The following is a 144,179-nucleotide window of genomic DNA, read 5'->3' as shown; positions in this document are numbered from 1 at the left end:
TGGTTTAATATTGTTATTTATACAATGGCACATCAATTTAATTGATACAGTCCTTCATCATTTTACTGAGGTTTGTTCATCATTAGAATTAACTTTTACTTCTACAAAAGATTTTCCATTAAAGTGATATATCTAAGTTTTCCATTTAAAATCAACTAGTCTGAAAAGTACCTTCCTGTACCAAAGACACTAGAAGAAGGGAGTGAATATTCTGTGTATTAAGAGCTTGACCTCTTCATGTTAAATAAGTCATTCACTTCAATAAGGGTGCTCAGCAGCACGGCATTGCTCTTAGTTTGTGGAGAGAAAACTATTCTCTTTGCAACAGCCTGTGTTGGTTGAAGATTTCCATGGCATTCCTTTGACCAACAACTCAACTGAATGTAGCCCAGTCCTGGTACTGGAATACCCATTTGGCTATAACATATGGGATTGTCTTCATATATTTTAGGAAGTTTCCATTGCACTAACTTTCTATATTGTCCTTCAAATTCATCTCAGTTCTGTCTCTCCCCATATTCTTGTCCCTCTCCACCAGATCATCCCAGTCATAAAGTTTGTGTTTCCCTCTTCCAGGGAAATCCATGTTTTCCTCTAGTCCCTTCCCCCATACCTAACCTCTCTGGGCCTATGGATTTGTAGCTTGGCTATCATTTACGTAAAGGTTAATGGCTGCATATAAGTGAATACAAACAGTATTTATCTATTTGTGTCTGTGTTACCTCACTCAGGATGATTTTTTTCAAGTTATATCACCTGCAAATTTCATGAGGTCACCTTTTTCTAGCAACTGAGTAATAATCCATTCTGTAATAGCAGCACATTTTTTATCCACTCTTTGTTGAGGAACATCTAGGTTGTTTTCAATTTTTTTTTGCTATTGTAAATAAAGTAGCAATGAATATGGTTGAGCATTTTTGGTGAAGCATCCTTTGGATGTATGACAAAGGTTGTATGGCTGATTCTCAAGGTACATCAATTCCCACCGTCTTGAGGAACTGCCATACTGATTTTCATAGTAGCTTTACTAGTTCATATACCCATCAGCAATGGATGAGTGTTCCCCTTGTTCCACAGCCTTTCCAGCATGAGATGTTATTTCTTATTGATCTTAGCCATTCTGGCAAACATAAGATGAAATCTCAAACTAGTTTTGATTTGCATTTCCCTGGTAACTAATGATGTTAAACATTTCTGTAAGTGTTTCTCTGCCATTTGAAGTTCAGCTACCAAAAGAGAAATCTGTACACCAAACCAGCCACCAAATATATGATATACAATGCTATCCTGCCTGCAAAATATGCTAGAGTAAGGATGACACAAAACTTGTGACAATCACTAACCAGTAGCTGATTTGACTTAAGGCCCACTCCATGAGATGGAACCCCCTTGACATTGCTGAGGTGAGCAAGATCCAGGGACTAGATGGTCCAGAAACCTGAGGTAAAATCAAATACTACTGGTCTTATGGTGGGAAAGTAGAGATAAAATGATTCCTAATGATATTATTGTATACTTGTGTATCAGTGCCTTATTCAGCCATCATCAGAGAAGCATCCTCCTGCAACAAATGGAAACAAATACATGAATCCAGAGCCAGGCATGCAGGTAGAAAAAGACCTTGGAACATTCAACTCTACGTGGGATAGCCCTACCAAATACCTCTCCTCCAAGCTCAATGAACTCCAAGGAATAGGAGGTAGAAGAGGTGTAAGTGTCAGAGGTGGTGGAGGACATTAGTTAGAACAAAGCCCTCTAAATCATCTGAGGAAGGCTCATATGAACTCACAGAGACTGAAGCAGTAAGCCAAGGGCCAGCACTGGTGTATATCATTTCCTGTACATTATGGCTTCAGGTTTACTCTTTCCATGGGACTTCTGACTGTGTGGACAAGTATATCTTTGACTCTTGTGCCTTCTCTTGGGAATTTCCCTTCTGTTTGTTTTCCTTGTTCAACTTCAGTGTGATGGGATTGCTTTATATTATTATATTTTATTTCATTATGTTTTATTATTTCTTGGAAGCCTGTTTTTCTTTTTCTAATGGGAGACAGAAAGGGAGTGGATCCTAATGGGAAGGAAAGTTGTGGAGGATCTGGGAGGAGTGGATGGGAGGGAAACTGTAGTCAGGAGACATTGTATGAGAAAAGAATTTAGTTTCAATAAAAGGGTGGAGAAAAAGAAAACAGTACTAAAAAAGACTTAAAACAAGTTTTATTTTGTTTGAATTTAAGCATCCTTATTATAATTTTTCCATTTTCATTTTTCAAATGACTTTATGTTAAAAAAACTTGAACAAGAAGAAAAAGAAAACATAAACTAGTCACTATGTGTCTTCCAGGTACACTTAGCATTGAGTCAGTGATACCAAGTCTTATTAGGAGTTACTGTAGATAGATATGAAAGCTACTAAAACAAAGATACCAGAAAATACTCCATGTAAGACAATAACAGAAGAGGTTAACCTATTATAGAGTATTGATCCAAAAGATGACAGAAGAAATTATGGAATGAGTCCAATAATAGCAGAAGAGGGATTCATTTGGAAATAATACTGGTGCAAAAGTCCTTGGGATAAAAAGGAGAACCTTTGAGTCAAATTTGAATAAAAAAAAACAGAATTCTAGAAAATCTAAATCTATTATTAATCATAACTTGAGTTTGATTGCTCAAGAATCATAGGCAAGCTTAAAAATATGATTTATTTCAAAAAATATTTTTCATAGGCAAGGCACCAACACAGCAGTTTCATCAATGAAGATTTAAGAATAAAAAGTTGGATTATTGTCTAAGGTGATTGAAGTAGAAATTATAGAACACAACTGATAAGACTCAAACCTTTTTTATTATAGAGGAGGTTGTTACACTTCAAATATTTAATTTTCATAGATAATCATGTATATATTAAAATTTGCATAATTGTATGTAGGTTTTGTAGCACTTCAATTTTCTTTGATTAAAAAAAAATTTATGTGGGTCTTTTAAAAGCAAAATTATATATTCACAGGCAAATAGTTCTGTGAAAGCAAAACATAATTAAATTATTTTGTGTTAAATATTTCATAGATTTTGGAAGTTATTTTAACTCTACTCCAAAGGAGTCCATGGCTTTATCAAATTTCTCATTTGATATATTTAACACATGTATTCATTTAAATTTCAAGTTATGATAAACAAACACAAAAAATACTCTGATATAAAATGTGCTTAACTGATCAAAATAAAAATGTACAAAAATGGTAATTATGGATTTCTCAGATGAATTATGGATAATTCATATGTTCTCTAACTTCATAGAATTTTCAAACTTATGGATGTCTATGCCCTAAAAGGAAGAACAAACAATTGCATTTATGTATAATTACATAAGAATTAGAGATGACCATTTTCTATTTGTAGAGATGTTTCAATTGCAAATGTGTCCTCCAGCCATCTACAAGTGCACAGATATATATGCTGGGAACTGAAATCCAGTCTTTTGCAGGAACAAGTACTCTTAACCACGAGGCCATCTCTCTGACTCCACAAAAAGAAACTACTTAAAATGAACTTTTAATTCATAACAAGAATTGTTAGCCTCGAGGGTAACTACTTAGATATTCCCTTTTCAACTTCATGGCAAATATGAAATATTTAGGAAGGAGTTATAGTTCAGATTCTTGTTAATACTGCTCTAAGACGGTCAAAGCCAGTCTTCAGTTTTTATTCTGAGCTTTCTGGTTTTATGTGTATACTATTACAAACAACAGAACATTCCTGTTGAGATATAGGGATTGGTTTCAATAAATGTGTTTCTAACAAGCTGTGTACCATTCTTTCTTCTAAATTGTGTATATCCATTTAAAAGAATCGATGTACTTTATGTCAAGGGCTTCTATCATAGAATTCATGTGACTGTAACTCTTTAGTGTTTAGTGAAATTATATGCGTACACTCCATGTCTTCCAAAATCTGTTTTCCTATTGACTTTAAAGCAACTTAGGCAGCAGAACATGTCATCTGTTACAATCAGGACTCACAAAGTTACAGGAAGGGGACAGATGTACAGAAGGATTGAAAGATTTTGTTTCTTGATTGTCTGAATCTATCAAGAATTCAAAACAGATGAGAGAATACACTTTTTAGTTTGCTAATTTGAAGAATTGAGGTTTAGGATTCATGAATCATTTATAGATAAATTACAATAAAGCCAATGCTTCAGCAATTATCTTCAACAGCCTGAATGGTAGACACAGAACACTGTTTTTCTCAACTACTTTCTTTTGTGTGACCAGTGGAGTAACAAAATTTAAAAACTTAGATATCTCCTAAGTCTGTTGACTTTTAAACTGGGAATATAACCTTAAAATAGATGTTGATGATAAGACAGTAAACTGAAGCAAATTTTAAGAAATTAATTAAGATGTTGTTTTGTAGAATTTTATCCTTAAACTTGCAGCCAGAATTCTTCAGTTCTAAAACATATCTGGCATATTTTCCATATTTTGTGGGGGCTCCAATATCAGTAATTTTCACACTAGAGGGGAAAAGTTGATTATATGGAAATCTTTAGTAATATCCATTGATTCACAAATATATTTCTTTCTATGAAGGCATGCATTTTTCTCTATAAGCTTTTCTTGGGCTTTACCAGCAGTGAATATAAAAAAAAAACAATTGTAATATTGGGTATGAAAATGAATGTGTTTTTGTATTATGATGTCTCTAAATATGCCACACACACTTGTACAGCGATCACAAGCATACACATGCACACATACTTTGCAGGAGCCTCCCTTCCACACACGTTCTTGGTAGAAAAAAAAGGACGCATTTATTTTAGCATTAAACTTCCTATTATAAGATCTGAGACTTCAGCAATGACTTCCTTTTAAGAACTAGAGAGATTTATTTCTCTCATTATTATTGTAGTTACCAAGTTAAGTAGATAATATAGAATTTTGTAGTGTTCAATGACTTATAGTAAATTTTTATCATTAAGCAGCTTTGCAGCATATAAGGGGATTATATTGACCAATCCTACAAAAATTTCTTGCATCCTAAGATCTGATTTCTTCCTATTTGTGGCTTTGAATAAGACTACATTTTAGCCTCTCAGTTAAGAAAAATATATGCTTACTTTTTTCTCTTTCCATTATTCAGTGTGATCTCCACAAAAACTTTCCTGATTCACTCCACATAATTATATAAAGCAGTGTACATTTCCCAAAGAGTTCTAATAGATGTATTGGGAACATATACGCCACACTGTTTCGGGGTCTTGTTTTAAGTTTGTGATTGGTACTCATTGTGTAGTTCATGATGTTTACAAAGTCATTACTAGCCTCCTGAGGGCTGGTATTGGAGGCACATAGCATCAGGCCCAACTGAAGTTTAAATATTCAATGTAAAATCAGAAACGTGTAAAAATTATAAAACCTGAATATTTCACATTAAATGTCAAGACATGAATTTTCTCTAGCAGTAGACTTGTTTAAGGTATTAGTATATTTGACTGCATGGGAATTCAACTAGGAAAACATCGTATCTAACTTTTGGAATATGTGATGGTAATGTAATTCTCTCTATATAATCTGTATATTCCATCACTTATATAAACATACATTAATGTGTATGTGTACACAAAATGTATTTATGATTTTAACACTGTCAGCTTCAATTGAATAGTGAATTCAAGATCAGAAAGGGCTATATAAAATTCTGTCTCAAAACCAAAACTAAAGATAAAGTGAAAGAAACAATATCAGAACACAAAAAAGGTATCTAACTTCCTAATGCAAATCCATTGTTAGATATTATGTATACTCTTAAATTTGTTTTATTAACTGAATAAACAAGTAGATTTCCTACCATTCAACTACCTGGATTCTAGATTCTAACTCTAGCTACCATGCATACAGTGATGTTTCTAATGTAAGTAATTATAATTTTCCTTGACATTACCAATAATTACACAGCTCATTAAAAGCACAGAGGCTGACAGTTGCAGAGAATTCCCAGCATCTGTGAACATGTTTATCATATAATAGGAAAATATATTTATCCAATAAATGAATATGTATTTCATCAATCTAAACTATTCAGAATCTTAAAGAGAGGTCATTTCATTTGTACTTTTCCATGACCTGATGTGAAAGTACAAAAACCATAATAGCAGAGGTAGCAATTAATTATCCTTGATTCAATTACTTTATGCCTATATGTTAATTACTAGTATTCATTGTGCGTAGTTAACATGGTGATACGTGATCATCCTAATTATTTTATGAGATGGTAATATTATGTTAATGTTTCTTAATAATAATATAGATCATGACCTACTTGTTATCTGAGTCCTGTGATTGCTAGGGATTAAATTAATACAAAAACTATCTTTTTAAAAAGGAAAGAAAATGCAGTGGTTTTTTTAATAACTCTTTAAATTTGTGAGGTCATCAAAATCTTTGCACAACTTGCTGTCATCAACACTGTCAGCTTTCTGGAAAGCCTGACCAGTCACCAAAGTTAAGTCCTTGTTGGTAAGAAAACTCAAATGTTTAATTTATATAAATATATTTAAATACATTATTTTTCAATGGTTTATTCTATTGGGTAATCTTTCCACTGAGATTTTTTTCACCTCAAATATTATTTCATCTTATCATTTAATGCAATTCTATCTCATTACATTGAATATTCATATCTCAGTTTGAGTTCCTTATTTCATTCATCTCTTTTTGTCTTTTAGTTATATTAGTATGGTTATAATAATTCTTTTGAATGCTCTGACTGAAAACCTTCCAAGTCATTCTCACTGGGATTCATTCCTTTGAGATTGGTAATTTGGGAGAAACATGCTTTCCTGTTATGTTTTGTAATCATGTGCAATATTCCATAAATTATTAAATTGTATAAGGATTGAGACCTTGTCTTCTTTTGTGGAACTTGTATTGAGCACTCTGGTTCAATTCCTTCCTCCCTCCCCTAGTTTTTTTCAAGACAGGTTTTCTCTGAGTAACAACTCTGGCTGTCCTGAAACTGACTTTGTAGATAGACCATGGTGGCCTAGAATTCATAGAGATCCACCTGCCTCTGCATCCTCCATGCTGGGATTAAAGGCATGTGCCACAACTACCAGGCCCTGTCCCCAGTCTTTTGAGAATCTAGCCTTATCTGTGGAAAGAGACCCTGTGCAAAGCATAGCACATCCCTAGTGACTCTTCTCTGCTGGCTTCTGGTGGGGCATGCCAAGTTACATAGCTCTAACTTCTGTAAACTCTGGCCAAGCTAAAATTGAGAATAAGGATTTCGGAGAAGCTAAGTGCATTTTAGGAGGTCTTAAGGAGTTGTGTGGCAGCAGGAGGTCCTTGGGTAACTGTCCTGGGGAGTCAGTCATAACATTTACATTACACTGGAAAGAAGCTGTGTTTAAAAAGGATAATAGGCTTATAAAAACTTAAATAAGGAAGAGAAGATAGAGCAAATTATCTCGGGCTATATATAATCTTTTTTAATAGGGCTTTGTCTTCATTTATTGGCAAGCTATTATCCTTCTGACCATTGGGTAAATCCTTCAAAATGTACAAACCAATCATTAATTTCCACTCACCAAAATGCTAATAATGTTGTCATATGGCATTGGGGCCCACAGCAGATTTTTTCCCACCTTGCTTCAATTCACCCACTGTTAGGTCTCAAACCTGGGTCAAATGGCTAACTGAGGTGCCATTAACATATCAAAGCAGATTTCTCTGTTTAGTTCTATAGCCCATTTCTTAATTGGACTGTTGGTCATTTTGATGTCTAATTTCTTTAGTTCCTTATATATTCTGGATATCAGTCCTCTGTCAGATGTGGGGTTGGTGAAGATCTTTTCCCATTCTGTAGGCTGTCGCTTTGCCTAGAAAAAAATCATTCTGAGTGAGGTAACCCAGACTCAGAAAGACAAATATGGTATGTACTCACTCATAGGAGGATACTAGATGTGGAACAAGGATCACTGGACTGCTACTCACATCACCAGTGAGACTACCTGGAAAACAGGACCCCAAGAAAGACACGAGGATCTCCCAATGATGGAGAAATGGCTGAGATCTACATGAACAACCTGGACATGAGTGGGAGCAATGAAGGGCAAGGGTCGAGGGAAAGAGAGCCTGTGAAAGCAGGAGATCCCAGCTGGATCAAGAGCAGAGAGGGAGAACAAGGAAGACCATGGTAAATGAAGACCACATGAGAAAAGGAAGAAACAAAGTGCTAAAGAGGCCCACAGAAATCCACAAAGATAACCCCACTAAAGACTGCTGGCAATGGTCGAGAGACAGCCGGGACTGACCTACTCTGGTGAAGGGATGGCCAAACACCCTAATAGTTGTGCCAGAAACCTCTCCAAGGACTGAGGAATCTGGATACAGACATCCACAGCTAGGCCCCGGTGGAGTCTAATTAGCGAGAAAGAGGAGGGTTTATATGAGCGAGAATTGTTGAAACCAAGGTTGGATAAAGCACAGGGACAAATAGCCAAACCAATGGAAACACATGAACTATGAACCAAAGGCTGAGGAGCCCCCAACTGGATCAGGCCCTCTGAATAGGTGAGACAGTTGATTGGCTTGATCTGTTTGGGAGGCATCTAGGCAGTGGTACCAGGTCCTGGGCTCATGGCATGAGTTGGCTGTTTGAAACCTGGGACTTATGCAGGGAAGCTTGGCTCAATCTGGAAGGAGAAGTCTGAACCTGCCTGGACTGAGTCTACCAGGTTGATCTCAGTTCTCGGGGGAGGCTTTGCCCTGGAGGAGGTGGGAATGGGGAGTGGGCTGGGGGGAAGGGGAGGGGGGCAGGAAGGGGGAGAACAAGGGAATCTGTGGCTGTTATGTCGAACTGAATGGTATTGTAAAATAAAATAAAAGGAGAAAAAAGAAACATATCAAAGCAGACCTGGCTGCAAGGTTCTCCCTGTACCTCTCAGCCTCTACCAGTTACAGGGCCCTTCTGGCTTGTACACCCTCTTCCCTACCTAAACTTCTTCAGCCCAGGGACAGGGGTGCCCATCCCTATACAATTTAACCATTTATTCTTTTAATCTACCTTTCACCTTCCCAGCCTTTTGGTCTGACTCCCCACTTTCTCCTCCCTCTTCTCCTCACCTGCCTCAGGGTCAAGTCCACTCTGGACTCTCCTAGATGTCCCTGACTCGGGCTATGCTCTCCCTCCTCCACCACACCAACGATAAGTCCAATGAATTTGAAAAATATCACTTTTTATGATTCTCTTTGTTCTGTCACTATAAAACTTCATGAAACTGCTATCACATAAGGAATTTGGAGCAACTTGAGTCTATATTCCAGGACTATGATCACTCATTGGGCTCCAGAATGTATAATCTCCTACCTACTTGAAGAGCTGTTTATTTTATGAATAGTGTATATATAGAGATATTTTTAATATTTGTAAAATAAAATTTTTTCTTTTATTGAAAATAGATTTTTTTCATACAATACATTCTCATTAATGGTTTTCCCTCCCACATCTCCTCTAGGAATCTCCCTATCTCCCCTCCTATCCAGACCCATACTATTTATGTCTCTCCTTAGGATAAAAACAACAAAAAATACATCTAAATCATAATAAAATTAAACAAACCAGAATGGGACAAAACAAATAAACAGAAGAAAACAAGCCAGAGGAAAAGCACAAGACAGGCATATAGTCACAGAGACACACATGTAGACACACATGTTCCTACAAACAAGAATCCCCTAAGAACACAAAAAGGAAACAGTCATACATACACAGAAGACCTGTAAGGTATATGTGGGGCAGGGGCAGGGGCAGCCCCGACAAAATACTATGAAACAAAGAAACTTCAAAAGTGCCACTGAGTTCATACAGTGTTGGTGATCTACCGCAGGGAATGGGACCTGACCTTAAGGGTGGTTTGTATTCCCAGTGAGACTCCATTGGAGAATTAAATTTTCTATATATATAGTCCCTGGTCCTTTGGCCTTATATTATACTCTCAGGCTCTTGGACACCTGAGCAGTATCAGAGATAGATTCCATCTCATGAAGTGGGCCTTATGTCCACTCAGATATTGATTGGTTATTCCCACAAACTTTGTGTCAATATTGCACTAGACTATCTTGCAGGTAGGTCATTGTAGATACAAGAGTCCAAGATTTTGTATCTAGGTTAGCATTTACATTTCTGGTTTGGTAGCATGAAGCATACCTTTCAGTACCAAGAACAGTAGCCCATTGGGGTGAAAGCTCTATTTGGGCACCAGCTCAACTTCTTCATGTTCAATGAGTTGTATAGGCATTGTCTTCAGCAAGAGGGCCTTAGAGTCAGTTTGTACAGTGCAAGCAATAAACCAGGCAATAGCCTGTGTTGTTTGTGGGTTTTTATTGGGCCCTTCTGGCCAATATTTCAATTAGATTTAAGCCAGTTCCAACACTGGAAGCATCATTGGTGTCCATCTTCCACATTGTTTGACAATTTCATTTTAGATTGCCTTCATCTATGTATATATTTGGAAGTTTCTGTGTATTAATTTTCCATATGACCACTCAAATATCCTTTAGTTCTAGCTGTTCCTCCCCATACTCCCTTCCTCACACTCTCTTTCTTTACTCTCCCCATTTGATCCTCCTGTTCCTGCTTCTCTTTCTATCCATAACTGCCTATTTTATTTCCCCTTCCATAGGAAATGCATCCCTCTCCACAATCCCTTACACTATACCTAACCTCAGTAGAAATACCGTCTGTAGTTTGTTTATTCACAACCTAAAAGCTAACACCCACATATAAGAAACACAAAACATATTTCTCTTTTCAGATCTGTGTTAACTCACTTGGGATGAATTTTTTTTCTAGGTCCCTTCATTTACCTGTAAATAACATTATTTCATCTTATTTATTTATTTGTTTGCTTCTTTGTTTATTTTGTGCTTATTTGATACAGGATTTCTCTGTGTTGTCGTGGAGTCACTCTGTAGACCAGGCTGGCCACAATCTCAGAGACGCCTCTCTCTGCCTCTCGAGTGCTGGAATTAAAGATCTGTGCCACCAACATCTGGCATGACTTCATCTTTTTAATGGCTGAGTGAGAGTCTATTGTGTAAACATACCACGTTTTCTTTATCTTTTCATAGTTATGGACATCTAGGCTGTTTTCTATTTCTGGCTATTGCGAATAGAGCAGCATTGAACATGGTTGAGGAAGTGTCCCTGTGTTAGGATAAAGCATCTTTGGGTATATGCTCATGAGAGGTGTAGGTGGATCTTGAGGTAAATTAATTACCAACTTTCTGAGCCACCGCCATACAGATTTCCATAATGACTGTACAAGTTCTCACTCCCACCAGTAATGAATGAGTGTTCTCTTTATTTTACATCCTTGCCAGTATGAATTATCATTTGTTTGATTGATATTGGCTACATTGTTTGTATTTATTAAAAATAGATTAAATGTTATTTAAGTTTAATCATTTGGGTAAAATTACATGGAAAAATTTCCATAGGAAAAATCTTTTTTATGATTGAGATGAATCATTGGGTATTTAATATTTATGACACTTCTGCAATTGCCTAAATTCTTTTAACTCATTCCTCTTGAACTTATGGTACCTTCTCTTGACCACATTTGCTTCCTTCCTTTTCTTTCTTTTACAAAGAAAGACTCCATTAAATTGTTATTTCTCTGCATTTGAGCAGTGTAGCATAGTAACTGTGAAATAAGACATTTAAGAGGTCCTGAAGGGGTGTTCTTCTTCCAAAAAATGAAAATTGGCTGTTATGTGCATACTTTAGCATAACCACATGTATACCATTAACAATGAGGCAATGTCTTATTCTTGTCACTGATTTTAAATGAACACATTGAAAAATGACTATTCACTTGCATTTGCCAACATGTAATTATTTCTTTCTGAACAGAAATCTTTGAAAAAATCATGGCATTTTAAAGTCCTCTTTAATTATATTTCATAAGAATGTAGCTAATATATTATAGAAAATACATAATATATGTCATTTGTCATTTGTACTACATATCTAAATTCTTTTGTCAACTTTCTTTAATTTATATTTAGAAGTTTTGCATAGATAAGGGTGTTATAGATGCATTTATATGTTTTACCTTACACTATCAGAATGGCTAAGATTAACAGAACAAATGCTGTTAGGATGTGAACTAAGAACACTCACCCATTCCCATTCTTTGAGTGAATGCACACTTGTACAGCCACTGGGGTAATCTGGGTGGCAGTTTCATAGGAAGATGTGAATTTATCTACCCCAAGATCAAGCTTTCACACTCTTGGGCATATACTTGAATGTCACTTCATCCTACCACAGAGCTATTTGCTAAACCATGTTCATTGATGCTCTATTCATAAAAAGTCAAAAAATAGTCTAAGAAACAACACAGATATCCCTTAACAGAAGAATGAATTTTTAAAAAGCGTGGTACATTTACACAATGGAATATAACTCAATCATTAAAAAATGGCATCATGAAGTTCTCATGTAAGTGGATGGAACTAGAAAAAGATCATCATGAGTGAGGTATAAGATGAGAAAGACAAGTATGGTATGTACATGTGGATATGAGTTGTTAAATAAATAATAATCAAACTCCAATCCATAAAACCTCAGAAGATATGTGTAGAGTATAGGACTAGGGTGTACAGATAGATCTTGTTAGGAAAGGGAAGTGAAATATACAGTTATGGATGGATGAGGGTACGGGAATAATAGGAGAATCAAAAGAGGAGGGAGAGGGAAGACAGGACAAGGGAGGAATATAAGAAAAGACAGCTAAAATTAAAGGTCATTTGAAAGGTAGCATGGAAACTTCATACAGTAGAAACTTCCATACACATGTATGCATATGTGAGTGAGTGAGTGTGTGTGTGTGTGTGTGTGTGTGTGTGCATGAAGGTGATTGGGAAGACAAAGTTCCAACTGATCACCTTTTGTCATCCAATCATCCCAGAATTGCATTGCATCTAATTGTGTTAATTACCAAAAGGAGTCTCATTAGAGTCCACAAACAACCTATTGCCAAATCAAAAAGTTGCTTTCTATAAACTGTGACAAAAACATATTGCTGAAGACAACACCTATACAACTCATTGATCATGGGGAGGTTGAGTTGGTACTTACATATAGCATTCACCCCTGTTTTCTATCTTCTTTTGCAGGAAGGTACTCTTCATGCTACCAAAAGAGAAACTTTAAAAACATCCCAGCCACAAACTCTTTGGTTTGCAGAATCGTGTTGCAGAATATAGTAGTGCAGTAGCTGCACAGAGCTTGTGGGAGTAACCAACCAATATCTAATTTGACTTAAGGTTCATTCAGCAACATGTAACCCATTCCCAACACTACTTATATGACTAATATCCTAAGACTAGAAAACTCAGGGACCTAGGTTTAAAACAAATACTACTGTTATTTTTTTAAGTAGCAATAAAATGACTCTTAATGACATTCTGCTATTCTTATAGGTTAGCTTTTGCTCAGTAAGTAATCATCAGAGAAGCTTATTTTCTGCAACAGATGGAAACAAAAACAGAGATCCCCAGCTAGACATTATACATATATTAAGTGACCTTGGAACACTCATCCTTAAATGAATGTCCCCATCAAAATCTACAGCCCCACTAAGACTCAGTGAACCCCATGAAAGAGGAGGGAGAAATGGTGAAAGACTCAGAGGGAATGAAGGACACCACGAAAAAATAGTTTTATAAATCAACAAGATCAAAATTCAGATAGATTCAGAGAATAAGGCTGAATATAGGGCCTGCACACGTCTGTTCCAAGTCGTCTGTGTATTATGGCTTCCAGTTTAGTCTTTTTATGGGAATCTGGAGTGTGTGAATGAGAGTGTTTCTGATTCTTGTGACTTCCTTGACTCTTTGCCTTCTGTTGTTTGTTTATCTTCTCCAACTCCAAGGTGTTAGTATTACATCATATTATATTATCTGTAGTATTTATATTATATTATCTTTATTATATTATCATCTTTTGAATGCTGTTTGTTTGCTAATCAGAGATAGAAAAGGAGAGGACATAGGGAGGAACTTAAGGAATAAAGAGAGAAGAAACCATAATCAGGATATATTATGTGAGAAAAAAAACCCTATTTTTAATAATAGGAAAAAAATTATACTGTTTCTAGTTCCCTGCATATGACCTACACAAAGCCAGTAAATGCTCTCATATAGAGTGTAGAGAGCCTCCCGAGCCTCACCCTTACTTGAGCAACCATTGACATTTGATATCTTATAGGGGAAGAGTGACAGTTCTCTTCAATGGTTTGGCCACTGGTCGCTCAACCGTGAGCCAGTGGATGGCCCACACTCATGAGTAAAGGTAGCAAAAATTGGACTCTAATTTTTTAATAAAACATAGTAGAGCACAGAGATTCCTAAGATTATTTACAGAGTATATAAAATAACCTAAATATACTCAATTCAAATATGAATTATGTTTAGTCACATAATTTATTCCTATGAATTTGGGCAAACTAACCATTTTTATCTCAAATGGCTACATGGAAAGAGTCCATGCTTACAGAACATTCTTTGATATTTAGAGGCAGAAGTGTTACCAAAAGTAGAATGGGCCTTGAAAGTAAGAATTACTAACTATATTATGAAATATAGAGATAAAAGAAGTTGTTTAAAATTATCTACTTGAGTTTTGTACTTTAAAATTAATAACTCAATTTTTCCTCAAAATGGGTTCTATTCTTTATAAACAATTGATTGGATGCATGTTTTAAACAAAGCCTGTTTTATATTCTTATATTCTTCAATCTCTTGACTTATGCACATTGAAATTAAAATTTACTCTTACCCATTTTTAAGCATTGAAGAAGCACATGGATCAATGTACATTGTTTAATACGAATGTAAGCATTTGAGCACACAGAGAAGATTCCTGCATTTAGAGTTTTATCATGTTATAAACAGGAAAAAATTATTTTCCTCTATATTAAAGAATGAGTAGAAAATTATCATAATAGCATTAAATAAGTGATAAATTTAGTGTAAGTTATCATAGGAATTCCTTAATAAAGAAATTACATTCAAGTGAAAATTTCAGGAAAACTGACTCCAGAATTGATCTTCAGAAAACATGACAAATTTGTCTGTACTGATTATGAAAGAATGTGAGGATAATGCAAGCAAAATGGCAATATATGTGAACACATACTAGCTGGGTGCTGTATGTAGTAAATGTAAGCTCAGTATTGAGAGAGATTAATAAAAGCTGGGTGAACTATAAACTTTGTTTAGTTAGCCCTCAAATTTTGAGCAATACAGAACTGAACATTTAAATCTGAATAAACGAAACTGAAAAAGTGACAGATATATTAGAAATTAAACTTGGAATTAGCACAACACTTCTTATTTGTCTTTGTCAGTGTTCTGTTGCTGTTAAGAGAAACCATAACCACAGCCACTATTATAAGGGAAAGCATTTAACTGAGGCTTGTTTATAGTTTCAGAGGTTTAGTCCATTGCCATCATGGTGGGAGCATGGTGGTGGCACATAGGCAGACAAGGTGTTGGAGAACTTGAGAGTTCTTCATCTGGATCTGTAGGCAACAGGACGAGAAAGAGCCACTGAGCCTGTCTTGGGCTTCTGAAACCCCAAAGTCCATGACCAGTCTCAGACATCTTCCAACAAGACCTCACCTCCTAATCCCTGTTAAGAAGTGAACTCCCTAATGACCAAGCATTCAAATATAGGAGCCTATGGGGGGCATTTTTTTCAAACTTCCAATTTCTACTTCCTGGTCCTCATAAGCTTGTAGCCATATCATAATGAAGAAAAAAAAAAAAGAAAAAAAAATTCCATCTAACTTTAAAAGTACCCAAATTCTATAACAGTTTCAACAATATTTAAAAATCCAATGTTCAAATTTTCTTATGGAACTCATAGCAGCCTTTTACCTGTAACCCCTATAAAGTTAAAATTTAAAGGAAGATCACATACTTCCAAGATAGAATGGCACAGAATATACATGAGCATTAAAAAGGGGAGGAAAGGGAACTTAGTAAAGGGATATTGGATCAAAGCAAGACCTAAAACCATCCAAGCAAGCTCCAAACTCTACATTTCCATGTCTAATGTCAAAGTGTTCTTCAGATCTCCAACTCCTGTCTTTGTTGGCTGCAATAAACTTCATTCTCTTAGGCTAGTTCAACTGCCTGTTACCAAGTCTCATTGGCAGGTATCCCACAACCCTGGGTTCTCCAACACCTTGGGATGTTAATAAAACCCAGGCTTCACTTTCAGAGCTTCATGCAGTGGCTTCTGTGGTCCTCCATGTAGGGACACCCCTGACACATGTGTGGCCTCAGAGGTCTTCTTTAGTTGGGGAGGAATATGCCATAAACTCTGTCGTGTATCTTTGACTCTAAAGCCAGAACCATGTGACTGAAGGAGCCAAGTTCTGCTGCTTGTTAGAGATAGATGGAACATGCCTCCTCTTTAAATTATATATGCATCAGCTTTCTGTTGTTTAACCTTTTCCTTCACTGTCTAAGCTTTTCCTTAATTACTTTCCACAATTTGGAAGTTTAGCTGGGTGGAGTCCTGCCTTGAGGTTACCACTCCCTTTATGCTATTTAGCATGGGACTTTTCTTTAATTCGTTTATCTTTTTAGTCATAGGACTTAGCTCCATTATGCTATCCGGTGCTCCTTTACTCCTCAAACTGTATGTTTTGTGTTTTTCCTTCCTCAGCTTGCCCATTTTCATTATAGATCTGCACAAGACTGGCCACTAATAGCTACACAACACAGTTAATACTAGGTTGCTTTGAAATCTCCTCTGTAAATGCCATTAATCCAAAACTCTTCATTTAGCCTCAGGCAGACTTTTTAGAAAAGGGCAGAAAAGCAGCCACATTCTTCACCAAAATATCACAAGAATAATCTATAGGCCACTTATTAATATTCTTCTCTGAAATCTTTTGATCTGGGACATCATAATCTACATTGTTCTTTTTTGATATCCCACGTTCTAGTTTCAGTTACTGTTGCTCTATATGTGCATGACTGTGGGGTAGTATACAGCAGCATGGAAAATCAACCAGTAATTAATCAAGATCTTAAATGAAAATGGATCTTAAAGCCCACTCAATAGGAGGAGTACATGCCTTGGCTTAGAAATCTCATTGATGTTTATTGTCAAGCAACGACATGGAACTTAGATGAGAATCTACTACCCTGTCTTTTTAAAGCATATATTCTTTGACTGCATTTTAAACTTGTGATAACTACAGATAAAAATAACTATCACCCTTCCTTGAAGAAAATACTCTCTACAGCAAGTGGAGACTATTAGAAAAAACTATAACTAGACACAATGGAAATATCAGTATAACATGGGAAGCCCAACACCAATGGATACCTTTGCAACACAGCTTCTATGCCCAAGGAGCATCTTGGAAGATAGGACAAAAAGATTTTAAGAACCAGGATACCACGAAGTCTGTTGTGACTGCCATTTTTAGAAATAGTTACGTGAAATAGACCTGAACAATAACATCAACAGACATAATAACATGAAAGATGGGAAAATTTTATGGGGGGTCCCAGCCTTAAACAAAGAACTACAGGCAAGTAGTTGCAAATGGGAGAATTAGTCTCTCGCAGAGGACTGTTTATGTCATACCAAGTGGGAAGCCATGAAAAAACACATACACAAACAACAAAAATAGACTCAGCATTTTGCATTCATGTTCGTGTGTGTGTGTGTGTGTGTGTGTGTGTGTGTGTGTGTGTGTGTGAATTGGGAGTGGTAGAAGAGGGAAAGGTTGTTTGGAGAAAGAAGGCATGGGAGGAATAAGGGGGAGGAAGAGGGGAAGTAATTGAATTATGTTTTAATTAAAAATATAAAAGTATTAAGTAATTAATTAAAAAAACTAATTTCAGGGGTAGAATAAATCCCTACCCAGCAGCTTTATACTGATCATAGTACTTCAGTAATATGTGATGAAGTAAGGTCAATTTACTCTCCTATGCCAGAATTATGTCAAGCTTGGCCTTATATCAATGATTAAACAAGGAAAATAACTGAATAAATAGATTCAGAAATGAGGAAGCATACTTGTAGTATATTAAAGTTTTTGACTGTATAAAATACTCAAGAGCTTAGTACTCTAGATAATAAACATATAATCATTATTTAAAACTTTGATGTTTTTAAGTTACATGTATTTATTCAAATTTTGAAATTAAGATGATAGGACAGATGTAGAGAGGGTAGGAAAATATGTAGTTTAAAGAGCAATTCACAAGTAAAGATATGAGTGTGAATCAATAGAATGAGTATTTAGTAATAAAGATCATACTTGTTACACAAAAAAAATCAGTAACAGTAGAGTGTCTTAGTTTCTCTAAAGGAACATAACTGATAGAATGAATATGTGGTCTCTCTGTCTCTGTCTCTATCTCTGTCTCTGTCTCTGTCTCTCTCTCTCTCTCTCTCTCTCTCTGTGTGTGTGTGTGTGTGTGTGTGTGTGTGTGTTTATTAAAATGATATTTATCAGACTGGCTTCCAGAATATTGTTGAAGTTTTCCAACAATGGCTGCCATATAATAGGAAGGTCAGGATTAGGACAGTTGTTCAGTTCATATTTATATATATATATATAATCATGATTCTGGCATGAAATCCTCATGAAGATACAGCAGTATCTTCTTAATATTTATATTAGACAATAGAAAGTGACTATCCAACAGTAGATTTCTCTAACCAAAATACCTGTACCATATTATACCAAAGTATGAAACTACTTAGTGAGCTAAAGTGAGGAATTTAGTTGTGCTAAACCAAGCACACGGATGTTGTCCTTTCCTCTTTCTAGTATATGTTTATACCTTGAGAACTCTATTTTCATCCTAATTAAATTTGTGCTCAAGATTTTTATTCATTCATCAAATTACTAAACAAAATTATTTGTTAAAATTACTCAAAATATTATAGAATCTACAGTGTCTCATTATGCAAGGACATTTTACTTAGAATAAGAAGGCCAATTTCTAATAATAATATCATATGAAGTGTGACATGGTGGTGCACACCTTTAATCTCAGCACTTAGAAGGCAAAGGTAAGGGTATCTCTGTGAATTCAAGCCTAACATTTTAACAGAATGAGCTCCTGGCAAGTCAGGGATACTGACAAAGACATTTTCTCAAAACAAACAAAACAAATAATAATTAACATAAAAACACAAAAATGTATTATATTTGTTGAATTTTGTTTCTTTCTTTTGTCAAAATTTGCTTTCACTTTTTCTGAGACAAATATTTATTCTACTAACTACTTCTATACCATAACTTAGAGTTATTCATCTTTAAATTGAAAAAATGGTTTCATGTATCCATACCAATAGTTTATATATATTCATATCAAATAACTTTATGAATTACCTTCACAAGGGTGAGTGAATTTTTTTCTCTCATATTTGACATATAATTCAACTCTTTATAAACTTTCAAAAAATAATTGATAATCTCCTATCTCAAGGACTGTACCATATGCTCATACAGTTCACTTTTTAATGAAATCCTAAGAGACAATTGTATTAATATTATTTTGAACATAATTTATTCAAAACTGTGTAATGTATATAAACATATGTGCAAATGTATTTACACATAAAGTTAAAATAACATAAATATAAATTATATATTCAATTTGATTTCTGTAAATATTCAATGACATTACTTAAAACACATAATGAATGGTAAATCATTTAAAATTTATTTTTACATTAAGTAAATGAACTTAAATGAAATAACTTAATGTGCATTTTATACAGTTCATTTACATTTCATTATTATGCAACATTTTGTGACACTGAAAAGATAATTCTAATTAAGTTAAATTGTAAAATCCATTTGTGCCATTTTAAAGTTTTTTGATATCATATTAAATTGTTAAGCAATTTAAAGTTCACTAATTTAATTTGCCTATGAAAATCAACTTGATAAATTAATCTATAACTAGCATAATTCAATTAAAGAAGAAGCAGGTTATGAGTTTTTATATAATAAAGTTAATTAAAGTTCATGTAGTAAAAAGCTCCATCAGCACTAATATTGAATTTATTAGTAAAAATTATAGTCAAACTGTTAAATTTTCTATTTTTCAGTGGCATGGTTAAATTTTCCACATGTAATGTCATTCCAAAAATTATCTTGACTTTGAATGAACCTAAAGGGACTCAGAATAAACCTAGTTTATTTTTGTTTACTAACTCAAACACTATTTACTTAATTTAGTTTTGTCTATATCAAACAGAATATGCATTGTATGGGTCTATAAATTTAATGTGGAAACATACTTTTATTTGAATAAAATTAATATATTCTATCAGCATTCCAGGTCTCTATCATTATTCAGTGTTATATTATTAGTCATTCATCTTCACTATATAAGAGATTAAAACAGCTATGTCCTTGATCATTCCATTGACTAATGAAATTTCATTTTTTACTTTGTATCTTGCCTTCAAGATGTTTTTCCTTGTATTTAAATATGACACTTCCTATTAAATTGAGTTAAAAATTATATTTTACAATGCCTGAAGGAAAAACTCTAAAGCTATCTCAGTCTGTAAAAGTGGACCTAATTTTATTCTGCTTATTTTAGATGTTAATTAAAATACTTTTTCTGCTCAAAGGGCATCTATTATAGAATAAATATTTCAGAAAAGAGTTTCTAAACAATAATTTGTTTTTGATATTCAAGTAAATAACAATGAAATTGTGTCATCTTATTCATGAATAGTTTCACTAGACCAGGCACTTGGATTCACTATCTAGTCCTTTAAAGTTTAGTGTGGTTTTGTCCAGAAATAAAATCAGGAACTATCTACCAAACACATACAACTTGAATTAATGAAAAGTACAATCATTCTGTCCCAATCATGAAGTCATGATTCCCCACAACATAGCAAGATTATAATTTATGGGGACTTTTTAAAGGTAGTAAACGTATTGAATTAATTTAATCACCCCTAACAAGCACTATTAAATATACTTTTCACATGACAAGTGATATTGACATAGTACTTACAGGAAATTTACCAAACATTGCATCCGTTTATCAGATGTAAAATGTTTCATTTAATATTTATTTACCAAGATACATGTTTTCATAATTTAAAACAGTTTTCTTTAAATTAAATATGAAGATAGAATGAAGTAATAAATATGCTTGTAGTGTAACATAAAACCTGAAACACAAGGAGCAATAAAAAGTTCTGAAGAACGGCATGTTCTGGAGAATAAAGAACAATGATCACAAAGACGGTCAGCACGCAAAAAAATAGTGGAAATGAGCCAGAGACACATGCAAACAGAGATGATAATTCATATGGTGACAAAAGTTACCAAGATTGAGCATATAAACTTTTTCTGTAATGCAAATTATTGATATAACTTGATTTTTATAGATACAGATTCTATTATTCAAACTGCACACAAGTTGGGTAGATTGTATGGCAACTTGAAACAAGCTAGGATCATATAGGAAGAAGGAATCTTAATCAGATGCTTCCAATGGATTGGCCTGTGGGCAAGTCTGCAGACATTTTCTTGGTTGATGATTGATGTGGAAGGACCCAGTCCATTTTGGGTGGTTCTAACATTGGGCTAGTGTTCCTGGGCACTATAAGAAAGCAGCCTGAGTAAGCATGGAGAGCAAGCCAGTAAGCAGCACCCCTCCATGGCCTCTGCATCATCTCTCACCTCCATGTTCCAGCCTTGTTTAATTTCCTGCCCTGACTGTGATATGAAAAATTATAATGTGGAAAAAATGAATGAAATAAACCCTTTTCTCCCCAAGTTGCTGTTGATCATGGTATTTTATAACAGTAATTAGAAACCCTAAGAGAACATATTACAAATTATTATATAAGCATATAAAATGTGTAAATATCAACAACTGAATTTGCCACAAGTAGAACCAAGATTTAATGGGTGTCTAATTAAGAATCTTCTTGAAAACAGGGTAATAATTTTTAAATATGCCAACAATGTCATTACTAATTTTAAGATCCATTATGAGAGCATCTGTCATGCCAAGAATAGTTTACTAGGTGCATAATTATATGTTATCCTACTTCAAAATAAATAATTTTGAGAATTCAGGTTTCAAAGCTTTTCCCATTTTTGATGTCACTGCTTTAATGCTTTAGTAACAATAGCTTATTGAGTGTGGATTTCTTTTTAATTGTTAAATAAAATCAACATAACATAACACATATAGATAGGTAAGCTTAATTTTATTGTTGTGTCTTCATTTGTTGGCATATGCATGTTGCATAATTCTTGTTATAAAATAGATTACAGGTAATTTAATGTAAAATATTAAGATAACAAAATAAGACGGATTTACAGACTTCTTTATCTCTTAATAAGTATACTAATTATCTATATTGTGTCAACATAACATTTATGCATGGAAGATTAAAGAGCAAACATTGGACTTCAAGTATTTGGAGTGTTTGATTAATTTTCCTAAGCAATAATATGAAGAATAAAATGTCATGCACCTGAGAGCTAACAATGAGATTGAAGTAATGGGAAACTTCTATTGGCTCAGACCTAACAAGAAGTGGTCTCTTCAGAATCATTATGAGTTTATTCTCTCCAAATTAATATGAAAGCATTATGCTAAGTGAGTGAGCACAGAAAGACAAATACTGTCATCTCACTCAGATATTATAAAGTGCTTCATTGGGATAACTCAATAGGATAGACAGACAGAAGGATAGGCAGGTAGATGATAGAATGCAAATTGCATTGAGGACTAAACATAAGGCTATTGTTAATTGTGTTCCTTGGAGTTTTAGTACATAAATATTAAGAACTTGGATTTGACAATCACATGGTATAGAATATTATATTATCATATACTCATTCCTGTGAAGAAATTGTTCACACACTATAGCCCATACATTTTAAGTATACAATTTAATTATTAACAAAAACCGCTTCAAAATAATAAAGTTTATTTTGGGGAAATATAAATATCTGTGCAGAAAATATCTAAATAATTTGAAGGTCTGAAATGAATTCTAATGCACAACAATATAAAATGAGTGTATTAAACAATTGATGTAACAAAGAATTGATAGAAAATGTGAGTTATAACAGAGGTAATACATATCAAGACTGAAATAACAAATGAAAAATTATAGATATGAAGGAAGTAATTTAAATGATAGGATATATATAAAATGATAAGCCATTAAAAGAAGCGATAAAAAGAAAATAGCAGCCAAAGATCTCAAATATTATAAAAAGTACTAAGGATAAAAATATAGTATTAGTAATGAAAAAATCAGTCAGATTATGAGCATCAGTTACTACAGAAGATTGCTAGTTCAGGCTACATAGTCATTGTTGCTAGGATACTTAGCTGGTGTCACCCTTGAGATTCCTGGGAGATTCTCTTGAGCTAGGTTTTGTTTGTTTGTTTGTTTTATTTTTTGAGACAAGGTTTCTTTGTGTAGTCCTGGCTGTCCTGGAACTCCCTCTGTAGTTCTCAAAGTCACAGAGGAGGCCTCTCCCACCTGATTGCTGGGAATAAAGGCCTGCATCACCACCACCAACTTGTGCCATGTTTTTGCCTGAACCTGAAATGCCCCCATTTTCCAGTAGTCTCTTTCAGGGTAACAATGGGGACAGGGAAGGTCTCCAAAATCTTTTAATGTTTTTGGGACCCTATTCCTAACAGTGGGTGGCCTTGCCCCACCTTAATACATGAGGAGGTGCTTAGTCTTACTGTAACTTGATATGTCAAGCTTTGTGGACACTCTTTGGAGACCAGCCCTTTCATAAATAGAAAAGGAGGAATGGGAGGTAGGAACAGTGGGGTTGAGGGTGGGGAAAAGGGATGGGAAGAGGGCAGGGAAGGAAAACTGTGATGTGATATAAAATAAATGAATTTATTTAAAAAAAGAAAGGTTACTACAGAAGACATAAACTTCATAAGATATCTAAACTAAATCACTGAGATAAGGAAAATATAGTTAATAAGAAGGTCATCAGCAAAGAACAGTTCAAGTAAACTAAATATATTTATATATTTTATAAAAGACAGGGAAAGACAGAAAATATATTGCATAAAACAATGGTTAAAAATACCAACATCATGCATATTCACCAGCTGGCAAGGAAGAGTCCATGAGCTTCCACCAGCTTGGGCCAGCTGTCTCTGTGGTTATTGTTTTTAATAAGTGACACTGTTATCATGTGAGAAAGGTCCCAGAATCAGAACCCAGTATCAGAGCTTTTAATATTAGGAGGAGGGAGAGGACAAAGGAAAGTATAGCCAGGCCTGTTGGAAAGATACTGGAGAGACATGTGAAGAAGAGGAAGAGATGGGGCAGGAGGAAGGAGAGAGCAGAAGAGAGAGGAGATTGTGACTGGCTTTTTAAGGATGCCCCTGCACATGTGCATATAGGCTTATGAAGCTACACCATGCACGCACAAATTGCGTGATTAGGCAGTACATGGATTACGTAGGACATAAAGCCCCTTGTTTGGCTACTGGACTGTACATATGCGGTCATATGGCTGGAGGAGTGGCTGGGAATTCCAGCAGTCTTCCCCATTATGGTCTTGACCTCACTTGCTCCAGTGATCCCCTCCTCCCTCTTTTCAACTGAAGTCAAAGAGCTCAGCCCAGTGCTTGCCTGTGGATCACTGCATCTGCTTCTATCAGTTAGTGGTGTAGGTTCTATGATGACAATTAAAGTAGTTACTAATCTGATTATAGGGGAAGGTAAGTTCAAGCACACGGGGAGGGTCTTTATCCTGCCCCAACTTAGTATTGGAGAGATTGTTGACTCCCCAGGGAGGCCTTACCCTCTCTGCAGAGTGAATGGGGGTGGGATCAGGAGAGGTGTGGGGGTGGGAGAAGGGAAGGGAGAGAGAACTGGGATTGGTATGTAAAATGAAAAAAAAAATTCTTTAAAAATAAATAAATTATTTAAAAAAAAGAGCAACATCAGAATAAATCTGGTAAAATCCACTCATAATAAACACCAAGCATTTATGTGCGGACAGAAACAACAGTGAAATTGTTAATTTAAAACATGTTCACTATAACATGATAAAGAGCTACAGGGAAAATGTTTATAAATAATAAATGCTAACTTTTAGGAATTTCATGCAAAGGTAAAATCTTTTTTTTTTTTACCTTTGCAATGCAGTTAACTCGTTTGATGATGCTCTAGATAGCATGTTAGTGATGACAGCGTGTGCATTAGACCTTGAATGAACAGAGTCAATTCTTCCAAATTCAATTTCCTAAAAAGGCATAAAATAAGAATGTGATGACGTGCACATGGAAACAAAAGGCTATATCTCATGAGCTAGTGCCTCATTCTGATTTATTAATGCTGACCACTGGCTTCTCTTCTCTCTCACAGACTTTCATGACAAGCCAAGTTTTCAGTATTCTTGAACACATTTGTGTCAACAAATTTCTTTAGTTTTGTGGTTTCCCTTTATGTAATATTTCTTATATTCTCTGCCATCCTTCATGAAACTGAAATTGAATTCTAGGTTTTAACTGTTTGTTTTTTCTATATTTAGCATAATTTACTGTATCTATAATGAATATACAAGTGTATTTAACCCATTTGAATATCTGAGAGGTTGTCATAAGCAAAAAGAGAGCAGGTTTTCTTATGTTTTTAATGGCACAACTTTGAAACTTTGTAAAGAATAACGATGGATTGAAATGGGCTGAAATGTGCAGAAAATACTAAGGTTACTGTAATTAGATATTATTTCATGAGTCCTTTTTTTGTGGAAAGACTCAGGGTATGAAGATACACATTAATTAAAATTCAAAATCATAGACTTAATGATTATAAAATCAAACTTACTCTAAAACCATGCTTGCAAGATATCTACAATGACATTTCATATTTTCTGAGAATGGAAGTGTCAATTTTAAATCCATTGGTTTTATTATGGTTTACATTCTCACAAAGTTAGTTAGGGCCTAATATTTGAAAATATCTATGTAGCTAGAGTTTTCCTGCCTTGTCCACAGTCAGGACAAATCTTTGTCACCAGCCAGTCCCACAGCCTCTCAGACCCAACCAAGTAAACACAGACACTTATATTGCTTATAAACTGTATGGCCATGGCAGGCTTCTTGCTAACTGTTCTTATTTCTTAAATTAATCCATTTCTATAAATCTATACCTTGACATGTGGCTCGTGGCTCGCCTGTGTCTTCACATGTTTCTTGTCATGGCGGTGGCTGGCAGTGACTCCTTCCACCTTCCTGTTCTTTCTTTCTTCTCTCTGTTTGTCCCGCCTATAGTTCCTGCCTAGCCACTGGCCAATCAGTGTTTTATTTATTGACAATCAGAGTAATTTGACATACAGACCATCTCACAGCATATCTATGATAACATATTCCTTACTTCCAACTGAATTCTAATTTTTTCTTTTATAAGATTGCTTTAATGATTTTATTTGTGATATTGAATTTTTACCTTTTTAAGTATCCCATTCTATATATCTCACATACGTTCTTCATTTTTTATGTATTTAATATTTTTATTTTATAATTTACTTAATTTTACATATCAGCCACAGACTCCCCCATCCTTCCTCCTCCCAATCCCTTGTCCTCCCCCCAAATCCACCCCCCATTCCCTCCTCCACCAAGGCAAGGTCTCCCCTGAGGAGTCAGCCCAGCCTGATAGATTCAGTTGAGGCAGGTCCAGTCTCTACCTCCCTATACCAAGACTGAGCAAAGTGTCCCAGCATAGACCCCAGGCTCCAAAAAGTCAGCCCATGCACCAAGGACAGGCCTTGGCTCCACTGTCTGGGGGCCTCCGAAGCAGTTCAAACTAATCAACTATCTCACTTATCCAGAGGGCCTGGTCCAGTTCCATGGGGGATCCTCAGCCACTGGTTCACAATTCATATGTTCAATATAGTACTTGAAGTTCTAGCCAGAGCAATAAGACAACATAAGGAGATCAAGGGGATGCAAATTGGAAAGGAAGAATTCAAGCTTTCACTATTTGCAGATGACATGATAGTATACATAAGTTACCACAAAGATTCGACCAAGGAACTCACACAGCTTATAAACACCTTCAGCAATGTAGCAGGATACAAGATTAACTCAAAAAAAATCACCAGCCTTCCTATATACAGATGACAAATGGGCTAAGAAAGAAATCAGAGATACATCACCCTTTACAATAGCCACAAATGATATAAAATACCTTGGGGTAACTCTAACATAACAAGCGAAGGACCTGTATGACAAGAATGTTAAGTCCCTGAAGAAAGAAATTGAAGAAGATGTCAGAAAATGGAAAGATCTCCCATGCTCATGGTTAGGTAGGATTAACAGAGTAAAAATGGCAACCTTACCAAAAGCAATCTACAGATTCAATGTAATCCCCATCAAAATTCCAATACAATTCTTGGCACATCTGGAAAGAATAATACTCAATTTCATATAAAAAAAAAAAAAAAAAAAAAAAAAAAAAAAAAACAAGAGAGCCAAAAGTATCCTGTATAATAAAACAACTTCTGGAGGCATCACGATTCCTGACTTAAAGCTTTACTATAGAGCTACAGTAGTAAACACAGCTTGGTACCAGCATAAAAACTGACATGTGGACCAATGGAACCAAACTGAAGACCCTGACATTAATCTGCACTCCTATGAACATATGATTTTCGACAAAGAAGCTGAAACTGTACAATGGAAAAAAGAAAGCATCTTCAACAAATGGTGCTGTCATAACTGTATGTCAACATGTAGAAGACTGCAAATAGATCCATGTTCTTCATTTTTACTCCATTATAATATCCTCTTTGACTCTAGTAGCTGATATATAGTACAATCCAATATGTAAATTTATTATGGCTTTCTACACTTTTTCTCTAAAAACTATCATTTGGCACAGTCAGGAGCAAATTATAATATGTGTACTTGATTGCTGTCCAAGTTTTCTTCAATAAAGAATGGCTTGTTTTAATGCAGCAATGTAACATCTTCTACTGGTCCTGTACCAAAGAGAAAGGACTGAAAAGTTTTAACAGATGTAATAGGATAGACAGAGCCTAAAGTTGCCTGCTCCCTTCTCCCTTTTCCTGTAGATCCCCTTCTAAATCTCTCCCTCTTTCATTCTCTTTCTGTAGTGTGTGTGTGTGTGTGTGTGTGTGTGTGTGTGTGTGTGTGTGTGTTTATACATATATAGGCCTATCTTTTCAGTAAGGTTATCAGTAACATGTATGGCTATAAACAACTGGATTGTTTTTGGTGGTTGTGTTATACTTCTTGTTTGAATCTTTCCATGTCATTGATGTTTAAGAATCCTATTTCCATGGATAGCAGTTAATGCAGAGATGCATAATTGTTCAAAATAATATAAGTAAGAGACTTATAAGGAACACCTATATTAACAAAACCTTATTAATTCCTCACAGTGTATGCCAATGCTCAGAGAATATTTCATAAAAGGAACTGGAAAAAAATGTAAGAGCCAGAAGATGGTTATGAGTGGCATAAAATGCTGTCTTCTGGATGAGATAAGGATATCATACTCATTTATGCATAGGAACAAGGATTACCTGCAAGACTTCTATAAGATTAAGCCAAGCAATGTATGGTAGAGAAGATAGAAAAGCTCTCCAAGTCCCACCCTTAACTAAGGAGCTATTGGCAGTTAATAAATGCTGGGAGAGCAAAATCATTGTTTTTCAGGGGGGGGTGTATCAACTGATAAAATTCCCATACTTCAGTGGATGTCTGTATGCTCACGCACATATCAGTTGTTGGACTTAATGGTTTATCAAAGGGAGAGGAAGAAAGAGAAAGAAAGAAAGAAAGAAAGAAAGAAAGAAAGAAAGAAAGGAAGGAAGGAAGGAAGGAAGGAAGGAAGGAAGGAAGGAAGGAAGGAAGGAAGGAAGGAAGGAAGAAAAAGAGAAAAAAGGAAAAATAAAGACATAAGACATGAAGTCGACAGATGGATATTTTAGGGAGAGGATACAAGAGTAGTTGGAGCCAGGAGGGGAAGGATTTCACACTATCTTATATCATTGTATATATGTATAACATTCTCAAGAAGAAAAACACCCACTACTTTAAAAAGAATTCTGTTTCCAGAATGTTGTCAATGTGATACTCCAAACTGAGATTTTGAATCAATTTTTTACTTCTATAAATTTTGGTTTTTAATATAGAAAATAAACAATGAGAATAGTTTTTGTGTGTCTGGGAGCTGAATCCATTGTCAGTGCATGATAGTCAAAGCTCCATGCATACTACACATAGACTAGTAATGACATAGAAACAAATGTTGTTACAGCTTGATAAGATGATACACATTAACCCCAATGTCTCCACTTGCACTAAGAATTCATGATATGTTGTCATCATGCTAATAAATCAGAAAATAAGATTTACCAAGACTATGTGATTTAACAAAGGTTAAATTCAGACACTGAAAGATACAGACCAGATCCTGAGGTTTCAGCTTTTTGGAGCAATAAAAAATTTCCACGAAACTATCTTCTTTTCAAGAGAAAACTGCAACACTTAAATTCCACATTCATACCAATGTATATGTAAACAATGCATTTGCCATGGTCCAGTTCAGCAGCCTTATGGGCAGCACTAATTGGAATGAGTGGATCATCACTCTCATTTGCTCCCCAATCTCACCTACCTCAACACTCAATCTAGTATAGTCATTTGTAGTTGGCAAACAAACAACAACAACAAGAAAAACCCTTTCTTCCTATTTGTCTATTACCAGCCTGGATATAACTACACAGATATTTTGTATATTTCATACTTTTACTGTGCATGTCTAATTTCACCATCTGGTTTGGATTCATGCCATATCATCAGCAAAAAAATCATTAACATAGTCCATGGCCCAAATCAAGTTTTCCCATGTTTGAAACATTTACATAAGAGAAACATTTTGATAATCTGAGCCCTAGAAACCAAATCCTTTGAGAAATACCTTTCTGAGAGTAGGTTAGTACATTAAAAGAGACAGTCATCAGAAAAAAAAGTCATCTTCCAGAACAAGGTTTGTCTACCTATGTAGATTTCCTCCTTAATTTTTTTTCATAGAAATTGTAAGACTCCTATAGGAAAGATGAAGATGGATTAAGAAATTCTCCTCAATTTTGGCAAAGCATGTAAATAGATTTATTTCCCCCATTTCTCTCTGTATACCATATCATTTCTATTAATGCAAGTAAAAATGTGAATCCAGAGCCTGGCTTTATTCAAGGGTCTCTTATAACCATCTGAGATATTTTGCAGAAAACAAAAGTATCTTCTATAAATTTTTATACCTCTGAATTACATCTCATATTCTCTATAGCTCTTGATTTCTAAATTCTTCTCTTTATTGTAACTAGCTAACTCAATTCTCTGCCTTTTAAAAATCACTGCAATCAGGAATATGCTCATAATTACATTTATATTTTTATTGTCAATAGTGACTCCTATGTCACCAAATTGTATAATGAGTTTTAGTCCTGTCTGTTTTCAGTCATGAGACTCAGAAGTAATCCTTCCCTCTCTGTGATATGCACTTCTCTTGATGATCAGTATATAGAATTAGCCTGGCTTTCCCCTACCTTGGGCTCATTTTTAATTAGTTTCTGAATTATTTTCTTCTCCACAACTAGTAGATTGTATAAGTTCTCAAACAAAATCATTATGATACTTCTTGCTGTGATTCTATTTAATCTATACAAGTTTCATGACTTCATATGGTTCTTATAGATTTGCCATTTCATTGTTACTCTTTGACACAGGGAGCAATAGTAAACGATACTCAATGTAAAGTGAGATAATGAGCTTCAATAACGAGAAGCAGAAAACCACTGTTTCCGTTTCCTTATTTCTAAATTTATTTTAGAAATTTAGAAATTTGGCCTCTTTATTTCTGAAGGTGGTTGAATCATTGATTCTCTGCTCTTTGCTAAGGAAAGCATGCTCAATGCTATCACAGACAGATTTAGCGCACTCACAGCTATCATAGTCCTTGATGATGAGGATTGCTTTTCCTTTTGGCAAACTCATAACAACTTTAGGTTGCAAAGCACCACCTCTTCAAAGTCCACATTGGCACATACATTCAGATTTTGGTGTTTTTCCATCCTTCATGGTATAAAAATAAGCAATTCTTTTACCAGAGATTCAAGACAGCCTCATTTTGCTATACTCTGTGTCATAGGAAATTTGATGACTGAGTATCAAATGCTGAACAAAGCAGAATGACTTTAAGCACTGTATACAGAGGGCTGATACAAATTTCTTGAGACATCATCCATGCTGGGGTAAGCTTTTGGGTAATGCAACTGCCTTTGACTCAGCTATATTCTTCTAAGTGATCAGTTATTATATTGGTTAGCTAAATACGTTATGATATACATCCTTGGCTTCCAATGTGACATTTCTATTCAGGACCACAGCACTTTAGGGTCAATTCCATCCTCCCTACTATTCTCTTACATCCCCCATTATATCCCTACTTCTGATTTTCTCCTTCATTTCTATAAGGATCTTGCTTTAAGGTCAATTCTATATATTTTTAATGATTGCCTTTAAACATGAGAGAGAAAACATTTTACATTTGTATCTGGTTTTCTTTGCTTAATATGATGTTCTCAAGTTCATTCCATTTACCTGCAAATGACAATATATTTATGACTCAACAACATTCCATTGTGTGTATACACCCTATTTTCCTTGTCCACTTATCTCTGGAAAGGTGTCTCGTACATGAGGCATGTCTCAGCTAATATGAACACTGTCAAAATAATTAGGTAACTTCTTGCATACTTCTTTTCCTTCCATTATATAACAAAGAGTATCTCAGAGAATTTGTCCTCTGACTATGGTCTTCCTATGACTTATGAAGAAGGCTTCCCATGCATTCCATACTATGTTGACAACATAGGAACAGCACATAAAAACACTTGAGAGAAAATATTTCAATGAACAAATTCATTTACATAAGGAAATAATAGGGGTATTGAAGAGAAGTCCAAGTGACTTGTAAATTATATTAAATATAGCACTGACATTTCAATTTTATGGACTTTAAATGTAAAGCAAAAAGAAAAATTGTGTAATAAGATGCCACTTGCTGTGTATTATCCAAATTGCTTGTTCTAAATACCTACTGCATTTATTTTTCACAGTGAGGAAGGCAAACATGGAATAGCTTAACAACTTGAGACTCTGTGCTTCAAGCTATTCACACTCCTTGTTCTAATAATGTGCTTGGCAGCCTGGGACACTTGCCTACAGGTACTGTGCACAAAACCCCATCTCCGATCAATGCACTGTGCAACAATTTAGTGTCAAAGGACTAGCACCTGCACGAAGTTATATTAACACCTCACTCGAAACAATGGAATAATCTTTTTTCTTTCATTTAATGAACCATTAAACTTGGACACAGTCTATTCAACTGTGCTCTGGTTATGTAAGAGTAGGAGAGTAGGAAGGCAAAATTTGCCTGAACTAGTTTGTGGTGCATTTTCAAAAAGAAACTATGTCCTCAAAGTAAACATTTTAGGGAGAATTTACTATTTATTATTTCATGACTAAATACAATTGGGTGTGCATGTGGTTAAAATCAGATGCATTTTGAGAATGGAAATGTGCACTAGAGAACTGATTATGTAACCTAAATTCTTTTAATCAAAATAGAGAACCACATGAACTGCAATCCTAGTAAACAAACCCAAACATTGCACTGAACCCCATTTAAAAAAACTTCAAATAATAATTGGGACCATTAAGTATTTCATTCACATACCTCACTGGCAATCTTGACAGTACATTTCTTTCTAATCTGTATAATCACTTTGCTTTGAATAAACTGCTACTTTGCAATCTTCAGGAACCTTTAATATTTTTAATAAGAGATGAAGAATCTGGAAATACATGGTCCAAAACTTCACCACTGGCAGCAATAGTACATGACAATGAAAGGTGGATATTCTTCATGCCACCAATAGTTTCACTAGCTTATTTTAATATTCCTGATAGCTCATGGTTATTTTTCATATTAGGAGATGAATTGTCAAAGTGTTCAATCCCTTTAAAATACACATGTATTATATTAATGTGGTCTGTTTCAAATGATACTCTAATTGTAAAAATAAAGACACAAGGATCGCCCAAATGATGGAGAAATGGCTGAGATCTACATGAACAACCTGGACATGAGTGGGAGTAATGAAGGGTGAAAGTCGAGGGAAAGAGAGCCTGTGGGAGCGGGAGATCCCAGCTGGATCAAGAACTGAGAGGGAGAACAAGGAATAGGAGACCATAATAAATGAAGACCACATGAGAAAAGGAAGAAACAAAGTGCTAGAGATGCCCACAGAAATCCACAAAGATATCCCCACAATAGAATGCTGGCAATGGTCGAGAGACAGCCCGAACTGACCTACTCTGGTGATGGAATGGCCAAACATCCTAATAGTTGTGCCATAAACCCCATCCAAGGACTGAGGGATCTGGATGTAGAGATCCACGGCTAGATCCTGGATGGAGCTCTGGGAGTCTAATTAGCAAGAAAGAGGAGGGTTTATATGAGCGAGAATTGTTGAAACCAAGGTTGGATAAATCACAGGGACAAATTGCCAAACGAATGGAAACACATGAACTATGAACCAAAGGCCGAGGGGCCCCAACTGGATCAGGCCCTCTGAATAGGTGAGACAGTTGATTGGCTTGATCTGTTTGGGAAGCATCTAGGCAGTGGTACAGGGTCCTGAGCTCATTGCATGAGTTGGCTGTTTGAAACCTGGGGCTTATGCAGGGACACTTGGCTCAGTCTGGGAGGAGGGAACTGGACCTGCCTGGACTGAGTCTACCAGGTTGATCTCAGTCCTCAGGGGAGGCTTTGCCCTGGAGGAGGTGGGAATGAGGGGTGAGCTGGTGGGAAGGGGAGGGGGGCAGAAGGGGGGAGAACAAGGGAATCCGTGGCTGATATGTAGAACTGAATGGTATTGTAAAATAAAATAAAAGGAAAAAAATATATAAAGTGGAGTTTAGGATTTCACATAACTTAAGTAGCTTATGATGCTTAACCTTGTTTTCACCTAATTTGTCTTCTTTCTTTCTCTCTTTCTTCCTTCCTTCCTTCCTTCCTTCCTTCCTTCCTTCCTTCCTTCCTTCCTTTCTTTCTTTCTTTTTTCTTTTTCGGTTCAGATGTATTGGGACAGACAGAAATGCAGGCCATTATAGATATGTGAAAATACCCCACCGCCAAATTTACCTTATCGTTGTGTATTAAATGAAGACATCAATAGTTCTCTTTAAATAGAGTCAAACCACTGGTTGTAATTCACCTATCCTTAGGGACCTAGGCACTAGAAACCAATTCTAGTACCACACATCCAAGTTATGAAACATATTCATGAAATATGAAATTTATGAATTTCACATTTCATGAAAACCTATTCATAGAAGATTGAATACTCCCTCAAACTTGACCAGGTTTAAATCAGATCAACTAGATCCCCCATGGCTGAATCTGACTTTTTGGCTTGTGTAAATTATTATATTTCACCTGGCAATCAAATGAGAAGTCAAAGACAATTTTAATTCTCTTTTTCAGTCTAATATTTAATATTTTGCCAAGTAACATAAAATATTTGAAATACATGCCCTCTATTTCCATCACAATTTTTCTAACGGAAGCTTCTTCTCTTGTTGTCGAGGTTGCGGAGAGCCTGTGCCTGCCTCCTCGCTTCTAGCTTCCCTCCAGCCATTCGGAAGCATTGCTAAACAACAGTACTCACAACAGAGACACATTGATTCCACACTGACTCCATCACCTCATAAAGAATGTGTGAATAAAACACCGAATCTACCCTGAGAACCAGCTGTCTTAATCTGGGGAGGGGGGGTGGTAATTTTGACACCAAGTATTATTAACTAACAAATCCCCAGCCTAATCTATTCTTGTAAGTGTGCTAATAACTACCTAAAAGCCACTTAACTTAACTATCATTTTTCACTAATTATTGCAATATTACTCTAAACTTCTATAAATTAATAAAGTTATCTGTTCGTATTTAAATTTTCATAGATTTTTGTTTTTCTTAATATTCTAAATCATGAATTTCTTGGATAATTTTAGAATTTGGCTGAAAGATGCAATACAACATTAATGTCTTAAATATTTACTTTTGAATTTTTTTAGAAGAATTAATACTTTGGTTTTTTTTTCTAAGTGAATTTGAATGTATGGTAGCTCTGAAAAAAATATCAAATTAACACAAAATATTTTCTACATTGTTTTCATATTAAATTAAGAAAAATTTTAGACTGTTAACAGAAACATTAAGAGGAAAAGGAAACCAAATGTTGGCAAATTGTTATTTCTATAAATTATGTCTGTGTATACCTAATTGGAGTTAAACATACCAAGTCCAACATGCCATAATCATAGCAAACAAGGCTTGCAAACTTCTACTGAAATTTATTTCCTAAATTGTTTCAGTTTCCAGCAATATACAGCATAGATTTTCAGACTTACTACAGAATCAATATAATTTATGGCTAACTCCCAGGAAATATTAATAAAAGATCCCATTATGAAAATACATCTGACAAACATATCATGCAGATATTGTGATAAAATGATTTTTAAGATTTATTTCTTTATGCATATGTATATTAGTTTATAAACGTGTGTGTGTGTGTGTGTGTGTGTGTGTGTGTGTGTGTGTGTGTGTTGTCTGCATGGATATCTACACACTTGAAGAGGGCACTGGATCCCATTACAGAGGGTTAGGAACCACCATGTAGAAGCTGAGTATCAAGCTGAGGACCTTTGAAAGAGCAGCCAGGCCTTTTAACTGCTGTGACATCTCTCCAGCACCATGAAGAGTTTCTAATTGGAAACAAAGACTTTTAAAGTTGGACTATAGGATATGTCACTAGGTGACTCTCAGTGACTGTGGAGAAAATTTCAAGAACTTTAGTTGATAATCATTCAACTTCTGGATATTATAGTAAAAGACTGGATCACATTTTCTCAGTGTATGTGATGATATTCATTAAAATACTATCTAGTTTATGTGTCTCACAAAAATGTGGAAAATTGTTTGTGCATTAAAAAATGAATAACAACTTGTTAAGAACAAGGACTTTGTCTTTTGATGCCATTTTCTCAAGGAAGCCTCATCCACATGACCTGAAGTATAGTAAAGTATAAATGAAGATCTGTTTGAATTTTGAATTAATAATTACTTGAAAATACAAATAACATGCACATAATTGACATCACAGAGTATCTAACTAACTATAATAAGCAGTCAACATAGATATAGTATTTTAATTGATGTCAGCATAGAATACACTCTTCTGTACATCTTTGGTTGTGTTACTTTCATATGCACACCATTATCATAACTTTACTTTCTAGATTACATTACTTGTTTTATGTCATTCATTCTGTCAAGCAAAAATGGATTTCTTTCCCCTACCAGATCCTTCAGTAACCAATATTGCTTTCCTACTATTTCCTATAAATCTTCATTTTTGCAAGATATATGAAAAATTTGAAATTCTGTGAATAGGGTTATAAAACCCTGTGCACAATATTTGTGGTGGTTTCTCCTCTGTTCTTCTGAGTCTATGATTACTAGAGGCACAAATTAATGCTAAAAGCAAACAAACAAACAAAAACAGGTAAACAAGAAAAACTTTTCACCTTCAGCCACTATGATAGTCCACATGTATAAATCTCACAAATAATTGATAAAAGCATTCTGAAACATAATTAAAACTTAGTACAATATCTATGAATTTTTATTAATTAAATCTATACATTTCTATTTCAGATTGAATGTGAAATGTTCCCCACTTGTTGGCCAGCTTGTCCTGGTATTGTGAAGGCTATGGAAGATGTAGTTAGTAGGCAAGCATAGCTAGATGATATCATTTTCACGGAGGATGCCTTGTGTTATAACTTAGTGTTGCCCCTAGGAAAGTTCTCTTGGCTATTCCTCGTCAAACTGTGGAAAGCAGAACCACCAATTCTTATTGCTAGCTGCTATGCTCTCTACTCTTCTCATCAAATAATGAGCCTAAATAAACATCTCTGTTAAAGTACTTTGTTACATATTTTCAGTGACAAGAGGCATGAAGAAACCAGTACAGGAAACTGGGACCAAGAAGTGGGTCATGGTCAGAAAGACTTCATCTAGCAACTGATTGGAACAGACCCAGACTCCCACAGCCAAACATTAGGCATAGTTCAGGGACTCATAAGGAGAGGAAGGAAGGATCAGAGAAACCAGAGGGATGAGGGACACCACAAAATATAGCCCACAGAATCAGTGGAGCATAACTCAAGGGAGCTCACAGAGTAGCATTTATTGTAGCATATTATGTCATATTTGGTTGATGTCCCTGGGAATCCTGCTCTTTTCTGAGGGTAAATGAAGGGGGTTTGCATCAGGGAGGAAGGAGTAACTGCAGTCTAGATATAATATATGAAAGAAGAATTGTTTTTAAAAAGTAAATCATGGTTGTTTTTATAAGAAATATGATCATGTGTGAAGTTATAGAACAAGTTTGAGAGAAGAACCAACAGTTTGCAACTTGGGTCTAGAGAACCCTTAGAACCTCGTAACCACAACTTGTGTCACATCTAGCAGAAGGGATGCAAAAAGGAATGTAGAGAGAAATAAAGACAATGAGGACCATGTTCATGAAGTTTCAGAGGGGAGTAAAGACCTTATCCAGAATTGGAGTACAGATCATTTAAGTTAAATTATAGCAACACATCTTTCTATGATCTGTTTGTATTCTAAAACCCCGAGTAAGGCTAAATTAAAAAGTGATAGATCACGTTGTTTAGCGGAAAAAAATGTGCAGATAACCTAAAGTCTGGGCTTCATTTCCTTAGTGCTCTGTGCTCTTAGATTAAAGGTGAAAGAATGGATTGTGGAGTAATGTAAAAAAAAAAAAAAAAAAAAAAAAAAAAAAAGATGGCATACGTAGTTTGGGTAGATAAATTATTTTGAGGCTGCACATAAAGTATTAGCACAGAGGTCATTTTTAGTTTTACATAATTAAGTAGAACACTACCATTGAGCTGAGTTAATATGAAATAGGCCTTGAGGGCAATTTCCCATAATCAAAGACTCTGAGAATCAAAAAGCTAAATTTATTTGAAAGAAGACTACCCAACAGAATTACTCAATTGTTTCAAGGCTTCATTGTAAAAAAGTAGAGAATGGGGAGTGATTTAATTGGGTCATTCACCATAATTCATTGAGTCTCCTGAAGCTGTGGCCCAGATAATCTTGAGCTTGCAGTATTACTTGGCATCATCCATTGCTGTTAGTTTTGCAGGTATATATGTTTAAAGGTCATGGATATTTATATCAAGGTACAGAAATACCTGAAGCTAGGTAGTGTATAACAGGGTTGGATAACCTAAATGGAGCTCCTGTGTTGGCTGTTCATGAAACTGTGAAGATAATACCAAGATGCTGGAGTTGTCAAGAAACTAGGACATCTGCTAAAGAACACTGAAGGGCTTAAGGGGAGCTGACTCAAGGGAGAATGCCTGAATGCTACAGGCAGGAGACCTAAGGAACAGGTCTACATGAGAGGCCTCTTAGTTCCAATAGGAATGCCCATGGCAGACATGGAGCTTCAGAGTTTGGTGGTGTCCTTGCTATGTTTAATTCTTGATTTGGCCAAACATTCCATGTTATTTTTCTGTCCTTTCCCTTTGATACAGGGATATCTATACTATGCCAATTCATTATAAACTAGAGGTAAGAGATTTACCTTCTTGCTTTTTTTTTATTTGATAGTTACAGCTAAAAGATTGCCACAAGAGTAGGAATTGTGTGTGTGTGTGTGTGTGTGTGTGTGTGTGTGTGTGTGTGTGTGTGTGCAGTTTAGGAGAAGTTATGCTACTTAGGGAGATAATGCTCCTCCCAAGAATCATAGACTGTCTAACAGGAACCCAATGCCAAGCATGGAAAACATCCCACCCAGTTGTTGGTGATAAGGGTAAAAGGTATCTCCAAAACAATATAAGATATTGCTATTGTCCTTGGTTGCTTCCCAGAACTTGAAGTTAATTAAGTCCCTATTTCTGAAGATATCATACACTACAGAACCAGGACTTGAAGGAAATGAGCTGAGATTCACCTGGAAATCACCTCTCTGAGAGCTAGTTCTTACAGTATGTGAATATTTGATGCAGGCTACCAAAGCAATAAAGGCAATCAATCAACCTACCCAGCCATAAAGTATATGAACCACAACAACAAGTAGCCCAGTGAGGTAGTTCCAATGGGGCAAAAGTGGTACATTATCTTGGGAGTAACCAACAGTTGTGAAAAGGAACATTAGGAGCTCTCAATAGGCAGAAATTCATGCTTGGTACTATAAACCTCACCCACTACCCATGGCTGGTAAGGCCATAGATATCCAAACATTTTTTAACATTAAAAACACAAGTGTACTAAGATAACTAAAGAAAAAACCCCACAGCTTTCATTGAAATCTAAAAATTTAGGATAAATGATAGAATAAAAGCTTCTAAAAATTTGGAAGTATCTACTCCAACATCATAGCTATTCATATTATATTAGTAAACTTTTATTCCCCCTTTTCAATATTAAAGTGTAATTATAAATGAACAATTTTGAATATCATAGATATGAAATCCACACTCTAGCAAACCTTAACATACACAGGATAGATTTCATTTGATGATTCTCCAAAGCCCCACCCTCAGATAAATGCCACACAGTTAAACCTGTCTTCTAATGTTCCTTAAATTCCAAAGGAGTTTTCTTGATTTGGCCTGACCCACAGTTTGTTGGCTGCAAGCAATCCTCACCCTGAGGCATTTGTCAAAATTAAACAGCAGAAAGAGTGTACAGTTGCAGCTGCTCAAAAGTATAGCAGCATGGGCAAACAAGAGAACAAAAATAATGAAAGGAAAGAAGTCCTCAGAAGGCTTTTAACACCTTTGACCTCTTTCTGGTACTGCAGCAAATCATGAATGTTAAACAATGATTTGCATGATCATGAAAATGCAAAACTACAACTTGTTCTCTGTACTTCAATTTGAGGGTTGGTACAAAGAGAAAGGAAGGCTGACAAAGAGTTTATATTGATTGGCGACATACATTGGTCTCTTAAAGTATACTGTGAAATTGACTGAACTGATAATGGATATTGAGGAAAATCTCTAAGTATTAATTGATTGCTAAAATTGAAGGTTAGAATCTGCACCCACTCATTCTCACCACCATGACTGCATAAACATAACTATGCAACAGACATGCCAAAGTGGGTTGGAAAAAGACCATGAGTCCTTACCATACACAAAGATCAACAGGCATCTGTGGTGGTATTGTGTTCCCCAAAATATTGTGTACCTTAATAAACTTATCTGGGGTCAGAGAACAGAAAAGCCACTAGATATTTAAGATAGGCAGTGATAGCACACGCTTTTAATCCCAGCATTCCAGAGGCAGAAATCCATGTGTTCGAGGATACACCCAAGCATGGTCACTCATGCCTTTAATCTCAGAAAGCAAGCCTTTAATCCAGGGAGTGGTAGTAGAAAGTAGAAAGGTTTCTAGAAGCATTTGGCTGGTTAAGCTTTCAGGCTTCTAGCAGCAGTTCATCTGAGAGCCATTGCGATGAGGACACAAGCTTCCAGTCTGAGGAAACAAGATCAGCTGAGAAGTTGGCCAGGTGAGGTTAGCTGTGGCTTGTTCTGGTTCTTTGATCTTCCAGTTAACCCCAATAACTGGCCTCAGGTTTGATTTTATTAATAAGAACTTTGTAAGATTCTTGCTACAGGCATCTAAGGAATGCTAATGATGGCAGAAATGTTCTTCCTCCAGGAAGTACAATTGGACATACAGTACCAAATGGTCAGACCTGAAAACATATATGTACAAATAATATTAAACAGACTAAGTTAAATTTAGGAATATATTAACAATTAATGAAAAAAGAGGCCATGAATTTAAAAATGAGTGAGGGTGGTTATATGGAGGAAAGGGATGGAAGAAATGATGTAATTATCTTATACTCTCAAAAATAAAAGAAATAATTTTTAAAAATTTTAAATAAATTATTATTTTTTTAAATCACTCATTGTTTTAACTGCTGTTGAATAAACTAGATTCCCCTTACTTAGGAATCTAGAGTACATGTGTTTGATTGTGTTTTTAAATGACATGTTTCTGTATACATATATTTATTGAGAAAAAATTCTTGGCTCATTTCCTAGAATAAAATAAGTATTATATACCATATGGTGTTCATACAATGATGTGACTAGGTCCTTGTTATGAGCTCTTTCTCTTCTCTTTGCATGTCTCATTTAGCTACAGGTTGCTCCTCAATGGAACTGTGAATCTTGTGTATCATAAGGTAGTTGGTTGTTCCTGACACCCTTCTAAATTTGGACGATCTCTACATATTTGCCTGTTGTCAGGGAAGCCCTTTTCTTGGCTGTAACAATAATCTTTCTTGATAATGCATCCAGGATTTGTCAATTTTCTTTTTTGTTCTGCTTACAAATATGTCTTAATTTTTAATAAAACTACCTGTTAGGATCTTGTAGTTTACCTGTAAAAATCAAAACACTGAATACAAAAGAAAAAAATGAGGGAAAATAAATGCTGTTTAAGCCAAATTATTGCAGGCAAATGATTAACTATGATGATTAGTAATGACTGTTTTTCAAAGTCCCTAGTATATAACAATTTCATCAACAACTGACCTTTTCAATACCTTTTTGTCTATGCTTTATTTAAATTAACTGGAGAAATCATTCTTTTTTTTTAACGTTAAAACCAAATTCTTCCACATGAAACACTTGATATGGTACTAGGATTTCCTCATAAAAAACATAAGTACTTTCATAGACAAAATATAAAGAAAATAATCCCTTTTTACTTTAATAGCAGATGTGTCAGACATTTTTAACTTTTCTTCTTACAGGTATAAATAAAGAGAATCAAATTAAATGTAAATATCAAAGATGCTACTCAAAATTTTCCTGAACCATTTTTAGAAACTGAATTCATATATACCTTATGTTAAAAAAAGTTACAAGCCTAGTTAAAGAACCCTGAGGAATGACATAACTATGTTTCAGAACTTTTGTGCAGCTAACACATTTTAAGTATTCAAATATTGATATTATTAACTCCATGTGGCTGCCAGTCCCCATCAATATCCATGAGCTTCTATTTTGCAAAGTGTGATTTTGCTTGTTGAGAGAGACTGAACACTAATGCAGTCCTAACCACTCCTGATGAGATAGTGATGGATATGCCACATTTAAGACAATAAATAGCTACAGCTTCTGACTTCTGGGAGAAACTTCCAGGTGCCTTATAAGAACTCACAATAAAGTAATATTAATCGAACTTCCAGACAAAGCAGTGCAAATATACAATTTTCTTCAGGCTTAAAAGCAAAGAGTTTGGGGCCTGGAGAGTTGGCTCAGCAGTTAAGAGCACAATTTGCTCTTAACCTGAGGTCCAAAGTCTGAGTCCCACATGGGGCAGTTTATTTCCTATTGTAACTCTAGATCCAGGTGATCTAGCACCTAGGCCTTTGTGGATGCCTGCACTCACATGCACATACACAGACAGACACATGTGCACAGGATTAAAAATGGAATGAATATTTTTAAAAGGCAAGCACTTTCATGGGGTTAGTGTTATGTCTGAGCCAAGTACATAAAACAAACAAAATACATAGAAAGCCTAAGAAAGACTTACTAGAAAATGTTTAATTGTGCCTCTAAATAAGTCATGGAGAGTTAGACATGCCAACAGAAACCTGGACTCTCAAGATTCCAAAGAGGATCACAAGTTTGAAGCCAGTCCAGGAGACATGCAAGACCTTATTTAAAACCAAGGAAAGGAGTAAGAGAAGTGGAGAGGAGAGGAAGGAAGGAAGGGGCGGAGGGGGGAGACTTATTTAAATAAAAGTCTATCATTTTTTGTGACATTTTCATACATTAGACTATTATTATCATTTGAATGAACTTTTTAGTAATCTTTCATTTATTTTTCAAGTGAGATGTGTGAAAGAATTAAAGAACGTAAAATACTAAAGTATTGCAATTACTTCCATGATTATTTCACTGAACAGAAACAAGCAATATTAAAACACTTGATAATAAATTTCCCCTTGAAATGCATCTTATAATGTAATAGAATGATATTTCTCTTATTTCTTCTACCTTAAGAATATATTGATATCTTGTCATTATTATATAACTTTACATTAGTTTTTACAATGTTTTCTTAGTTGGATACACAGAAATAATCAAATGTCAATGTTTTTAACTACAAAGGATTTCTCTGTTTTCATAAATATATACTCAAATATGCTAAGCATCATTCTTAGACATATTTAAACATTGTTCTCATCTTAAAATTTTACTAGAAAGGCAAGTATGCTCAGGCTCTTTAGCTTTGTGCTATCTTATCATTCAAATGTAAAATACTCTGTCCCACAGAATCAGTGTGCTGAACACTTATTTCATCCTAAGGAGGTGGAACTACATTGAGAAGTGACAGTGACGGAATCTATAGGATGGGGACCTGTTAGAGGAAGCAAACAACTGGTGGTGTACTGTCAAGGTTTTACCTGGTCCCTTCTTACTTCTATGCTTCCTATCCACCATGAAGTAAATAGCCAGCGCTATACACTGGCCCTGGAAGAATGCTATATCTCACCAAAGGCCTAGAATAAACAGAGGACAAAGGACACACCCTTTGAAACTATAAGGACTATACGGAAAAGTAAATGTTTCTCCTCCTGATGCTAAATATGTCACGATGATACAAGCTATAGCTGACACTGTGAAGAAAGGAAACTAAAATGTTCATATATTTGAGAGTGGTGAAGAGATGCACAGTGTTCACTCTACCTGTAATATTTTAGTTAAAAGTACAAGGCCAGTCAGTATTTCAGAACATGGAAACTTTTATATAATAAGTTAATCTAAAAGTATACAGGTCATGTCTACAAACTGTTACAAGCCTCCAGCACCATCTTTTAGAAATTTACTCTTCTATGAGGAAAGAAGGTAGGAAACAGCATGTGCTGAAAAGAGACTCAGCAGCATGAAACCAACTTATCTGTATTTTCTTCATTTTGCCTGATATAAAAACAGTTCTTTTAATCCTGGCTGAAATGATTATTTTTAATATTTATTAAGCAGTTTTCAGTTAGTTTTACATTCATCTCAAAAACTGTAAAAGTTGTTCAATCATAATTTTCTCAAAAATAAATCTTTTTTTCTGAGTTATGATATTTTATTTTGAAATAGAATTCTACATTTCAGTCTACTTTGAAAATATAAATTTTGTTGAGAATTCCCTGTTTAGTTCTATAGCCTATTTCTTAATTGGACTGTTGGTTGTTTTGATGTCTAGTTTCTTGAGTTCCTTATATATTCTGGATATCAGTCCTATGTCAGATGCAGGGTTGGTGAAGACATTTTCCCATTCTGTAGGCTGTTGCTTTGCCTTGTTTACCATATCCTTTGCTCTACAAAAGCTTCTCAGTTTCAAGAGGTCCCATTAATTGATTGTTTCTCTCAGTGTCTGTGCTACTGGTGTTATATTTAGGAAGGTATCTCCTATGCCAATGCATTCAAGACTACTTCCTACTTTCCCTTCTAGCAGGTTCAGAGTAGCTGGATTTATGTTGAGGTCCTTGATCCACTTGGACTTAAGTTTTATGCATGGTGACAGATATGGATCTCTTTGCAGCCTTCTACATGATGATATCCAGTTATGCCAACACCATTTGTTGAAGATGTTTTCTATTTTCCATTGTATAGTTTTGGCTTCTTTGTCAAAAATTATATGTTCATAGGTGTGCAGATTAATGTCAGGGTCTTCAATTCGATTCCATTGGTCCACATGTCGATTTTTATGCCAGTACCAAGCTGTTTTTATTACTGTAGCTCTATAATAGAGCTTGAAGTCAGGGATTGTGATGCCTTCAGAGGTAGTTTTACTGTACAGGATACTTTTGGCTGTCCTAGGTTTTTGGTTTTCCATATGAAGTTGAGTACTATTCTTTCCAGGTCTGTGAAGAATTGTGTTGGCATTTTGATGGGGATTGAGGAAACTCAAATGGCATGTTGTGGTTTCCCAGCTCGGCCATGTTCTCTATTCAGCTCCCTGCAGCAACTCTCATAGCACTGCCATAAATCTCTTTTAAGATCCCCCTTTATATTTCTATTCTTATTTAAATTTATTGAAACTTGATTCTAGTAATTGATAATACTATCAATGAAAGTGTTTTCTACTTATTTCCATCATGATATAGTATTTAATGTGCTTGACTTTCAAACTAAAATATAAATGCAATTATTCAGTTTAATCATAATTCTTACTTTAATTTTATGGGTTTGGGTGTTTTGATTCAATGTATATCTATACCACGTGCATACCCAGTGCCTATGGAGTCTAGAAGAGGCCATCAGATCCTCTGGAACTGGAGCTGCAGATGATTGTGAGCCAACAGGTGCATGCTAGTATTCTAACCTGGGTCCCTTGGGAGAACAGACAGTGCTCTCAACTGCTGAGCCATTCCTATAGCCCTTACATTTGTAAACAATATTTTTATATGTGAACATATTGATGTCCCCTAGAATATTTTAATAACTTGCCCATTAGCAAATTTATTTAAATTGTAAGTTTTATTTCATGGATGGAATCCTTTTTTTTTTTATTTAAGCCCCAAGCAAACTTCAAAGCAAATAATATTTTGAAATGGTTTAGCACTTCTAAGGATAAGCTTGTTAAAACCCTAACAAACAACCATCCCACATTTTCTGATTCTGTGACTCTGAGTTCATCCTGAAATATGTACAGCTTATCATTTCCAATTGAACATAACATTTCTTTACTGGGGACCATATGTTCAAGCTCTCAGATGTACATAGCTTGAACTTACTTACATATTTCTAAGAGAACTAAAGCGTATCAGTTTATATTACTTTATAACTGTAATAAAATATGCATCTACTTTTTTAAAAAATTGAATTTCATTTTAGTAGAAGATTTAATTTCCAAAAGGTCAAACTGCTTAATTTTCAATACAAAGTTGACAAATTTTGAAATTAAAAAATTAAGCAAGAAATTGTATTTAATAATATTTTGAAGAATATGTTCTTATAAGTGGTTATATTAATATTAAGTCAAGTATAAACTGTTGCATCGATTATTCATTTGATCCTTGCTATGTAAGTTTGTGGTGGTATTCTAATTGTACTGAAATGTGATTTTGATTGTATGTTAATAAATAAAGTTGCCCGGGGGTCAAAGCTATTAGAGCCATAGCAAGAGTGTGGCAGAGGTGGCACACGCCTTTAATCCCATAGATCTCTGTGTGTTCAGGGATACAGCCAGCATTGGAGACATATGCCTTTAAGACCTAGGGGGCTGTACATTCAGACAGTGAAGAGGCAGTCATGTGTTTGGGTTTACAACCAAAGAGAAGGCAGAATGACTGGAAAATCGACTTATACACAGAAAATAGCTCCTTTTCAAGAAGCTGGGACACAGAGGAGGAAGGGTGAGATTTTAGCTCTGAGCTCTGACCTCTTGGCTTTCTCTTTTACATTGTTTCTATGTTTCTTATTTAATAAGATGGTTGGTTACATCTACATAAGTTCCTAAATACATGTGAACAAATTCATTTCAATTTTCAAAAGCTTGTATCCCTTAAGTACAATAATAAAAATAGGTTACAGGTTATTGTATAATGCTATAAAGTAGTGCACACTATAAAATATGGCATAAACATAATAAAAATAAAATATAATTTCACATGCAATGATTTGTAATTGAATAATAATGCACATTAAATACTTTGTTATTAGGATACAATCACATATATGCCTAAAAATAGTAGATACATATTATTAGTAAGATTGGAAAATGCCTGTGAAAAGAATTATATGGATAAAACATGAGCAAACTGTCACAAAATTAATATTCATATATGTGTCTCAACTCTCTTACTGTGATGAATAACTATGATAGCTGAAGAGGAGTGTAGATCGAGTTGGCTGACAATATCAGTCAATGATTACTGGTTCCATTGTTTCTGGGCTTGTGGAGAGGTGAGGTGAGATCTAACATCATGTTGAAATGACACAATACAGAAAGCTGTCTATTTCATGCAGTCAGAGAAGAGTAAGAGACAGGAAGTGTATTTCATCATAACCCTAAAGGCACAGTTCCATGACTTACTTCCTCCAACAAGGTCACACCTTCTAATTGTCCCAGAATTTTACAATGAGATGATCAGCTAGCAACCCAGTCTTCAACATAGGATTTGACCATAACAGTAATTAATAAAGAGGAAAAAATAAAGTTAGGAAATTAAATTAATATCCCGCAGTCAATGAGAGGCAAAAAACTGTGTTCAGGTAAATATACATGAAAAAATAAAAACTAAAGATGAAAAATAAGTAATAGCCAAAAAGTATCCTTCATAATTCATTTATCTAAGACTGTGACAATTTCTGTACATAAAATACTTAACCTTTGAGGAGTTGGGCTTCATAGTGTTTCACAGTGGCATGAGGATCTGAGGTAAGTCTTTTTTATTCCTGACTCAGCTGGAGGTTATAAGAATAAGTTCATTTCTGTGAAAACTAATGGAGATAAATGGTACACTTTTTGCAAAAAAAAAAAATATTATAAAACATGATTTTGATTTTTAATCACCTTATAATTCCTTGAATCTATATTAAGTGTGTTGATTGATATCTCAATGCCTATGGTGTAATCTTTCATTAGAAACTATTCATTACCTTGTCATGATTTCCTGTCACTCACAGCAGTGATTCTGATTTTTCCTGTGTTTTCTCTCTGGTAGGGAGAGCATCAGCAATCATGTTGTCCTTTTCTAAGAATATTGGATATTGGTATACTTTATCTCACATGTATCCTCCCTCCGTCTCTCTCTCTCTCTCTCTCTCTCTCTCTCTCTCTCTCTCTCTCTCTCTCACACACACACACACACACACACACACACAGACACACACACACACACACATACACACACAATTCTCAGTTCTCTTCATCCTTCCCTACTTGCTATGTTAATTTTACTATTTTTAGCTACTCTTCTGTGTGTTGTTCAGTTTCTGTCTCTCATTCACAGATAGAGGCAGCATCAGGCACTTCTTGTATGTCACTTAATTGACCTTGAGCAGAAGAGAATATGGTTTTCTTAAAGTCATGATCCCTGCTCTTCTTTCCAGCTGGGGGATTTTATTTACTGTCCAATGGAGTCTGTCCCTGATTTCCTCTGTATTTCACTAGTAATAAACTGATCAGTTATTTTTCTTCTTGATGAATGTTGAAAATACTTTTAAAAAGTATAGTGATACTTCCCACGGTATCATCATTCACTAAGCACAGGCATACTGAAAGTGTAGCAGTTGCAATGCATTTGCCTCACCATCACCATCTAAAAATAAGCAGGCTGGTGCAAGCTAGAACTTGTTCCCCAAACATGTCAAACTCTTGGTAAATCAGTTGTATCTGTGTTAGATTTAAACCCTTTCCTTTCTATTTAGACAAAATGGGAGAAATGTTGTGGAGTAATCTTTTTGTACACTGTGAAGATGTGTCATTCTGATTGTTTTAATAGAAAGCTGAACAGCCAATAGATAGGCAAGGTTTTAAGGAACAGAGGACACTAAGATGAAGAAGCACCAGTCACAAGGAGACAAGGAGGAGATGAGGTAACAAGTCTTGAGCCAAATTGCAGCATGTAAATCAATAAAAATGGTTTGATTACATTCAAAGAGGTAGTTTAAAGAAAACCCAAGCTATCACCAAAACTTTCAGAATTAATAATAAGTCTCCATGTATTTTTTTGTGAGTTGGTGGCCCAACAAAAATCTGATTGCAAAGAATTATTTGTTTAGTGTAAAATAGTATAATACAAACCCTGTATTGTCAAGATGGTTATAACCATGTTGGCAGATGCTACCAAAAGTTCCCAATATTCATATTTCCTGATGTTCTTTCACTTTGTGGACCCACCCTGTCCTCAATAGTGACTGTAGAGGAAACCTAAGAATGACTTCTCACCTTGTGGATGTGGAAGATTGAGGGGAGATATACTAATAAGGTATATGCCATGAAATGATATTCCATTGTAATATATTTTGCAAGGGGACTCTCTTCCTTACTAACTTCAAAGAAGAAACTGGACTGACCATTCATAGCACAAAGATTTTCTATAGGAAAATCTACAGATATCTAAAGATTGTCATAGAAAGACACAAAGATTTTCTATAGCCAATAAACATGAATGGTTTTTTCTTAGCAAGAACAGTTCTTTTTATCTTTTTGTAGTTTTTTTTTGTTTGTTTGCTTTATTGTTTTCAGATTAAAATATAAAGTAATGGGATTTATTATGCCATTTTCACACATATTTGTACTTATTTATCCTTCTGCCCTGTACTTCTCTCCTGACACCTATCTAGCATTTTGATTCCCAGATAGTTTCCCTTCAGCTGTCATGTTAAATATGTTTTATAACTTATCCTGCTTAAGATCTCCTCTTCCCACTTTATGCTTCCTTTTCTACCATCATAGTATTCACATACACACATATGCATGCATACATGCTAATCTGGGTTCTACATATGAAAGAGAATGAGACATTTGTCATTCTATATCTGGCTTACTTCATTTGATGAAGATTTCCATTTCTATTCACTTTTCTTCAAAATCTATAATTTCAATTCTTGTTATAGATGAATAAAATTTTATGGAGTATATATACAAAATTTTTTTATCAGTTCACCTGTGGATGATCATCTAGGCTGGTTCAATTTTCTTGAATTGTGAATAGTGAAAAAAAGAAGGATATGTGAAAGTATATCTAAGACATTGTTTGGCTGTATACCCAAAACAATACAACTGGGTATTAAAGTTGTTCAATTTAAGTTTCTTGAAGAACTTTCTCACTGATTTTCTTAGTAGATGCATGAATGGTCTCAGTGAAGATTTGAATTATCCATGTCAAAAGCATGCCTTGTTTAATATTGAAGCAAAGGAAGTTTCAGGCTAATCTAGAGCTAGAATTATGTTCCATCAAACTTCAATATAATATATATGACTGATGCCAGTATTTCATATGTATAAAGTTAATAACTGATTTACATAACCAAGACTAGTATATTATTTTCCAAGCGTTAATTTTTCGACAGTGGGTACAAAATAATGAAGAAAATCTAGTATTCCTGTCTTGTATTGACAATACTCCCAGTGAGTAAAAGTTGCTCTTAGACTTTCAAACAATAACTAATGTGAATAGGAAAAGCAAATAGAAATGGTCTTGAGAAATAGAAGCATATGAAAACTGTTTGTGCTAAGATTAAATAAAACTAAAATTTATATTTACACAAGGAAAAAAGAAATAACCTGAGAAAAATAAGAGACTTTGAGTAATCAGATGATACATTGGTGACTTATAGTGAATCAGAAGAAAAACATTTAATTATATTTTAAATTTATTTATTTTTTATTTTTTTTGTATTTTATAATTTAATTTAATTTTACATATCAGCCATGGATTCCTTGTTCTCTCTCCTACTGCCTCCCCCTTCCTTCTGCCCAGGCCACCCCCACCCCCCCATTCCCATCTCCTCCAGGGCAAAGACTCCCCTGAGGATTGAGTTCAACTTGGTAGATTCAGTCCAGGCAGGTCCAGTCCCCTCCTCCCAGGCTGAGCCAAGTGTCCCTGTATAAGCCCCAGGTTTCAAACAGCTAACTCATGCACTGAGTACAGGACCCGATCCCACTGCCAAATGCCTCCCAAACAGATCAAGCTAATCAACTCTCTCACTTATTCAGAGGGCCTGATCCAGTTGGGGGCTCCTCAGCTATTGGTTCACAGTTCATGTGTATCCATTCATTTGGTTATTTGTCCCTGTGCTTTACCCAGCTTGGTCTCAACAATTCTTGCTCATATAAACCCTCCTTTTTCTCACCAATTGGACTCCTGGAGTTCCACCTGGGGCCTGGCCGTGGATCTCTGCATCGGTTCCCTCAGTCATTAGATGGGGTTTGTAGCATGACAATTAGGGTGTTTGGCCATCCTATCACCAGAGTATGTCAGTTCGGGCTGTCTCTCGACCATTGCCAGTAGTCATTTGTGGGGGTATCTTTGTGGATTTCTGTGGACCTCTTTAGCACTTTGCTTCTTCCTATCCTCATGTGGTCTTCATTTATCATGGTCTTATTCCTTGTTCTCCCTTTCTGTTCTTGATCCAGCTGGGATCTCCCGCTCCCCTAAGCTCTCTTTCCCTGGACCCTCGCCCTTTATTACCCCCACTCACGTCCAGGTTGTTCATGTAGATCTCATCCATTTCTCTGTCATTATGCTATCCTTGTGTCTTTCTTGGGGTCCTGTTTTCTAGGTAGCCTCCCTGGTGTTGTGAGTAGCAGTCTAATCATCTTTGTTTTATATCTAGTATCCTCCTATGAGTGAGTACATACCATGTTTGTCTTTCTGAGTCTGGGTTACTTCACTCAGGATGATTTTTTCTAGATCCATCCATTTGCCTGCAAACCTCATGATGTCATTTTTTTTCTCTGCCGAGTAGTATACCATTGTGTATGTGTACCACATTTTATTTATCCATTCTTCAGTTGAAGGGCATCTAGGTTGTTTCCAGGTTCTGGCTATTACAAAAAATGCTGATATGAACATAGCTGAGCAAGTGCCCTTGTGGTATGATTAAGCATTCCTTGGGTATATGCCCAAGAGTGGTATAGCTGGATCTTGGGGGAGATAGATTCCCAACTTCCCAAGAAAGCAGCATATTGAATTCAAAAGTGGTTGTACAAGCTTGCATTCCCACCAGCAGTGGAGAAATGTTCCCCTAGTTCCTCATCCTCTCCAGCATAAGGTGTCATCAGTCTTTTTGATCTTAGCCATTTTTACAGGCCTACGGTGGTATCTCAGGGTTGTATTGATTTGCATTTCCCTGATAATTAGGGATGTTGAGCAATTCCTTTAATGTCTTTCAGCCATTTGAGTTTCCTCTGTGGAGAATTATTTGTTTAGTTCTATAACCCATTTCTTAATTGGACTGTTGGGCATTTTGATGTCTAATTTATTCAATTCTTTATATATTCTGGATATCAGCCTTCTGTCAGATGTGGGGTTTTCCCATTCTGTAGGCTGTTTCTTTGCCTTGTTTACCATATCCTTTGCTCTACAAAAGCTTTTCAGTTTCAAGAGGTCCCATTGATTGATTGTTTCTCTCAGTGTCTGTGCTACTGGTGTTATATTTAGGAAGGGATCTCCTATGCCAATGCATTCAAGACTACTTCCTACTTTCCCTTCTAGCAGGTTCAGAGTAGCTGGATTTATGTTGAGGTCTTTGATCCACTTGGACTTAAGTTTTGTGCACGATGACAGATATGGATCTGTTTGCAGCCTTCTACATGTTGATATCCAGTTATGCCAACACCATTTGTTGAAGATGCTTTTTTTTCCATTGTACACTTTTGGCTTCTTTGTAAAAAATTATATGTTCATAGGTGTGCGGATTAATGTCAGGGTCTTCAATTCGATTCCGTTGGACCACATGTCGATTTTTATGCCAGTACCAAGCTGTTTTTATTATTGTAGCTCTATAGTAGAGCTTGAAGTCAGGGATTGTGATGCCTCCAGAAGTTGTTTTATTGTATAGGATACTTTTGGCTATCCTGGTTTTTTTGTTTTTCCATATGAAGTTAATATTTATTCTTTCCAAGTCTGTGAAGAATTATGTTGGTATTTTGATGGGGATTGCATTGAATCTGTAGATTGCTTTTGGTAAGATTGTCATTTTACTATGTTAATCCTGCCTATCCATGAGCATGGGAGATCTTTCCATTTTCTGACATCTTCTTCAATTTTTTTTCAGGGACTTAAAATGTTTGTCATACAGGTCCTTCACTTGCTTGGTTAGTGTTACCCCAAGGTATTTTATATCATTTGTGGCTATTGTAAACGGTGATGATTCTCTGATTTCCTTCTCAGCCTGTTTGTCAATTGTATATAGGAGGGCTAATGATTTTTTTTTTGAGTTGATATTGTATCCTGCTATATTGCTGAAGGTGTTTATAAGCTTTATCAGTTCCTGGGTGGAATCTTTGGGGTTACTCAAGTATACTATTATGTCATCTGCAAATAGGGGAAGCTTGACTTCTTCCTTTCCACTTTGTATCCCCTTAATCTCCTTATGTTGTTTTATTGCTCTGGCTAGAACTTCAAGTACTATATTGAACAAGTATGGGGAGAGTGGACAGCCTTGCCTTGTTCCTGATTTTAGTGGAATCGCTTTGAGTTTCTCTCCATTTAATTTGATGTTGGCCATTGGCTTGCTGTAAATTGCCTTCATTATATTTAGGTATGTTCCCTATATTCATGATCACTCTAAGACCTTTATCATGAAGGGGTGTTGGATTTTGTCAAATGCCTTTTCTATATCTAGTGAGATGATCATGTGTTTTTTTTTTTTTCTTTGAGTTTGTTTATATGGTATATTACATTGATGGACTTTCATATGTTGAACCACCCCTGTATCCCTAGGATGAAGGCTACTTGATCATGGTGGATAATTTTTTTGATGTGTACTTGGAATCTGTTTGCCAGTATTTTGTTGAGTATTTTTGCATCAATGTTCATGAGGGAGATGGGTCTGCAGTTCTCTTTCTTTTTTTGTATCCTTGTTTGGTTTAGGAATCAGGTAACTGTAGCCTCATAGAAGAAGTTTGGTAATGTTCCTTCTGTTTCTATTGTGTGGAGCAATTTAAAGAGTATTGTTCTCTTTGTTTCTATTTTATTGATTTCAGCTCTCACTTTGATAATTTCCTGGCATCTCTTCTTCCTGGGAGACTTTGCTTCTTCTTATTCTAGAGCTTTCAGGTGTGCTGTTAAGTCACTAGTGTGAGATTTCTCCAACTTCTTTATGTGGGCATTTAGTGCTATGAATTTTCCTCTTAGCACTGCTTTCATAGTGTCCCATAAGTTTAGGTATGTGGTGTCTTCATTTTTGTTGATCTCTAGGAAGTCTTTAATTTCTTTCTTTATTTCTTCCTTAACCCATTGGTGATTCAGTTGAGCATTATTCAGTTTCCATGACATTGTAGGTTTTCTGTAGTTTTTGTTGTTGTTGAAATCTAACTTTAAACCATGGTGGTCTGATAGAACACAGGATTCCAATTGTTTTGTATCTATTGAGATTTGCTTTGTGGCCAAGTATGTGGTCGGTTTTAGAGAAGGTTTCATGGGGTGCTGAGAAGAAGGTATATTCTTTTTTGTTAGGATGAACTATTCTGTAGATATTGATTAAGCCCATTTGTGTCATAACATCAGGTAAGTCCTTTATTTCTCTATTAAGTTTCAATTTGGGAGATCTGTCCAGTGGTGAAAGTGGGGTGTTGAAGTCTCCCACTATTAGTGTGTGAGGTTTTATATGCGTTTTATGCTTTAGTAATGTTTCTTTTACATATGTGGGTGCCCTTGTGTTTGGGGCATAAATATTCAGAATTGAAACTTCTTCTTGGTGGATCTTTCTTGTGATGAGGATGTAATGCTCTTCTTGATATCTTTTGATTGATTTTAGTTTGAAGTCTATTTTGCTGAATATCGGGATGGCTACACCCACTTGTATCTTAAGACCATTTGATTGGAAAGACTTTTCCCTGCCTTTTATTCTTAGGTAGTGTATATCCTTGATTTTGAGGTGTGTTTCTTGTATGCAGCAGAAAGATGGGTCCTGTTTTCATATCCATTCTGTAAGCCTGTGTCTTTTTATAGGTGAATTAAGTCCATTGATATTAAGGGATATTAATGACCTGTGATTGTTCATTCCTGATATTGTTTGGTGGTAGTGTATGTGTACTTCTCTTCTTTGGGGTTTACTTCTGTGGCTTTATCTATTGCCTGTGTTTTCGAGGGTGTATCTGACTTCCTTAGATTGGAATTTTCCTTCTAGTGCTTTCTGTAGGTCTGGGTTTGTGGATAGGTATTGTTTAAATCTGGCTTTGTCTTGGAATGTCTTGTTCACTCCATCTATGATGATTGAAAGTTTTTCTGGGTGTATTAGTCTAGGCTGGCATCCATGGTCTCTTAGTGTCTGCATTACATCTGTCCAGGCTCTTCTGGCTTTCAAAGTCTCCATTGAGAAATCGGGTGTTATTCTGATGAGTTTGCCTTTATAAGTCACTTGGTCTTTCTCCTTTGCTGCTCTTAATATTCTTTATGTTTAGTTGTTTAATTATTATGTGGAGAGGGAACTTGGGGGGGGTGTCTAGTCTGTTTAGTGTTCTACAAGCTTCTTGTATTTCATAGGCATTTCCTTCTTTAAGTTGGGAAAGTTTTCTTCTATGATCTTTTTGATTATATATTCTGCGCCTTTGAGTTGGTATTATTTTCCTTCCTCTATCCCTATTATTCATAGGTTTTGTCTTTTCATTTGTCCCAAATTTCTTGGACAATTTGGTTCATGACTTTGTCGACTTCAGTGTTTTCTTTGACTGATGAATCTATTTCTTCTACAGTATCTTCAACGCCAGAGATCCTCTCTTCTATCTCTTGCATTCTGTTGGTTATACTTGCATCTGAAGTTCCTGTTCGTTTACTCAGATTTTCTATTTCCAGCATTCCCTCTGTTTGTGACTTCTTCCTTTTTTCAATTTCCCTTTTCAGGTCTTGGACTGTTTCCTTTATTTGTTTCATTGCTTTTTCTTGATTTTCTTTCACGTCTTTATTGTTTTCTTCCAGAGCTTTATTGTTTTCTTCTGCTTTGTTTGTCCTTTCCTCTAGTTTTTTTTTTTTTTTTTAGCGTTCTTCCCATTTTTTGTTTGTCTTTTCCTCAATTTCATTTGTGATTCCTTCTATATAAGCCTCTGCCTTCTTCATGATCTTATTCATAAGGCTGTTTTCTTCTGCTTCTTCCAATTTTTGATGTTCAGGTCTCCATGTTGGAGGAGGGCTAGGTTCTGATGATGCTGTGTTGCTCTCCATTTTGTTGTAATTACTTCTGCCTTGATGTTTGCCCATCTCCTTGTGGTTTGTTCTTGGTCTTATCAGCACATGTGGTCCAGATAGAGCTGCCAGATTCAGGAAGTCTCTCTCTCTTGTGCAGATGGGAGCTTTCTTGTCCAGACAGGAAGTCTGGGGCAGGATGGGAGCTGGGGGCTGGTCTCTAAGTCTCAGGAAGTGGCTGTTGTCTTGGGCAATGATGGTCATGTGGGCAGGGTGTGGAGATTGCAGGGTCTGCCGGGAATCTTGGAGAAGGTGAGCCTTCCCAGTGGGGGTAAAAGGGATCCTGCCTGATGGCCAGAACCTGGGCCAAGTTGGGCAGATCTTCCCTGGAATGGCTGGTGCCCAGGGATGGGATCTAGGCTGAGCCCAAGCACTCACCTCTTATCCAGACAGGAGTCCAGGGCAGGATGGGTGCTGGGGGCATGGGGGCAGGGCGAGGAGATTGCGGGGTCTGCTGGGCATCTTGGAGAAGCGGAGCCATCCTGGTGGGGGTAGAAGGGATCCTGCCTGATGGCCAGAACCTGGGGCCAAGTTGGGCAGGTCTTCCCCAGAGTGGCTGGTGCCCAGGGATGGGATCTAGGCTGAGCCCAGGCACTCACCTCTTGTCCAGACAGGAAGTCTGGGGCGGGGTCGAAAAAATTCAATTATAATTGAATTATGTGTGCATTATGTCCCAACTAGACACATGAAGAATAAGTAATAAAGGAAAGAGTCAAATAAGGTGAGTACATTAATCTAATAGTTTTTAATGGAGTTATGAGAATGGAGTTGAAATTAATATTTTTAGAGAAAAATCTTGGCTAGACACTATCAGTTTTTGTAAGAACTTTCCTAAGCATATCTATGTATCCAATGAAGATATAAACCAAAGGAAGCCTGTTTGTACAGGAAAATTAATTAGATTCAAAGAGAGTGTGAAACATAGAAACTTCAAATCTAGTTCAAAATTTGAAAAAAAAAACATTCTTAAGTATGTTATTCTTAGTTTTATAAGTGAAAATCCACAAATGAAAAAGGAGAGTGATAAATTAACTTTAATCTTCCTTTGCTATAGTACTCATGTCTTTGAAGATAATAAGCCTTAGAAGTACGTTTATTTAAAATGAGGAAAAAAGTGGGACATAGGCCAAAGATTTTAACAAAAAAATTTCCTAGTTTATGTACACTTTTGCCCAACATTTTCAATATGATTAGGTTTTGAGGAAGGGAAAATAACAACATGGACAAAATCATTTGACAATGCTAAATCCACACAAAATGCAAAAAAAAAAAAAAATTAAAAGAAAAATATGAAAGTACAGGATTTTGAACTTTTATACTTTGAATTTGTTTCAGATATTTGAGGGATGTTATTGAAGCTTTGACTTTTTATTTCAGACAGACTATTATGTTGAAACTAAAATTATGAAAAAAAATAGACCATATCTGTTTTCATTAGCTTATGTAAAATATCTCTGTTTATAGGAAGAAAACAAATTATCCCTGTCTGAGTAGAGAAAGGCAACTCAACAATATATCTAGGATTATATTGTAGGAAATGATGTTATTAGTTATTATCAAATTGGCTTTGAACTAGATTTAAAAATGGAACACAAAATATAATGGTATATAACTATGCAGATTGCAGTAAGAGATATACAGCTATGAACTCTGAACAGACATGTATCAAGTTTTTCTCTTCCCTGCCAGCCAGCTCCCAAATCACAGCATGGAAACTTATTATTAATTATGAAAGCTCACCCAATATCTTAGGTTTGTTTTAACTAGCTCATACCTTAAAATAAACCATATCTATTAATTTACTTTCTGTGTAATGGCTTTATTGCCTTTACTCTGTACTGCCCATGCTGCTTTCCTGTTTCCTCCACATCTTGCTGGCAACTTTATGTTCTTCTACTCAGAATTCTCTCTGCCTCCAAAATCCTGTTTAGCTATTGACCATTTAGCTTTTTTATTAAACCAATGAGAGTGACAAATCTTCACAGTCTACAAAAAGATTGTTCCACAACATCTCCTCCTTTTTGTCTAAATAAAAAAGAGAAATTTTAATTCTAATATAATACAACTATAAACAATAAGAACAATTATCAGGTAAGAATTATATTTACAATGTCCAGTCAATTTGTATTTGGTGTATTTGGAGAAAATACTCCATCATTTATTCTATCTTGTTTAGTCCCAAGCTCTGTACCTAATTTATCTTGTGTCATAAATAAGGAATACTGTAACTATAACTATCTATTCTTTAGCTCCATCAAAGACCCCAGAAGAATATATCCTGAGATCTATTACCTGAGAAAACAGGAAGTGCAATGCAAAACACTTCCAAAACAACAGATATTTGGTTGCCTGGAAAGTCACCCAAGGTTCCTCTGCAATTTTGGGCCATCCATCTTCAGCCTACAGCCCTAGAATATCTGGCAGACATTTCTATCTATATAGCAGGAATTTTGATGAACTGTCCTGCCTTGTTTTGACAAAATTCAGCAGACACTTTCCTATGTGTCTTGTAGAACATCTGGCAGACATTTCTATGAGGCAGAAATTATTAAGGACTCCCCTGCTTTATCTTGGCAAAGATCAACACTCTTTTTCTTTGTGTCCTTCTTGTCTAGTTTGCATATCATAGGGTCAGCAGTCAAGACAAGAGCAGATCCTTGTCCAAATAACTAGTGTTGCCACATTGAAAGTAAACTCTGTATGGAGTTTCTTCAATGTCTATTTTCTTCTCTGAAGTAAAATGATGCTGTCAGGAACAGACATGTCTCATTGTCATAAAAGGCCCTATATTAACAAAACATTGTAAATGCTATCTTCTGTAGATCTTAGAAGTGTTTGAAGAAAATCTATGTGTCTAAAATATATCTTAGTTTGACCTTGCAAACGTACCTAACATGATTACAAGTTTGATTGTTATAGGTAACTAACTACTAATCTGTATTTATTTTTCATTTCCCTAAATAGTTTGCAATAATAACTCTCAAGGAATAGAAATTTACATTACATTGTTAAATGAGCTGTATGGGTATAATACTTTAAACAAGAGCAGAAACATATGTACAGTATGTTATAATAAAAATAACCTTAAATTTATATCAATATACAAAAATACATACCAATGTAAAATAACTGAAAAAAGTGGTTGTTCAAACTTAAAATAAATAATCCACTCTTTTATCTCATCATTTTATACTATATTCCTCTTTTTTTTTTCTCTTCAGAAAGAGGTCTCTGGATCTAATTACTGTCCTTTTTTGTTTTGTTTTGTTTTGTTTTTGACCATGACCAATAACAACTTATAACCAAACCCTTAAATTATGATAAACATCTACAACATACTAAAAGACCAAAAACCACCCACTCTATCTCTTGGGAATGTGGGTGTTGTGTTCTCTGGACTGCTTAGTGTTGTCTAGGGATGCTGGAATCTTTGGGGGACCCTTAGAAAATTAGGAAAATGGTCCAGCTCTGGCTAGAATAGTTGGTGAGGCTGGATCATCCTAGCCAGCAGCCTTGAGGTTGTCTGGATGCAGAACTTTGAGGAAACTGCAACAGAGGCATCTGAGAGGCTAGATCACCTGGGCCACCCATTTTCATTAGTGTCTTGTCCCCTTGCCCTGAAAACAAACAAACTTTCAAAGGTACAATGTTTCTCACAAGCTATTGTTTGCTTATAAGCAGTCAAAATTTTTAAAGTCAACACAAACACCTTACAGTATCTAGCCTCCCTGTTTTGATGATATTTTATTTGTGCTGAAATGTGCTGATAATTTATTTGTGCTTTAATAAATAAAGCTTGCCTGGAGATCAGCATAAATAACAAGTCATTTTAAGTAAACAAAGAAATTGGGCAATAGTAGCACATGCCCTTAATCCTGTCACTTGGCAGGCAAGATCTCTGTGTGTTCAAGGCCATACTGAAAACAAAGCCAGGTGTGGTGGCATGTGCCTTAAATTCCAAAACTAGTAAATCATGGAGGTATGGAGATCTGTACAGACAGATATGAAGTAACAGAGTGGTGTAGGAAGAGGAAGTGATGTAGCTGAATGGAGAGTGCAAATCAGTTGGCAGAACAGCAAGGCATAGCATGTGGGTAGAAAGGAAATAACTCGCATTTGGAAGCTGTAGAGTTGGTGAGGTAAGGATGGCTGTGGCTTTCCTTCATGTCTCTAAGGCTTTCACCCCTATATTTGGCTCCATGTTTTTTATTTAGTAAGACCATTTAGAAATTCATCTACACCCTGTGTTACAATATTTCCCATAATTATGTGACTTATTCTTTATTATTATTATTATTATTATTTCTTTAAAGACTTTATTATTTTTAAATAATTTTCTGATAATCTATACGCCTCTTCTTTTTTTTTCTTAAGCATTTGCACAATGATAAACACACTGTAACCTGTTTAGAGGGTTTGGTTGGTGGGTTTTTTTGTTTTGTTTTGTTCTTTGTTTTCTTCTGAAACTGCTTTACTGTGTATCTGTAACTTTTTTTCTCTCTACATGAGAAAAATCTAAAACAGTGTGCAGTTTAGATCACGGAGGACTGAAGGCTCAACCCCACAGGCTGCAGGCAGGACACATGTCTCTGTACCATGGCCTTTGTGAAAGACTATGGGACCAGGAAGCCACATTGGGCTCCATTCCTGTGTGTTTGGAACACTTTTTAAAGCTTTCTTAGGTCTTATGTGGAAATACATGTCTGAATGTTGGGCATCATTTGTAATTAGATTTTTCTTTGGGTCTCTAGTTCACAGAAATGACATGGAAACTTATTATTAATTATGAGAGCTTGGCTTATTATTAATTATGAGAGGTTAGGCTTGTTTTTAACTAGCTTTAATAACTTAAATGAACCCATTTCTCTTACCTTCCATACTGCCACATGACTCATGCTTGTTACCTCATCTTCTACATGTCATGCTTCCTCTGTATCTCCTTGTGGCTCCACTCTTCCTCCTAGCAAACCCTATACATGAAAATCCTGCCTATCTATTGGTTGTTCAGCTTTTTAGAAAACCAATCAGAACGGCATAACTTCATCATTTATGAAATGATAATTCCACAACATTTCTTCCTTGAATTTTTATACATCTCATGACCCAGTTGGTGATGATCAGAAATACTCTTGAATTTAGAAGAATTAAACAAAAAGACTCTGGATCACTGAATTATCATTAAGAGATTTTAGATTCTGAAATAATTGCCAAGCTTCAACAACACAATTATTTTAATCTGTTCATGTATAAAACAAAACGCAATTTAAAAAATGCAAGTTCTGATGATTCTGTGTGAGAAACCTAAGTGAAAAACAGACTGTTGGGTCTGCCAGTCATTTGCCTAGGAATTCAGTATTATACATATCTCAAATAAAACACAATATACCATAATGTCTGTAATTTATGAAAAAGCATTAGATGCTGTCAGGGCACCCATGGCCAAAATTTGGGTGATAGTAAATGCTGAAAATATGTTTGTAACAATAAAGGTTCTAAAATGCAGAATTCACCTAATAAACAATATTAAAAGCAAAAACATTTTTTTTCTATCAAAAATAGTGAGAAACCTATAGTCAGCATCTTTAGCACAAACACAAAGGAGGAAATAATCCCAAGCTTCTGTAGAAGCAAAGAAGTGGCCTTGATGAAGTCACTATCAATTTCAGACATTTTTATGTATTTAATTATTTATTTTTCAAGACAGGGTTTCTCTGTGTAGCTTTGTGCCTTTCCTGGATCTCGCTCTCTAGACCAGGCTGGCCTCGAATTCACAAAGATCCACCTGCCTCTGCCTCCCAAGTGCTGGGATTAAAGGCATACGCCACCACCGCCTGGCCAGACATTTTTATAATTCTCATTATCCGAAGTCATCTAGTGGTTGGATGTCAGAACAATTAGTAAGACAGAGACTGCTTGGAAAAGTGAAAGGTAAAAATATAGATAATGATAATGATTATATTTTACTGAACATTTGGAAAATGCAATTTTAATAAGTATATTGGTTTCAAATTACTGTATGGCAATAATACTATATAATTATATTACATTGCATTTAATTTTCCTTATATTAAATAGCTGCAAAACCTTGGGGTATTAAGTGAGAAAATAGAGCTTTTTAATACCAGATAGGTCTTAACATTGATCCCTATTAACTACTGTTTTATTATTAATTTGTAAACAAACTTTGGAAACTAGTCCTAGTAAGATTAAGAAGGTGTGCAGCAAACACTTTCATCTGTGTTTGTGAACACATACATCTTTTTGATATACTTTTCCATGGACACAAGATCATGATATAGCTAAAATATTTACTGCTGTCATGTTGCTAAATATACCTGTGATTATTTATCTATAGAATAGTGTGTTTTATTGTGACTTAGCCTTAACATTTTTATGTTCAGCCTATTTCATATTCCAATAATCACACTGGAAATCTCATGAATAGTAATGAAGTTGATCTCTCTAAATAGTAATTTATTGTCTGAAGTTACAGCAAAAGTCCAAATAGGCTAAGTAACCTTATCCCATGCTTAATAATAGTATCAATGAAGCCCCTAGAACAAAATGTAATCTTGTATTTATTGAAGAGATTTGTATTCCTTCCATTGATCAATCTATTTGTTCAATTCATAGAATAATCTTCTATCCCTATCATCTGTGAAAGTCTTTTTTGTCAATTTGTTTTAAAGGGAATGATGAGGTAGGATGTGATGTTCTGACCAAGTACATATTAGATAGTCAACCTAGCTAAACCATTTGTTGCTTCAGTAATTTTTTTTAATACGAATATTAAAAATATGCTTGGGTAGTAACTCATACATATTTCTCTATCATTAGATGTGGTCATCACACATAGTACCATGTTACTACAAGTTGCTTCTTTATCTGAATTGTTTTTGCATGTTGCTCCCTCTCTCCCTTCCCACATACCTTCCCTCCAGCTACAGACTCTGGTTTCCAACTTTGTTCCCGTCTATTCGAAGTTCAGATTTTGTAATCTCCATTCTAATTGTAAGTTCACTATCCACACATAAATCCATACAATTACTTATATTATAATGTCCAGTTATATTATTGGAAACAATATACTTCCCTTATTGTCAATTTGATTCTAATATTCTGTTTTACATGTACTTCAGAGAACTTAACTAACAGTCACATTTATGATAGATGTAGAAATAGATGATATCTATATATAATAGACTTCTTTATGGTTTTATCAGTTGATAGATATGTAGATGTCTCCCATGTTGCCACTACTCTAGAGGTCCTGGGATGTGGAAGAATGGGATCTATAAATGAGACAGTCTCATGCAACAAGCAGTTTTATTTAGAGCATCAGACATTTTATACTCTGAGGGTTAAGAAAGTTCATATGTCAAAATGGCAGCCTACAGAATGAGGAAAGATCTTCACCAACCCCATATCTGACAGGGGACTGATCTCCAAAAAATATTAAGAACTCAAGAAAATAGGAATCAAAAATACCAAATAATCCAACTAAAAATGGGGTACAGATCTAAACCCCATTTTTAGACAATTCTCAACAGAAAAATCTCAAATATCTGAAAGGCATTTATGGAACTGCTCAAAAAACTTAGTCACTGGGGAAAAGAAAAACAAATCAAAAAAATTCAAAACAACCTTTAGATACTATCTTATAACTGTCAGAATGGCTAAAATAAAAAACACTGATGACAGTTTATGTTTTTTAGTATTAGCTGTTTGTATTTCTTCTTTTGACAACTGCCTATTCAGTTCACTCTCCCATGTACTATTGGTATGGCTTTTCCTGTGTGTTTAATTTTTAAGATCCCTTTCTTTTACTTTTTATATATTTGAGGTGAAGTGGGGCCATTCATGTCATGGTATACATGTGGAGGTCAGATGTGGCAATATTTTATTTGTGCTGAAATGGGATATTTTAGTTGTATGTTAATAAATAAAGTTTTCCTGGATATCAGAGGTCATAATGAGCCAGAAAAAGAAGTCAGGCTGTGGTAGCCCAAGCCCTTAATCCAATCACATGGCAGGCACAATCTCTGTGTGGTCAAAGACACATCCAAACGTGGTGACATGAGCCTTTAATACCAGTACCAACCATTGAGACCTGGAGGTCTGTATAGACAGTCAGTGAGGGGGAAGTAATATGGCTGGGCTTAGAACCAATGAGAAGTCAGAACAGGAAGCTACACATGGTGGTAAGCTAAGGCTAGTCATGGCAATTCGCTATTTCTCTGATCTATTTTACCCCTGTATTTGGCTCTATGTTTCTTATTTATTTATTTATTTATTTATTTATTTATCTATTTATTTATTTTACAATACTATTCAGTTCTACATAACAGCCACAGATTCCCTTGTTCTCCCCCTTCCTGCCCCCCTCCCCTTCCCCCCAGCACACCCCCCATTCCCACCACCTCCAGATCAAGGCCACCCCCGAGGACTGAGATCCACCTGATAGACTCAGTCCAGGCAGGTCCAGTCCCCTCCTCCCAGATTGAGCCAAGCGTCCCTGTATAAGTCCCAGGTTTCAAACAGCTATCTCATGCAGTGAGCCTAGATGCCTAGATGCCTCCCAAACAGATCAAGCCAATCAACTGTCTCACCTATTCAGAGGGCCTGATCCAGTTAGGGGCCCCTCAGCCTTTGGTTCATAGTTCATGTGTTTCCATTCATTTGGCTATTTGTCCCTGTGCTTTATCCAACCTTGGTTTCAACAATTCTCGCTCATATAAACCCTCCTCTTTCTCACTAATTAGACTCCCAGCGCTCCACCCGGGGCCTAGCCGTGGATGTCTGCATCCAGATTCCTCAGTCCTTGGATGGGGTTTATGGCACAACTATTAGGGTGTTTGGCCATCCCATCACCAGAATAGGTCAGTCCCGGCTGTCTCTCGACCATTGCCAGCAGTCTTTTGTGGGGTTATCTTTGTGGATTTCTGTGGGCTTCTTTAGCTCTTTGTTTCTTCCTTTTCTCATGTGGTCTTCATTTACCATGGTCTCCTATTCCTTGTTCTCTCTCTCTGTTCTTGATCCAGCTGGGATCTCCCGCTCTCTTTCCCTCGACCCTCACCCTTCATTGTTCCCACTCATGTCCAGGCTGTTCATGTAGATCTCATCCATTTCTCCATTATTGGGTGATCCCCATGTCTTTCTTGGGGTCCTTTTTTCCAGGTAGCCTCACTGGTGATGTGAATAGCAGTCCAGTCATCCTTGTTCCACATCTAGTATCCTCCTATGAGTGAGTACATACCATATTTGTCTTTCTGAGCCTGTGTTACCTCACTCAGGATGATTTTTTCTAGATCCATCCATTTGCCTGCAAACCGTATGATGTCATTGTTTTTCTCTGCTGAGTAGTATTCCATTGTGTATATGTGCCACAATTTATTTATCCATTCATCAGTTGAAGGGCATCTAGGTTGTTTCCAGGTTTTGGTTATTACAAACAATGCTGATATAAACATAGCTGAGGAAGTGCTCTTTTGGTATGATTGAGCATTTCTTGGGTATATGCCCAAGAGTGGTATAGCTGGATCTTGGGGGAGATTGATTCCCAATTTTCTAAGAAAGCGCCATATTGATTTTCAAAGTGGTTGTACAAGCTTGCATTCTCACCAGCAGTGGAGGAATGTTCCCCAAAAGACAGAGAGAGAGAATCCAAATCAACAAAATCAGAAATGAAAAGGGGGATATAACAACAGACATCGAGGAAATCCAGAGAATTATCAGGTCATATTTCAAAAACCTCTACTCCACAAAACTGGAAAACCTAAAAGAAATGGACAATTTTCTCGATAGGTACCACATACCTAAGTTAAATCAAGACCAGATGAACTATTTAAATAGTCCAATAACCCCTAAGGAAATAGAAACAGTCATTAAAATTCTCCCAACCAAAAAAAGCCCAGGACCAGATGGTTTCAGCGCAGAATTCTACCAGATCTTCAAAGAAGAGTTAATACCAATACTCTCTAAATTGTTCCAACTAATATAAACAGAAGGGACATTACCAAACTCCTTTTATGAGGCTACAATAACTCTGATTCCCAATCTAAACAAGGATACAACAGAGAAAGAGAACTACTGACTGATCTCCCTCATGAACATTGATGCAAAAATACTCAATAAAATACTGGCAAACAGACTCCAAGAACACATCAGAACAATCGTCCACCATGATCAAGTAGGCTTCATCCCAGGGATGCAAGGGTGTTTCAACATATGAAAGTCCGTCAATGTAATACACCATATAAACAGGCTCTGTGTTTCTTATTTACTAAGACTGCTTAGAAATTTGTCTACAGTCAGAGAATAAGTAAGCTTCCTCATTCCACCTTTATATGGCTTCTGGGTATCAAACTCAGGTCATTTGGCTTGGCTGTAAGCATCTTTATACATAGAGCCATCTCACTGCCCCTTATTTTTGTCATTTTAAAATATATTCAAGATATTAATATCCTATGTAATATATAGTTGGCAAAGATTGTTTCCCATTTTGTGGGCTGACTTTTTTTTTAATCTAGTGACTCTTTTCTTTGCATTGTAAAAGATTGTTAACTTTGTGTGATCCCATTTGTCAATTCTTGTAATATTTGAGTCCTCTTCAGAAAATATTTGCTTATGCCTGTAGCTTGAAGTGTTTAGCTTTGGCAGTTTAAACCTTTCAGATCTTGCATCACAGCCTCTGACTGTGTTGGTCTTAATGGTTTTCTATATATTTTGCCACATCTCCTAAGTAGTTTAGAAGCTCTTCTGTGCCAGTGAGAAGCACATCTTCTTTTTCTAACAGGCCTTCCATATCACCTACAGCATCAAGAATTGCTGCATATGTAGATTAATGATATTTAAGGAAATTGCATTTTATAGCAATCAAAAGCAAAACGCCAAATGAATGTAATATTAGTCTTGTGATCTAAAGCAGCAGGCTGAGTGCTTTTTAAATATTACCCATTTTAGTGACATTTGATGAATTATCTCCTTGAGTTTAATTTACATTCTCACTGTTGTTACAGGCAGAGGAAGACATTGAAATGCTCTGACATTCACAAATCCATCATACCATTTTCTGAATTTTTTCAGACATTTCTCTTTAGATAATCTGCTTCTGTTAGGCAGAGAATCAACAAGGAGTCAAGCGATGACTAGTAAGGCTATCTGGCATTTTCTTTCTTTTTTTCTTTGTTTCTTTCTTTCTCTCTTTCTCTTTTCACACACTGATATATATGCATATTTTTGTATATATAGTTTTTTTCCAGTTATTTTAAAGCTTATTTCTTAATTTCAGATTTTATTGTATGACCATTGTTAATATCTTAGAAAAATTGAATCCCAGAGCCCTCCCTTTCATCTTAGAGTAGGTTCCCTTGTAACAATTCTCAACCTCCACCCCCCCTTTTCTTTATGTTTCACTCCTTTTTCATACATTTAGGTGTAAACGCTCTTTAAATTTAGGTCTGACTTTTTGTTCTCTTTGTTCCCTACCAGGTGGTAGTTTGGCACCCGTCTTTCCAACAAGCACCAGTAAAATGTGTTCTGCTATATAATTCAGGCACAATTTAGGTCTAGAAGAAATTGTGTAATTTATGATGTTTCTTAAGTAGCAAGACCAGGTGCAAATCAAAGATCCTTGAGTCCTCAGCGCTGTTCAGTTTCAACTTGTTAGTGCTATTTCCTTCTTCATTATAGCTCACAGCACTCCTGTGAGAAAGCTGAATTATAAGCAATAAGAGAAGTATTTCCCAAACAGAGGAGATGAAGGAAAGAAGTTATTTGACCAGTGAGTTGAGAAACCACAGAGAACAAAATATTCAATCAACCAAACAAAACTGTCATAGCAGGCAAGAATGAGTTTTGATTCATGAGAAAACAGAATACATTTTCTAGCAAGTGTCTCATTAATTTATACTAATTGAGGAATGAAAAGACATTAAGAATGTTTAAAATACAAAATGTCCAGAAGAAATTACGTTCTGCTATCTATAATTTACAGTTATTTAATGTATCTACATTTAATCAATATGGATTCTGGTAGATTATTTTAATAGTGGTGATAAATAAATAGGTTCATAACTAATAGATAAGTGCTAAAGAAACTAATCTATTCAATATTACCAAAGACATAGATAGTAACATGATATTTGAGTTAATGTAACTTATATAATTGAATGCATTAATGTATTCAGTTCATCAATGAATATAAAATTTACTTATGCATATGGATGCAATTCAGATTCAGTGAAGGAGATTCATGATGGCCTGAGATTTAAAGAGATGTTGGACAGCAAAGGGATTTGCTGCTGAAACTGCATGTACGATGTTCCTTCTGTAAAACAAATCACACAGAGACTCCATCTTTTTCTTGCAGTGGTCAAATTATCCCTCATCAGAAATAATTGTCATTCTTCCATGTGCTGCTCCCTGGCATCCTACAAAGCAGGCTCAGATCATTGTACTAAAGTCTATTTTGATTTAGAAATTCACAATTAAAAGTGCTAAATGATTGATTTTCACATACAGAATAAAGTAAACTCTACACAGAACATAAATGGCCAGTAGCATCTGATTGTCCTGTTCCTTCTTCAGCCTCATTGGATACAAGAGTATACCTTGTGTTTATTATTATTATTATTATTATTATTATTAAGAGATTTTTCTATTCATTTTACATACTAACCACAGATTCCCGTCACCTCCTTCATCCCGCACTCCAGCCTTCCCCCACAACCCCCCCACCCATTCCCACCTCCTCCAAGACAAGGTCTCCCATGGGGAGTCAGCAGAGCCTGGCACATTCAGGTGAGGCAGGTCCAGGTCCCTCCTCCCTGAACCAAGGATGTGTAAGGTGTCCCACCATAGGCACAAGGCTTTAAAAAGCCGGCTCATGATGGGTCTCTACCTCACTGCCCGGGGTGGGGGGGCCTAAACAGTTCAAGCTAAACAACTGTCTAGCCTATTCAAAATGCCTAGTCCAGTACCATGCGACTTCTCAGCAATTGGTACACAGTTCATGCGTTTCCACTAGTTTGGCTGGCCAGCTCTGTACATTTTCCCATCATGACCTCGATGTCCCTTGGTCATTGAATCCCTATTCTCTCTCATCGATTGGACTCCTGGACCTTAGACTACTGGCAATAGTCGAGAAGGTGCCTGAACTGGCCTGCTCCGGTGATCAGATGGTTGAGTACCCTAACTGTCATCATAGAGCCTTCATCCAATGACTGATGGAAGAGCATACCTTTAAGGGTAAATACCATTTCACTTTCCTGGTTTCAGGAGTTACTCTAGGTTACATATTCACATCTGAAGATTTAGAGTTATCAACCACAGATGATATAATATTTAGAATTTGTCTTTCTGGGTCTGGGTTATCTCACTCAACACAATATTTTATACTTCAATCCACTTAGCTGCAAAGTTCATTTTTCTTTACTGAATGGTATTCCATAGTATATATGTACCCCATTTTAATTATCCATTTATCAGTAGAAGAGCATTTATTTTCATTTCTTAGCTATTACAAACAAGACATAGCAATGAACATGATGCATTAAGTATATCTTCAACACATTCCAGCACCTGATGCTCAGGAGAACATTGTAGAAAAGATTGCAAGAGCCAGAGAATGATCAACTCTCTTGTGAGACTGTGTTTCCTAGAAATGACAGAGAAGCTTTACCCATGATAACTCAAGAATATGGTTGCTGAGACATGACTCCAGTAAGGATAGGACTAATAGACACCATGGTTTAGAAGATAGAATCTTCTTTTGGTCCTGCCCCTAGACAAAGAAATACAGGAAAATCATGTATGTAGAAATGGAGAAGAGTCTTCATTCAGGGATGATCCTTCTAATTTGGTATCCTGTATTTCTTTGTGGTCAACCATAAAATCAGGTAATCATGTACATGTAAGCAACACTAAATGGATTCAGTATGTTTTATAATACATAATGTATGTTATAATATGCTAAAAATAGAATGTATATTATAAGTATATTGTATATACACATATATTATTTGTGTGTGTTTGTATATATGTATATATATTATTCTTGTGTGCTTGTGTGTGTATTATTTGTGTGTGTTTGTGCGTGTGTGTGTGTGTGTGTGTGTGTGTGTGTGTGTGTGTGTTTAAGAGTTGAAGGAGGCCAGGAATTTGAGGTGAATTAAAGGATGGGGGACATGGGAGGAGTTGGAGAAAGGAAAGTGAATGAAGGGAAATGAAGTAATTATATTATAATTGAATTTAAAAAATAATCCAGACACTCCTTTAAAAGACTTGTATATATTTTTGAGTCAAACATTTTGCTTGTTGAAAGGTAATACAAAAACCTGATCTTGTAACACAAACCTGTTATCCTAGATGTGAATGAACAGAGTATCTTAATTGGTATACACAAATTTAAACTAAAAAAAATCATAGAGAAACTATACACATCATAGAAATAAATCAAGTCTAACTACATGTAGATTCTAATTTTTGTTGTGAAACAAAAGACAGAAAGTGATGGTTAGTTGAAGATTAGAAATGGAAGACTCAAACTCGAAGGTAAAGACTTGATTTCTGGAAGACATGAAATGAAAATTTGAAGGCTTGAATAGCAGAAACAAATTCTTGAACTAGAATAAAGGTGTAGAATGAGAGGAAAAAGTGGGTTTGACTATATAATTCATGATGAGCAGATCGATTTTCATTTTTTGAGTCATTCTTTATGATTTAAGGGACCTTTAAATTAAATCAGGTCAGAGTTCTACAGCTTTGAACTTTCAAATCTCACATGTTCTACACCAATCACTATCTAGTGTATTTCAGAGTGTAGGCTGCAACTGCAGGCTTGTGAAAAAAACACTAAATCTGGGTTTCACTCATGTTATACTCCACACACCAAAGTGCTGAAATCATAAATTTTATTCCATCCAATCCAGTCAAACCATGGAAAAACTTTCTGAGACTAAGTGTCTTAATACAAACAGTATGCAGATGGCACATGGTTTCATTTATTTTATGTAAGTTTTTGAAGGCAAAGGAAAACATGTTTGTACAAAAAAATGGATCAAACAAGAATACAAGGACACGGATGTGGAAGATACACCTCAAGTTCTCAAAGCAGGCAGCATTATCTACTGAAAACTTTGTGTCACTTTGTAAGTGGTGTCTTTCCAATGTAAGATGACAATAAATAAGCCTTAGATGTTAAATACTTTTTCAAATTTAAATTCTATCATTTTCATAAAAATCTTGTAATTTTTTTTTATATTATTATTAAGAAATTTTCCATTCATTTTTCATACTAACCACAGATTCCCCTGTCCTCAATCCTCCCACTCTCCAGCCTTCCCTCCCCTATCCCACCCCCCATTCCCACCTCCTCCAAGGCAAGGTCTCCCATGGAGTCAACAGAGCCTGGTACATTCAGTTGCGGCAGGTCCAAGTCCTTCCTCCCCGCAACAAGGCTACACAAATTGTTTGTGTTTTTAATCATTGGAATTCAGTGGAGCAATGACAGAGGTAAGTTTATTTCTTACTTTCATTAAATAAATGAAAATTTTTAAACGATGAGATAAGCACTTTTACAAGCACATGTAGAAAATAAAGTTATGACACTGTAGCTGTTCAAAAACTCTTGTCAGTGACTCTTTGCATGAGTTGGCTGTTTGAATCCTGGGACCTATGCAGGGACGCTTGGCTCGGTCTGGGAGGTGGGGACTGGACCTGGCTGGACTGAGTCTACCAGGTCGACCCCGGTCCTCGGGGGAGACCTTGGTCTGGAGGAAGTGGGAATGGGGGGTGGGCTGGGGGAGGGGGAGGGGAGCGAGAGTGGGAGAACAGGGGAATCTGTGGCTATTATGTTGAACTGAATGGTGTTGTAAAATAAATTTAAAAAAAAAGAGAGAAAAAAAAGGTAGATACAAAGCCTGTTGACCTAATCAGTATTTTAATCCAAAAGTTCTCATTCTTATATTTGCTGTACTATTTTTTTGCATTTGCTTGAGAAACTGGTAAGATTGATATTACTTATTTAATTTTGTTATTTTAGGTGTAACCTGTATGTTTAAAAATGTATCAAGCAATATAGGGAAATATTTAAATATTTTACAATAATAAATACCTTATGTAAATTTTGTTCATTTCTGAAGGTTTCAGACACTAGAATTTCACATGGAGAACTCATAAATTAATTTCAATTAATCTGTGATGGCTCTTATGTCACTTACACATAAACTTTAAGAAAACTCAGCCAAGAACTGATATCTCAATATGCTATTCCAAGTTTGTATTTATTTTTTGTAATGTCTTCCATTTCAGAGATGTCAAGATTGGAATTAATTCCATAATTTTCTTTGCTCTCAGTAAATGTTTATTCAGTATATTCTACATCCCAGATTCTATATTAAATGAAACAAGAAAAACATCTCTTTTCATAATAGGTGTGTTATAAAATGGAAATAAGTAAAAATTAACTTAAACATAAAATTACCAGAATGTTCACTTCATGTGAAATTAGAGATGTTGCATAATATTCAATTTGAGGCTGTTACTTTAGTGTAAAGAATTTCTTGATCATACATATGCTGCAGTCTTGCCCAACGAAAACTAATCAAGCTCTGATGAACCAAATACATGGCACTCTCTACTAAACTCATGCATGTGATCTTAGGAAGGAGCAGAACATATTAAACCTTTTGTCTTTTAGTTATTTGGCAACTATTTCAAAAGTAGAGCATAGGTGCTGTTGTTATATATGTGTATCCAAATGAATTTTAAGTGTATGAAGAGTTTTGTGGTATTAAAAAAGTCAAACGAATTTACTCATTTCCTTTCAACTACACAGAAAGGGTTTCTGTAGCAGTACTCCATCACGACTGCTTGCTCCCCCTTTGCTTTTCATGGTGGAAATCTATTCCATGGAATCTTTGTTTATAACACTTATTTATAAAGTTTCCTCAAAATTATTAATAAAGGCAAAGTTGTATGCTTTCCTTACAAAATTCCATAAAGCATGGAGATCACCAAACTCTCCATACAGCCTTTGGGGTACAGGAAGATAGAAATTCTATTCAAGAAGCGGCCTGCATGGCTCTGTATAAGGAAGAGATGATAGGAAACAAATTGGAGTTTTACCTGTAATTAAGAATGTTGTTTTGGGGTCATTCAAAGGGGATTCCTACTCCTGGGTCCCTAGGAGCCCTGCCAGATACAAGGGGCTTTAGTGGAAAGTGGAAAGCCAAAATATAGCCAGAGATCTAGATGGTATATCTATAAGTAATAGCTAGAGAGAACTATTAAAGAGATCTTTTAATTATGAAAACGCACATTAGATTTAGTTTCCTTGAATATCACTCTATTTTTTAACAGGAAGAATAGGATGTTGGTGTGTGAATTAAAGTCATATATGAAGAAATGTAATGCAAACCTTTGAAATATTTCCTAAGTACCTGGAAAGGAGAGTCTGAGGAATTTACAGGTGTACCTCAAGAGAGATTATACTCCTGTGTCTGCTCAGACTAGTAGCAACATAAACAACATCATTACTTATAATCAAAGTGGAAGCCCCCTGCCCTTGCTTCTCTATAAGGTACAGCCAGATACTCAGTTAGTAGATCAAGGATATGGATGCATGAAATAACACAGGAGCCAACTGTGTGAATCCAGAATCAAGACCAGATAAAATCAGTTTTTGGTAGCTATAAGATTTCATGTTCATACAAAAATACTAATTTGGGGTTGGAGAGATGGTTCTGCAATTAAGATCACTGGCTGCTCTTCCAGAGGACCTGTGTACAATTTCCAGTGCCCACATGGCAGCTCCACTGTCTATAAATTGAGTTCCAAAGTACCTGCCACCCTCACACAGACACATGTGCAGATAAAACACAAATGCACATAAAATTTTAAACCAGGCTGAGCTGAATTCCCAGGGAATTCCTTGCCCTGGAGGAGGTGGAAATGGGGGGTAGATTGGGGGGAGGGTGGGGAAGGGGGCAGGAGGAGGGAGGACAGGGGAATCCGTGGCTGATATATAAAATTAAATTAAATATAAAATTTTAAAAAATCCCGAAGAAAAAGTAAAAGGCCAACTTATTTTTAAATACAAATATAAGTCAACAATTGAAGTCACAAATATAAATTTTAATATTGTAAAATATTTTTATATAGCTTGCTACATATGTGTTAGCATTCTAACTGGGACCAGCCAAGCTAATAATGAGTTTTTTTTTTTTTTTTTTTTTTTTTGAGACAGGGTTTCTCTGTGTAGCTTTGCGCCTTCCTGGGACTCACTTGGTAGCCCAGGCTGGCCTCGAACTCACAGAGATCCACCTGCCTCTGCCTCCCGAGTGCTGGGATTAAAGGCGTGCACCACCACCGCCCGGCTAATAATGAGTTTTTAAACTGAGCAAATAATAAACAAATGAGTAGAAAACATTAAAAAAATGATACTAAATAGGAAATAATTAAAAAATCATAAAAAATATTTTATTTAATAAATAGGAAATGTTTTTACATTAAGACTAATTTTGAATAACTTCATTAAAATTATATACATATATATATATATATTACTTAACATTTTCACTAACTTAGAATGAATCTACTGTGACTTTGACTAGAAAATTAACAAATATGGGGCAGATTCAGAAATTGAGTTTTGTGGTCTTAATCATCATCTTCCTAGAGGCACATTTATATTCACTTCATTTTTCAAACAGTCAACAATCCCATAATTAAAGGCATTCTAATGTAATTAATAGGCTGATGTATTGAGTTAGTAGGTGAGCTTTGTTTTCACCCTGTGAAAATATTCTGTAGTTCACAAAATATATATTTAGTTTTTCTTAAACCTTACTCTTTTTGTAATAGAGAAATGAGGATGTTGGTTTGTACTAAAGAAATGCATTGAAAATCATTTACATACCTCCATAGTGTTCAACATAAAAAAAAGATTGATTTTTTTCCTTCTCTTTTTCTTCTTTTTGTCTTAAAATTTATTTTATTTTATTTGGGGCAGGGGAAGGTTGCAAGGGCAGAGGTGGATTCCAAGGGACAGGGAAATGATTGGGATGGAGATGCATGATGTGGAAGACACAAAGAATAAATAAAAGGGGGAAATATACATAGACAGTATAAAGGATTATAACAAATTATACCATTTGACACAGTGAATTTTAGCTCCAGTATATTTTGGTAGGCTTATACATCAATCAGAAAGCAATTATACCAAGTATATTGAGTATTCCATTGACTTTATGACCTTACATTAAAAAAATTTAGACATAGGAGATAATAAATCAACAGCTTTTTTATGTTTTATTAATGGTATAAAAATTGGTGGTATCTGATGCTATCTTAATTATTCTCACCCTAGCCATTAAGAAAAAGTCACTGGCATCCTCTGCATGCATCATGCTCAGTAAAGGATGTTCAATGGTAACCAAACAGAAATAAACATTGCTTAAACTGAATGCATGGTTCAGAAGTGAGTCAGACATTTAAATATCACTATAACAGTGACTATTAAATGTTATAATATAAATCAGTGTACTGTAAAGTATATGGTAAAATGAAAATATAAATACTTAAACTCCTGCAAATATTGAAAACATATGTTATATACATGAAATGTTTTCTTAAAAGATTTAACATCATTAGGTGATACTAAAATATGCCACTGCAGCTTGAATAAAAGAGTTTCAGAAATTTACTAACGTGTGTGTCCTGTGTGTTTGTGTGCATTAAGGGTATTTACGGACATCTAGATTAGAATCAAAATGATATAACTTTAAGTCCTTTTCTCTATATGTGGTTGAGAATGTGCTGGAAAGAAGTTAAAATTCATCACTAAAATACATTTTTTTTAGTACTGAGGAATGAGAATTCACAAAAATGCACGAAACTATTGTTAACATTATATTTCCAATTTTTAGACAAATCCTGCTGTAAAATATTATTGTCTTTATAACATCTTTTGTACTTCCTAGGATAGTACCCTTGCGACTTTTTACTCTGGCAGAACTTCAACAGTACATAACCCAGAGAGTACTTTTATAATAATAAAGTTGAAAAGGACTGAGAAGTATAAATATAAAAACAGCGGAGGATAAATGCTATACATCATCTAGAAATGACAAGAAAAGCAGGAAGATGAGTTATAGAATCTTTAAGTCTAAACAGAATGACTACTGACATGTAATCATACCTGATATAATACCCCACTGGTTCTTCCTTATGTTATGCAGTAATCTATGCGAAAAGCCTGATAGTACTTGCATTTTCACCTACAGATACTTGAAGCAATATTTGTATTGTTGCCATTGTGTCACAAATGTCATTACTTCAAGGCAAAACTAGAGAACTTAGGTGTAATTGTGTAATTGTTGCAAAAGGAACAAAACCCAGGTATTTGGTAAGCACTGTGCAATACGCCACAAAGTGCAAACAGCCATATAAGAAAGAACCAAAAGTCTAAAAATTTGTCATTAATTACGTAACACTAACCAAGTAAACTCAATGCATCAAAAGGTATTTAATTATTCACGGGTTACACATTGTTAAGATAAAATAAATATTGCAAATGATTGAATATCTGTTATTTGCTATTTTTGCTGTTATACTAGTTAATGAAATTATTTTTAATTGTGTGTGTGTGTGTGTGTGTCTTTGTGGAGCTGTGCTGGACTATGTGCACTTGAGTGCAGGTGCCTGTGGAGGCCAGAGGCATCATAACCCTCCAAAGTTGGTGTTTCAAGTGGTTGTGACATACTTATTGTAAGTTATGGAAATTTAATTCAGGTAATCCGCAAAAGCATGACATGCTCTTAACCACTGAGTCATTTCTCCAGCCATGATTGCTAAAATCCTTAGTATCTATTAAAAGGCAGTAGATAATACTGTTTGTAGTCAGACATAGCCTATGTTACACCAATGTAGACTTGTGCTAAAAATGTATTTCTATATTTTAAACATCGTATTATATGTTTAAAGAACTAAGAATGCTATCAAGCATTTAATTAGTAACAATCTACTCTAACTGTCAATGTAATATATAATGTGAAAAGCATAACATTTATACCATGGTAAATTGCACATATTATCATCTGAATTACCTCACATTTTAGGTTATGATAATACTCAGTGATTAAAAAATCAGCAAATTTGGAATATTGTACAATGTATGCAAAATTATTTTCTTAAAGTATTTTGAACACTGTCAATTTTTTCACACATTTTGCAACACTAATTGAAGCAGTCAGTTACAGCCAGACCTTCTCTATTTGTGTTTCTCATGAACATTTTGAAGACAGGATTATAGCCATGTAGTTACTTTTGAGATTTTTTTCTATAGAGGGCAATGTTTTAAATTAAGTATAGTCACAATTTCCTCTTCTTTTCCTCAGCACATTTATGATTCACAATCTGTTCAACCACCCAAAAAGGGAAAAATGTAAGCTCTTTCTCCATAAAGTTCTAGAAGCTATCAAGTACAAATTCTACAGGGAAAAATTCTCAGTTCAGATCCAAATGACAGAACTGTACAGTCATGAAGAACAGGCGCCTATGTTCCAGAAGATTCAGGCAGAGAGACAAGACATTTCCTTGTGAGATCATGAAAAATTTTTTTTGCATATCTATATCTATATCTATATCTATCTATATGTATATAGATATACATACATATACATAGATCAACAGACAGAAAGACAGATAGATAGTATGTATATATATCATTTATATATATATATATGTTATATGAATATAGCATTTGAAACAATGCATATTGTAATTTCTCATTACAGATTAAAATGTTATTTATTTTTTCTAAAACTTCATTGACCATTTGTGGAATAGAGATATATGAGTGTTTGTGTTTTTTCATCTAAATATTTTGTTAATGTTATAGCTATAAATCAGAAATCAAGAATGAAAATTAATAAAACATATTCAAGGTACTATGAATTCTATAAAATAATATATTTGATCTAAAATGATTCAGAACAATATGAAATTGTCCATAGTAAATTTGGCTTTTGCATTTTTACTTTTCAAAATCTGAGTAAAAATTGTGAGTATAATCTATTTTTCAATGAGATTTCTTAAAAAATTCTTACTATTATCTGTTTGGACTTCTTGACCTTTTATGCTCAACTCATAAATCAGGGGGAATGTTTGAAAACTTCAGCAACAAATTAGTAGAAATTTTTGGCATTGTATAGCCTATACTAAATCTTGATGTCAAAACTGTGAACCTTGGTCATTGTATGAAAGCAGTATAGACAAAAATGCAACAAATTGATGTGGCAATGAATGACAAAACTTTATTTACAAAGTGTGACACGGTAGGAATTGTCTGGTTTTAGATCTATAGTTATATTTTAAAAACTTGATGAGTGACTGTTCACATGAGAGTTTCCTGAAGTCTCTTTAGTTTCTTTGAGTATTATTAAAACCCCAGTTGAGAATTCTCTGTTTAGTTCTATAACCCATTTCTTAATTGGACTGTTGGACATTTTGATGTCTAATTTCTTCACTTTTTATATACTCTGGGTATCAGCCTTCTGTCAGATGTGGAGTTTTCCCATTCTGTAGGCTGTCGCTTTGCCTTGTCCCATTGATTGATTGTTTCTCTCAGTGTCTGTGCTACTGGTGTTATATTTAGGAAGGGATCTCCTATGCAAATGCGTTCAAGAATACTTCCTACTTTCTCTTCTAGCAGCTTCAGAGTAGCTGGATTTATGTTGAGGTCTTTGATCCACTTGGACTTACATTTTGTGCACGATGACAGATATGAATCTATTTGCAGCCTTCTACACATTGATATCCAGTTATACCAGCACCATTTGTTGAAGATGCTTTCTTTTTTCCATTGTACACTTTTGGCTTCTTTGTCAAAAATTTTATTTTCATTGGTGTTCAGATTAACGTCAGGGTCTTCAATTCGATTCCATTGGTCCACATGACGGTTTTTATGCCAGTACCAAGCTGTTTTTATTATTGTAGCTCTATAGTAGAGCTTGAAGTCAGGGATCGTGATGCCTCCAGAGGTTGTTTTATTGTACAGGATTCTTTTGGTTATCCATGGTTTTTTGTTTTTCCATATGGAGATGAGTATTATTCTTTCCAAGTCTGTGAAGAATTGTGTTGGTATTTTGATGGGGATTGCATTGAATCTGTAAATTGTTTTTGGTAAGATTGCCATTTAAAACCATTGTTAAAACATTTCCCCTGTTAACAGTAATAGCTAGCTATGATTTCCAAGTTGGCAGTCTTACTTGAGAAGAAAATCTCAGTGAGGTATTGACTACATTGGGTTGGCCTGTGCATATGTTTGTAGTTGATTGTCTTGATTAATTTAACTGTTGTGTGAGGACTCAATGCACTATGGGCATAATATTTCCTAAGGAAAAGTCCTGCACAGACGGGACAAAGGTGTAAAAATTGGGTTGAGCATGAGTAAGGAAGGGATTGAGCATGTGCACACTGATCTTTCTGCCCCCTGACTGTGGGTGTGACAGGACCCACTCCTGCTGCTGTCCCTCCCCTGGTGATGGACTGTAATCTGCAATTTCAGTTAAAGTAAGCCCTCCCTCCATTAAATTGCTTTAGTAAATGGTATGTTATCATAGAAATGGAGATGAAACTAGGACAGCAGGAACAAGACTTTCTTTCTCCATAGAGTAAGATGTAAAAACAATGTGCCCTTAACCCCTTTATTTAAGTAAGAACAATTATTTGTTCCTTATATTGCTGTCAAGACAAAGCCCATTTTAATCAGGACAGTAATACCAAGGAGATAACATTTTTTTAAATTTTTAATGGACAAAATTACTACATACAAATGCAACTAGACAGTCAGAAAATCATAACAATATTTCAATTTTACTTTACTGAGGAAAAACCTGATAAATGTAGAAATGTAGCCTGTTGGAGATCCTAGCACACACACACACACACACACACACACACACACACACACACACACGCATGCACACACACACACACATACACACACACATTTATATATATGTATAAATATGTATACATATAAATATAAATATATATATATATATATATCCTGGATGAGTGCTAATTGAGCAAATTGAGCATGAGATTAGAATGCAAATGTTTAGAGACTGATTTCTTTTCTTACTCAACTGTAATATATGCTATTGATCTGTGAGGAAAAACAGCTAATGTCTTTTTCACTGGTTTCTGCATATATATATAAGATTCAATTATGCTGTTAATGCTTCATGTCTACCAAGACAAGTAAAGAAAATAAAATCTGTTTTAGCCTCGAAAATCCGAGTATGATTGTTTCATTGAAATGGACATGAGGTGATGTCAATGTTTGGTTTTGTTTTTTAGTTCCTTAATTTTTATACATGACAGATGAAAAGAATTTGAAAAAGGAAGACATTGAACTATATGAGATCACTGTTATTTGATCTTTTTTATCTTAACATATGGCGATGCTTTGTGACTCAACACATGATATTATACAATCCTCATCAAAGTGTTAACTTTCATGACCTGTCACACTTGATAGAAAAAGAAAATGATGTTTTGTAGAATTTTATATGCCTCATTCTTCAAAGAGACCTAGAAGTCAAAATATTTTACTGTGCACAACATAACAGATGTAGAAAGCCTTGGAGGTGTCAGAAGCAGTGAGGAAAACAATTATGTATGAAGACATAAATTCAGCTCTATAGATTGTGATACTTCATTCTAACTTTGCTGTGAGAATTCTTGAAATCACCCTTCTCAAAATGTCCTTGAGGAAAATGAATATTTGAAATTTGTTGAAATTAGGAAGTCACTATTCTCATCTTGAAGCTTATTCCTACCATTGTGAAACTGCAGTGTCCATATCTCAGTTTGCAAAAGTATGTATTAAATTTGAGGTTTTAATGTAGAATTTATAGTAAAGCCAACCTCGTGTAGTCATTAACTATCAAACTTTTCATTTTTAATTATAAAATATTTTCAAAATCTCTTTTTTAGTTTCTCAGAATATATAAATGTATTATTTATCCACAGTAATGTTCTATACAAAAATATTTGTCTAATTATAATCTTACTCATTAATAAGCCTTTTCCTTTTCCTCTATATCTACTACTCTCCCCAGCTTCTAGTAACTACCAATTGACTTTCCAACTCTTTGCAATTAACTATTTTATTATCTGCATGAGTAAGGTAACTTCACCTGATTTTATGACTTCCAGTTTATTCCATATTTTTGAAAATCACAGAATTACTTATATTTTAACTGAATAATATTCCATCATTTTTGTTATATTTGTGTACTTATATTTTAACTGAATAATATTCCATCATCATTGTTACCAAGTGTTTTATAATAATTAAAACAAGTTCATATTGTTCTATGTGATATGCTTATCTGTTGAAATGAAGACACTGAACACATTACTTATTCTAATAAAGATTAAACAAAAATACACTAATCCAAACTTACTAAGACCTTCCAATGGCTAGCTTATACTGTTATGTTTTCTCTTTTGTATTAATTATCCTTTCTATTCCTGTTGCAAAACACCATGGCCAAAACCAACCCAAGGAAGAAAGGGTTTATTTCATTGTGTAAATGTCAGGTCACAATCTGTCTCTGTGAGAAGTCATTTCGGAACTCAGGGAAGGAATCTAGAAGCAGAGACTGAAGAACAAGCTGTGGAATAAAATATTTTACTGGCTTTGTCTTTCTGGCTTGTTTAGCTTGCTTTCTTTTACTGCCTCGCGCTGGAGTGGCACTGCCTGGAATTTCCACATTAATCTTCACTCAAGAAAATACATTACAAACTTGACTGTAGGCAGAGCCTATGGAGACGTTACCTCAATTTTGAGTTTTCCCCACAAAACTCTACCATGTGTCATGTTGACAAAAGATTAGCAACACAATTGGTCTCTTGTTAAATTAAAATACAAAAAAAAAAAACCCACTGTTCAAAAATATCCTTTTCTTATTTATTTTTTCTCAAATGTCATAGTAATATCAATGCCACAATATAAAACACAGTGTTTCATTAAAAGTCCTAGTCTTTAAAATCCAAACTCTTAAAAATTTAGTTCTTTAAAATATGTAATATCTCTTTCAAAGTTCAAAGGTACTTGAAAATCTCCAGTCTCTCTAAAATTACAGTTTCCCTAAAGTATCCACTGTTTCTCACCTATGAGCTTCTATAAAACCGAAAAACAAGTTAAGTGTTCCTCTTCCAAAAAGAATGAACCAGGGCACATTCACAATCAGATCAAAGCAAACCCAAAATTCAACAGTATAGAAAATTATTTCCTTATCATCTGGGCCTTACTCATAATCTTTTGGGCTCCAAATTTCCTAGCCAGCACCATCCCTCTAGATCTATCTTCCAAGCACTTAATAAACAGATGCATCTTCAGCTACAGCTGATCAGAATTGATTGTCCCAGCAAAGCAACATTACCACTTTAGTAATCATGGTCTTTTGCTCATTACAGTCAGTTCTTTGGCTCCAGATGACCAAAGCCATAGATTATTTATTGAAAATATCACATAAATATCCCTGATAGAGTCTTTACTTCCCTCTGATACTTAAAAGACAGACTTCAGTCATCTCTCTCCCCTGCAGCATTCTTAACTTTCCATCTCTCACAACAAACTTGTCAGCTCTGAGCACTCAATGGTTTCCTTGGACCAGAGTTATAAAGTCCTTTCTCCATCATCCACAAATCAACCTGGTTAGGTCTGTCACAACAATACCCCATGAACTGGTATAAATTTGAGGTTTAATTAGGGTTTCCCACTGCTCTGATAAAATACCATGACCCAAAGCACCCTGGGGAGGAAAGGGTTTCTTATATTTTACATCTCTCGGGTTGATAGTGTGAGGCTATGTTGAGGGTATAGCCCAGGAGAGATTTCTTTCTGATTCTCTTCATTCTACTTGCAAACTGATATAAACTGGATTATTTTGTTTCAGCAAAAAAATTTGTTAATGAATTTTGTTTCTTTTCCAATATTGACTTTTCAGTACTAACTAACAACAATTAAAAAAAAAAAAAAAAAAAAAAAGCCAACACTTTATGTTTTAAAGGTAACATTTTTTTTATGGCTATAGTTAAGAATGCTGACCTTACACAATTAATCAAATTATTGAATCACTTTTAGTCAAGTGAGTCTCTGTCGTTTCTTAAAAAAGAGAAAGGCTTTAACTACAGACCAAAGAATCATAGTACTTTTTAAATAAATATTTGGCCATGATATCTTCTAATTTAGAATCATTGACTATGGTGTTTAAGACAGCCATTTTAAAAAGACAAGATTATCTTTGTGAGTTCGAGGCCAGCCTGGGCTACCAAGTGAGTTCCAGGAAAGGCGCAAAGCTACACAGAGAAACCCTGTCTCGAAAAACCAAAAAAAAAAAAAAAAAAAAAAAAAAAAAAAAAAAAAGACAAGACAAGATTGTACTGTAATTGGATGTTAAATATTTCTCAATTGCACTTTGTTCAAAGCCACATTTCCAGCATGTTGCTATTGGCGTATGGTATTATTTTCAAGGGACAAGTCCAAGTGGGAGTAAATTAGGTCACTGAATGTGTGTCCTGGATGGGGATTGAGCAACTACTCTCCTTTTCTCTCAGCTTGTGTTTACATGAGGTGAGTAGTTTTGCTTCATGCTGCCCCTCACCACTACAGATCTACTTGTTCAGAGAAATGAAGTCAATCTATCCTGTATTAAAACTTCTAGCACTATGCATCACAGTGACCAGTGACTTTACAATATAATGATCTCAAATAGGGAATTGGTGGAAAGAGAAGGCTAATATGCAGTACAAAATTCTGTGTCAGAAGTTTTCAGGTTTATGTCCCAAATACAACCCATTATTATTAGCTATGGTCTTAATTTTTTATATTTTCTGATTAGATAATCCTCCAAGTGAGTCAAGTGGGTAGATTGTGACTATTCTCACAGCACACAACAAGGCTTCCTATAAGAGGTGAGGGACATACTAATTTGCACCACTGCAGTGACTACTTTGTCATTTACAATATGTCATTGTACCATGTTTTTACTCTCTGTAGACACAATAAAATTATTAAAATAAAATAAAACTAAATGAATGACTCCCAGTTGCTGTGAAGGTTAATGCATATTAGTCGTTAATTTGAAGTGCTATCAGATACCTTTGCACACCTGCACTTCTGGCTACCATGGCATTCTAGAAATAATAACCTCCAGCAGGGTAGGACTATCAGTTATCTATGATAACTGTCACAGATGTTGAAGACTAAGCTTTAAAGCCATAACTACACTTCACAGAATAATAAGTGGATTAATGTGACATGAGATGTTATAAAGTCCAGAATCTAAAAAATAAACAGAAACAAAGGTAGCATTCACCCTCTATCTCATTTTTTTCTAACTCAGTCTCATTGGTAAACTCATTCTGGCTAGCTATATTTTTAGGAGTAAGTTTAAAATTCAATAGAAATTTAAAACATTTAAAAAATCCACACATTTCAGATTAGGATGAGTGTGTAAGTGTTGTGTGTGTGTACCAATGTGAACTATGTGTGTGTAAGTTTATTTGTTTATCCAAGCAAACAGCTGAACTTCTGCCCTGGCTAAAATAATAGTACAGTCTTGTCAGAATGCACATGACACCAGTAGTTCAAATTATTAGAGTCCATAAGCCAATTATAACATGAATGGGAATGTGTAAAACATGTGAATGAGTCTGCTTAAGATTGTGTCTGTGCTCACAAAAGCAAGATTAAATAATTAAGTCTCTAAGTTCATATTTTTTAGTAAAGCATTCTCATCTGCTAGTGACCCAAACAAAAGATCTACTCTATTTCATTAGAATATTAGAGATCATTCATGTAGATGTAGCCCAGAAATAATATATTGAATTCATGATTACTCCTGATATGTGTTAAGTTTCAGAGATAATTTAATAAATACCACCATAGCTTCAGTATATATTGTGGATATTTAATCAGATTGTAAAATAATTTATTGCGTGTCTATGTGTTAAATGTTCCTGAGACATATCTGCCTTTCATTGAAGGAATTAACTTTCTAATTATGAACATTCTGTCTTCTACATTTTTTTCTTTTGGTTTTTCTGTGTAGTTTTGGTGCCTGTCCTGGATCTTGTTCTGTAGACCAGGCTGGCCTCAAACTCACAGAAATCTGCCTGGCTCTGCCTCCCGAGTGCTGGGATGAAAGGTGTGCACCACCACTGCCTGATTCTCTTCTACATTTTGAAATACATTACTTGGATGATTTCAGGCCTGTGCCACTGTTGTATGAATGAATTTGTCAGATGATTACTTTTATTTTGCCCAATGGGCTGTGTCTAAGAAGTCTTGGAAACTGAAATATGAGGTAGGAGGAAAGGGAAAAGAGACTTTGGGTAACTAAGTGATATCTTTAATTGATATTCTAAGCATTCAAGAATTTTGCCACATAAAAAAATAAAATGTGCCATTAGTTAATGTACATCGAAGCAGGGTTCCCAATGCCTTATTCTTCATTTACAAATGACCTGATTTTCTGGTCTCATTACAGGCCCACCTTAAATATAGATTTTAATGTAATGAGGTTGCCCCACTTATGAGTTGCTACTATGCATTCCTAATATGCCTTAAGGAAGTTATTATCATGCCTAAAAGTAGGATGTGGGAATGAAGGGTCCAGGGTGAGAAGTAACCATTGAAGTACACAGTGACAGAGCTATATTGTACATAGAAACCTGAATGTAATTTTCATACCTTACTAAAAAAATCCTTAGAATATTTTATAAAGAAGCTAGAGACAAAGTTATTGTTCAATCAGGTGTTATATAACAAATTAGTTCTTTGGCCATGTAAAAATATGTTTTTATATTGATTTAGCAGTCTTTTATAGCACATTTCTTGACTGTTTTTAATAGATGTGCAATATCAATCTTGTTAAATACATACTAGATAATAATCTTATTCAATCCACCAAATAGCATCTACCCTTTACCAAAAGATTTGTACTAAATAAAGTGACTGCTAAAAACAATATTTCATAATATAAATTCAACCGCAATATTCTGAGTATAATAAATTTTGAAATTATAAATAAACTAACTGAATATTTACTACTCTTTGTTTTATAGATTGTTTTTAATGATTCAAAATGCATGCATAGGGTAGATAGGTCTTTGTGTACTCTCTACAGAAATAAAGTATAATACATGTAATGGTTTGATTATATGTCAATTGTGGAATTCTGACACACTGTCTAGATTCATTGGGTCTGAATTACAATAAATTCCCATTACAAAAACTAAATCAAAAGCATGATAAGGTCTGAATTAGTTTTATCACTTACATAAAATAATTTATTAAATGTATTTTCATTCTTTTTGAATAACAGTAAAAGCATGTACCACTAGTTCTCTATAATTTAATATCTCAGTGGATCCAGAAGCTCTGTAGGTAAACAGTATAGAAAAAGAAAGCTTCCCATGTAAAAGCAAAGAAATAAAATCAATATCAAGTGTTTTAAGATACAATTTGCCTAGTCTGCCTATCTGGTGTGTTGTTTGTGTGAGGTTGAGACTGAACATTAAAACTCCCTGTTTAACTGCACTTGACATTTGATTTCTTCCCTAGGCCTCTTTGCCCTCTCTCTTGTCCATTTGTGATATGTTGGGAAGTGCTACAGGCAAACTGTTCAGTGCACAAAAGTAACCACCTGAGCCTATAGACTGACAGAATTGAAAAATGGCACTGGGTGATTTAGATAACATTGCATGAGCTAGGCAACACTTTCAGAGAAGATATTTATTTATCACTAAGTCTTCTACCGCAGTGAGAATGTCCACAAGTGTGAAAACTCCCACACCAGTTTCCATAAAACGTGCTAAGCTAGCTTCCTGCAAATGGAGTGAACAAGTCTTTCATCTTAGTCACTGGCCTTTCAAAGAAAGTCACCTTCCTTCTCTCCAAAAAAACTATTCTTTTTTATAAATTACTTGTCTTAAAGTAAGGGACTAGACTCAGGTGTGACAGTAAAGCTAAAAGCACTGAGTTGAGTACATATAATTTTACAAATGGGTTTCATGGAAAGTTTTCCTAACCACCTACTTTGTGTTAAATTCTTTAGAATATACACACTAAAAACATCAACCTATATTTTTATTAAAACACAATGAAAATGTGGCATATATAAACAACAGAATTTTATTCAGCTCTAAAGAAAAATGAATTTAGGCAGTTTGCAGGAAAACAGTGGGAGCTGAGAAAAAAATATATTAAATAAGGTAACCTTGGCTCAGAAAGACAAACACTACATGGTTTCTACCAGTCATGTGTATACTTATTTGGGAGTAAGTATATAGAGATGTGTGTGTGTCACTTTGCAGAGTTTCCCTGAATTATTTTTGATGATTTTGTGAGACACTTAACAGAAGATATACAGATCTTTAAAAAATGATGTGCACAATTGTGGTGGTATTGTGTATTCTAATAAATTTATCTGGGGTCAGAGAACAGACAGCCACTAGATACAAAGGCTAGAAAATGGTGGCACTCACACCTTTAATCCTAGCATTCCAGAGATAGAAATCCCTCTGGATCTCTGTGAGTTCAAGGCCACATTGGAAATAGCCAAGCATGGTGACTATTTAATCCCAGAAAGCCAGCCTTTAATCCCAGGGAGTGGTGGTAGAAAACTGAAAGATATATAAGGCGTGAGAACCAGAAACTAGAGGCATTTGGCTGGTTAAGCATTTGGCTGGTTAAGCATATGGCTGATTAAGCATTCAGGCTTTTGAGCAGTAATTCAGCTGAGACCCATTCCGGATGAGGACTCAGAGGCCTCCAGTCTGAGGAGACAAGACCAGCTGAGGATCCGGCAAGGTGAGATAGCTGTGGCTTGTTCTGTCTCTGATCTACCAGCATGGACCCCAATAACTGACCTGGGTTTGATTTTATTAGTAAGAACTTTTAAGATTCCTGCTAAACACAATACCATATTGCCAAAGATGGCTGAATCACTTTACTTGGATTTAATCTGTAACTTCATTAGTGTTGTCACAAACCCCAAGATGTCCGTGTTTTACAAGGCCAAGTAAAACTTGGTGTACTTTGGGTATTCACCATCTTCTTCAGTTATTTGACACACTTACTTGTCTTGTTTTAAGGCCAGGCTGTGTGAATAGTGCTGCAGTAAACACAGAAGTCCGTGACCTCTCCAAGGTGTGATTTCAATCTGATTTAAATTAACCTTTGGTAGACTTGTTTTTAATTTTTAATAAGCTTCCAGTATTTTCCATAGAAATGCTTATATCAACATGCTCAAGCCTTGTTTTATATTTGAATTAAATTGTGTGTGTTTGGTGTGTGTGTGTGTGTGTGTGTGTGTGTGTGTGTGTGTGTGTGTGTTTGGTGTGTGTCCACACAAGGGTGCATAAAGTTCACAGTAAAGCATATCTACCCTGCTAGTTACTTACTAATTTAGTACACAAAGTACATGATATAGATCTGGTTGTACAATAACAGGAAGAAATACATTTATATATCATGTAAATGATAAATCATTTAAGAGTTTATTTGAAATATTTTTGGTACATTTTAATGTAAATTGTTGGAAATTTTGCACTAATCCAAATTTTAAATGTATTTAATGATGTTCTAAATGAAACTCAACTAAACAATTCAAGCAGCAATTTTATGTATATATGTTTGTATATGTTCATGTGTGCTCCTGGGTGCATGTGTATGTGGAGTTCAGAAGTCAACACCACATGTCATTCTTGATCTCTCTACCTTTTTTTTTATACAGACTCTATCACCTAGCCTGAATCTCAACTATTAGTCTAGGCTTGGTGGCATCAAAGTTCCAGGTCTCTGGTTCAACTAGCAGATTGGGATTACAGATGGGCGTTGCTATACCTCAATTTCGCTTGGTTGCTGCAGATACAAATTGCTCTTTATGCCTGTTGTGCTTGGGGGTATTTTACCAACACACCCTCGTAAGCATTGTATTTTAAAATCAAGCATTATAACAAAATATAATGTGAAATACTTGATATATGGTGAGGGACGACTTTAGAAGATCATTAACATCTGTTTTCCACAGTTAGATCATTATGTTTCTGTAACGTTGAGGAGTACCTGTACTCAGCTAAAGCATTGCAGTTCCTAGACTACAATAGTGTGGAAGTTGAGCTCAATAGTGTTTCAGGCAGTGTTCAATGACACTGAACAGCAAGAGAACAGATTCTGTAAAATGCACACATGGGGGCTTTGGAGAAGGTACAGTTGATAAAGTGAGTCTGAGGACCTGGATATGGATCCCCAGAACCAACTCAAAAGCCAGCAGCAATGGAGGGTCCTGTGTTTAACACCGAGAGAAGGTAGACAGGTGCCCAAAGCTCATGGTTGAGCCAACATGGCTAATTTGATGAATTTCAGGTTGAATGAGAGAGGCTGTTTGACATAATAAAAAAGGGAAAATATGGATTCAAAGGGTGCGTATGCACATGTGTAATATCCATAAGTACATGTAACACACAAATACAACATATCACAGACACAGAACTTGCCCCATGTGAAACAACACAAACACACACAAGTGCTTAATTATTTTAAGGAAAAAAAAAGAACATAGGTAAGTGTGTTTGCAAAGTATTTCCATTCTTTACAGTTCACACCTTGGGACTGACATGCATCATATAGCACAAAGTGATCTTTGGAAGGTTCTTGGTATTATTTGACAAATTAGTAAAAAAGAAAGTAATCATATGCTCACCTCAGAACACGCATGTGCCATTTGCTTCCTATAATCATTCACTTCCATGATCAACTGAGAAAGACATTTTATATTAAGGCCTCCAAACATGTACTGTGGATATTTTACAGTCTGCTGGTGTTCCTGTGTTTGCCTTTTCTTATTAACACCCAGTGCTACAAATGCTATTTTCTATTTTGTTTCTTCCAATTTGCACATTTCTCCATTCTTGATCAAAAAACATCCTCTCAAAACTCTTCCCAGTCTAACCATCAGTTTGACTAATTAAAAAGCTTTTTGTCATTGTCTTAGGGAGGCATTCATAATTGTGGATTGTAATTCTACATTTTGAATTAATCTGTTTCAGGAAAGAAAGGGTATCATTAATCTTCATCCCGTGAATGCTTGCATGGTGTGTGACAATGAATATGTAATCAATAACTACCCTTTGAATAAGTAAAGACCCTGCATTGTCTGCCTTGTATTTTTTCTAGCCTGAGAAGTTTTACAGGTGAGATTTGAGTTTCATCTGCCTAATAACTATTACAGGAAACTTCAAAAGCCATTGCCTCTGACTCTATACTTTACCCTTTCTTTTCAATAAGTTCAAGCACAAAGGCCAATTTTATTGTTGTTGGGAAACTTATCATTATTATAAAAGTGTCATCTCAATGGTGCATATTAATCATACAGTCTTTTTTTCTCATGAGCTTCAGTTATAGTTGAATTGATAATTGTATATCCTTGTTCTGGTTTGCTCTGCTCTTTCACATGAAGTAATTGTTCATCTTCTCAGAGTTTAGATGATTATATTGTAAGATTAATTATGTGCAAGAATTCCTATTTCCTTTGTAGAACATTTGAGTTTTCCTAATGAGGGGTGACTGTTATATAGGTCACTTATTTGCCATCAAAACAATTAATCAAAGAAGTAAATGAGTAGACAGAAAAATCTATGTGACAACTTAGCCAACAAAAATTTTCAACATATAAATAATTTCTTTCTTGAAACAATTAACTCTGTAATGAAGATTATATTTTAAATTTTTGGTTTTCCTATCTTTCATTTTCATACCTGTATTAGTCAGGATTCTTTAGAGTCACAGAACTTATGGAATAAATCTCTTTTTCTATCTTTGTCTCCATCTATCTACCATATGGTACAATATACATGGGTATTTATTGAAATGACCTATAGGCTGCAGTCCAACAATGGCCAGTGTGAATGGAAATTCCAAGGATCTAGTAGCTCCTCAGTCTCAGGAGGCTGTGCCTCAGGTGATCTTCTATATATGCTGGAATTCTGAAGAAGGAGGCTCTGTTGCCAGCGAAGGAATGGATGTGCTGACAAGGTGAGGGCAAGCAGGCAAAGAAGAAATCCTTCCTTCTTCATTGTCCTTATAAAGGTTTACAGCAGAAGGTGTGTCCCAGAATAAAGGCGTACTCTCCAGTCCTGAGGTCAGGATTAAAGGTGTGTGTCTTCCAGTCTCAAGATCCAGATCAAAAGCAAGTTGTCTTCTTGCCTGAAGATCAAGATCACAAGTGTATCTTCCATTTGTGGATTATAGTTTATTCCAGGTATAGTCAAGTAGACAACCAAGAATACCCATCACACTAATCCTCAGAATTGATTGGATTTTTAAACTCAACTATTTTGTGATGACTCAATAATCATAAGCACTAAGTAAATAAACTAGTAAAAACTAAGTAATATTTACTTAATGATTCTCAAGTCCTAAGTGAATTATTTTCTGAAGGTTGTCAATCTTCTAACAGAAAGATAATGTTCTCCTTGTTAAATTAGCATATAGGCATTTGAACATACATTTAGGTTTTCATTCATTTTTTGAATTATCTTTATACATTATGTCACTTTAAGAGTTCAATATTGCCAGGTGGTAGTGATGTACGCCTTTAATCCCAGAACTTGGGAGGCAGAGCCAAACGAATTTCTGTGAGTTCCAGGCCAGCCTGGTCTACAGAGCAAGATACAAGAAAGACACCAAAGTTACACAGAGAAACTCTATCTCAGAAAAAAAAAAAGTTCAATACTATATTTCCTCTATAACAACATTTGGCATGAAGCATGTATAGTAGTCAAGTAGCAATTAAAGAGATTTTTAAAACATGATGAGACATTCCCAGTATCACAAGAAATAACATGCAAATCTGGAGACATGAAATTGTAACAAAGAAAAATATTTCTACCCAGAAAAATAGTCCACAGTGTAATTGGACAACTATAGAATGGGAGAAATGCTGGAAACTATGTAACTGATAAGGCTTAATATCCAGAATCTTGCGAGAAACTCATGAAGCCTAACTGTATAGACATAAATAACATTAAAGTATGTAGTGGACCTGGAAAGATACATCTCTCAAGGGAAGACACAGATGATCAGCAGGTAAGTGGAAAATGTGCAGTGTGCCTAACTACCAGGGAAATTAAGATCATACCACGGTGAGAACAAAAACAGCAAATGCTACTCTTGTGGGGGAAAGGAAGGTCTTGCAGTTTGTGGATGTGAATGTAATTTAGTACATATATCATGAAAAACAACAAAAGAGCTTCTCAGAAAAGAAAAAAACTTAAAAATAGATTTATGATACAATCCAACTATCCTACCAGTGAAAATATATTGAAAATGATTGAAAGGTGTGTTTTTAATTATACACACACACACACACACACACACACACACACACACACACACACACACAATCCAAACGGAAAATAGAAGATGAGGATTGAATTCTTCACGTGGTGAATAGAGTGAAAAAGAAGAAGTTGGAGGAGCCTGGAAGTGAAGCAAATACAATGTATTCATGTGTGAAATGCTCTAATAAAAACATCAATAAATGAATTTAGTCAGACTGAGAAGGTAACCTGCAAGATTTACTTGCATTACAATATACCTATAAAGAAAAACTGAATTTAAAATGTATAAAACTGGACTAGGCCCTCTGCATAAGCAAGACAGTTATGTTGCTTGATCTACTTAAGGGCCCCCCTGGCAGTAGGATCAGCATCCATACCTGATGCAGGAGCTAGCATTTTGGAGCCCACTACCTCTGGTGGGACAGATTGCACAGCCTTGAGGCAGGGGGAGGGGCTTGGACCTGCCTGTATTGAATGTACCAGGCTCTGCTGACTCCCCATGGGAGGTCATACCTTTTTGTATGAGGGAATGGAGAGTGAATGGTTGGAGGAAGGCTGGAGGGCTGGGAGGAGGGAAGAGGGGGATCTGTGATTGGTATATAAAATGAATAATAAAATTTCTTAATAAAAAATATAAATTGCACTATCAAGACCACAAGATACTAAGGAATAAATTTAAAAATAAGCTATAGAAACTCTACATTGGAGGCCATTCTGACAAGGGAAGCAGGTTGGTTAACAATGCAGATCTTTATGTCTCTCCCTCATCTACTTTAAATCCAATCCCACAGTCTCATCCATAGCTCTGTAGCAGACCACCTGCTAAGGTTTTCCCTTCCTCCATGCCCCAATCTCCAGTGGATCACACAGATCTCCCCTTCAACCTTTCTTCCCCAGAACCATCTCTTTATTCTAGTTGCCAAATCCATCAGGCTTTCCCTACAGGTCATTCTGGCCAGGGAAACCGGGAACCTCACTGGGAATCATCACTTTTACCTCTTTTCTTCCAAATCAATCCACCAGCATAGCATTATCCCCATATCTGTAGAAACCACCTTCTGTGGCCTCCTTCTCCTCTCTGGCTCCACCAACAGCATATCCACAGATCTTCTCCTCCAGCATTCCTCCAACTCATCCTCCAATCCCAACCCCCAACTTCCAGTAGGCTTTTCCTGGGAATGAGCCAGCCAAGCCTGACATAAAAACAAGTAGGACAGCAAAGCAGGTAAGCTGGCTTCATATCTTCCCTCTCTGTCTTCTCATCCATATCCAGTCACCCAGTCTCATTCCCAGCTCTATAGCATACTACCACTGGTTGGCCTCTCCTTACATTCTGACACCAACCATGAGGCACGAAGCAGATCCTGGTGCAACACCCTGCTTTCCTTCTTCCTGTAGACCAGCTCATCCTCTCATTCCCAGCCCACCCTCATTCCTCAAGTGTCAGCTCTCATTACCTTGAAGCACATTTTTCCTGGAAACCCCAGTGGCCACACTTATCAGGATCCAAGAAGAATTTCTAAATTATGTGTTCCAAATTGGGCAACATACAACTGCCACACTCTCCTAAGATCCAGAGAGGGCAACAGAAACCAAAGAACAACAACAAAAAAAAAAAAAAAAAAAAAAAAAAAAAAAACCACAAGAGCAGATATCTGCACCTATAATTGTACAATTTCCCATCTCAGATGCCTAAACAACAGCATAAAAATACAATCATCAATAAGAGTCAGGCCAATATATCTCCACTACAGCCAAGCAACCCTATTACAGTGGGCAGTGAGTATTTCAATAGAGCTGACACACAAAAGAAAGACATTAAAATAGTCATTATGAATATGACAGGAGTGCTGAAGAGGGAATGAATGAATCTCTTAAAGAAATCTATGAAGGAGCTGGAGAGATGATTGGCTGCTCTTCCAGAGGACCCGGGTTTCAATTCCCAGTACCCACATGGCAGGTCACAACTGCCTGTAATTCCAGTTCCAGGAGATCTGACACCTTCACACCGACACACATTAAATAAATTTAAATAAATTAAACAGCAACAAAAGAAATCAACCAAAATAAAAGCAAATAGATGAAGCAAATGAATAAAATAATTCAAACCTGAAAATGGAAATAGAGTGAATAAAGAAGGTCTAAATCAAGGGAAAACTGGAAATGAAAAATTTTGGAACTCAAAGAGGAACCTCAGTGGAAAAAAAAAATAAAACCTCAGCAAGAGATGGAAAAGAGAACTTTGTAGATTGAAATCACAATTAGAAGAAATGGATTTCTTGGTCTAAGAAACCGTTAAATCTAAAGTAATCTTGGCACAAAACACCCAGGAAATCTGGGAAACTACGAAATGACCAAATTTAGGAAAAATAGGAATAGAAGAAACTCAGATCAAAGGCTCAGACATTTCCAACAAAATCAAGAAGAAAATCCCCCTAACCTAAAGAAGGAACTGCCAATCATAGAACGAGAAACATAAAGAACATCAAATAAACTAGGCCAGAAAGAGAATTTCCCTTAGCACATAATAATCAAAACACTAAACATGCAGAACAAAGAAAGAATATTAAGATCTGCAAGGACAAAAGACCGAATAAATATAAAGGCAGGTACATTATACTAACACCTGACTTATCGATAAAGACTTTATAAAACTCAAAGGTCTGAGCAGATGTTCAGAAAGGCCTGGAGAGATGTACAACAGGTTTTAAAAGACCACAAATGTCTGCCATACTAGTATATGAGCAAAACTTTCAATCACATTAGTTGGACAAATTAAGACTTTCCATCATAAAACCAAATTTAAGCAATATCCATCTACAAATAAAGTCAATAGCAGGAAAACTCTACCGTAAAAATGGTTAAACACATCTAAGAGAACACAAAAACTAAATAATCCCAGACAAGCAAATCAAAAGAGGAGAAAGAATCACATACATACAAACCAACCACCATCATCACAATAAACAACAACAACAAAATAAGTGAAATCAACAAACAAGGCTCATTGATATCTCTCAACATATATGGACTCTCAATTTTCCAATAAAAAGACACAGACTAACAGATTGGATGGAAAAAACAGGATCTATCCTTTTGTTGTATCAAAGAAACACACCTTAAAATAAATGATAGACATTACCTCAAGGTAAAAGGACAGAAAAAGATATTCCAAGCAAATAGACCTAAGATGAGCATCAATGTAGCCATTTTAATATTTGGAAAAAGATTTAAAAAATAATCAGGATAAAAAAGTACACTATATACTCATCAAAGGAAAAATTTTCTAAGAAGACATTGCAATTCTTAACATGAATGGAACTAGAACATTTCATCTAGGGTGAGGTAACTGGGGGTGGGGGCACAGAGACTTCATAGTGAGGCCTTATTCCATCTTGACTCAAGGTCAGAGTGTACCAGCTTGTTTTGCTTTTGCCCCTCGAGGCTGCATAACAGGATTTTTTCCAAAGGTGTGGTTACCAGGTATCTTGAGTATTAAGGAGGTGTTTAGTATAACTTGTTTGTACTTTGAAAGATAATGTCCTTGAAAGCAGGAGGTCTTTTGCCCCCTTTGCTTTGGGTATAAAAAGGTTGTGAATAATAAATTCAGGGCAACTACAATATTGACCCAGAGCTCTCCCAATGTTCTTCTGTGGCTCTGTCTTTTTCTTTTACACCTACATCTCTAATTTTCATATCTATTATTTATCAATCCACACTCCCCTATACCAAGGACTGTGGATATTAGCTGTTAGGTCAATTATATTCAAGACACAACCTGTAGAGTCTCGGAGGTTAGTTATGGATTAAGGGACTAGGTGGAGAGTGGCAGAGAGAATCATCCTAAGAAAGGGAAATATAATATATAGTTATGAATGGCTAAGGGAGACTGAAACTGGAGTAAAAGAGGACAAAATGGGGAGTAAAGGGGAGATAAAGATAAAAGTAATGGATATTTGAGAGTAGTGGGAATTCCTAATACAGTAAAATCTTCATAAGATATACATATAGGAGGGTAATCTAATTGAAATCACCAAATAATGGGGAAGAGAGGATTTCAACCAGACATCTCTTGTCACCAAATGAAGCTTCCAGGGCTGAGATTGGTTACATCTAGTTGAGTTATTGGCCAAATGCATCCTATCAGATCCCCCAAATAGCCCAGGCTGTTGCTAAAGTTATATGTTACTTTCCACACACTTACAGCAAGGCTATATTGCTGAAGACAAGTTACACAACGTATTGAACATGGAGAAGTCAAGGTGGTGTCTTTATAGAGCCTTCATCCCTACGTGCTTTCATCTTTGGTTGAGAAAAGTACTCTGTATACTGCTGAATGAGAAATGTAAATACCCACTCAGCTGAAAACCATTCTATAATGGTGTCCTACCTGCAAGTTATACTAGTATAAGGATGGCATACAACTTTTGTGAGTAACTAGCTAGTATTTGATTTGTCGGATGGCCCAGTCCATGCCATACCTGACACTTCTTGGGTGACCAAGAACATGAGACTATTCCAGGGACCTAGGCAAAACAAAAAACTACTGTTCTACTAAATAAACATAGCAATAAAATGACACCTAATGACATTCTGCTATACTTATAGATCAGTACCTTGATCAATCACTATCAGAGATGTGTCCCCCTGCAGTATATAGGAACAGATATAGAGACAAGACACTATCCTGAGAGTGTGAGACCTTGGAAGACTCACTCCTAAACAGGATGTCTCCATCAAATCCTTCCCCTCATAGCTTAGGAAACACTGTCGAAGAGGAGTCAGGAAGTGTCAGACACAAAGTGGATGGAGGACACTGGGAAAAGACGGTTCTCAAAACCAACTGGATTTTTCATAGATGAAGTCACAGACATGGAGGCAATGGGCACAAGGCCTGTGGGAGTCTGCAACAGATGAAGAACTAGAAGAGGTGGTCCCATGCTCCAACTCCTAAACCAGAAGCTATATCCAAGCGGTAACCACTTGAAATGTAATGTTTTGTTGCCTGCAAGGGACTGTAGCTGAGGATATAAACTGCTCTTAAGGGTAGACTTTATTCCCAGTGGTTGGTGGCCATAAAAACCAAACTTAATGGCATCTTTGGAGCTTGTCTCATAATGTCATGTCTCAAGGCTTTTAAAAAAATTATCTTACTTTTAATTTTTTATTGTTTTCCTCTTTCTTCCCCTCTCCTCCCTCCCTTCCTCCCTCCTTCCTCTTCTTGTTTTTTTTTTTACCCTTTCTCTATAAATTATGGCTTCCCATTTATTGTTTCTATGGGAGTCCTGAGTATATGAATGAGTGGGCCTTTGTTTCCTGTTCCTTTTCTGTTGCTCTTTTCCTTCTCTTTGTTTTGGCCTAATCTGATGAGTGAGTGTTTGCTTTACCTTATTTTTCTCTTTTTTTATTATTATTATCCTTTAGAAACCTGTTTGTTTTCTAATAAGAGAGAGAAAAGGGATGGTTCCAATTTAGGACCAGTCTGTGAGGAGTAGAGAGGGGGAAAACTGTAATCACGATATATTACGTGAAGAACAAAAGCTATTTTCAATAAAATGGGGAGAAAGGAGACCACAGAAGTGTAATATTAGGAGACAAGGACAGAATTCAGGCAAAAGTACACATAGATCACGAAAGAAGATACAAACCTAATTTATTTCTTAGTTTCAACTTTATCACAATATTTTATTTTGTTCTGGTTGTGAGTACATAAGAGTGTAGTTAATAATGAAATCATAGAATCCTAAGCAAGAATCCATGACATATAAATGGCTATTCTAAGTCCTGAGAGACAATCCATGCTTTATGAATGTCCATTCCAGCTGTTTAGCTTTACATGGAGATTAAGTTTGATCTAGCTGGGTCATGTTCTTACCTGTGAGTTTCCTACAATGAAGTGATTTTAAAATCTATAATTTCTAAAACCTATAAAATCAGAGTGATATTCTATGTGGGCAATCATACATTCAATCCAGAGTGGCTGGCAAGTAGTAGGAATCCAATGTTCCAGTGTGGAATTTATGAGGAAGTTGAATTTATCTGCTTGACCTTAAGCTTCTCTTCAAACTCTAAGTTTGAATCCACCTCAGCATTTTAACCTAAGAATTAGAATTTGGAGAACTTGCATAAACGTTCCATACCCAGAATCTTTTATGTAAATAGTTAAGAACACTGAGAAGTGTACAAAATAAGTTAATGCCTAATAATTTAGACTATCAGTTTAATATAATTAAAAAAATAAAGTCCAAGATCACATTCTTCATTTGGTATATATCTGCTTTCCTCACAAAATTAAACTATTCAACATCTTTCTTCATCTGCATAAATAATACATTTCTAATCTCATATGTAGCATGTTAAATGAAGCTCTCCAGACTAGATAGAAATAGATGAAAATATGATTTTTAAGACCTCAAAGTTCTTATATAAGCAAATGATAACTGACATTTCCATGCTGCTGAGGAAAAGTAATGTTTCAAGCAGTAAGAAATCTTGTTTGAATTAAAGATGATGGCTAACACAATTTTTTATTAAGCTCATATTTCATCTATATTCAGAAACAAGATTTATGTCAGATCCCTGGGCCTGAATAAAGTTGTCCTAATTAAGTTCAAAATAAGATGAAAATGTATAATAAATAACATTTACTCTGGCCTTTCCTAATCTGTAATGGCAAAAGTATATATTTGATATATTCCTACTTTAATTCATCCAAATGAAAGTTCTGCCAATAAATACGAAGTGAAAGGCAAATATTGCTAAGACTTCTTTTTATTTAACATGGAGTTAAATTTGTGTTACTAATGGCAGTTGAAATTGCCAAGTATGTGCACTGAAAAGCAGATTTGAAATGGAATTGTTACATCATGAGAATCAATGGTAATCCCTCACCACTAACACCAGAGAGAGTGAAATTCCTTGTTCTTATGACACCTAGCATTTTGCTTCCAAGATAGCTACTTGGTGTATAATTATATCATTCATTTATTACTTCAAGAAGATTGTTAGATATACTATAGAATCTGTAATTGGAAAAAATACAGAAAAATATTTTCCCACTTCCTTTGTTATAAAAGCAATATACGTCAGGGCAGTAGATATTATACATTGAATCTGTTATCATTGTGGAGTTTATGATATGCAGTTCAACTCTTTCTCAGAGGTGGAAGGTAGCAAGAATTTCCACTGATAGTCAGGGGAGCATGTAGTGAACAGGTAGTGCTCTGCATTGTGCTGATTCATGAAGCTGTGTTATTCAGTATGCAGACTTATTAGGACATAAACCTACTATAAACCTAGAGAATCTGAAAAGAATAAAGATGTAAAATGTGGTTTCCATAGTCATAGAATACTTAAAGTTTAGGCAATTAACATACCAAACACTTAACATGACTCTTCCTATGTGTATAAGATCAAACAGAATCTGTACTTAAACAATTTCCAAGTTTATGATTTAATATAATTATCTGTAGATCTCATATTGTACACAGCAACTCTAATCTCATTTACTCTGGCTGAGAACTCCATCCTCGTTGAAATCCTCATCCTGGTAGATACTACTTATTTTTTGCTTCTGGTTGATGTTATCGTTTTGTATGTTTTATTTGATTTCTGTATTACTGAGTTCATACGGTGTTTTTCATTCTTTCTGGCTTCTTTCACTTAACATCATATCCTCTAGTTTTGTTGATGCTGTTAAAATTAACAAGATCTTTTGAAGACTGAAACATATTCTGCTAATGTATGTGCTTCTAAGCTTTTTTACTTCCTCATTTGTTCATCTACTGTAGCCATTCCAGCTTTGATCTGGAAGTTCCAACCTCCATTGAGGCTTCAGTAACTGTCACTCCTACAAGGCGGGGCCAAGTACAATCTACTGTTGAGCTGCTCCTGGATCACTTCCACAGCTCAGTTACTATAAAAAAAAATGGTGCAATGAACACATATCTCTATGGGGTTCTGATGTAGTTTGTTCAGATAGATAAACCAAGGAGGCAATCCTAATTCAGATAGTTTATTTCTAAGTTTTAAAGGACCTCTCTATCATTCTTCCTTATTTTTCTAATATTTTCCAATAGGGTACAAGGGTTCCCTATTCTCCCCACTATTGCCAAAATTTGTTATTTTATATTTTCTGGGTAGTGGCCATCATAATAGCCATGAAATATCTCATCAGACTTTGATTTACACATCCTTGATGCTTAGTGAGGTGGAAATCCTTTATTAAAATAATTTTAAGAAATATTTTCATATGCAGAATATTAATCATATTAATGGTCAACAAAAATAACCATTAGCTAGTCAACACTTGACCTCATCATGCCCTAATTCTACTTCCTGAGAAATGTAGATACAGTATTTTAATTTTCCTTCTCAGTCAAATACAAATTCAGATTTTCTTCTTCTCTAAGGAAAAGTAGATGAAGGATATATTCAAAAAGACAATAGAAATTGGGTTAAAACTTCTGAAATGTATCAGCATATACATTGATGTGTTTTTTTTAGCATTTATTTATGTTGTATTGTGCACATGTGCTTGTGTGAGTGTCAATGTATGCAGCCATGTGTACAAGCTTCCATTACACAGTGCATGTGTTGATGTTAGAGAATAGCTTTAACATGTCAGTTCACTCCTACCATGCAGGTCCTGGGGATGGAACTCAGCTCATCATGCTTGAGAGCCTACACCATTAGCAGCTGAGCCATCTCGCAGCACATGAGTTTAGTTCAGGAACACATTTTTAATTATTACATTGTGATTCATTGACTTTACAATTAATTGAAAGATAGATAAGATCCATTTGTAATAATTCATTTTATAAATATGAAATTCTTTCATTTTAGCCAGAGACATGAAGGTGAAATATTTTAAGCTGTAACTTGGGTATCTTGATAAAAATTGTCAATGTGACTTTTTTGATCTATTATCTTTTTTTCTTATAACACAGAATAGAAATACAAAAGCTCAGGGGTGATTCATCACTAATGTGAGAACAACCTAGAAACTAAAACACTGTAATAAAATAAGTGAAAGAAACATAAGACCCTGCTGCATAGTAATAAAGATAAAGAAAGTAGGCTTATGAAAGACAAGAGTTATCTATTTTAGTAAGCAATACATGGTAATAATTTATGAGGAAGTTTGAAGTACATATGGACAATTAACCTCAAACTTAAGTAGCAACTAGTCTCACACAAGAATAAAGAAACTTTACAGTGGAATAAAATTATGAATGTTGTCTTGATCCTATGTTAACAACACATCAGTTGCTCTGGAGTGCTTTTTCTCATGATATGTTTGTGTGTCCAAGTATGCATTACAATCAAGTAAGCTATTTATTTGGAAACACATTAGTAACTATTTTATTTATCTTGGCCAAATGATTTACTTGTATATTCTATTGGTAAACACATTATTTCTATATGTTTTCAAATGAACATCTTTGAAAAACCTATACTTAAAAGTTGTATTTGAGCCGGGTGGTGGTGGCGCACGCCTTTAATCCCAGCACTCGGGAGGCAGAGCCAGGCGGATCTCTGTGAGTTCGAGGCCAGCCTGGGCTACCAAGTGAGCTCCAGGAAAGGCTCAAAGCTACACAGAGAAACCCTGTCTCGAAAAACCAAAAAAAAAAAAGTTGTATTTGTGTTTATTTAAGTGTATTTGTAAAAACCTTAGAGTACTCAAAATGTTTTGTGCCACATAAGGAAAATATCAGAAATAGTGAATGAGTTCTAGATTTGTTTCCAAAATTCATTCAAAATCAAACATGCAGTGGATCCTAGATGGTTCTGAAAGCACATCCCTGTGTTACTCCTCACAGTAACACTGCATTCTTGGTTCTGAACACATTTTACTGTATGTTTATGCTACTAAATCTGAAAAAAATGTTACCTATTATAGTTATGTTCAGTTTCAAGACTATGGTTTGTCATCAGTTCCTGTGTTTAACTGCACACTTTTTTGCTCTTATGCAAATTGACTCTCATATATTTGAAAATCTTCTAAGAGTCAAATGTGAGTTTAAAAACTAAAAAAAAAAAATGCATAAATTCAGCATTGCAGTTATAATAATAGCCACTGCTCATATGTATACTGTCTACTGGGCTGGCCATCAACCATTATAATGGAAAGCACAGGTTCACACATAGAAATGTCAACAATAGGAAACAACATAAATACAAGAGTCTTCAGCTCAAACAATCCAAAGATCCAAAATAAGTAATATGCAGGATCAGTATTATCTATTAATAGCATAATTTGCTTTTTGAACTTTTAGTTAAAAAAGGGATAATCCTGATGGTGATGCTGGGCAGAAGTCAAAGTGAGATTTTTTTGGGTTCACATAAGATGTCTTCTGTGTGCATGGAACGATTAACAATTGTCTTTCTGAAAAGTATGAAGGTTTCTTAGAAAGAACAATTCCATAAATGTTCTTGCACTGTCACTCTATACTCCAAGTGGCATAATGGCATCAATACTATCTATAGAAATGTGTCTTTCAGTGAGAATGTGTGGAAACTGTAGAGGTGAGAGGGCTGGAGATTAATACATGCACATTCATCTGATCTTTAGATAAAACTCAGAATTAATAGTCCTGAGAAGTACTTAGCATCTGCTTTTGTGAAAACAATTATTATCTCAAATATGTACACTGTCAAGGGGAACTACAGTAAAGTTTTTTGCAAATGCAAATGTTAAATTGGTGTGGCAGTTCGATAAACATAAATCTCACTGAAGTACACTGAATTTAAAGAACCAACTGCTAAAAATAACATTCTAGAACTTTATCTTGATGACATAAATTTAGAAAACTGAGACATTATGCTCAAATAATTATGCTCATTAAAATGACTTAATATTTCCTATTCAGGTAAACATTGATACTCACCTCATGTGTCCTGAAGGTGGGATCAGTTCTTTTACTTAATGCATATGGCCTCAGATGGTAGTAGTTTGGCAGCTCATATCATAGTGCTATGAACTGTGAATATAAATACATGGGTGTGATTTCAGGGGAAAATGGCCAAAGCTTTTGATTATCTCATGGCCTCATAAAGAGACCTCTGGTTTCTTTATGTGTGTCACAACCTCCAAGGTGTAAGGAAGACCTTCAAGTAGATAAGGATATCTCCCTAAAATCACAGGACAGGTAATATGTTCAGGACTTTCCTAGGGAAGCTTAGAAGCAGTACTCCTGAGAGAAGGCATAGATGATTCATAAGAAATTTTCCATTAATCCAATATCCCCAAATTGTACAAATATTAAAAAGTCTCCCAAGTATGCAATAGGTGAAGATGAAAACCAAAAATGGCATGGCAGCCATCATGTGGCTCAACTTTGCTGGATCTTTGTCAAGCAACTCTTCTGGTCTTATGACTTTAGCCATTCCCACCAGATATGCCTGTGCCAATACTCTATTTCACTTCCTTGAACGATCCTCATACACATACCTGTTGAAGGCTTAAAGTCTAACATATAAAGAATACAAATAAAGAATGCACACCATATTTGTTTCATTGGTTCTGAGTAATTTCACTCGGATTTACTTGAGAACTCCTCATTTTATTTTCTTAACAGCTGAATAATTTTTCATTGTATAAATGTATTACATTTTTACTACCCACTTATCAGTTTATGGACATCGATGCTGTTTCAAATTTTTGACCATTAAAACTAAAGCTATAATCCAGGTACATGCCTTAAATCCCAGAATTTAGCTAGCATTGGCAGGTGGATCTATGTGAGCTTAAGGCCAGTCTGATCAACAGAGAGAGTTCCAGGAAAGTCAGGTCTACAAAGAGAGACCCAGTATCAAAAAATAAGTAAATAAATAAATAGAGAGCAGCAGTGAACATAAATTACCAAACATCCCTGTTGTAAGGCACAGAGATATCTGAGTATATACCCAAGAGTGGAATAGCTGGATCTTCTGGTAGATAGATTTTTCAGCTTTTTACAAGATTTCCACACTGATGGATGAGTCTGCACCCATTCGTACCTCCCCCAGCAATGGATAAGTGTTCTGCTCTCTCCACATTTTCACTAGCATGAGCTGTCATTTGTTTTATTGATCTTTTCCGCTTTGGTTGGGGGAAGTTATAATTCTGTTGTAGTTTTAATTTGGATTTCTCTGATTACTAAGGATGTTAAACATTTTTAAGAGTCTCAGCCATTTGTGTTTCACCTTTTTTTTTTGTTTGTTTTGTTTTTGTTTTTGTTTTTTGTTTTTTTTGAGACAGGGTTTCTCAGTGTAGTTTTGGTGCTTGTCCTGGATCTCGCTCTGTAGGCCAGGGTGCCCCAAATTCTCAGAGATCTATCTACCTGGCTCTGCCTCCGTAGTGCTGGGATTAAAGGTGTGGGCATCTGTTTCATTGTTTGAGAACTCTGCAAAATTCCTCACCTCATCTTTGTTTTTTGTTTGTTTGTTTGTTTGTTTTTGTTTTTTTTGTGTGTGTTCTTGATGTTTAATTTTATTTAGTTCTTTATAGATCCTAGATATTAGATATTAAAACTTTATTCTATTTATATTTGGTAAAGATTTATTTTCCCATTCTCTTGGCTGCCAATTTGGCCAAATGAAATTACCCTTTGCTGTACAGGTTCTTAGTTTGATGAGGCTCCATTTATTGACTATGTCTTAATGCCTATGCTTTTGGTATTAGAAAGTCCTTTCCAGTACGAATGAGTTCCAAACTATTCACTACTTTCTTTTCTATCAGATTCAGAGTGTCTGCTCTTATGTTAAGGTCCTTTATTCAGTTGGAGCTGAGTTTTGTGCAGATTGATAGACATCAACCTATTACTTTCTGTAACAGGACTAAGAGTAAGTGTGGAGAGACCAGAAAGGAAGTCTGGAATGAAGATACCGGCACCTACTGAATCTCACATTGGTGGGTAGTTGTTTGTATCCAGCAGGGAGAGAGATTCTATAGGTCAGTGGGAGCCAAAAAAGGAATAGACATGGTGTAGAAGGAAAGGGTGAAAGTGGCAGATAGGAGGAGCTAGGAGGATTCTGTTTCAGCTTAAAAGACACATTTTTAAAGGGATTGAGGTTGGCTGGGAGGAGACTACAATGATATTTATTATTCAACACACAGTAAACTAAAAAGAATACCTGAATTCAGGCAGAACAATGAGTATAAGCCAGTAAGAAAAAGCCTAAACTTAGGAAGAGACTATGGCGTGGAGAAACACAGCTGGGTACAATGGTTGCTGTTTGGGTAATAGTTGAGGAAGTGGCTAGGAGTCAGGGAATTGTAGTTTGATTATAGCTTTATAATATGTCTTTATCTTTTATGTTGAGATAGACTTCAGGTCATATTTTGATAATTCTTTCTCATTTTATTTTACACATAAGTAGGTAACCCAATACACATAGCTAAGTACACAATATACAGGTCCTCATGCTCATGTGTTTGAGAGCTTCACAAAGAATTACATACTCTTTGAGTAATGGTGAAGAAAGCAAGGTAAGGCTCACAAATACAGAGGGAGAACAAAGGGGAAGAGATCATTGTAATTCTAAACTTAATGTGGAGAATGATGAGATGCAGACTAATAGATTTCAACCGAGGATACTCTTGCAGAAATCAATGAATAATAAATGACAATCAGGTTGGTTAATCAGAAGAAAAAAAGAGCTTCAGAACTATTAATAAGTTTAGATGTTACTATTTAATAATTAATCAGAGAAATATTATCATAAAATATGTAAAAAGATACTTTGGTGAATGTGAACATCTTTTTATGAATAAAAAAAAACTTAACTTAATAATAGCTATCCGCGTGCTGATAAGTACCACAAAATGAGAGGAAATGCTGGTTGGAACTATTGTGATATTGTCTCTTTCTCTACTAAACTAATATAAGAATAAATATAATCTCAGGCAAAAAAGAGAAAGACATATTAGTGCCTGTGGCATTTTAAGCCTGGGAACTTTCTCTGCCACCAAATGCTTGCTTCCTCAGCACCACATTGGACAATGTGGGTCATCTGTGAATGGTTTTCAAAATCTGTTCTCCATGCCATCATTATGGAAGTTGATTAGATAAAACAAACAAACAAACAAAAAACAAACAAAAACCACATTTTTTATTTTTTTAATTTTATTTTATAATTTAATTTAATTTTACATATCAGCCACGGATTCCCTTGTTGTCCCTTCTCCTGCCACCCCCCTCCTTCCCCCTAGCCCACCCCTCATTCCCATCTCCTCCAAGGCAAAGACTCCCCTGTGGATTGAGTTCAACCTGGTAGATTCAGTCCAGGCACATCCCGTCCCCTCCTCCCAGGCTGAGCAAAGTGTCCCTGTATGAGCCCCAGGTTCCAAACAGCCAGCACATGCACTGAGGACAGGTCCGGGTCCTACTGCCTGGATGCCTCCCAAACAGATCAAGCTAATCAACTGTCTCACTTATCCAGAAGGCCTGATCCAGTTGGGGGCTCCTCAGCTATTGGTTCATAGTTCATGTGTTTCCATTCATTTGGCTATTTGTCCCTGTGATTTTCCAACCCTGGTCTCAACAATTCTCGCTCATACAAACCCCCCTCTTTCTTGCCAATTGGACTCCTGGAGCTCCACCTGGGGTCTGACCATGGGTCTCTGCATCCGGTTCCCTCAGTCATTGGATGGGGTTTCAAGCATGACAATTAGGGTGTTTGGCCATCCTATCACCAGAGTGGATCAGTTTGGGCTGTCTCTCGACCATTGCCAGTAGTCTAGTGTCGGGGTATCTTTGTGGATTTCTGTGGGCCTCTCTAGCACTTTGCTTCTTCCTATTCTCATGTGGTCTATTTTACATGGATTTTTTTTCCTTTGAAGTCTGTTTTGTTTGCATGACTCCTTAAAAATCCATCTTCCAGTCAAGTTGCCAAGTAATCCTTCAATTTGAGCACTGTCTAATCACTTGGATACAGAAACTCATTATTGCTTGGATTGAGCATCTGACCACTGATGAGGAGCCATAGTAATGCAACATAGATGAATGATTCATATTTATTAGCAGAATAGTAAACTATCCAGAGAGTGGTACTAAGGCATGTGGTTAAATAAACATACATTTATTATTTGATAGTTGTTCTGGTTTTATTTCTGTTGTGTGGTGATAATTTATTTGTGTCCCCCAATAAAACTTATTTGAGGATCAGAGGATAAAGGTCAGCCACTCTTAGTAAAAACAGAAGTCATGCAATGTTAGCACATGCCCTTAATCTATCTGTATCTCTGGGAGTTCAAGGTCACACTAGGGAAGAGAGCCAAGTGTGGTGACACATGCCCTTAATCCCAGTATCAACCATAGAGCTCTGGAGGTCTGTGCAGACAGATAGGAAATGATGTAGCTCAGTGGAGAGAGGAAATGAGTTAGCAGAATAGAAAGATATATGTCTTTTTAGACAGGAAGTCGCTCACTTTTTGGAAGCTGCTGCATAGTGAGTTAAGGTTAGCTGGCGGCTGTTCTGATTCCTTTGATCTCTGTAAGATTTTCACCCCTATTTCTGGCTCCATGTTTTTTATTTAATAATACTGCTTAGAAATTTGTCTACACTGTTGCTATGATAAAACCCCCTGAGCCAAAAGCAATTTAGTTAATAAGAGGTTATGGGTTATTTGACTTTTACTTCCAAGTCACTATAGATCACTGAGGGAAGTCAAAGGATGCGAAATCATGGAGGAATACTGCTTCCTGACTATTCCCAAGCCCATGTAGCTTTATTATATAATCCAAGTGGTGTTAATCTGAGACCAAAAGAGGAAAAACCCTTAACCTGTAAGTGTTCTATTTGCAGTTAAGACAGTTAAGAATAAGTTCCTGTTTTTTCTGTGTTTCTTAGACCCATCTGCACTTGATGTGATCATATGTGCATGAGAAGTCCATGGGCAGGAAATAGATGAGGATGTACTCCTTCTCTGACTGAATGTAGGTGGGAGGAGCATACATAGGAAATACATCAGGATATATGCTTGTCCCTGATTGAGCCTGATGGGAAATGCCATGAAATATGGACTTTGACTTTTTAAACCTCTGCAAAATGTGACTCATGCCCATTTCCTGGGAACCCAGAAATGGACCTGGCCAGATTTCATCAACCTGGTGATTCTTGGCTATGTCAAGTTGACAACTATTGGTGATCAGGACAATAGCATGAACTGAAATTTTATTTCTAGATAGCTTAACAGGTAGAACAAAATCAAACTTGAGAATTGATGACTATTAATAAGGCATGTCAAAGGACAACTATTCCAAATATGGTATAAGAAAAAAATTCAGTTTTATGGTAAAACCAAACGTTATAACTTAATATATGTAATAGAAAGTTGTGGGAAAACCAAGTCTCCTGAGTTCTTCATCTCATTAAGAAAGTAATTTAAATGCAGATTCAGAAAGAAACGCTAGGGTCATTCTACTATGAGTTTGAGAGAAAACTTACAAGCCAGGAGATCTGTAATTCTTGCCAGGTGCAAAGACAAAGGGGATGGAGAAGAGAGAAAGGGAAAGCCAGGCCTTTTGGATGTCAGCAAGCACCGGCCTCACAGAAGGCAATACAATAAATAGTTTCTGGAAAACCACTGAGAAAGCTAGGGTGCCAAGGAAAGGATGCATTGGGCCAGTACACAAAAGGGAAAGAGATTGAGAAAATGAAGAAAGAAAGAAAATGACACTTTAAAATAAACTGGAATGACCCTCAATCTTAAAGAAAACTTGAAGGTAAAATCTTTGCTGTAAAATGGGGAGACATAGAATGTATAATATGAAGAAGAAAAGTCGTAGTCTCAGAAAAAACAAGCACACAAATGTATATATGTTCTTTCTCACATGTAGCATTTATTTGATACTAAAAGTGTAAAACATAATGTGATGCTCCATGGCTCCAGTTCTGAATTCCCATTCTAACTGTAAAAAATTCATCAAGTTATACAAATTCTGCATCTGGTTCATTTTGGGTATGACATTTTTATAAATAAAATTTTATAATAATTTTTATTATATTTATTATAATGAATCTTATTTATTTTATTATAGTATACATGTTTAGCAATGCTGCCTGGTAGAGGTTTTTCAAATATCTTCCATGAGGGATGAGCTTCAGAAAAACCTAAGTATGTTATCTTATTAAGGAGACAATTAGGCTTTCCTTCTCCTTAGAAGGACTTCACACAGATGTGATTTACTCTTGGGTGAGTAGGTTTGGGTGAGTGTCAAGATGATTGTCAGACCCAGATATTACCTCTTAAAAAGTGCGGACAATAATATGTAATGTGCTGTTGCACTACCCAGGAAGTAAGGTAGAAGCTTGCTTTTATTCATTGGATCAGGAAAAAGTAGCTTTGTCTTAATGAGCCTCAACAAAGCTAAGACACCAGTACCAGTGCATACAGTGATTTAAATCCTGAAAAGAGGCTTCATTTTCAATGTTACCAACAACAAGAAGTGGGGTGAAAGGGATCTATCCTCAATGGCCTCCAAGGCTGTTAAATCCTCTACAATAATATACAAAGCTCAAAAATGATGATAAATAGTATAAAGTAAGAACATCTGATGCCGGGTGGTGGTGGCACATGCCTTTAATCCCAGCACTTGGGAGGCAGAGCAAGGCAGATCTCTATGAGTTCGAGGCCAGCCTGGTCTACAGAGCAAAATCAAGGACAGGTACCAAACTACACAGAGAAATCCTGTCTTGAAAAGAAGATACAAAAACAAAACCAAAAATCTAAAACGTTATCATACTAAGCAAATACATGTTTCTTATAAATTAAATTGGAAAATGTAAGGGCTCAAATTATAAATAACCACCCCAAACAAGAAATTTATAGCTCTCCATACCTTATAAAAGCAATATACTTTCATGCAAAAGAAGTGAAAAAACAAAACTTCTATATCCAATGGAAAGAAATTGGTACTCCCATTTTTAAAAGTGGTGTCAAGTTGTCCAACATGGTGATAGCATTATACCAATATTATGTAACAGAAGCTGTGAGTTTAAAACCCAAAATGCATTCACTATTTGAAACATGGTAGTTACATTTTTAATTAATGTTTATAATTTTTATGTAAATTAACTAGAAGAAACATTTTACAAACAACTACAAAATCATGATTGTCATAAACATTTAAGATCACATAAAATGCTTATATCAAGATAATAAGTGGATATAATTATAATTTTATACAGGAAGAAAGGGTAGGGTGCTAAAGTCAACATTAAAATGAAATTTTCTTAGTTTTAAGTGTCTGCTTAAATATTTGTATTTAAGTATTTATAATCTCTCTGCTTTTTAAATTTTCTATATTTCCATTTATTTGTTTGTAACTGCTGCAAAAAGAAAAATGAAAGATGAAGTCTAGAAATGATGCTGTTTAAAAAAAAAAAAAAGAAAATATCAATACATTTCTGTAAGTGCCCATACTTACTTACTGGGCTAAGGTTACCTGATACAGCTGATGAGAAACGAATCTTAACCAGGCATGGACTGGAGGGGTCACAGCAAGACTTAGGTTGTGACAAGTTTACTCTTAAGCAATCAGACTTTTCATATCCTTATCAGAAACAGAATATAATGGAGGTTGGCAGAATCAATACAGTGGTAGTTGTACAATGACAGGATGCAATGGTGATTGCAGGCTATACAAGGTACACTAAAAGGCACCTTGTGCCCCAGGAGCCATGGACTCTAGCGAGGAAACCTGTGACATATGCCTCTCAAGGCAGCTAGATCAATCCCTAAATTCATCAGCTAGATGAATCCCTAAAAATTTCATTAAGAAATAACATGTAGTTTATAAAAGTATTAACAATGTATTATAGAAACAAGTGTTATAGTTGTTATGGAAGATTGGGTTAATCCTCTGAGAAGTGGATATACTTCCTTGAAGATAAATTTTAACACAGAGAAAATGAACTCCAGCTACTTATTTCAGAAAATATGTATTCACTTGATTAGAAAACATGAAAATTTAAATGAATAGTAATTTGTTCTTATTGGGGCTGAGAAAATGGTTCATGGGTAAAGCGCTTGCCACACAATCAGGAACATCTGTATTTGGATCTACTGTACCCATCTAAAAACCCAGATATGACAATGTGCACTTGTAATCCTAAGAGTGAAGAGGCTGATACAAGAGGATCTATAAGACTTATGAACTCTCGAGTCTAGGTAATCGTCAATCCTTGTCTTCAGTGATGGACTCTGTCGCCTAAAAAATACGGTGGAGAGTGACTTAAGAAACCTGGCCATTTACTTCTTGCCTCCACTCGCTTCCACACAGAATGCACATATGTACACCTCACACACATAACACACACACAGACACGTAAATAATCTTGTCAAAGAAATAATGTAGATTTAACTTCATGGTATATTGAAATAAGTATTTTTAAATCATATTAACAGGAAATTATGCAAGAACATATTTACTAAGAATGTTGTAACATCAAATATCATAACTTTTACCTGAAACTTTCTTTTCCTTACTATAAGTAAATAATAAAAGCTATAAATCACCAAATCACTTAGAAACACCTTAATTACATGTTTAATGAGAATGTAGCCAAGAACCAGTATGAAGAGCAAATGGTAATGGTTGAGTAATTATGTCAGGGGAAAGCTTGCCAACATGTGCATGGTCCTGGATTTGATCTCAAAAACACCAAAAAAAAAAAAAAAAAAAAAAAAAAAAAAAGGAAAGAAAATAAGAAGACCATCTTGAGACATTGATTTTATATCACTAATTTTTACCACATAGCTACATAGTTTATATTTCTAATTGAGCTTTCAGCAAAGGTGATTATTGTCAGGTCCAAATGAAACTCCATATCCCCAAATTTAGTCAGTAAGACAAAAGCCACCATTCATTAGGAACTTGTGATGCTGGTTCCGTTTCTCTCTCCCAAAGGAGCCATTTCCCTTATCACTGGCAGAAGGGATGAATGGCTATCTGTGGTGCCTATTAGGATGCCAAAGGGCATGCTCACCTCCAGGCTCCCACAGGTACCTGTTACACTCTTCAGTGTCCATGACGGCATCCGGGTTCTTCTGTCCTTCCACTATCCTAAATTTCCCCCAGGTTAGGAGCTTCCTGCCTCTAGCTATTCATTGTTCTTTATAATCCTGCTCCTTCAGGTATGCTCCTCCCCTGTCTGTCCTCTCTTTTCCCCACACTCTCTCAACTTTTTGCCCCTGCTCCCCACCTCTGACAGACTCTCTCACACCTCTCTCTCTTTATTCTGTTCCTACTTTTCTCATGGCCAAGTTCAGACTTTTTCTGGCCATGTTTAGTCTACTACTTTCTCTCTCTCCTGCGGAGTCTTCCAGATACCTTGGATGTTCTCCCTTTCACATCTACAATAAAAACCTCCCCCTTCATGTCATGGGTTTACATAGTTCTGTTTGATCCATTAACAAGATTGAAATACAGAACTGTGCATTTACTCTTCCTTTTTTATCCAAAGCAATATTTTCTTCTTCAGCAAGGGTGTCAACTCTGATTTCAGAAATAGACAAGCACAATTACTTCATAGATCTTTCCTTTTTGGGTGCATAATTTACAAATTAGAAATCATTTAGGTTTCCTAAGTGCAATCAGATTCATACTGGCTGCCTAATTCCCTATACAGATAAGAAAAACACAAGGTGTTGGGTAATCAGTTTCCTGGGTATGAGGCATTGATGGATGCACATATGTGAGTGTCCTAATGAAATGACCTGTAATGCTGTGCTAATGCTTTTACAGAAGCAAATGCGGCTGGCTGTCAGCTTACAGTGCTGATGGAGAATCTCAGAAGCAATCTTCCTGTCTGGAAGAACTCTCTCCCCAGTTCCTTCTCAACACAGGGAACTTACACTCTCAGCAGGAATCTCATTATCTATCTGGTAATGTTTCAGCTCTTATAACTCTTCCCTGCTACTTTCATTCAGTGTGAGCTAAAGCACTGCTCTTGCCCTCTTTGTTTCTGAAAGAGGGCTAAACCCTCTCTCCCCTGACCCCAGAGAAGGTATTTCTTTTTCTAAAGCATTTCCTGATGACATTGGAGCTGCTGTTTGAATAAAAAGCTTAGCTGATGGTCACTCATTCTCACTGAGTGAATGTGTCCAGCCAAGCAAAACCTACTGCAGAATGTGAATCACCAGGAACTTGGAGCAAGCAATTGCTCAGTGTCACATAGGAGTTACTTCAGTTTTCCTCTCCCTCGAGAGTGGACTGCCAATCTTACACAACAAAAGCTATTTCTTTCCAAAATATCCAGCTTTCACCATAAACAAAATTTAGATGAACTGAGTCATAGCTGCTAGACAAATTTCTTAAAAACAAAGAGAGTCACAAAAAGCAGTCCTGCTCTGCTCCATCAGTGATACTGACAAAACAGCAAGCTAATGGGAGGCTTTCAGACATGAGCATGAACTGTAAGCTCAGTCCATTTGCAGCTGTTTTTTTATGTAAGGTTAGAGATGAGGATCTAGTTTCATTTTTCTACATGTCAACGTCCATTTTCCCAACACAAGCTGTTGAAGATGCTGTTTTTCCACCAGTGTGTGTTTTGGGCATTTTTGAAAAAAAAAAAAGAAAAAGAAAAAGAAAGAAAGAAAACTGGTGCTTTTAATTATGGAGACTTAAACCTGGGCCATCTATTTCGTTCTATCTTATTATGTCACTACTGATAATAACACTGTACTTCTTAGCTTCCCCTGCACATCCCTTGATTCATTTCTGTGCCTGTAAAGATTTTAAACAGCCTTTTCCTGTGGGAATTTTCTTTCATCTACCTGCATGATGTGGGCCTGGAACATATGGCCCATCCTTTCATGTGGGTGACATATGAGATGACCCCTTCACAGCGTTTCCACCAATAGACCCAGTACTGACTAAAGGAGAGACTTGCCTCTTCTTTCTGTGTTTTCTGCCTCCTTTAACCCACCCCTAACAGTCTAACAAATGTCATACAGATTTTGTTGCTATGGCCTTGCAATTTAACCTGAGAGTGGGATTTTCAGCATTATTGTTTTTCTCTGAAATGCCAGTCCATAGTTTTTGTGGTGTTGTTATTTTTCCACATGAAGTACAAGGTTGTTTTTTATTTGTTTGTTTGTTTTCTATTTCTGTGAAGAATAGAATGGGGATTTTTCCTGGGATGAATTGAGTCTGTAGTTTCATATGGTAGAATGGTTATTTCCAGATTCCTCATATGAAATCACACTTTATTGCTATCCACCAAACTTCTATGTCATTGTTTTTGTTCCTTTTCATAATGAGCAATCACACTTGTTAAGATAATATGCAGAAATGAATGAAGTTATTTTCAAAATACCATACAGTACCCTCTATCTCTTAATCACAAATAGCATACACAATTTAGTACAGACAGATACACGTGTTCATATATTCACATAAACTTTCTGTCAACTATTTTTTGGTCTCAACATAATTCTCATCCTAATAACTCATACATACTTTGTGGGAGCCTGATGTTAACTAATATTTTACATTTCTGTACTATTATAACTGAAATGACTCAAATTCCTACCTGTTAATCAGAAAAATAAATTTTATTACCAAATAAAAATAAAATAAAATGAGTGTTAATATCCCAACTCACCCAAAGCAGAATGGCTATCATCAAGAAACAGAAAAAGAAAAAGAAAAACAAATAAATACTCTAAATGTTGCTATGGATGCAGAGAGGGAGGAAGAGTAATTTTTAACCCATTTTTGAGATATTGATTATTTAAGACACTATGAGAATCAGTATAGGCTTTCATTAAATTCTCAAAGTAGATGTATAGACTGGATCAGTACTGGGAATAAATTCAAAGATACAAAATCAGCTATAAATGTCATATCTGAAAGCTCAGCACTACTTATAAGAAAAAAGTGGTTGAACCATCCCAGATTCTAAACTTTGACTAAGTGTACACATACAATGTGTTTGGAGTGTGTGTGTGTGTGTGTGTGTGTGTGTGTGTGTGTGATTCTTTGTTTGTACATACACATTCAGCTGAATACTATTTAGCCACAGAAAAGAAAACATATTTTGCAAGAAAGCCAATAGACAGAACATCATGTTAAAAGAAATGATTATCTTCAGAATAACAAATATTGCCAGTTTACTTTCATGTGCAGAGTCTAGGAACTATTTCAAATTTTCTAACCATATTTTAAGAATAGTGAAATATTTTCATGGTAAAATTTCATTCAAAATAGGAAGAAAATAAATAAAAATATTCTAACTTTAACATTGGCCACCATGGTGTGAACCCAAGCACTTTATATTCTTAGTTTTTACATGCCTGAGTTGCCTCATTTCAGCTGCTATGTCTGAAAAAATGTTGAAATAAATGTCTGAGCAAAGTTTGTCTCATGTATTTGGAAGAAATAATACCAAAAAATCTTCACCTCCCACCAAGGAAATTTCTCTTTCCAACAGACAGAGATCATAATAAAGAAAATCACAACCAATCAAAATACCAAGCTGTGGAGCCCAGTCCAAATAGATAAATCAACAAAACACTCTGTACTTAAGGCTCAATGAACATTCCTGATGAGGTGTCAGGAGATTATAAGAAATAGAAGATCACCAGGAGATGGTGGTGCATGCCTTTAATTCCAGCACTATGGAGGCAGAGCCAGGCAGATCTCTGTGACTTCAAGGCTAGCCTGGTCTACAGAGCGAGATCCAGGACAGAAACCGAAACTACACAGAGAAATCCTGTCTTGAAAAACAAACAAAAAACAAAACAAAAAAAAAAGAAAAGAAAAAAAAAGAAAGACACAGAGGAATAGACATTGACCAAGTGAACAGAGAAAAGACAACTAGACCTCAACCCTACACAAAGAACCATAGGAAACTAAGGAAAGCTGACAGTAAGAGAAACAGTTTCCCTAGGGAAGAGCACACCTATTAGTGATCCAATGCCAAATGGTCACTCCTGATACTATATACACAAGTAACACTATTATACACATTAAACAGGTTATATTTAGGAATATACAAGTATACGCAAATACAAATATGAATGTAATAGCAATGTAAAGGAGAGGCCATGAGTTTGAAAGAGAACAAGGATTGATATATGGGAGAGTTTAGAGGTAGGAAAAAGAAGAGAGAAATGATACAATTACATTATAATTTCAAAAATAAATGAAATAAATTTTAAAAATCTTATAATAACCCAGAAGGCCCACAATCATTCATTTGTTTCCTCTGCTGGCAACATTCTGCATAACCAGAGTGCAATACTCCAGTCATAAAACTGACCTTGTTATAATGGATCATCTTCATTAGACATTTACCAGATTATAGCCAATTATCTTTTGTGAAGGTGTTAATCCCATAGATGCAAGGAGTAAGACCACCAATCCCAATCATCATGGCCAAATTAACTAAATCAAGCTTTTTAAAATTCAAGTTCACAGACTGTGTCTTCCTAAAGGTACAGTTCAAAGGATCAACCTTGGACATGGGTTTATATACCCATGGGACCTCCAAATAGGGGATTTAGCAGGCAAATAGGGAGGGTTACAGAAGCAGATCATAAGCATAACAAGTTGGTCATAACAACTTTTTGAAACAAAGACAACAAACAGATTTAATCATAAACATGAATAAATCTAGTTTGTTTTTATAATTAGATGGCTTTCAGACCTAAAATTGAGTCAGACTGGTTTATCACAGGGGTGTGATTTCCATCTTGTCTGTTACAACTGATTTATTTCATGACCTTGTTTTTTTTTTATTTTTATTTTTTGTTGTTTGTTTGTTTGTTTTTTTTTTTTTTTTTTTTTTTTAGTAAAAAGGTTACCAGCAACATCCTCTATTAGAGAATGGAAAGCAAGTGTCTTTGTGTGAGACAAATTGCTAACCGGTCTTATTAATAAAAAAAAAATCCTGGAGCCAGACATTGGGGTGAACACTGAAAGATCAGAAAGACAGAACAAGCCACAGCCAACCACACCTCACCAACTCCTCAGGCAATCCTGTTTCCACAAATCCTCAGACTGAAAGCCTCTGAGTCCTCACTCCTGAGTGTCTCAGTTGAACTGCTGCTAAAAAGCTCTAGTTTTTATAAGTCTTCATGCCTTATATACCTTTCTTCTTCCTGCCATCACTTCCTGGGATTAAAGGTGTGTGTCTTTCACAAGCAAAGACATGAGATCTCAAGTGCTGGAATTAAAGGTGTATGTCCCCATGCCTGGCTCTATTCCCAGAATGGCCTTGAACTAACAGAGATCCAGATGGATCTTTGCCTCCTGAGTGATAGAATTAAAGGCATGTGTGCCACCAATGTCTGGCCTCTATGTCTAATCTAGTTGCTGGCTCTGTCCTCTGATCTCCAGATAAGATTATTAGGGTACACTGTTAGGGCACATGGATAAACAGCATATTGAGGTGCACAATATATCACCACATTTCCCCTTTTTTGTGTAAAATAAAAAAGTTATAACTAACATAAGAAAACTATATACAATAAGTACAATATATATACTATATACAGTCAAGAATTACATTAACAATGTCCAGTCCATTAACATTTGACAAATTCAAACAAAATTTTCATTGTTTATCCTATTTTGGTGAGTTCAATACAAAATTTGTATACAATATACAAAAATCCATTCCAATGTAAAATATTTAAAACTAGTTGTTACCTTTTCAAAGTAGATTCAATAATCTACCTTTCTTTAAACTTATCATATCTATATTATCTCTTTTTTCTTTTCAGAGTAGTGCAATAATATACCTTTTATCTTATCATTTTTATATCTTTCCCTTTTTTCTTTTCAGAGTAAATTCAATAATCTACCCTTTTATCTTGTTTCTATATCTCTTCTTTTTTTTCAGAGTAGATTCAATAATCTACTTCTTATCTATATTCTCTTTGTTTTCTTTTTTCTTCTTTTTTTCAAACAAAAACCCTGAATCTAATCTCTTTATGTAGCTTTTTTTTCCTGACCATTATCAGTTAACAACTTATAACCACCCATCCTAAACAATGACAGTATCCATAACCCACTGAATGACTAAAAACCACCCAGCCCACTTCTTTGTGAATATGGGTATTGCATAATTCAGAAGTACAGGGCTTGTCTCAAGTCCTTGGTTGAGTAGTCTGTGAGGCTGGATCATCTCAGTTAGCCATCTCAAATAACCCTGGTCAGTTTGTAGTCCAAAACTGATCTTTGGGTGGTGTTTGTCAGATTATTGGTATTATCATAATCTATGTGAAATTGTCAATCCTTGTTGTGGAGTCCCATCATCTCTTTGGAGACTTCAAAGATGCTATTAGGCAGTCATGGTTCACTGCAGAAATTGTGTGTGTGTGTGTGTGTGTGTGTGTGTGTGTGCATGTGTGTCTACTCTGTGGTTTGGAGCAACATCAATTGTATTTGTGGTAGAATTGTGTTTCACAGCCAGTCCCAATTTTGCGATACAACAGGTTCCATTCTTCTTCACCAAGATATTTTTTCAATTCAAATCTCTCTGAGCAATTGATGGCTTTCCTTGGGTACCAAAAATATCCATGAGAAGATGGGCAAGATCACTTGCCCAAGATAGAGTGAGTTTGATCATCCCCTCCACTGTAACAGTGCATCTATTCAAGTAATAAAAAAGGGATCCATGTTCATGGTAATCCAACACCAACCACAGCTGAGTCATTGTGCCATTGTCTTTGTTGTCTGCTGGTATAAACCCTAGGATGTTTTCATGGCATAACATCACAGTCTGATAAGTCCCTGCCTCTCAGAACCATGGACATTCTCCTTTAGAAGAGAATATCTTCACAGCAACTTCTCCCCAACACCTGCCTTGACAAACTTCTCCAAAATGACTTTTGCCAATACTCTCTTCTAACATGATGATCCTGGCAAGTGTTCTCTGAACAAACAGCTGTAAACCCTTTATCCCTGGTAGCAGTGTCACCAACATCAACAGGATGAGAAGCAACCAACAACTTGGAGCAGCAGCCTTGGCCTCTTTGTCCTGCTGCCACCATTTGTGGCCCTGCTTGGCCTCAGCTGGAGCTTCTCCTCAGCAAGCCTGTAAGGCTGGCCTCAAACTCAGGATCCTTCTGCCTCCACCTCCTTCAGCAAATCCTACTGGCATGAGTCACTACAACTGGCTTCATGCAGCTCAGGCCTCAGCTGGGCACTTCAAGGCAATGGGTAAGTGGTTTTTCATGAATTTGTGCCACAAATGTTGGGTGTCAGATGTAACATGAATGCTAAAGAGTCTTATTAATAAAAAGTCTGAAGCCAGATATTGTGGTGGATGCTGAGAGATCAGAGAAATGGAACAAGCCATAGCCAACCTCACAACATCAACTCTTCAGCCTATTCTGTTTCTATGAATCCTCAGAATGAAAGCCTCCGAGTCCTATAGAGATATTCAAACATAGACAGAAAAACTTAAAGGTGAACCTATCTCAGCCTTGAATATTATGGGTACAGAGAAACAGGTTATTGTCAAACAACCAAACTTCATCTATCTGATAACATTATAGGAACTGCCAAATGCTCAAGGCTGTGTACAAGCTAACTGGGTTCCAGTGGGAATATTAGATTTGAAGAGATTTGAAGAAGCTGCAAGTCTCATATGGTATGCATTCTCCATTTATAAAGCAGATGTTAAACTCATGGTCAACTTGTAGCAGAATTATCCCTCAGGACTGGAAAGATTTGGTTACAGCTATTCTAGAGGCCAGACCACAATTACAGTGGAGAACCTGGCGGAAAGAGGATGATAAGACTATAGAACAATGATGTAGGGCTAGATTATGGAAATTTCCCAGGATTAACTTCTTGGAGAAGTCAATTATGCTGATATACAAAGACAATCTTTATATGATGACCACACCCTAATACTATGCTACATGGCAGCCATGAATGTGTGGAACAGAACTGAAGAAATAGGGAACAAAATTGGGTCATTTAAAAAAGTTACACAAGGTCTAAAAGAAACTTTCACTGATTTCTTACAAAGGATGTCTTCAGCAATAAACAGAGTAATAACAAATTCAGAAGCTAGAATCTCTGTGATGGAGATATCTTTCTATATGCTGTGAATGTGTGTTGCTCTAAGCAGTTGATAAATAAAATACTGATTGGCCAGTATCCAGGAAGAAAGTACAGGTGGGATAAACAGACAAGGAGAATGCTGGGAAGATAAAGGCTAAATCAGAAGTTGCCAGCCAGACACAGAGGAGGCAAGATGACAAGACAGAACTGAGAAAAGGTACCAAGCCACATGGTTAAACAAAAATAAGAAATATGGGTTAATTTAAGTGCAAGAAGTAGTCAGTAATAAGGCTGAGCTAATGGTCATACAGTTCATAAGTAATATAAGCCTCTGTATTTACTTGGGGGATGTGATTGAGAGAGATTTTTCCCAACAGCCAGCAGGCTGGGACACAGGAAAACTTCAAGCTACATCTCTGGCTTTTGAGAATGCTAATGCATCATGCAAAAGGGTAATTAGGCCATTAAAGGCAAGATCAACATCCTTGGAGGATTGGATTGGGGACACAATTAACATTGAGTTTCAAGACCATAATGACATGTGGATAGGAGAGGTGATTTCAAGAGATTTGAAGAAAAATAATAATGTCAGATGCTTTAATTGTGGTAAACAAGGCCACCTAAAAAGGGACTATAAGCAGGGCATTCCTTGAAACAATGTTTCTTCAAGGAACAATGGCAAACTTCTATAAATGAGCAAAGATTAAAATTAAAAATACAAATAAATGGCATTCTCATGGAGGGTCTTGTAGACACATGTGTGGATGTAATAATAATTGCATCAGAACCAGGGTATCCAAATTGGCTTCTTCAGGGAGGTCAATGTTGAGCTGTTAGGGATTGTAGAATTATCTCAAGTGAAACAGAGAACAAGATGGCATGAATGTATAGGGCCAAAAGGACAGAGTGGAAAATTAAAGCCATATGTGGCTAATATAGCTATGAATTTATGGTGCTGTGATCTATGACAACAATGGAATAGCCAGATTAACATTTCTCCAACCTGAGAAACAAACCATAAACTAGCACATGTTTCTGAGAGAAATATTAGAAGATACTATAGAGAAGAGTCACCAGACATCCATATTATACAAGAACCTGGCACAACAGCTGCTGATCTTTCAAAGATATCAACAGCTCTACCTTTAAAATGATTAACAGACAAGCCTGTATGGGTTCAGAAACTGCAGGTCTTGGAAGAGCTGGTACAAGATCAGTCAAATGCTCAGCATATTGAAGAATCAACCAGCCCTTAGAATTCTCCTTCATTTGTTATTAAAAAGAAATCTGGTAAGTGGAGAATGGTAACAGATGTAAGAGCAATTAATAAGGTGATTCAGCCAATGGGTTCTCTACAATCTGGAATTCCTTTGCCTACTCTGTTATCTAAAGGATGGCCTATTATAGTTATTGATTTAAAAAAACTGTTTCTGCTCAATACCCTTACAAAAAAAAAAAAAAAAAAAAGACAGAGAAAAATTGCCTTCATGGTGCCTACTTGTAATAATTCTCAGCTAGTTAAGAGATATCAATGGAGGGTTCTCCCACAGTGAATGTTAAAGAGTACAACCCTGTACCAATATGTATGACAGCCATTGGAAGTAATTGGTAGACAATTTTTGAATATATAATTTATCATTACGTGGACAATATTTTACTAGCTTATTCAAATATAGTTACCTTAAGAAAAAATATTTGAAGAAGTTAAAAAAAAATGCCTTGTTGAGAATTACAATTTGCTCCTGAAAAGAGACAAAAAGGAGATTCTAAGATTCTATTAATTATTTAGGATATAAAATAAGTCTACAAAAATTAGACCCCAAAAGGTACAAATTAGGAGAGATCAATTATGTACTACTAATAACTTTCAATATTTATTTGAAAACATTTTTTATCTACAGACTTCTGTTGGGGTAAAAAATAATGAACTGAGTAATTTGTTCAAAACCTTAGAGGATGACAATAACTTAAATTGTCCTAGAGAATTATCAGCTGAAGCTGAGAGAAAATTGGCTTTGATGGAAAAGAAAATATGGGATGCATATATGGATCATGTGGATCCAAAGCTTGATTAAATTTCTTTTTTTTTACCCTCTAAGAATTTACCTACAGGAATTTTAATGCAGAGGGAAGATACTATATTGGAATGGGTATTTTTACCAAATAAACAGAGTAAAAAAATTGAAAACTTATGCAGAAAAGATCTCTGAGTTGATTTTAAGAGGAAAATTGGGACTTCATCAATTAGCAGAAATACAAGCAGCAGAAATTGTAGCACCTTTAACTAAGGATGAAATTGACAAATAATGGGCAGAAAGTGAATCTTGGCAAAGAGCTTGCAGTAATTATTTGGGAGAGATTAACAACAAATATCCTAAAAGCACACAAGGTAATGATGAGATCAGTAAACTATTGATGGGAATATTTTGGAGGCCTCAGAATTTCATACAAAAACATCATGTCAATAGTAAGGGTTTAACCTGTCAACAAGCCAAGAAAATTATAAGTAAATGTCCTATTTGTTCTTTTACAATCAGACTCTACTACCAGGAGGATGTGAACCAAAGGGTACTCAGAGGAATGAAATCTGGCATATGGATATGTTTCATTTTGCAGAATTTGGAAAACTAAAATATGTACACCACAGTATTGATACCTTTTCATGATTTCAATGGGCAACTGCTCTGAGTTCTGAAAAGGCTGATTCTGTCATCATGCATTTGCTTGAAGTTATGGCCATCATGGGTATAACTGCACAAATTGAAACTGACAATGCTCTAGCATATGTCTCTGGTAAAATGAAACTTTTTTTTTTTGCTTATTATAATATAAAACACATTACAGGTATATCTCACAATTGTACAAGCCAAGCAGTCATAGAAAGATCAAATCAAACTCTAAAGGATATGTTAAATAAACAGAAAGGGATAACAAATCCCCTGAGAAATAGATTATATAATGCTCTATTAACTTTTAATTTTCCCAATGCTAATGAGAAAACAACAACAGCTGCAGAGAGACATTGGATAATAGAATAAAACTATAGAATTAAATCAGCCTATATACTTTAAAGATGTGCTGATCTCATAATGGAAACCAGGATATGTGTTATGTTGGGGATGGGGTTTGCTTTTGTTTCTACAAGAGAAAAAAAAAGGTATGGATAACATCAAAATTGATAAAGGTTTGATTTGAACAAGAGAGACCTCTTATTTAGAAGAGATGATAGTTCGTGAACCAGAATGAACATTCAATTTAAATTAATTTATACAACTAACAAATGCTTTTCATTTAATCAGATATAACTTGCCAAAAGGGAACCTCCAAAGTTAGAGTTAAGGAAGGGTTTTTGTTTTCATCTTTCAGGAAAATGAAGGCTAAGGAATCTGAATAATACTGGACAAATGAGACATCTGAAGAAAAAGGACGAATCATCCAGAAAAAAAAATGTTCCAAAAATAAGAGTAAATTGACCTATTGATATATCACATATAAATTTTCATAGTTCTTCATAAATATTTGTTTCTGCCATTCTCTACAGACACTTAACACAAATGGTCTTTATGTAGTCCCACTTCAACTAATATTAAAGTTGGCTTTAGAGTTGGAGAATGCCTCTTTCCTTCTCTAAACCCAGGCATGTTTGTCAAAAAGAAAATGCAAACTCTCTGTATCATATCAGAAGAGCCATCTGATATGGGACAGAAGAAAAGCAAAATTAAGGGACTATTCTATTGCCACTAATCTCATAATTATTTAGTTCTATTTTGATTCCTTAAAACTTTTCTTTTTTTGTTTTTTTTAAATTTTATTTTATAATTAACTTAATTTCACATATCAGCCATGGATTTACCCATCCTCCCTCCTCCTACCCCCAGCCTCCCTACCCCCAACCCACCCCCCATTCCCACCTCCTCCAAGGCAAGGTCTCCCCTGGGGAATTAGCTCAGCCTGGTAGACTCAGCCAAGGCAGGTCTAATCCCCTCCTTCCTACACCAAGGCTGAGCAAAGTGTCTCAGTATAGGCCCCAGGCTCCAAAAAGCCAGCCCATGCACCAAGGACAGGTCCCGGCTCCACTCCCTGGAGGCCTCCCAAACAGTTCAAGCTAATCAACTGTCTCACTTATCCAGAGAACCTGGTCCAGTTCCATGAGGCTCCTCAGCCATTGGTTCACAGTTCATCTATTCCACTAGTTTGGCTATTTGTCCTTGTGCTTTTTCCAATCATGATCTCAAAATCTCTCCTCATACAATCCCTTCTCTCTCTCATGGGAGAACCAGGAGGGAGATACCATGATGAATGAAAACTTTCCTTAAGGTATAAATTTTATATCAAAATTTATAATGTAATGTGCATATTAAACTTTTGTCATGATATTAATGGTCATATAGAGTACTAACTAATTCTAGAAAAAAGGCTTCATCTAGAAGCCTGTACATGTTTTTGTGTTTGAGTCTCTATTATTTTTCTGCAGGGAATCATGACCAGGCCTAATGGCAAATTTGAAGTCTCCCAAAAGATTATGGGGCCCCACAACAATGATTCCATCAGGACAATGATAATACTACTAGGATGACAAACACCACCCAAAGATTGGCTTTGGACTACAAACTGCTCAGGATAATTTTGAGATGGCTAGCTGAGATGATCCAGCCTCACAAACTATTGGAGCAATGAATTGAGATAAACCCTGTACTTTTACATTATTCAAAGACTGGACAACAAATAATATGGCTATCTTTCCCAGGAATTGACAATTAACCCCAATTTTTTCTTCTCAGGATCCCCTAAAGACAACTTTGCCCCCAGACAGCAGGAAGTTATTTTAAAACCACGACACCCACATTCCCAAGAGGTATGGTGAGTGGTTTTTGATCATTCAGTGGGTTTTGGAAAAATTGTCATTGTTTAGGATGGTTGGTTACAAGTTATTATTGTTAACAGTCAGGAAAAAGGCTAAACAAACGAGATTAAATTCAAGGTTATTGTTTGAAAAAAAAAAGTAAAGGGGATTTAGATAAAAGGTAGGTTATTGAATCTGCTCTGAAAAAAAGATAGAGAAATGATAAGATAAAGGGTAGATTATTGAATCTACTCTGAAAAGACAAAAGAGAGAATATGGATATGATAAAATAAAATGGTAGAATATTGAATCAACTTTTAAAAAGAACTACTTTTTTTTTTTTTTTTTTTTGGTTTTTCGAGACAGGGTTTCTCTGTGTAGCTTTGCGCCTTTCCTGGAGCTCACTTGGTAGCCCAGGCTGGCCTCGAACTCACAGAGATCCGCCTGGCTCTGCCTCCCGAGTGCTGGGATTAAAGGCGTGCGCCACCAACGCCCGGCAGTAGAACTACTTGTTTTAAATACTTTACATTGAAATGGTTTTTTTTTTACATTGTATGCAAATTTTGTATTAGGCTCACTAAGATTTGATAAATGATTAATTTTTTGTCTGAATTTTCAAATATTAATGGACTGGACATTGTTAATATAATTCTTGACTGTATATATTGTATATACTTTTGTACATATTATATATTGTTTTTCTTTTATAAGTTATAACTTTTTAATTTTAGGCAAATAAGGGAAATGTGGTGATATATTGTATCCCCCAATATATTGTGCACCCTAATAAACTCGTCTGGGAATCAGAAAACAGAGCCAGCGACTAAATGAGACATAGAGGTCAGACACCGGTGGCACACACCTTTAATCCTATCACTCAGGAGGCAGAGATCTATCTGGATCTCTGTGAGTTCAAGGCCACACTGGGAACAGAGGCAGGTGTGGTGGTATATACCTTTAATCCAGCACTTGAGATCTCATGTCTTTGCTTGGGAAGGACACGTGCCGTTAATCCCAGAATGGGATAGCAGGAAGCAGAAAGGAATATAAGGTGTCAGGACCAGGAACTATAGACCTTTTAAGCAGTTCAACTGCGACACTCAGGAGTGAGGACTCAGAGGCTTTCAGTCTGAGGATTTGTGGAAACAGGATTGCCTGAGGAGTTGGTGAGGTGAAATTGGCTGTGGCTTGTTCTATTTTTTTATGATCTTTCAATGTTCACCCCAATATCTGGATCCTGGCTTTTTATTAATAAGACTGCTTTGCAATTCATGTCACAACTTTGAAGTGATGATATATATTTATCTTGCTGTTATTATTAATCTAAGTTTAGTTTTGAAGATAAAAAATTATAATTGTTATTCCTGATAAATTGAAACATATTCACCTACAGCCAATTCCCTGGAAATTAGTAGACTTCCATATATTTCCATTCCATAACAGGTTTCAAGATTTCCATTCTACTCAACCCCAGTCCAATGATAGGCACAGTGAAAGCCATTTTAAACCCCAAAACTCTAAACAGCAATGATAATATTCACCAGTGAAAAGGATGGTGTCTTGAACAAATTGTTCTACTGAAATGCATTTAGATGCAAGAATGAAACTGTATGCTAACAATGTACATCAACACACACACACACACACACACACACACACACACACACACACACACAATACCACAGGATGAAAAGTTAAAAATGTCTACAGGAAAAATAAAATTACAAATGAAGTTGATATAGGTTACAGAATAAAATAACTGCTTACGAGAGCTGATTTCCTGAATATAAAGTCAAAGACCACACAATAGCAAAAATCATTTCAGTCAATCCACAAATATGATTAATAAAATATCCAAGAACAATTTTGTACAAATCCTGAAGCGATCTGAGCATCCTGAAGACAGATAAACAAATGCCCTTTACTGCTGTGGGATGATCCTTCTGTATGTTCTGTATGTTGTGAATATGTATTACTCTCATTGGTTAATAATAAAGCTGTTTGGCCTATAGCAAGGCAGGATACAGTTAGGCAGGATGATCAAACTGAGGACTGGAATGCAAAAAGGCAGAATTTTAGAGACGTGAGCAAGTTGCCTAAGAAGCAAGATGCCAGGGGACCAGTAAAGCCATGGGCCATGTGGCAATACATACATTAATAGAAATGGATTAATTTAAACATAAGACCTACCTAATAATAAGCCTCTGCTATTGGGTGAGCATTTTGTAATTAATATAAGCAATCGTGTGTTTACTTAGGACTCCACATCCATTTACAATTTTCTCTTGAAAGACATTGACATTCACCTGGGGTCCTCAAGTATCAGTTCTTTCTGTCTTGTCATCAAGAGGCTGCAGCTCTACTTGGTGAGCATTGACCATTACATAAGTGAAGAATCAAATATTAAAATGTCAATGATGCCATGATACTTTGGGTCCTGAAGGCATTGACATCACAGTGACTGACAATTTAATATCCGAATACCATGTTTTTCAACTTAATGCTTAAAGATATCTTACAAAAGTATTGTATAATTGTCTCAGTACATAAAAATAACTTGAGGCAACATAATATAAGATCCTAATAAATTTGATCTAGTTGGTTTTAATTTTTATATTTTATTAAAGTAGGAAGAAAAAACAATGTATCTAATCAAGTTACTCTATTAAATATAAAATAATAACTTTCAGTGTACATGCATGGTGAAGATATTTATATTTATAAAACAAACATTGTTTTTAAGTACTAGAGATAGAAGAATGATGTCACCACCTCTGCCTCTACCATGTGTTATATAGACAGCCTAATACAATATGATAAGCAAGAAAAAAAATTCAGGAACCGAGAAACTGAAAAGAATGAGAAGAAATACCATGACAGATAATATCTTAGAGTGCTATAGACATATGAATGTGTAAAAAGGAATTTCACATGCTGGTCATGTTAACGCAAAAGTGTACTACCTTACTGAAATGTTATTGCAGTTGGTCACTGCTCTGTTTCATTTTATACAGAGTACTGATGATAGCTTATCTATTCTACCTGAGGGAAATCAACCTAAATCGTGAGTAGAAAATTCATCCTAATTTTTAAAAGTTCAGAACAACCATATTAACATATGCAGAGGCTCCACACTCAGTCTACAATCTCAAGGAGAAAGTAGGTCACATGAAGTATTAGTTACTAAAATAGTATGCAGGAAGAAATAAAACAGAATGGTACATTTGCAAAGTTTTTATTTAAGTTTAAAGTTGTTTGTGTATGTGTGTGTGTGTGTGTGTGTGTTTTAATGTCAGAAACATAAACCCATATGTGATACAATATATTATGGCTGAAAAATAATGTACTTTAATCCTCTTTAGTGAAATAATTTATATATTACTAAAAAGATAACCAACGTGTCCTCAAATCAACCTTCACTAATATTAATTCTGGATGAAGGCATTAGGAGAAGAGAAAAAATGTCCATTTCCTCATGTCCATAGTAAATTCTTAAATAGCTTTTATATCATTGTATCATGCAGTCTATTGAGTGCATTGAATTGTGACTAGCTACATAAATACATAATATTTTACATATTGGCACAATACAGTTAGATTACAAAAGGGATAGGATCACATATGTAATAACCAGAGTGATATGTATGATTAAACAATATACAAAATTGCTAATAAATTTAACCTATATCCATATCCCTAGGTAACATGCATCCTGCTGGTGGACCACAACACTCACCCAGAACATGCCCTCTCCTCTGTACCCTCTGCTCCATCAGAGGCCACACAGCACCCATATGCTCAGGCTAGAGCCCTCCTCTCAGACCAAGACTCTCCAAGAACCTATCAAACCTAAACTCAATAGCCCCTCCCATCCTTATCAAGCTATCCAGGCTCACATCTACTTCAGAAGCCTCCTGCTCCAGCAGAGGCCTTGCCAATGTTCAGAACCACAGAAGGACCTGAGTTCAAAAAGAGGCCACACTGGTGCCTAGAACCACAGAGGACCCACAGCTAGACCAGAGCCCACACAGGCTGCTAGAGTACCCACCATATAAACAAACTGAAAGAAAAAAAAAAAAAAACCACGATAATCATATTAGATACTGGGAAAGCCTGTGACAAATCCAACACCCCTTCATGATAAAGGTATTTATCAGGGGTACAAGTAATATATCTAAACATAATAAAAAGCAATATACAGCAAGCTGACAGCCAACAACAATTTTATGGAGAGAAACTCAAAGCAATCCCCCTAAAATCAGGAACATGACAAGCCTGTCTACTCTCTCTGTACCTAACCAATATAGTACTGGAGGATCTACCTGGAAAAATTAGACAACTAAAGGAGATCAAGGGGGTACAAATTGGAAAGGAAGAAGTCAAAGTATCACCATTTACAAATGATATGATAGTATACAGATGTGTCCCCAAAAATTCAATGCAGGGAACTCCTAGTTGATAAATATCTTTAGCAACATGTTTGGATACAAGATTAACTAAAAAAAAAAATCAGTGTAGAAATGACAAACGGGCTGAGAAGGAAATCAGGGCAGCAATACCCTTCACAAAAACCACAAATAATATAAAATATTTGGGGATAATTCAAACCAAGTAAGTGAAAGACCTGTCTGACCGTACTTCAAGCCTTTGAAGAAGATATAGGAAGATGGAAATATCTTCCATGCTTATGAACAAGAAAGATTAAATAGTAAAAATGACCATCTTGCCAAAAACAATCTACAGAGTCAATGCAATCCCTACCAAGATTCCAGTGAAATTCTTTTTTTGAAGAGAATATTCAACTTCATATGGAAAAACAAAAGGCCAGGATAGCTAAAACAATCTGTACAATAAAAGAACTTCTGGAGGTATCACCATCCCTGATTTCAAGCTGTACTATAGAGCTATTGTAATAAAAATCACTTGATATTGGCATAAAACATGACAGGTTGATTAATGGGTTTGAATCAAAGACCCAGATGCAAAACTACACATTTATGGACCCTTGATTTTTGAGAAAGAAGTCAGAAATATACAATGGAAAAATGACAGCATTTTCAACAAATGAGGCTGGACTAACTGGATGTCAGCATGTAGAAGAATGCAAATAGATCCATATCTATCACCCTGTACAAAACTCAAGTTCAAGTGAATCAAAGATCTCAATATAAAACCAGATATACTGACATTAATAGAAGAAAAAGAGAAGAATAGCCTTGGATGCTTTGACACAGGACACAGTTTCCTGAATAGAACACCAAAATGCAGGTACTAGATTGACAACTAATAAATGGACCTCAAAGAACTGAAAAACTTTCATAAAGCAAAGGACATTGTCAACAGGACAAAATGATAGCCTACAGAATGTGAAAATATTTTAGAAATCACACATCTGAGTGAAGGCTAATATCCAAAATATATAAAGAAAACTATATATAAAACTAGTATATAAAGAAAACCTAGATCTACAAAACCAAGTAATTCAATTAAAAAATGGGATACACATATAATCAGAGGATTAGCAAAGAAAGAATCCCAAATAGCTGAGAAACACTTGAAGAAATGTTTGGCATCCTTTGCTGGCATGGAAATGCAAATCAAAATGACTCTGAGATTCCATTTACAACTGTTAGAATGGCTAAGATCAAACACACAAATGAGAGTTTATGCTGATGAGGTGGTGGAGCAAGGGGAACACCCCTCCGTGGGGGTGGGAGCCCAAACTTGTACAGCCCATTTGGAAATCAATATGGCACTTTCTCAGAAAATTGGGACTCAGTCTACCTCAAGACCCAGGTACACTAATCTTGGGCATATACCCAAGGGATGATTCATTCTACCACAAGGACACTTGCTCAACTATATTTATAGCAGCTTTATTCCTAATAACAAGATATTGGAAACAACCTAGATGCCTCTCAACTGAATTTTTTTTTAATGTGGTACATTTGCGCAATGGAGTATTACCCAGCTTTTGAAAAAATGTCATGAAATTTTCAGGCAAAGAGTTCATGGAACTAGAAAAAGATCATTCTGAGTGAAGTGACCCAGTCTCAGAAAGACAAATATGGTATGTACTCTTTTTTTTTTTTTTTTTTTTTTTTTTTTTTACTGTCTTTTAAGTGGATGTTAGCTCTTAATTAAAAAATAATCATGCTACAATTCACAAACCCAGAAAAGCTAAGTAACAAGGAGGGTTCAAGAGGAGACAAATGAATCTCCCTGGGAAGTGGGTAGGGAAGTGAACTGGGAGCTGGTGGGGATGAGAACAGGAGGGATCAGGTTAGGGTGTATGGAGTAAGAGAGTATTTGGAGAGATACCTGAAATTGGGGGTCATTTGAGAGATGAGATAAAAACCTATTGTATGGAAACTCCTAGGACTCTTAGTAATGGGTGATATGGAGCCTGAACTGGCTCCTGCAACTAGACAAGACTTCCAGTGGAGGGACTGGGACACCAACGCAGTTGCATAAGTTTTGAGCTACAATTTGTCCTGCCTGCAAGATGTGCTGGGGTAAAGGTGACACAGAACTTTTAGGAATGGCCAACAATGACTGGTTCAACTTGAGACCCATGCCCCAGAGAGGATGCCTGCAGCTGAAAGTGTCTGGAGGTCAAGAAGCAAAGCTTAGATAGCCCAGACGCCTATGAGAGAACCAAACATAATGTCTTAAAAAAAAAGTCAATGAAATGATTCCTAATGATATACTATACTCATACACTGGAACTTAGCTCATTCATCATCAGAGAGGCTTCATCCAGCAGCTGGTGGGAGCAGATGCAGTGATACACGGCTAAACATTAGGCAGAGCTCAGGGAATCCTTAGGAAGAGGACAAGGAAGGATTGTAGGATCTAGAGGAGTCAAAGATACCACAAGAAAACGACTTACAGAATTAAGTAACTGGGCATCATAAGGGCTCACAGAGACTGAACTGACAATCAGGGAACCTAGAGTCTAACCTAGGCCCTCTGCATATATGTCATGGTTGTGTTGCTGGGTGTTCTTGTGGAACTAGTAACAGTGAGAACAGGTGCTGTCTGGCACTTTTGCCTACCTTTTGGGACCCTTTCCTCCTACTTGGATGCCTTGTTCAGTCTTAATATGAGGAATATGCCTAGTCTTATAACTTGATATGCCTTGTTTGGTTGAGATCTCTGGATGGCCTGCCCTTTCCTGAAGGGAAATCAAAGAAAAGTGGATCTGGGGGAGAGGGGAGGTAGGAGGAGGGACTAGGAGGAGAGGAGGGAGGAGAAACTGTAGTTAGAATATAATGTATGAGAAAAGAATAAAAAATATTAAAAGGAAAACAAAAGTTAACCTTTAATAATTTAAGTGAAGACTTGGTATACTAGATTACAAAAAATAAAATAAAATAATTTTTTTTAAAACAGGCACAATACATGGATACTTTTATCCCTCAATCCTTGTATTCAAGAGTACTTTCTTTCTATGAACATTTTATTGAAATACTAATTTTTTTCATTCAAAAAAATTTGATGAGGATATTCAACCTACATTTTTTTTTAACTGTTGCAAGAAGTCCTTGTTGACCAAAGGGGAAAAATTATGAAATAATATAGAAGTTTGCCCTTTCTTTTTCTCTCAAAAAAGAAAAATACATACACTTTTATGTAATTTTCAAAGATAATTGTGAATATACCAGGTGGTCACTCATTTCTTAGGAAAAAGTGAAATTGTGCTCCAAGTTCCATAGGTACCTCAGAGTCCATTTTTAATAACACACAAATAAAATCCTGCATTATGCATTTCAATGAAAATCCCAGTTCGTATTTAATTATACAAAATAATGGATTTTTGTTTTAATATATATTTAAGCTGCATTGTAAAATTCAAAATACTCCCCATAGATAAAAGGTGACTTTGAAAAATTTTGTTTACATTATTTTTGTTCTTTTGAGCAGCATTCTTAGTAAATCTTATGAATAACCCATCATTAGAATGTGTAAATTACTATTTTCAGTAAAGTGGAAGCTTTTGGTAGACAGACAATGAAATTAAAATATGAAAAAAATGAAAAAATCATTTTGGTAATTAGATAAACAATACATTGGCAGTATTATCTCTTTATAAAAAAGGTGGAACCAAAATAAAGTATTTTATTTTTTCTTTATTGCCATTAATACTTTGTTAATATTTAACTTATGATTCACGATTTGGGAGACTATGCAGAAATTGCAAGATGCAGAGTTTGCATTCTAGCTCTTGAGAATGATAGGAAGTAGCATTCTTGCAGTGATGCCTTGTGGCTGTAAGTGTAAATTATCAATCGCTTTTGTTTGGTTGCCCATATTTCTCCTTTTGCTGTTTCTTCTCAACTTGTTTATCTCTGTCTTTGTTGCCATGTAATTCCTCTTCTTTCTGTTTATTTCAACCTTTCATTGGGTAATTTCATATAAAATACAAATAGTACATTGAGTAGAAATGTGTAACATTATGCAAGGCTTTCATTTCTGTAAATTATGAGTGAAACCTTCTATCTCTTTCTCCTGTTCTAAATGTGACTGGAGTTCAGGCTGTGACAGCAGGAAAACCTCTCCAGGGAACTTGATTCAAGGTGAGGTAGATTTTCTTTTGCTCAGAGCCAGGACCTTGGATTTTTCTTTTCTTTTCTGCCACACTTTTGGATGCAATGATACTTCTGTAACATGAAGCTTAAATGGTCTTATTAATAAAAACAAACGTGGAGCCAGGTATTGGGGTGAATGCTGAAATATCAGAGAAAAAGAACAGGCCACAGCTGACCTCACCTTGCCAATTCCTCAGCCGATCTTGTTTCTCAGACTAAAAGCCTCTGAGTCCTCATCCGAAGGATCTCAGCTAAACTGCTGCTCAAAAGCCTAAAAGCTTAAAAGAGGCTCTAGTTCCTGGTTCTCATGCCTTATATATCTTTCTGATTCCTGCTATCACTTCCCGGGATTAAAGGCATGTGTCACCATGCCTGGCTGTTTCCAGTGTGGCTTTGAACTCATAGAGATCCAGACGGATCTCTGCCTTTGGAATACTAGGATTAAAGATGTGTGTGCTACCATTTTCTGGCCTCTATATCTAGTGGCTGTTCTGTTCTCTGACCCCAGATAAGTTTATTAGGGTACACAATATATTAGGGAACACAATATCACCACATATTTCTTTCTTGTGGTGGCCCATAGAGGCTTCCTAGTGAAACCTTATTCAAGGTCAGAGTATCTGAGCTTACTTTACCCAGCAGTACTTCATTAGGAGATGATTTGACCACAGGTGTGGTTACCAGGTGTTAGAAAGTGTCTACACTTGGCTGTATGGTGTACTTTGATTTTGTAAGGGTTAGTTCTTTTGCCTCTCCCCTTGGCATGGTATAAAAAGCCCATTTGAATAAAGATCTAGGTGACTGGGAATTAACCCAGGACCCTCCCGAAGCTATCTTGTATCTCTGTCTTTCTTATTGTCTCTTTCTATATTTCTACCTAATATTTCCTCATTCCTCTCTCCTCCAGCTAAGAATCCTTCAAAAGGTGGGAGCAGGTCAGAGATGAACTCTGGCAGACCCCCACACTTTCTGTGGAGTCACATTTTTTTTTCAGGAAATTTATAAGATATTTTTAAGAAGACATGTTCTGTTTCTTGAAAATAATTGAAAACTTCAAGGCACATGTTTTCCAATATTGAAGGAGCCATCCCTGCATTTGTGGAAGGTAGAAGTTATGATTCATATCACTGGGGTTTTGGAAATCTGCTTCCCTAAGGCTGACCTTTTTCAGTTACTGTTATTTGAGGCATGTTTCAAATATAATACACAGACTTACTTCAAAAATCTTTGCTTTTTTTTCAAAACTTCAAAAACAGTGCTGAGCAAATGTACTTCTCTAAGGCAGATGATAGATACACAGTGTCATTCACAGAGAAAGAATTTATTTCACATTAACAATTGCTTGAATAAAATTATGTGGATTGATTTTATTGTTAAAATTATACTGCCTATGCAATGAATATTTTCTGAATTTTGTAGAAGTGTGGATCATAAACTTATATTAAGAAAACGTCCAAATGATTTAATTATGAATTTCATTTAGTAAGTTTTCATGTTTCCTTTCTTACATGAAATGCTTTGCACTTAAAGTATACATATTTTTTCCAGTTTTCTCTCCTTCATCTTGGTAGTGATAGATGGTTGACCATTTTTTATATAGATTTCACTGTGCAGTGAAGATTTTTCTTAATGTCAAGATCATCTTGCCTCTACCTCTTGCATACTGGCATTACAGACATGTGACACTAGACCAGCTGTCATTTAAATTCAATATAAATTTCTTAGTATGTCTATCCATTATATCTCTAGTATATCATCAAGACAAGTGAGGAAGGAATACTTTTATGACTCTATAAAATAGAACATTTAGTATATGAATATTTTCACTTTTCTACATGGTATCAACACAAAGCCACAACTCTTATTCCAGAGGGGTTAAGAAATAATTTATTCAGGAGTCATGGATTTGTGACCATAGTATGGGAACACAGATTTAGGTTACCTCAAATTCCATGTAGAATCAGTTTCATAAAATTTTTATAGTAACATTAAAGTTAAGACATTTGTCAAATGTATTGATGGGAACTTCAGAGAGATGGTTATAGCAAAATGGGCAGAACTCTGCTATAGGCTTAAACTCTGTGACAGCATTCTCAGTGAGGGTTCTAATCACTGGGTTCTGTTCAGTTAATGCATTCCAAGGATGCTTAACTCTTAGACACAGATCATTAGAGCTGATGCAGATGTGAGCAACATATTGCTATTTGAGGCTCAAAGATAGCCAAGATAAATTGTAATTTGGGTCTGGAACATCCCAAAGTCTCTATAATTACTGTGTTCTCCCTTCTTCCAGACAGTCTGATTACCTCAGACAGCTGAGGTCTGTTTCCTTTTTACCTAAGGTAGTAGAGGAAGTATGAACACCACTGCATAAATTTAGTATTGATATTTCTCTATTCTGCCAATGGTAAGTAAGTCTCTGCAGAATATTTAGCTGGCATGTATCTTCAACAATTTACTTCACACCTAAAAGTATCATAGTACTACTCAAAGTAACTAACTATTCATCTTATTTCTGATACAGTAATCTAACTTTTCATAATGTGGTGGGATATAGTAATCTACAAATAAAACATTGAATTATGGCAAATGTAATAGTGTATATTTGTCACAAGATGATACATCAGCAGAGAGGTAGCTCTATCAGTGAAGTGTTTGCCCAAAAGGCATGAGAACTTAGGTGCAGATTCACAGCACCAATGTAAAAGGGAAGGATGATAGTTCAAAACTGTAATATCAGTATTAGGAGAGTAAAGACACAGAACCCATATCCCAGTTCCTAATTACACAGCTGAATCAAAAAGTTTAGTAAAAGAACCTGTTTAAATACAAATACATAAGTTAGAAGGAACATGGAGCAGAAAGACATCTAAGTATGATTTCTGAAATTCACAATATGTGTATACATGAGCAAACACATATGTATACAAATGTAAACACATACATCTTGCCATACACACAAGGTGATAGAAAGATGATATATATCATGTGCTCAGTTTCCTATAATCCCAGGTATTTGGAAGGTAAATCAGGAGGATCATGAATTTAAAGCCAGTTGGACAATTTAGTAGAATCCCCTTTTCTACACACACACACACACACACACACACACACACACACACACACACACACGCTCACACATAAAAGGAAAATAATACAAATGATTTCAATAAGTAAAGACATACATATGATCAGCCTGAGGATGTGAGTACATTTCTGAACACCATGCTGGATAGCTTACAGTAACAGGGGATGAAAGTTTTTTCTTGGTTTCCATGGATAGCTGTCCTTACATGTACACACACACACACACACACACACACACACACACACACACACACACACCTGGCTTCCATGGATGGCTGTACTTGCATGTACACACCCACATCCACACACATACACAACTAAAAATAAACATTAAATTTAAAAAAATGCTTGATTTATTGATCAAATGGGAACGTGAAAATTAAAATCACAATAAAACATCACTGTTAATTTGATAGAGAGCCTGTTATCACAAAGATTCAGATAAATATAATAGATGCCAAGCTCTCATAACACAAAAATAAGCTTTAAGTAAGAAAGTATTATGTGGAAGATTTTAAACTTCTGGTAATAGAGGGAAACAAAGGATAATCTTCATGTTGTTAGTATGAATAAAGATATTAAAAAGAAACCCTCCAAAACACATGGAGTACAATAAAAAGACAAATACGATCATATAAAACCCAAAAATTTCTTTCAGGCAAATGAAAAAATATCTATAAAATGAAAAGACAACCTATAGAAAACAACAAGAAGTCAAGTTCTTTTTGGGTAAGATATTAATATGCAGAATGATATAAGCAGTTCAACTCAATATCAAACATAGTGTAATCCATTTAAAGATTATGCAAAAGACTTTATGTTTATAAAATAAATAAATATACATGGTCAAAGTCTGTATAAAAATAGTAAATATCTCATATTATTAGAGAAATATATGTCAATCACAATGTGGTGTCACTTTCCTCCAGTTAAAATGGCTGTTACCAAAACAACTTAAAAGTATTGCAAAGCATGTTCAGAAAAAGAAGTTACACATTATTTTAGATAGTAAAATAGTAACAAAAATATTAAAAACTACACCAAAATTTCTCAAAAATTTTAATAGAATAGCTATAAGGCTAGACTCAACAATCCTACTTCTGTCTATAGAGCCAAAGAAAATGAACTCTTTATATTGTAGATATATTTATGATCCAATCAAAAAATCTGTAGCCTTACTCAGAATATTCAACAAAGGACCTCCCCATCCGGCCAGATTCTGCACACGCTTTGTCAGGTCTAGTCTAGTGAGTTTAGCTGGTTTTTCCCACCATGTAACCTTGTCCACCTCCCAAATCTAGCCTGGGTCTTACAGTCAGCTCAAATTCTTATCAATGTTTCTATCTTTTTATTGAATTCCATTTTCAAATTCTGGATTTTAATACTTTCCTTCAGCCTTATGTTTGTTTTTCTTGGACACTATTAAGCCTTTTAGTCTCTTCAAGTTCATTCTCTTTAAGCTCATTGAGATGTTTCTTAGTGTCTTCTTTAAGTTTCTTGAATTATTTGGTGATGTGTATAACTATTCTTTTAAATTCTCTGTGCTGGGATTCATCTAGGTAATTCTAACTAATAAACATTTCTATAGGTAAGTAGATTTTTGATGAGGATATTCTCCCTTCATCTCTCATACTGTTTGCATTATGCATTGAGATCTGGGCATGTGGATTTCTCTTTTATATTTGATATGGACATGACATCTAGACAAAACATAAGCAGAAAAACCTTATATGAAATCATCTCTCACCATAATGTAATAAAACCTAAAATCTACTGCAAAAAGTCTCGAGAGTGTCTACAAAGTCACAGAGGTTAAACAATTCACTACTCAAAGATGAATGGGTCAAAGAAGACATTTAAAAAGGAATTTATTTAAAATGTTGGAGCTAAACGAAAATGAAGATATAATACAACAAAACTTCTGGGACATATTAAGAGCAGTCATATGAGGAAAATTTATAACTCTAAGCATCTACATTAAAAAGTCAAAAAGAGTGAAAATGATATAATAATGTAACTCAAACATTTGGAAAGACAATAACAAACCAAACTCAATCCTAGTAGATGGCAATTAATAATAAGAATCAGAACTGAAATTAATCAAATAAAAACAAAGATTGAAGACCAGGAAATATCTTCCTAGAATGATTGAAGAGTCATTACCACTTTATTGATGCCAAACACATCCGTTTCTTCTGTCACTGAAATGAGAGTATCTATTGTGGATATCATAGCCATATGATAGGAATGCAGCAGAAAATTAAATGTTCAGAATGAGAAAACTCAAAACAATGTATATTGTGGACTTGACATGGTGTGCAGCGATTGAATGACACTTTGAAACTTTGGGATTGGAACTGAGATTTTGAAACATTTGAGATGTGTCATTTTATGTGATTTTCTCTGCAAATATAATATAGAAGGACATGTATTTGTAGTATTTCCATCCAAGTTTCTGAATGTGCCTTAGGTTTTCTATGTCCTCTGATAATTCTCAGTAGATAAAGATCCTTTATCTTGAATTCTAGAACAAAGACAGTAGATGTAGACTTGTTATACCTAACCATCAGACTGAATTTACTTTTTTCTGTCGAATGCACAGCAAAAGGAATAACAATTAACTATTATTACATACTGTTATTATGAACAGGTATTTAATTTAACACTAGATACTATGTAGGAGAAACTGCATAGTCACCGGATATTATTTTGTTTTTCAGCACAGCAATCCTAAAACTTAGGGATCATCATGGAAGACAGGTCAGATACATTGTAAGAGCCAGGGGACCAGGATTTCTGCTGCTAGTTAGTGTCTGCTATATATGACAGGGAATCCATACTCATGAAATATCAACAATATGGCTTCCTAAGGATGACCTACACAATGACAACTCCAGTTGATATGCAATGTGAATGGGGAAAAATTTCACAATATTAAAATACCTATATTTAGAGCTCTAGGCAACTGATGAAAGAGAGAAATTCAATCTTCTCTAAAAATTGGTCCCCTAATAGGTTAATGACAAGTGGTCACCCCTAAACACATACACAAGTGAGCAACATTAAATGGACTCAACAGACTTTAGTCAACCATGGGTATGTGTATACAACGATAATTAAAGAAAAGGCTATGACTTTGAGAGTGAGTTGGGGGTATATAAGGAGTTCAAGAGGGGAAAATGAGGAATAGAAAAAATTAAAATATAGTATTCAGGTATGAAATACTCAAAAAATTTTAAGAAAATAAAGAATATTGACACAAAATTAAAATGAAAGTCTTATAAATGATACTACTTCCTTGTAAGTTTACCTGTAAAAATGGTTAAGTTTTCTACTTTCTCAGCCAGTGCTAAGAGTAGCCTTGTTATTGATTATGTCATAGTTTAAAATGGCAAAGCATGTGTAAGAGCATATATATCTCCTCTACATGTCTCTGTATATCATATAGTATGTTTTATAGGAAGTTTTCATGTTATATATCAAGTTTTCTAGATATTTCTAAATGATATCATAGAAAATTAACTTTTCTTAGTTCTGTTGCCTGAGTGTGAGTACAGTTAAAGTAAAAAAAAAAAAAAAAAAACAACAACAACAAAAAAAAAAACAACCTGTATTTCCCTAAATTAATGAAGATAAAGACAGCAGCTATAGTGAGATCAGGAATTATGACACATATAACCAAAGAAGTTAATTAACATTTGAGAAATTCAATAACCAATCAGTTATTTCTTAGTCATGCTAGATTCAAACATTAGACATTAGAAAATAATTATCTAGAAGTAAAAGTAAATAGTGTGTTGTAGAATATTATTTTAAGGTATATTACATTTGTTTATGCTGGGGAACATTTGTTACATGATGCAAAGATGTGTTGCATTTTTTTATGTTGTATTTATTTAACTCTGTGAAGCTGTATTACTTTGCCTGTCTAAAATATCTGATTGGTCTAATAGAAATCTGAACCGTCAATAGTGAGGCAGGAGAAAGGATAATCGGGGCTGGCAGGCAGAAAGAATAAATAAAAGGAGAAATCTGGAAGGAGAGGGTCGAGGAGCAAGAAAAGAAGGGGGACATCAGGGGCCAACCACCTAGCTGCACAGCAACCCATGAAATAAGAAGTAAAGGAAGGTATACAGAATAGAGAAACATAAAATTCCAGAGGCAAAAGGTATAAGGGATAACTTGTTAAGAAAAGCTGGCTAGAAATAAATCAAGCTAAGGTCAATCATTTATAAGTAATAATAAGCCTCCATGTGAAGTATTTGGGAGCTGAATTGTGGGGACCACAAAAGAACAAAAAGAAAGAAAACAACAATATTGTCTTTGTATTTCAATACCAATTTTGTCTACTAGAAGTTCCACTTTTTGAGTCCATATCATCATGAAGTTGATTTAAACTGTACCAATTCTTCTCTACTTTGACCTCAGAACTCTTGCCAAGTTCTAAGAATTAGCAGATTTTTGTTCCATGAAATGCTATTGGAGGAAACATTCTGCCTCAAACATTACATTTTTGGAAGTCTGCCCCTCTCCAATGTCCTTTTCATGAAGGCCAGCCTAATTTGGCACTTCTTTGTGGCTTGACAGTCATAACTTTGTTATCTCACACAACTTTTCCAGTTGTTCTCAGTGAGTACACTTTCTTGTTCCAAGGTGTTCTACCAAAGCCAAAGCCAGTATCCAAAGGATCACCATTTACTCCTTATTTTTACATTACAATTGTTTCCACTAGGCACTGTAACTTTTGCATTAGAACTTCATTAAGTAAGCCCTCATTCACATCTCTGAATGATTTAGGAAAAATCCTGCAGATGTTTTAATTAGTAATGTTTCAGAAGAGTTACAAGATTGCCTATTTTCAGCTTCAATTTTGAAGACTTAACTGTTACATAAACATAATATCTGAAACACAATCTAAGTTCTAGTATTAATAAATGGTTACATTTTTCTACACATCTGTAAAACACATTTGTGTCAGGGTATTTACATTTTAATAACTATAACATGATGTTTCTTAGAAAATCTATTTTCGTTGAGGGAAATTTAAAGGGCATAGGCAGACACAGAGAATAAGGTTGAATCCTAAGAGGGCTGCTTCAGTTCTCATTGGAAAAGATGGAGCAGAGGAAGAATGGGATCTGGGTGATGAAGGGAAACCACACAGGGCCAAAAATCTGGACAAGAACCTCAGGGTGTTGTAAGACCCAGGGATCTTATAAAATATTTAACTTAGAGAGCCTTCCAAAATTGCAAATCCAGGTATTTCCTCCCATCCCAAAGGAATGTCCAATTTTTATGAAATAAAATGTTTACCGTCACTCTCTGTTTCTCAATGTGATCTGCTGTCTTTCAGGACCGTCAGTTCCTTGCCTGTCCCACGGAATGAACTGGGCAAACCCCAGTATCCCAGCTAAGTATCAAGTGCATGAATCCACTTAAAGATAAGGTCTCTTGTCTTAAAGGATGCAAACAAGGTAGAAGAATCTTACCTTTCAAAGTAAATTAAAATACCTAGAAGTATTGTATGCAATGGAGAGAATTTTTTGTTCTCTTTTACTTTATGTGGCAAGAAAAATTGTACAAAAGCAAGCAATTTCCATTCTTCCCAGGAAAAATCTGAGTGTGTGGCTGCTTCAACAAAGAGCATTGATTACTGTGTGTATTGGGCATGGTTCTCCATGTTATGGTTAAGAGGCAGTTATGTGTGCTGCATTCTTGAGAATTATGTGCATAATTGAAATTCTCACATAAACCCCGGAACCAACACCTCAGAGTATTATATTACCCCAAAGTTCAATTTTGTAAAAATCAAAATTGGCTTCCTGATTCTTTTCAAATCAATTCATGTTTTATTATTTTTTTTTATTTCTTATTATTTACTTTTTTGTTTTTATTTTGCACTAGGTCAGGCCTGTCTTTATTTTCTAACAAAAGCAGAGTAGTTAACCCAGACATACAAGCATGCAATAGTTCCCAGACATATCAATAAATAAAAAGGTGAACATTTTCTTGTATAGGATATATGAAGAATCTGTTAGAGTCATTCAATGTGTTTTTTTTTTCTATTTTTCTTCTGAAGTCTTCTGAATATACTTTACTTTTTCTTTATTTATTTTTTTTAACACTTTACCCCAACTCTTTCCAGATATACCTCTCCTTTCCTACTCACCTAACATTTTTCCTTAAAAATAATTAAGCCCAATACGTGCTGCCCATGTATTCTTGGACATGTGGCTTTCCACCTGCGCAGCAGACTTACCAAGGGCTACAGTCATGATGAATATTGACTCCCTTCCCCAAGCAGCAACCAATTGCCCATAGCATCCTGACAAGGATAAGACTTCACACCTACCTCCCCTCTCCATGCTGAAAGTTGCGTAATCTTGATCCTGCACAAGTCTTTCGCATACTGTCACAACTGCTGTGAGTTCATGTTTGCAGCTGCCTTCCTGTTTTACCTAGAAGACCATTTCCTTCTAGTCTTCCATCACCACTTACTCTTGCTCTGTCCACCCCATCTTCTACAATTATCCCTAAGCTTTGGAAGGAGCGATGGTATTATTTTTAAGCACCAGTTTCAGGTAGATTTTAAATATCTAATGCCATATTTATTCATAAAGTATTATTAATATAGTTATTTTGAGCAAAATATATAAATTAATTTAAAAAGAGCAAAAGGAAACTTTTATAATGGCTGCAATAAAATTACTATTGTCTCTGGGTCTTTATATAAGTAATTTTAGTAATTATAACAATAAATAGTAATTTATGTGTATTAGATCCACATAAAAGTCCTTTACAAATAATTTTGTGTATAACCATGCTCATTCATTCATTCAGTTGGTCAGCTAATCACAAAACAGAGTTGTATGTCAAAGCATAATTGCTATAAACATAAATCAGATCTTTCCTGTCAACTTGTAGCAGAGATAAATGAAACAACCCAATATCTTTCCTTTTATAAACAAAAAAATCTCATTATTAATACTAGTCATTAACTCTTCCCATTTGCAATATTCTATGTAGGCCTGTTACAATTCTA

This window comes from Peromyscus leucopus, chromosome 14 (assembly GCF_004664715.2).
Source record: "Peromyscus leucopus breed LL Stock chromosome 14, UCI_PerLeu_2.1, whole genome shotgun sequence".
Taxonomy (NCBI): Eukaryota; Metazoa; Chordata; class Mammalia; order Rodentia; family Cricetidae; genus Peromyscus; species Peromyscus leucopus.
Note: the sequence above shows the minus strand (reverse complement) of the source record.